Raw genomic sequence first — 144,179 nt, forward strand, 5'->3', positions numbered from 1 at the left:
ACTCTGCAGATTCAAGGAGATTTGAGAACTAATTTTCATATAGTAAGAGAAATGGCCATATGACTAACTGGTATAGCAAGGTATATAGCATGGTCTTCCAACAGTTTGGGAACTCAACTTTGAGGCCTTCTAGATGTTTGACAATTTGACTTTCTATGGCAATATTATTTATGCACCATGTTGAAATAGTATTTTAACATTAGGTATCCAAATTGGTAACATCTTATTGGCCAAATGGCTTGCAGTGTCTAACATTTTATTGTATTGCCCATTGTAACTGGGATTGTATGGAAACATATGCGAATATATATAACTGGGACCACTCTGCCTACCAAAGTACTGTAATACCTTAGTAGTATAGTCAAGGTTTTTACTATCAATTTTTAAAATTCTGATCTGTCTTTAGGGGCCACCAAATGTGCCCCTGCTTGTTCCTCGCCTTTCTATTTAAAATTAATGAAAAGCGCAAGTTTTATAAATGATCATACATTTTGCTGTTTATATAATAACTTAACTCTTCTTAAACGTTCCATACAATTTGAAGAAAAGTCAGAAAATTGATTTTTAAAATAGAAAATAAGGATAGTAACATTAAATTACTTATCAGTTTTTAACCTTTATATCACAAAGAAGATAACGTTTGAAAATAGAAATAATGCTAAAAATTCCATTCTGCTCAAATATTATGTTTGATGTCAACAAAAAGTATCTTTTCTTTTAACTCCACATTTTTAGAAACATCATTTTTGTAGAATAAACCATTCCATTGCACATAAAATGAAATATTCTTCAACCTGCACTCGGCAAACATCAATGTTCTCTCTACAGAATCAAAACTTAATTATTCATTTCCACTTGAGTGCTTTGATTCACTCACCTATTTTTCATCAGTATTTAGGCCAAGCCACAAACCACTCAGAACTCCATCCACATTCAATTAACTTCATCATACATTTAAACACATTGATCTACATGTATTCTTGCAAGTGAAATGACTAGGGCTCCACTTCTAGTCGTCCTCCAGTTCAAATTAATTTGAGATTTTCTAGCCCGAACCTCTTTACTTCTTGGCTTCACCATTTCTTAAAGTCATCTTTATCTAAGCAGCTGTGACAGTTCTTTCCAGCAAAATCTCCATTTTACCCAGTTTTAGAAAAGGAATATTAAATTCATTAGTTATGCTACCAGGTTTTAATCAAGGGAGGTTCAATGTAGCTTTACATTAACATCTGTCCTCACATATGGGGTCTTTGCATATCTGAAGAGGAAGACCAAGAAGATCATAATTTTAATGTTCTGTAGCTTAGGCTTTATGTATATGGAAAAGTTTTATGCGTAAGGCATATATAATGGGAAAGGGTATTCCTATGGCTATATGTTGCAGGCACCTCGTGTGTTGCCATATTGTGGCTTTGCACAGAAGTACATAATGGGCACCTGAAGCTAAATAATCTCTATATACTTCCATATACTAATGACCAACCCCATTAAACTGTGTCTGACCACTGTTGGAGGACATTTAACTCTATGGGCCCACTGCTGGGGGACATTAAACCAAAAGGGGCCATTGCTGGGGTTATTCAACATTGAATTTGCATTGTATAGTCTGCAGCCCCTCAACTTCAAATTTTTTATCTATGTGCAGCCTATTTGCACAGCCAAGTTTGAGAGCCATGCCCTAGACCGCATCTATATTATTTCTTCAATTTCCTCTTGTCTAACATTCCCTGAGATGGGTGGTGCAGGATGACCAGTTTTTTAAAAAAAACATGATTTGGTGATACTTTGTCACAATATGTTCTATTCGCAGCCACCCAGTGATTGTGTTATGAAATGTGACCTGGTAAAGGTTTTGTTGGCATATTATGATATTGTTTCCTAAGCCACTGGAGTCCATAGGATCCATTCACACGGAGGAAAATAGTGAGGAATTTGGTAAGACTCCCATTGACTTCAATGGGTTCCTAAAAGTAACACATTGAAGTCAATGGGAGGCTTTTTTTTCAGCGCTGAATTTCCACACCAAACACCTCACCATTTTCCTCCGGATGAATGGACCCTTCAAGACATTGCACCATCTTCACCAACTACAACTATTTATAGTTTCTTCTATTGGTTCTGTTGGATTTTTTCTCTAGCCTCCATCTCTCCTGACCAATCAATATTGTTAGTTTCAGTAGCCAATATGCAGATTAAGCTCTCTACTGTCAGGTGGGCGGTCCCTGTCTCTCTGCTCCATCTCAGAGCCACCCACCTGACAGCAGAGAAAGCCATTTAGAATATTGAGTGTTGACAATACTGAGGCCTAGAGGAAAATTTGAGATTACAATAAAATGCAACAAATTTACTTAATGTGTCCAACATTTTCTGGTATAAAATATTGATGTCCATGTACATCACTGTATAAGAAACCGATTTGCCACAAAAATTGGTGCGATTTTTTTTTACTATTTATGAATTCATGAACACTTCAACTCAATGGATAAAAATAACTGCAGCATTTCCCATGACTCCGAGAACGCACCAATAATTTCACTTATCTCTATCCAGGACACAATTATTAATGGAGAAGATGGAAGTCATTTATTGGATTTCAGATTGGACTGGGATTTAATGACTTTACATCGCAGTGGATCGATGACGGCGCACGTTTTATAGATTCATCCATCTCTAATAGACAATTAATACTTATTAGTAGAGAATATTCATGACATTCTTCTCAAGGTTGACCAGCCCAGAAAATTCACCTAAATATATCACTATTAGGAGTAAAAAGTCGACGTGATGACGATTTCTTATAACAATCGGTCAGAACAATTTTTTTTTTTTCTGTTTTTGATAACTGTATTTGGGATTATGGCTGCAGGCAGTGGCGTAACTAAAGTCTTGTAGGCCCCGGTGCAACTTTTTGTCCGGGATCCCCTACCTCATTCCTATAGCAAATCCTTGATTATGATGGCTGTGGGGGCTATGGAGTTTAATCCCCCTTAGTGTGGTTAGGGTAATATATGGGTCTCCTTGGTTTATGGGCCAGATGGAAGCTGCAATCTCAATACTGATGTCAGTCCATTAGGATTTACTGGCAGGAAACACAAATATCTCATATCTAGAGTAGATTCTGTAGTGATGGAAGCCAATGTGTCAGAGGGTTACAACATGATGGTGATTTGCCCTCATCCCTTCATATGAACCAGTCCCGTTACTGTTGGACCTGTTCCTTTATATAGGTTGCCCATAGGATGTCCCGCAATATGTACAGTTGTGGCCAAAATTTTGATTTGGTTTTATTGAGAAATCCAACAAATTTATGGAAAGACTCAATATTATCAGTGTTAACCCATATTTTTCACAATTACTGCAATTCACCCCGGCATACTGGATATCAGCTTTTGAGCCAAATCCTGACTATTGACACTCTATAGGAAATAGACCAGACCCGATCAGGAATCAGAGCAGAGATCAGCGCTCACCCAAACAGTTACAGAATACCTTCTTTTTTGCTATACGAGATGTAAACACAGCGCGTTTCAGACCCATTCGGTCCTTTATCAAGTGCACAGTTACTAGCCTGGATTACTTCCACTTTCCCGGGATTATATCATGTGTATTGAAACTCTTGGGTTGTTGTGACTGTCTCACAACCCCTAAAGGTGAGCAGACATTTGTCTGTCCTTTCCTCTTCCACCACTGACCTTGATATACTACACAAGGATCGGCTCGGTGTCTCATTTTGCCTTTCTATTGACCTATGTATGTCTAGTCAGTGCTTGGAGTTTATCAGAATTTCTTTGGGGACACATCTGTACAAATTATCTTACTGAAAATCGTCATACAATATAGTGTAGTATCATATATTGGCCAAGTAACATTTCCATAGAGTTGCCTGAATAACAATCCCTTGTACTTCTGCCACCACCAAAATATACCGTACCAATAGTATAGCACAGTGGCGTAACTACCACCATAGCAGCAGAGGCAGTGGCCCGGGACATTAGGGGCCCGGTGACAGCTGCTACTGCTGCTATCATTATACTTGGGGCCCCGAGTATAATGATTGGCGGACCAGGAGAGGTAAGAAACATAAAAAAAAAAACACTGTTACTTACCTCTCCACGATCCGTGCAGACTTCAGCCTAGTCATCTGACGTCTCATGACCCCGGCCTGCGTCCCAGGTCATGTGACATCTGACGTCATTGAAGATTGACTATTTCGGAGGCCGACAGCGTAGGAGACGGGAGATAGGTGAGTAACAGAGTTTTTTTTAATGTTTTTCTCCCCCTGGGTCTCCGATATTATACTCTGGGGTCTGAAAGGACCCCAGAGTATAATTGTTTATGGGTGTTCACAGTGGGACATAATACCGTGTGCAGTGGCCACTATGGGGGATAATACTGTGTGCAGGGGACACTATGGGGCATAATACTGTGTGCAGGGGCCACTATGGGACATAATACTGTGTACAGGGGCCACTATTGGGGATAATACTGGGTGCAGGGGCCACTAAGGGACATAATACTGTGTACTGGGGCCACTATGGGACATAATACTGTGTGCAGGGGCCACTAAGGGACATAATACTGTGTGCAGGGGCCACTATGGGGGATAATACTGTGTGCAGGGGCCACTATGGGGGATAATACTGTGTGCAGGAGACACTATGGGACATAATACTGTGTGCAGGGGCCACTATGGGACATAATACTGTGTGCAGGGGCCACTATGGGGGATAATACTGTGTGCAGGGGCCACTATGGGGGATAATACTGTGTGCAGGGGCCACTATGGGGAATAATACTGTGTACAGGGGCCATTATGGGGGATAATACTGTGTGCAGGAGACACTATGGGGGATAATACTGTGTGCAGGAGACACTATGGGACATAATACTGTGTGCAGGGGCCACTATGGGGGATAATACTGTGTGCAGGGGCCACTATGGGGGATAATACTGTGTGCAGGGGCCACTATGGGGAATAATACTGTGTGCAGGGGCCACTATGGGGGATAATACTGTGTGCAGGAGACACTATGGGGGATAATACTGTGTGCAGGAGACACTATGGGACATAATACTGTGTGCAGGGGCCACTATGGGACATAATGCTGTATGTAGGGGCCACTATGGGGGGATAATACTGTGTGCAGGGGACACTATGGGGGATAATACTGTGTGCAGGGGCCACTATGGGGGATAATACTGTGTGCAGGGGCCACTATGGGACATAATAGAGCGTGCAACAATGTGGAGGAGGGGGTCGGTCGAGGTCTTCAGCGTCGGTGTTGGTCGGGGGGGGGGGCCATGTCAAAAGTCCGCCATTCATAGTTACGCCACTGGTATACCATATGGTGCTACATAGTATATAAACACCGCCATACTGTACTCTAATAATTCCTCCAGTAGCGCAAAAGTTTGGAACAATTTAGGGGAAAAAAAATCAATATGATGTGCAAAGGTGGACAATCAATTAAAGCTCCGACTGACCGATCAAAAACAGATCAAAAAACAACCAAATAGAAATAAAAGATTCCGTAGCAATATGTGAAAAAGAAAACTATTCCGCGGCTGGTGTGAGCGCTGCCCTTCATATCCTTAAAAGACAAAGTCTCACTGTTAGCGGGTGAAAGTATCTTCTGTAAAACATCATCCCCTGCTGAGAGATATACAAGACATTACCGGTGAAATCCGGAGCAAGCAAACACAACAGCACTCCGGTACAGCGCTATGTAAAATAATCCAGGCGGCTGCGGGTGCCACAGGTCAGAGGAGATGCTATGATCAGCACTCACAGGGGGTGAACAATTTTCAGGAGTGTAACATCAGTCTGTCAATCATGAGATGGAATATCCAGCCGCGGCTCCAGAGAAGATCTGCACACAAAATCTCACCGAGAAGTAAATCAGTTAACAAATCCGTTCTTTTAAAAAAATAAGAGTTATCGGATTTAGGAAATCCAATGTTATATATTCTATTAAACCTGTCTGAGAGGGGGAGGAGCGGTCTATCACTAGGTCTATCACCACTTCCAAATCTTCCACTCCAAGTCTTTACATCCTTCAGTCGTTACTGTTCCCCTGAATCCAGCACAGTTAGAATGTTTTCTCTAGCCCCCACCATTCCTGAGCAATCATTAATATTAATTTCAGCACCCAACCTGCTAATTAGGCTTTTTTACTGTCAGGTGGGTGGTTCTTCTACTGTCACAGACCACCCACTTGTCAGTAAAGTGCTTAATTAAGCTTTGCACAGGGTAAAGTACTAGAGTCTAGAAAATTTTGACTTTGTAAGGGAATAAATTTCACAGTATTGCACAAACTAAGATAATAATTCACGGGGGGAGATACAAAAATAAATTGTGGCATGACCAAAAAGTGCTATTATTATACTGTAGAATATAATAAGTAGAGAGGTGAGTAAAAATAAAAAAGAGTTATACTCACTTTGCCTCTCCTGGGCATTCCTATAGCGCACCAGCTTCTTCTTCAGTCCTCTTCCAGCCTCAGCCGGACAACATTGGTCCCAATTATATGGGCCATGCCCATGTCAAGGTGAGTAGAGATGAGCGAACAGTAAAATGTTTGAGGTTCGATATTCGTTTCGAGTAGCCCCTCGATATTCGACTACTTGAATCGAATATCGAACCCTATTATAGTCTATGGGGGGAAAATGCTCGTTTCAGGGGTAGGTAACATTCGAGCAAATTATACTTACCAAGTCCACGAGTGAGGGTCGGGCTGGATCCTCCGAGCAGTCTTCACCGTGCAGCGTCCCCGCGGCATCTTCCGGCTCTGAATTCACTCTGCCAGGCATCGGGCCTGGGCAGAGCCGACTGCGCATGCCCGCACTAGAAGCGGACATGCGCAGTCGGGTCTGCCCAGGCCCGATGCCTGGCAGAGTGAATGAAGAGCCGGAAGATGCCGCGGGGAAGCTGCGCAGAGAAGACTTCTAAAGATAAGAGAAGAACCAGCGTTGATTGGCCGACTGTATAGCATTTGGCCAATCAATGCTGGTTCTGCATCGAACTTTTACATTTGAACAGCGAGTGGTACTCGATCGAGTACGAGTATTTTGAATACCGTAGTATTCGATCGAGTACTACTCGCTCATCTCTAAATTCACCTCCCCTGGTCTTCCAATTATATTCTGGGGTATGAGGAGACCCCTGACTGTAATAGTGTTTTGTAGGTCATGGACACCAAAAATTTCAGGTTCAAGTCTCCTGTGATCTGAAAGTTTTCTCCTTAGGGAATGTGGTATACACTTGATAAAGGAGTACCCCAAATCCCCAAAACGCGTTGTGTGTACTCATTTGGAAATAAAACTATTTCTACTATACCAGTCCTGGATCCACACGGTCCTTGGTCTTATGTTCCATATTGTGCTCCAGTTATTATACTCTGGGGTCTAAGGAGAACCCTGACTATAACAGTGTTTTGTAATCCAATTACATCATGGAAGTCAGATTTGCATATTCTTCCCATGTTCCTTTGCAGTGGAGTGCTCATGGCTTAATAAGACTCCACACACCTATATGGTGGTCTCTCCCTATGGAGTGACGATATCCCCTTAACAGTGTTTTGTAGGTGATGGAAAAGTTTTAGGTTCAGGTTGAAAAATTGAGCAACTTTGGTTCTATCTGAATTGACATGCTTTAATAACAGTCACACCTAAAATTTGGTGCCTGTTCCTCTTTCTGGTAACCTATCACATCTATGTTATCAAGGAATAGGTTGCCAAAGGTAAGGAACTTGACTTCAAGATCAGACTACACAGTGTTTGTTTGTAGTCTGTTATCATGGAGACACATCATTCTGCACAGAATCTGTAGAACAGCTAAAGATTCTAATTACAAGTTGCTAAATTTTTTTGGAACTTGGCAACTAAAAAGTTGACCCTACAAATCGTAATATTCAATACTAAGGCATATTCATCCCTACATGTGGCATGTGACATCACTATTAGGTTTAACGATTCAAGTTCCGCCGGATCAAGTTCTATGAATTATCATCTTTATTCCAGGAGCCGGAGTGATTTCTTTTTTTCTTCATATCCTTCAGCAATGAATTTATTTGACATTTCTCACAATCTGTCGAGTAATTTTGCTTCGTTCCTCACTCTCATCTCTCTCCTCATTAGCTGTCTCAGAGGGAGACCTTTTTAAGGTGATGGGGATGGAAACTGTCAGCTTGAAAAATGTTCTCAGGTCCGAGGAGTGCGGTGCGAATATTAGTGCACCACGAAGATTACATAAATTGTTGAATGTTACGTATAGGAGTTTGATATTTTATGAAATTTACTTTCTTTTATATTGTAAGGGTCAATTCTACTAGCGGGAATCGGCAGCAGACCTATGGGGTGTTATTTCTCAGGATAATGTATGCGCGTGGCAGGACTATGGTGGGATTTAGAGGAACGGTGAAATACAATTGAAAGTCACGCCGAGTAACAAATCTAGAAAATTGTCTTTTTGCACATTAAGATTGTATAATTTTATGTGGTTCATGATGGAAGCTGGAAAAGTAATGCTATTGTTTCACATAAACTTTTAACTTCAATACCCTGCCTAACCTCTAGGGGTGCTGTTAAAGGGGAAAGTGTCCAGAAGAACCAATAATAATTATAAACCATTGTCATATGAACTTTCTGAATTGTAGGCCAAAGGGAACAGGTTTGATTCACCTCCTTTTTAGACTCCCTGAATACCCCTTTTTGATTGAAAATGCGTTTATTCACAATCAGTCGTCAAGCAAAAGTATTTACAAAGTACTGCATCGCAGCGCATTTGATACACAGTTTACAATACTTGCACAAATAAATAAATAAATAAATAGAAATACTTTTCCCATACTTAATGGGGCAGGGCGAAGCAAAGACCCAGAAGAAGTCTCCTGAGTGCTCTGCCTCGTCCTACCTCATACCAGTACTTCCTAGCCCCACAGCATGCATGTATTCAACAACTAGCTATCTGACATGTGGAGGAGGGGGGGGAGGGGAGTAAACACAGTGCCCGAAGCTTTATTGAAGAACACACAAACACGAGGGAGCAACACAATGTCTATTCTAACTAACACAATAGCACTGCCTGAGCACCCGAGCCAGCTTGGGGGAGGGAGGGGGGAGAGAGAGGGAAGACTGGCTCAGAGCTCTGACAATGCAACTATACCAAATGCAAAGACAAAAATGGCAAAGTCCCAAAATGGAGGAAACAATCGAAGAAAAAGGTTTCTCAGTCTTCTTCTTCGTCTTCGCCTCTCAGGCTGTCCAGGATGGTGTAGTCCCGCAGCAAGCTGTGGATGAGCCTGCAGCAGTCCTGAAAGGTGACTTGTTCCCTCCTGAGAACAAGCCGGTTTCTGGCGAACCAGATAGCGTCTTTGTAGCAGTTGAGGATCCTCCAGGCCTTCTCGCAGTCTGTCTCTCGATGGGTCCCCGGGAAGAGTCCATAAAAAAAGGAATGGTAAGAAAGCTGGTTCCGGGGGACCGAGTCCTGCAAGTCGTCCTTCAGGGCATCCAACAGGCCCTGAGCAAACGGGCAGGCCCAGAAAAGATGGTGGGTGGTCTCCTCCTTGAAGGGACATCTGGGGCAGTAGCGCGTCTTGCTCAGGTTGCGGGCATGCATGAACGACCTCACCGCCAAACCTCCTTGCACGGCCATCCACGACATATCCTTGTGCCCGTTGGTCAGCTGGGCCGAAGAGATGTTCTTCCAAACGACCTCCGCGGTTCCAGCCGGCAGCCCTGGGATCTTCTCCATGGTGTCCTTAGCTCGGATGAGCTTGTGGACGGTCTTGGGTTTCCAAAGGTCAGGCTTGAGCTCCTCCAGCTGGTGCTCCCTCACGAACCGGGTGACGTCTTGGTAGTGCCAAGGGACGGTCCAGTTGTAAGGGACGGAGCTGTTCCACTTGTTCCATCCTAGGCGACGCCACAGGGGTAACGGGAATAAACGGGACATGGCTCGGCCTGCCGATTCCTTTCCAGTCCTCAGGGTTCTGCGGACACAATCACAAACAAAGGTTAGTCTCAACAGAGTGGGGATGTCGGGGACACCCTTACCTCCTTTGGACGGATCCTTGTACATGACGGCCCGCTTCACCCTGTCCATCTTGGAGCCCCAGATGAAGTGGAAGACGATCCTGTAGATGGCTTTGACCACGGTGTTGAGAGGTGGCCAGGCCTGCGCGGTGTAGAGGAGCACAGGCAGGATCTCATTCCGCAGGACCAGCGTCTTCTCTTCCAGCGAAAGCTGTCTGAGGCTCCACAGTCCAATCCTCTGGTTGCATTTGGCCAAACGCTCGTTCCAGGACTTCAGGGCCGCTCCCTCCTTTCCGAACCAGACTCCCAGGATCTTGATGAAGTCCGGTTGCACTGTGAAAGGAAGGGGAGAGGATGAAGCCAGACGCCAGTCTCCGAAGAGCATGACCTCTGACTTCGCACAGTTGACTTTTGCCCCCGAAGCCCGGCCGAACTTCTCGCAGGTCTGGACGAGCGCTGAGACCGATGATCTGTCGGAACAGAAGACGGTGACGTCGTCCATGTACAGCGAGCACTTGACCACGTGGTTGCCAGGTCCCGGTGCGGTGATCCCTCTAATCCCTGCATTCTGCCGGATAGACTCCGCGAAGAGTTCTATAACACAAACAAAAAGAAGGGGTGAAAGAGGGCAGCCTTGTCTGACCCCCGAAAGGATAGGGAAGGGGTCAGTCTTCCAGCCGTTCACCAACACCGAGCTGTGGATGTCAAAGTACATTAGGTTGACATACTTACAGAACCCCGCACCCAGACCGAGTCTGCGGAGAGCCTTAGCCATGAAGGCGTGAGAGACACGATCGAAGGCCTTCTCCTGATCAAGACTGACCAGGGCCGCGTGTGCACGGCGGTCTCCGATGTAGTGCAATGTGTCTCTCACCATGGCCAGGCTATCCGCAATCCTATGGCCAGGAATGCCGCAGGTTTGGTCGGGGTGGATGATCCTGTCGATGACAACCTTCAGTCTCGTCGCCAACACCTTGGCCAGGATCTTGTAGTCCACGTTGAGGAGAGAGATGGGTCGCCAATTCTTCAGCTCGCACCTGTCCCCCTTCCGCTTGTACAGGATCGTGACCAGACCTTCCCTCAGCGACGGCGGCATGGCACCCTCCACCACCATCTCCTCGTAAAGGTCCTTCAGGTCCGGGCAAATGAGGTCGCCCAGCGCTACGTAGAGCTCCGCTGGGAGACCGTCACTGCCCGGGGTCCTTCCGGTCCTAAAGGATTTAGTGGCAGAGAGCACCTCTTCCGCCGTCAGAGGGTCATCGAGCCCCTCGGCACCTGCAGGATCAAGGGTGTTAGTGATACCTGACAGGAACTCCTCGGCGTCGTCGTCATCGATGGGCCTTTGGGAGTAGAGGTCGCGGTAGTAGTCGTGGACGACTCCCATCACTTCCTGCTTCCCCCGCCGGATGTTGCCGTCCTCATCCTTCATCTCTGTCACAGGCGTGTGGCCGGCGTGGAGCTTCCTGAAAAAGAACGAGTTACATTTCTCACCCTTCTCCAGTGTCTCCACCTTGGAACGGAAGATGACGTGCTGGGCCTCCTCCTCGAAGTGCCTTTTCAGGTCCCTCTTGGCCTCGGCGAGCATGTCCCTGACGTCCCAGCCGCAGCGGTCGAGGTCCATCAGTGAGTTGAGCTCGCGCTGCATCCCCTTGAGGTCCCTCTTGCGCTGTGACGCCTGCTGGCATCCCTTGGCCTGGAAGAAAAGACGGATTTGGAGTTTAACATATTCCCACCATTCCCAAACAGTCCTGAAAAGGAAGCGGTCGTTACGCCAACACAAGTACGCATCTCTAAGCTCCGCCAGCGACCCCTCATTTTCCAGCAGTGCGCAGTTCAACTTCCAGGAACCTGGGCCAGGAGGAAAACCGTGGCCCAGAGTACCCTGGAAGAGAATGCCCCTGTGGTCAGAGAAGAAGCAGGGGATCATAGAGTGCCTTACCTGGGTGACCGATCGAGAGGTGAACACAAAGTCAATCCTGGAGCGCTGCGAGCCATCCGGGCGGCACCAGGTATAATTAACTGATGCCGGCCCCATGGAACCCACAGCGTCCCGAAGAGAGGCTTCGGACACCATCTCGATCAGTAGCTTTGACGTGACGTCCAGCTTCGCAGATGTCGAGGAGCTTCGTCCGTCCGCTTCGACAGGGCAGTTGAAATCCCCGGCCAATACCACTGCCCTGGTGGTGACGAGCTGAGTGCGCAGGATCTGGAAAAGCTCCAGTCGCTCGGCCTTCATGGGGGAAGCGTACACGTTGATGAGCCTGAGAGGCTCGCCCGCCCAGGTGCCGTCGATGACCGCAAGACGGCCAACGACGAGCTCCTGGACGGATTCAACAGTGAAGGCGTTCCCCCTAATGAGGACAGCAATACCTGCGGACTTACAGTCGCCCCCACCAAACCAGTAGGACGGACCGTGGCTCCACTCCCTGCACAGGTGGTGGTATGACCTGGAAGAAGGAAGGGAACACTCCTGCAACATAATAACATTAACATTAGGAATAGCAGCGAAAAAAGCAAGTGCCGTCTGTCGTCTCCTCTTCTCTCTCACACTTCGCACGTTAATGGAAAGAAGGTTAATTCCTGCCATAGTGAAAAGGTAAAAGGGTTAAGTTAACAATCAGAACGATACATGCTGTTACCGCTCCCATCGTAGATGTCTGGGCTCATCTCCGGTGTCCCGAGGCTGAGGCCGCTTCCGTAGATATCTTCCTCCAGATCCTTGATCACGAGGGCCATCTGGCTGGGAGGTCTTTCCCCCTCTAAGACGGCAACGATGTCTGGGTCCATCTCCGTGGCGGAGTCGTTCACCAGCTCGTCGACCCTCTTCTCCAGTTCGATGACCTCAGGGATGGGATCTCTCTGGACGTCCACCTCGATGGCGTCCTCTGAGGCCTCTATGGCGATCTTCTTGGAAGAGTCGTCATCTGAGTCCTCCCTGTCCTATCTCTTCTTGGGCTGCTTGGGCGGCTCTGAGGAGACAAGAGATCGACAAGGGAGGGGGGGGAACTCCTCCATAGACAATACCGAGGTAGCTGGAGGAAGGTCTGTTAGTGCTACCTCGGGGGAAGGGCGGGTGGGGGGTTGGGTGTTAACAGGGGTGTCCACCGAGGTTGTGGAGACTATAGGGGTGGAAACCTCGGTGGGGGTGGAGGTAGGGAGGGGTGCCGATTTCTTACCCTTGGCCTGTCCCTTTTTCTTCTCCTTCTTCTCCGGTCCCGGTTTCTTCTCCTTAGTGGCCGCCTGGGCTCTAGCCTGGGTCCCGGAGGGACCGGCCCGAGCCGCTGGAGCCTTGGCGTTTCTGGCTGGGGCTTTGGAGGCCTTCGCCGGTCCCGCCTTGGCCCCGGCAGAAACCACGGTGGAGGGGGGTTCCTTGGCCACGGAAGCCCAGGATCGGGTGCGCATCTTGCAAGCCTTGTAGACATGGTCCGCCATGCCGCACAGGTTGCAGGTCTTGGCCGTAGGGCAGTCTTTCGTGGCATGGCCCTCCACTGGACACATCCTGCAGGCGTCAGCTTTGCAGTCTTTCATCTGGTGGCCCTCCTTTCCGCAGCGCCGGCAGGTCTTCGGTAGGTCGGGGTAATAGATGAGACCGCTGCTGTTACCTAAGGAAAATGTTTGAGGGAGATGCCTTACCTCGCCATCCCGTCGCAGTTTGACGACCACCGACCATCTTCCAGTCCAGTAGCCCGTCTTGTTCAGGATGCGAGTGGGATCCCGCAGCACTGTGCAAGAACGAGCCAGGAACCGGGCGATGTCTCCGGGTGGGGTGTGCGGGTTCCTCATCGTCACCGTCACCCTCCTCTCATCCATCTGGACAGGGCAACTGCCCAGGAAGGCCTTGAAGGGGGAGCCTGGTGCCGCTGACTTGACCGCCTCCCAGTACCGGCGGCAGATCTCCATACTGGCAAACGTGACGTAGAACAGGCCCGTCACAAAACTCTGGACGCTGAGGGTCTGGCAGGGGGAGAAGCCCTGGTCTGCCAGCATGGTCCTGCAGAAGACCTCCTCACTCAGGTCCGGGAGCCTCCCGTCCACCTCCCTAAGCTTGAGCACCACGGTCTGCTTCATCCAGGGCTCCAGTGAAGGAGGTCCCTGTTTCCGCAGACCGGGTACACCAGGCCCGGGGAGAGCTTCAGGGCTGGCGTCTCCGGTTGCCTGCAGAACAAGACTTCTTTTCCTGCTAAAACATTTCCCACATTCTGTACATGAATATGCCTTTCCTGTGTGAATTTTTTGATGATCAACAAGACTTGATTTATGGCTAAAATTCTTGCCACATTCTGAACATGAATATAGCTTCTCACCTGTGTGAATCTCACCTGAATACCCCTATCCTTCTGAATCCTTCTGATGGCCACAGTCTCCAAGACTGAGCCCCTTCTTTTTGATGGTCTTTCCAAGACTTCACAATGGCCCTATTATAGCTGTGGGCACAGTTGCTTTGCCATCTAAGAAGTCTTCACCAGTTGCTTCACCATCCAGTCCAGTCAAGAAGTTAAAAAGGCAGCTGGTTACCTACTTGTCTGGTTCTTGTAGAAGTTTGGCTGAAGAATTACAGGTTACAAGGTACCATGGGAAGAATATGCAAATCTGTCTTCCATGATGAAATTAGGAAGTCAGGTGCCTCAGTGTTGCAAACCAATAGAGGGCGCTCACTGGAATGTGCAAGCCTGTCTTCCCTGATGTAATTAGGAGGACAGAATCTCAGTGATATAGCCCAATAAAGGCTGCTCCTTTAACATCATGCTCGACCTTCCAAGAGGCCTTTGTTTTGCAATGATGCTCGGATTATTACCAGGTATAGTCTCTCAACTGAGGGCGGCCGTTTCGATGTTATTGCATCTCGTCAGCCCGGAGTAGAGAAGACTAACCTGGTAGAGGTGAGAGGCTTAGACAGTGATCGGAGTCTCAGTAATCCAAGCTCATGCTACATTCTCACTTTGCTAGTGTTCAGGATTTTACACACATTAAAGTACTGCAGAGATTGGCAGCCAAAAACGGATAAAATAAAATCCCAAAAGTTACTTTTGACATGAAAATTTCCACCCAAAGCTCGACGAAGAAGTGTCCTTCACACCTAGAGTTTGACTCTGTTGAAAGGGGTGGCTTCTCCCACCTTAGATGTCCATTGTATTCTCCATGATGGGAATTCTCCAGTTCTTCTCAGTGCATTTTGGTCCCCTCTCTTTCTCAGTCCATGTTGGTTTCTTCTCTTTCTCAGTCCATGTTGGTCCCCTCTTTTTCTCAGTCCATATGGTCCTCTCTCTTTCTCAGTCTGTATGATGGTCCAATCAATGTCTCAGTCTCTCTTATGGTCCCCTTACTTTCTCAGTCTCCATAATGGTTCCCTCACTGTCGTAGTCTCCATAATGGTTCCCTCACTTTCTCAGTCTCCATGATAGTCCCGCTCTTTCTCAGTCACTATGATGACCTCTTCTACTTCAGGTCCAATAATTGTCTTATTTTCATAGTGTCCTTGATGGCTCCTCTCTCATTCTCAGTCTCTATGATGACTCTTTGTTTCTGTCTCTGTCAGCTTCCCCTCTCTCTTGGTCTCCATGATGGCTCCCTCTCCTCAATCACCACGTTGACTCTGTCTACTTTTAGATTCCATAACCCTTCTTTTCTATGTCTCCATGATGGTTGATTGGACTCATTTCTTTTTCTCAGTCTCCATGATGGTCCTCTCCCTTTCTTGGTCTCCATCATGATTCCTTTCTTCTTAGTCTCCATGATGGCTCCCTCCCGTTCTCAGGTTCCATGATGGTCCCCTTCAAAAGTCATTCTCCATGATCTAGTCTCCACCAAGTGTATTATGTTGTTGACCATTTTTACACCTAGCTTACAGTTTTCAATAGTGTCTAGATGAAGGAATGTGGCTAAGAAGGGTCATAAGCTGCAGTATTTTAAAGGGATCCTATTATTGGATACCCTTTTTTTTCTAACACATAGGAATAGCCTTAAGAAAGGCTACCTTTAGATGTCTTCTCTGCGCTGCTGTTCAGCAGAAATATGGATTTTCTTCAGTATGCAAATGAGTTATCTCACAGCACTGGGGGTGTCCCCAATGCTGCGAGAGAACTCTCCAGCCACGCCTCTATCTTCTTCTGTCCTAACTTTCAATCTTCTAGGCCTTAATCCTCAGGCAGAGCTGACTGCACACGCCCAGGCCACAAGAAAATGGCCTCTAACACAGTAAGCTGGTGTAAGCGGCCATTTTCTTGTGGCCCAGGCATGCGCGGTCGGCTCTGCCCAAGCCCTAGTAGATTGAAAGCTAGGATGGAAGAAAACACAGGGAGAGGGCGTTCCAGAAGAAGATAGAGGCGTGGCTGGAGAGTTCTCTTGCAGCATTGGGGACACCCTCAGTGCTGTTTGAGCTCTGAGGACCGCCCCCAGTCCTGCGAGAGAACTCATTTGCATTCCGACAAAAACCAGGATTTCAAGTGAACGGTGTCGCGGAGAAGACATCGAAAAGTAGGAGAAGAATAGCCTTTCTTAAGGCTATTCCTATGTGTTAGTCAGAATAAAAGGGTAACCAATGATAGGATCCCTTTAATAATAGAATACTCTACTCTTCTGGTGTCGATCATTGGTGTAAAGGAAGGAAGAGTTAGGAAGGGGTTACACTAAAATGACAACAAGCTTCATAAAATGATATCCCGAAATAGTGTCTATTGACTTAAGGTTTTAATTTTACACTAAGAAAGTCGTGCATAATTAATCACATATTTAATTATAAAGCCGATTCCCTCCTGAATCGACACCGCGGCATTCCAGGCGCGCCGCAACGACATTCGCAGGTGTCTCTTATCTGTGCCAATAACGAGAGAGGCTGAAAAACTTTCAATAAGAATCAGAGGAGGCTAAAAATGAGCTACAAGACGTAAGGTTGAGAAGAATATCACCAGCTGCAAGGTCCCTCAGAAACCCTTCATACCTCTAGAGATGACACCGGGCCGGCTCTATAAATATTACATTCCTCCGTGTACATAGGAAGAACAGTCTGCTAAAAGATTCCTCACACTACAGTCTTGGATGATTTTGGAAACTGCAATGTTATAAGTAAAATGTCAACACGTTCAAGACGCTGACCTTATACAGTGCGGGAAGGATTAAGCTTGTGGGGTTTTCGGTAGTTTTAAGCAGATTTTCCGACTAGACTTTTTCTTACTACCCAGGTACTAAATATGTTTTCTTTCTAAAAATCTATAGTCTGATTTTTTTTCAGTTCATTTTTTTGTATGAGATGATGTTAACAGCATTGCAGAGATTTGCTTTACAGCAGCCATGTGGAGCATAGAAACCAGTAGCCTGGAAATGATCATTGACTTCCCTGAGAGATTGATGTGGGCATGCTCTATGACCTGTGCACTCATCATTGACGTCTATGAGAGATTGATGTGGGCATGCTCTATGACCTGTGCATTCATCATTGACTTCCATGAGAGATTGATGTGGGCATGCTCTATGACCTGTGCACTCGTCATTGACTTCTATGAGAGATTGATGTGGGCATGCTCTATGACCTGTGCACTCGTCAATGCCTTCCATGAGAGATTGATGTGGGCATGCTCTATGACCTGTGCACATATCATTGACTTCTATGAGAGATTGATGTGGGCATGCTCTATGACCTGTGCACTCATCATTGACTTCCATTAGAGATTGATGTGGGCATGCTCTATGACCTGTGCATTCATCATTGATTTCCAGGAGAGATTGATGTGGGCATGCTCTATAACCTGTGCACTCATCATTGACTTCCATCACAGATTGATGTGGGCATACTCTATCACCTGTGCATTCATCATTGACTTCTATGAGAGATTTATGTGGGCATGCTCTATGACCTGTGCACTCATCATTGCCTTCCATCACAGATTGATGTGGGCATACTCTATCACCTGTGCACTCATCATTGACTTCCATGAGAGATTGATGTTGGCATGCTCTATGACCTGTGCACATATCATTGACTTCTATGAGAGATTGATGTGGGCATGCTCTATGACCTGTGCACTCACACTGTGACATCCTATATTTAAATATAGGTGTTATCTGTTATAGTATTCTGTGACAATACTTAGACTTCTAAGAAGTGATCTCTACAGAACAGGAAGTGTCTATTATGAAACAGAGCGGCCATATTGAAAACTGATGATATTTAAAGAGTAGTTTAGAAAGCTATGAAGCTACGACTGGTAAGTGGGGAAGAGATGGTGAACTCCTCAAACAGCTGACAATGGGTGCATGAGACCCCCAGTGATGTCACATTAAGGATCTATAGTAAGGATAGGTCATCAAATATAATAATTAGAGATGGGTAAATGGAAGCTGACGAAGTGTAATTCAAAATATTAGATTCCTATTGAATCCGTATTTCCTCAAGCTTCATGGTAAAGAACTGCATTTTTTCATAAAATGGCTGCTGCACAAGTTAGGACACAGGGGAAGAAAATCTGAGAACCCGGGGTCACCCACAATGCCATGTGTGCAGCCAATCAACAGCCAGCCCTGTGATGTCACAGTCCTTTAACCCCTTCGCGACCGCCCACGGCATCGGGAGCAGATGTTAACTGTAACTGACAGCTAACACAACCCCCAGTTGGAGCATAGCTCTGATTGAGGGTTTTAACTCCTTGGATGCCGCGGTCAAACATGACTGCGGCATTCAAGAGGTTTCTCCAGGGTACATATTGCCCTCAGTACTCCCTACGACAAGATCGGGGGGTGACAATATGCATCCTCTGCAGCCTGGGGTCTGGCCAGTGACCCCGGGCTGATAGTATACACCAGTATTTTGTTGATCCTGCCCAGTGGTGAGGAGGTCAGCCTATGCGCCTAGGCTATCTGCAGCCAGGAAATAGCTGGTTTTTTTTAATGCGATTCACCGTGAGTTAATTTGGATCGAATCAAATAATATCGGAAAATTCGGCGAAGCTGACGAATCGAATTTTTGAAAATGTGTTCATCTCTAATAATAATCTTAGATAACTGCTTTAAATAAAACACATGAACACATGCATGTGCGGTGCAGCAGAGAAGCACAGGAGGGCAGGGTATTATTTATAGGGCCCATTGGGTCGGCAACTCATAACGAGACATTAGAGTTATCAGAATCTGAAATTCTGTGACCTTACATTTGATCTCCGGCTTCTCCAGCTCCTATCTTTAACAAAAAAATAAGCCTCTTGTAATATTTAGTAGAACTGTGAATTGCACCTTGAATTTGTTACTGGCGCCATGAACAGTAAACAGGTTTTATTGGAGATTCTAAAAATTCTTCGAGTTCAGACTGGAGAACCTTAAAGGAGCCTCCAGAATATGCAAAGCAGATACTTATTTGCAATTTGTCTTCCTTTGTTTTTAGGAAGAAACTAAAAGAAACTGTTACATAAGGGGAACAAAGACGTATCCACTAGAGATGGCCGACCTGGTTCAGAATGGTTCAGAAGCTCACGAATATTTGTGAATCACCAAAGGTCTCGTGCCCATAAGCTACCTGATAGCAGTTAGTATCTGTGCTCCGTAAGATATGGCCAATGTTCAATGGTCTCAGGCTCTGAAACCTCACTATGGGTCCAAAGGTTCAGCAGAAGACAACCCCATTCTAAGAGTGCTTTAGAGTGCCCTTCCGACCAACAACTTAGACAACTAATATTGACGCCAATTTGGCACGAGCGTAACTGTCCATGTGCGGCATCCTAGATTGTTCTGACTATATCTGCCGCCATACAGTAGGCTCAGCGAGATATTCCAGTGTTTGTATATTTCATGTTTCCCACATAATTTGAATATTATATTTGCTTAACACCTTCTAAGGTGTCGTCTCCCACTGTACAAACATTTCACACATTTTACACCCCATATGCCATCTCTCCCCACATTAGTCATATTCCTTCTAGTATTGTCCCACTTCTAGATGCACATACACACAGTGCAGTATATGATTTGCTGTTCTTTTCCTTAGTTACCTTTTCTCTTAGCTGGTTATGTCTTGATATAAGTGATATGAAATGACCAGATTTAACAAATCAGTATTTTATACTCATGTCTTTGGTATGTTTCTCTGTTTGTGGCCACATAATGGTTGTGGTATGGGCAGGATACTCTCTCCTATAGAGTGTAAGCTCGTTCCTGTAGAGTGTAAGCTCTTATGGGCAGGGTCCTCTTTCCTGTACAGTATAAGCTCATATGGGCCAGGGTCCTCTCTCCTGTAGAGTATAAACTCTTATGGGCAGGGTCCTCTCTCCTGTACAGTATAAGCTTTTATGGGCAGGGTCCTCTCTACTGTACAGTATAAACTCTTATGGGTAGGGTCCTCTCTCCTGTACAGTATAAACTCTTATGGGCAGGGTCCTCTCTCCTGTAGAGTATAAGCTCTTATGGGCAGGGTCCTCTCTCCTGTAGAGTATAAGCTCTTATGGGCAAGGTCCTCTCTCCTGTACAGTATAGGCTCTTATGGGCAGAGTCCTCTCTCCTGTACAGTATAAACTCTTATGGGTAGGGTCCTCTCTCCTGTACAGTATAAACTCTTATGGGCAGGGTCCTCTCTCCTGTAGAGTGTAAGCTCTTATGGGCAGGGTCCTCTCTCCTGTAGAGTATAAGCTCTTATGGGCAAGGTCCTCTCTCCTGTACAGTATAGGCTCTTACGAGCAGGGTCCTCTCTCCTGTAGAGTATAAGCTCTTATGGGCTGGGTCCTCTCTCCTGTAGAAGGTAAGCACTTATGGGCAGGGTCCTCTCTCCTGTAGAGTATAAGCTGTTATGGGCAGGGTCCTCTCTCCTGTAGAATATAAGCTCTTATGGGCAGGGTCCTCTCTCCTGTACAGTATAAACTCTTATGGGCAGGGTCCTCTCTCCTGCATAGTATAAGCTCTTATGGGTAGGTCCTATTTCCTGTACAGTATAAGCTCTTATGGGCAGGGTACTCTCTCATGTACAGTATAAGCTCTTATGGGCAGGGTACTCTCTTCTGTACAGTATAAGCTCTTATGGGCAGGGTCCTCTCTCCTGTACAGTATAAGCTCTTATGGGCAGGGTCCTCTCTCCTGTACAGTATAAGCTCTTATGGGCAGGGTCCTCTCTCCTGTACAGTATAAGCTCTTATGGGCAGGGCCCTTTCTCCTGTACAGTATAAGCTCTTATGGGCAGGGTCCTCTCTCCTGTAGAGTAAAAGCTCTTTCCTGTAGAGTGTAAGCTCTTATGTGCAGGGTCCTCTCTCCTGTACAGTATAAGCTGTTATGGGCAAGGTCCTCTCCCCTGTACAGTATAAGCTGTTATGGGCAAGGTCCTCTCTCCTGTACAGTATAAGCTCTTATGGGCAGGGTCCTCTCTCCTGTAGAGTATAAGCTCTTATGGGCAGGGTCCTCTCTCCTGTAGAAGGTAAGCCCTTATGGGGAAGGTCCTCTCTCCTGTACAGTATAAGCTGTTATGGGCAAGTACCTCTCTCCTGTACAGTATAAGCTCTTATGGGCAGGGTCCTCTCTCCTGTAGAGTGTAAGCTCTTATGGGCAGGGTCCTCTCTCCTGTACAGTATAAACTCTTATGGGCAGGGTCCTCTCTCCTGCATAGTATAAGCTCTTATGGGTAGGGTCCTATTTCCTGTACAGTATAAGCTCTTATAGGCAGGGTACTGTCTCCTGTACAGTATAACTCTTATGGGCAGGGTCCTCTCTCCTATACAGTATAAGCTCTTATGGGCAGGATCCTCTCTCCTGTCCAGTATAAGCTCTTATGGGCAGGGTCCTCTCTCCTGTCCAGTATAAGCTCTTATGGGCAGGGTCCTCTCTACTGTAGAAGGTAAGCTCTTATGGGCAGGGTCCTCTTTCCTGTAGAGTGCAAGCTATTTCCTGTAGAGTGTAAGCTCTTATGGGCAGGGTCCTCTCTCCTGTACAGTGTAAGCTCTTATGGGCAGGGTCCTCTCTCCTGTACAGTGTAAGCGCTTATGGGCAGGGTCCTCTCTCCTGTAGAATATAAGCTCTTATGGGCAGGGTCCTCTCTTCTGTACAGTATAAGCTCTTATGGGCAGGGTCCTCTCTCCTGTAGAGTATAAGCTCTTATGGGCAGGGTCCTCTCTCCTGTAGAGTGTAAGCTCTTATGGTCAGGGTCCTCTCTCATGTACAGTATAAGCTCTTATGGGCAGTGTCCTCTCTCCTGTAGAATATAAGCTCTTATGGACAGGGTCCTCTCTTCTGAAGAGTGTAAGCTCTTATGGGCAGGGTCCTCTCTCCTATAGAATATAAGCTCTGACATGCAAGTTCTTCTCTCCTGTAGACTTTAATTTATTATGAACAGGGTTCTCCCTCCTTTATAGTGTAAGCTTTTATGGGCAGAGTCCACTCTCCTATAGAGTATAAGCTCTTATGGGCAGAGTCCACTCTCCTATAGAGTATAAGCCCTTACAGGCAGGGTCCTTTATCCTGCAGATTGGAAGCTCTTATGGAAAGGCTCCGTTCTAATGCAGAGTGCAAGTTTTTATGGACAGTTCAGTTGTGTTTCGCATGTAAGTACCTGAGCTATATTGTATATGCGATTGCAGGGATTTACAGACTGCTGCTGATACGTGCAGTACGTTTTTGCTTTGTAATCTATCCTTAAGACCGTTTGAAATGTTATTTTACATGCTCCATAAAATTAACTCATCCCTTCAAATTGACTGAATGGGATATTATCCTGACAAATCCTGTTGATGCCAGCTGTAATATGTATATACCTTCCTGATTGATATTAGCAGTAAAGGCGCGAGTGGAGGAATCAGCACTTATAAACTACAAACTCACCGCACCTCATTGCAGATAAAATCTTCAGACTATACTTGATAATATTTCTGCTCCGTACACAGGTTCTGTAATTTTGTTATATTGGTTTACTTGAGTTGATAAAAATTTTATGAGCAAAAAAAACAACAAATTCTTCGGCAAAGCTATTTATTTTGCAAATTCTTTATGACTCAGTTTTCAAAGCTAAACAAAGGGAAGAAAAATATATTGTCTATGCATAAAATAAGAAAAAAATCACATCTAAAAGAAAAAACAACCGTCTCATCAACTAATTGAATATGGAACAGCTGGCCCGCCTCCTTTCATTGCAGGAAGTGGCTCATGTTTCCTGTAGTGGCCACTATAGGTAAAATGGGGTATTACATGGCGGCATTCATAGCTAGTAAATGGGCAAGAACGTATGTTTGTATGTTTGTTCCTCAATCACGCAAAAACGGCTTAACAGATTTGAATGAAATTAGGCACATAGATTGTAACCTCGATTAACACATAGGCTACATTTTATCCTGGTAAATGACATGGCTTCATGATTGTTATGAATTTATGTTCACATACTATATTACACTGCTCTTGGCAGCAGCTTATCTCAGGTCCCAGGGCTTTTATCTCTCTGTGTAAACACACAATAATCCTCAGTGGATTGTGTACATGCATTTGCATATTATCTGATCTACTCCAGGCAGTGCAGACAAACTGACATGGGCAAACACCTTTAATCCAAATTGGCAGTTTTTCCATTTTAAATATGCCTGTGACAACGAGAGCTATGAAGGTAGCCAGAAGTCAGAGTTCTCCTCAAGTGGAGCTGAGGGGGATCATCGACGCCAACAACACGCTCATTATATGGCGTCCCAGCAAGCTGTTGAGATGCTGGAACAATCACAGACACGGTGCGAAGAACAACTTCAGTGCCAGGCCAACTTGAGATCTGCAGAAAGGTGGATCATCAACACCAACAACACGCTCATTATATGGCATCCCAGTGATCTGTTGAGATACTGAAACAATCCCGGGCACAGCACGAGGAATGCATTCAGCGGTAGGCCAGCTTGACAGCTGTCCAAATGCCGGAGCAGGTGGATCATCAACGCCAACAGCACACTCATTATATGGCATCCTAGTGAGCTGCTGAGATGCCGGAACAATCACAGGCACGGTGGGAGGAACAAGTTCAGCAGCAGGACAGGTTGAGAGCTGCTGAAATGCCAGAGCAGGCAAACCATCGACAGCAGCAATTCACTGAATACAGGCAGATCATCGAAGCCAACAACCTCCTCGGGGGCCTGAATTGACCCCAGACTATAGTAATCAACTGTACTCTACAATTCTGGTCGTAGACTAACGTTCCTGGCAAACCATGCAATTATTTATTATTAATAATAATAATAATAATAATTACCGATCATTGCAGCAAGGTTATCTTTGCTATACCTATAGGAGAAGGGTGGGGGGGCTGTTATGAATTTTCTATTGGGACTGTGAAGCTCCATTTTTGAGCATCTGGGATGAAGAATTTTTATTGTTGGTGTTTTTGATATTTTAAATTTTTGAAAAAAAAATCTTTAAAACCTGACAACATGGAATTAGCTAAGTGAGAAATGTTGGCTGTGTTTCAATGATGTCATTATAAATGGTGACTATTGATTATCTGGAGGTTTTATAATCCAGGATATACGGCTATACCATGGAAAGCTGAAATGATCATAGACCTGACAAGGCAATAACGTAATGACTAGCATGGAAAAGCAGCAGAAATCTAATATATACAGTTAAATAAGATTAGCCAAACCACAGACTTGTATTAGCCAAAGGGATGATCATGGAACGTCCCATGGAAAAAGATAATTATATACTGTATGTGTGTAATCCTTAAAGGGGATGAGCAGGCCAGAGCTACACGTACTCTGCATGGAGCCAGAAGATGGGGACAAAAAGATCCAAACAGTGTAATTCCTGCACCTCCCCTAGGCCGCTGCCTATTATATTCCAGAGTCTGAACCTTGTAAAAATGTAGAGCAGCTGTCTGTGCTTCAGAGCTGCAGTTCCCACTCTAAGGTGAACCATAAGCACTAGAGATGAGCAAGTAGTGAAATATTCGATATTCGATATTCGTTTCGAGTAGCCCCTCAATATTCGACTATTCGACCGAATATCCCATTATAGTCTATGGGGAAAAAATGCTCGTTTCAGGGGAAACCCAAATTCAACTAAGGAGAGTCACCAAGTCCACAATGACACCCCAGGAAATGATGCCAACACCCTGGAATGCCACTGGGACAGCAGGGGAAGCATGTCTGGGGGCGTCTAACACATCCAAGTCACTGTTTTACCCCAACATCACAGCCTATCAACTAGACACTTTCCACACTCAATAGAACCTCTATCAAAGTGGAAAAATATTTGGAAACCTTCTTTCCTCTGCATTAATATGGACAGAAACATAAATTTAAACCGAAAGAAACATTAGCATGCGCTCCTCACAATTCCTGATATGACAGATGCGTTAAGCAGGGTGCAGGGTACAAAGCAGACCAGGCCCAAGCACCAGGAACAGGTGTTACAATGGCTAGCGGTTAATGCTTCCAGCGGATTTTCCACCAGCCAGTCAGCCACTACCGCCAGTCATGTTCATAACCAAGAGTCTGCCCCTCCTTCCTTCCAACATGTCCAATCTTCCCAGCAGGGTCATCCCACCTTTGCCCCCTCCCAGGAGCCACCAGAATAATTTCTTTGTCCTGATGCCCAGGAAATCCAGCTGGGGGCCCAGGCCGCGGTCAAGCTACTGCGGATGCAATGCCTACTGGTGAGGGGCAGCTAGCACTGTGCTCATCCACAATCCCTGGCTTGATGGGAGCATCCATGGCGCGAACAACCCAATCGAAGTGGTCCCACAGATTATCGATTGGGTTCAAGTCCGGGGAATTTGCTGGCCAAGGGAGTACGGTAATCTCATGCTGGTGCTCCACGAACCACGCATGTACACTGCGAGCTTTATGACACGTCGCATTGTCCTTCTGGTAGACGCCATCATCCTGAGGAAAAACAATTCGCATGTAGGGGTGAACATGGTCCGCAAGGATAGATGCATACTTGTGTTGATCCATCGTGCCTTCCACAATGATGAGTGTACCCGGATGGCTGATGACACGTGGCCTTCTGTGATTGGTTATTTAACGGTGACGTCAAAAGTAGGCGGTGATCACATTAATATAACTGGACTGTGTATAAAAACCACAAGATTTAGAGGATCTACAGAAGGACCTGCACATGGTCACATGACTTATACAGGTCCTGGAGGCAGAGAGGAGCGCAACAAAGGAGATGGGCATGTGCTGCATACAGTAAGCGCATAAGGTCTGAAATAGAGATGTTTGGGAAACCTCACAAGATTCATTTCGATCGTCCAGTTCATTTTGGGATGAACTGATGGGGGACCAGGGAGGGTGAGAAAAAAATAGCCAACATTTACACTCACTGAGCCTCACCTCTAATGGGCACCTTCCCCGTGTCTGCAAGTCCTGCACTCTATTCTGCCCAATTAGACAATTTCCACCAATACCCTTCTCCTTTAGCTGCAATATTACAATCACTTTCCTATATCATCCTTATATCACAGATTCAGTACAGTGCAACAACTTTTCAGCACATGACTTTCTTTTTGCAAATGAATAGACTTGTCATAGCTGAGAGTTTGTCATGATGGTGTCCAGTCTAGACAGTCATATAAAGAACGTGACTCCTGGCTGATACATTTTTCTTGCACAGATACATTGTTACAGATCACTTTGCAATTAATTCCTTCCGCCATTTAATAAGTTTAAGGTTTAGCAGGATAGCAACCACGAGCTCGAAACTATTCCATCTAACCAAGGCGGTTTTAACATAATGGTGGGAACAACGACCTGTTTTGTTAATGTTCCCCCATCATTACCATTCACATAAACCTTCCAAATTTCAGAGGACACAAACAGAGATAAGTGGACAGGCTCCATCCACTGTCCAGCAGTGGTGTCCGGTGGCTTCTATTACTTGCCTGGGAACAGTGTGGATAGCTTCCAGGACATGAGGCAGCTGGTCCAGCTGATGGGTGGGGGGTCTGGGTCTCCAACCCCTATTTAGATATATATGACTAGAGATGTGTGAACTGCACAAGACTTGACTCTCTAAGGGGGCAACATGGTGGCTCAGTGGTTAGCACTGGAGCCTTGCAGCGGTGAAGGCCTGCTAGGAACTACATCTGCAAGGAGTTTGTATGTTCTCCCCGTGTCTATGTGGATTTCCTCCCCTTCTACAAAGACATACTGATAGGTGAAAAAGTACATTGTGATCCCTATATGGGGCTCACAATCTACATTTAAAAGATTTGATTCTCTTTTGATGAATATTCAAGATGTTTGGCCCTCTAGTTCATTTCATTTCAAGAATATAATAAGTGGAGGCCCAGGGAAGGAGACTAAATATGAAAAACAGTTATACTCATCTTGCCTCATCTCTCCTGACATCCTTGTGGCTTAATTTGGTTTCCTAGCATCCACTTCTGGCCTCTGGCTTCCTATAATTTCCCAGCATGTTCTTCTGGCCTCTGGTTTCTTACAGTTTCCCAGCATCCTCTTCTGGTCTCTGGCTTCCTACGGTTTCCCAGCATCCTCTTCTGGCCTCTGGCTTCCTACGGTTCCCCAGCATCCTCTTCTGGCCTCTGGCTTCCTACCGTTCCCCAGCATCCTCTTCTGGCCTCTGGCTTCCTATAATTTCCCAGCATGTTCTTCTGGCCTCTGGTTTCTTACAGTTTCCCAGCATCCTCTTCTGGCCTCTGGCTTCCTATGGTTTCCCAGCATCCTCTTCTGGCCTCTGGCTTCCTACGTTTTCCCAGCATCCTCTTCTGGCCTCTGGCTTCCTATGGTTTCCCAGCATCCTCTTCTGGCCTCTGGCTTCCTACAGTTTCCCAACATCCTCTTCTGGCTTATGGCTTCCTACGGTTCCCCAGCATCTTCTTCTGCCCTCTGGTTTCTTACAGTTTCCCAGCATCCTCTTCTGGCCTCTGGCTTCCTACAGTTTCCCAGCATCCTCTTCTGGTCTCTGGCTTCCTGTGGTTCTCCAGCGTCCTCTTCTGGCCATTGGGTGGTGCCATGTGTCCTGGGGTCACCTCTGAGACCAGTGATTGGGTCTCAGCAGTCACATTGTCAGAAAAGGCTAGAAGAAGATACCAGGGGATCACCAAACTCTGCAAGGATGTCAAGGAGTTACTGCTAATATGTTTACTCACCTCTTCTGTTATTTTTACTCACCCCCTCCTGGGTCTCCACTATGCTGGTGTCTCAAGAGCCCCCAAATTAAAATAGCGTTTCGGAGGTGATGAACCCAATAATTTTTCGTTCAGTTCAAGCTCAAAATATTTACAAAATTTGGGTGGAATTCAGATGGGTTCACTCCCTTATAACCAATCCTGTTGATTGTTCATCAGCACGAAAACTCCTAAGGGGCCGATAAACTCCTTTAAGTCTCATCATCTGTACAGTACAAATACATATCGAGCCTTGTTACTTTCCACATGCTCAGTTATGAAGAAAGCAATTTCCATGGCTGTACTTTTGGGAAGTGACCCGTTCTTTTGTTAACTTCCCTGATTAGTATTGAGGCTGTGACCCCCATAAGTGCTTATTGACAAGATGGAGAAGATTAGCTATTCTAGGGAAAGCAATTAGAAGTAAATGAGATGAAAAGAGAAGACACAATATCATTTGCATATAAAGAAACATTTCCCATTATTTCCTCTAAATAGCAATCATTAGACCATTGTCATAGCCCCGCACTAATTTCACTAAGCAATTAATATGTATCATCAAAAACTAATGAAATTACAAATTACAGACAGAAAAATAACTGCAGAGGAAATATACATTGTTCCAAACGTCGAAGGGAAACAATGGGAGACAGTCCTATGTCATTACCCTTTCCCTCTCCAAATTTCACAGTATGAGAAGTAGAATTCTCTAGGCATCCACCAAAGTCACATGATTCTTCACTTCAAGGAACATGTTTCCACTTCTCCGGAGTATGGTGGCAACACAACACCGGCCAATATTTGGTAAGCTATGGCTCTTCATGAGCTGTCACTCACTGCTTCCTATTCCACCTTCCTCCATGTACATCCTTTGAGCATGATTGAAGGCAACATACCCATACATGCCAGCTTTTGGCACAGGGACCCACAATATGCTGGGCACACCCGTTTTTTGGGACACAACTGACGCGTAAAGTGCTCATGTTTCATACGGTAGAATATGACCCTGGAGAATGCAGGAACATTTCACCGGGACTGGAAAATTCATACCTGGAGGTCCTCCCTTTTGTAGGAACTTCCTCGATGTTTCAGATTTGACAAGTAAGCTAATGCAATGACTTACTGTTCATGTCATTGCCAGGATGATCCTGGTGGCCTATCCAAGTCTGCATTTCTCCTAGACTTACTCCTGCGTAGTTTATGTTCCATTGCTCAACCACAACCTGCTGCAGCAAACCAGTGGTTACTTTTTCCTGGTTCTGAGCTATGTTACTAAGCCACAGTTTCTGACTCCCTCACATGTCCTGGATGTCAGGGTACAGTTTGCAGTTCCTGATACAGTTCCATCTCCTCGCTTATTTTATGAACCTTGCCTTAAGCCATATTAAGTATATTCAAAGGCGTCCTGGAGTTCGTAATATTTGTGCAGTCACTTACTGCTTTCCTTTCCAGTTTCTTCCTTGTACATCCTTTCAGTAGGATTGCATCACATTTCTAGGCAGCTTATGCATACTGTTCATGTCATTAGAAGATGCCATTTGATCCTGGTGGCCTATCCAGGTCTGCATTTGTTTCAGGTTTACTCCTGTGTTATCCATTGCCGAACCACTCCTTGCTGCAGCAAAGCAAAGGTTAAATTTTCCTGCTTTGGAGCAATCTTGCTAAGGAGCATTTTCCCATACCCTTACTCATGTCCTATGTTTGAGTGTACATATCAGCGAAACCATAAATTTTTGAAGTTTGTCGCTAACAAATGGAGGATCCCCTCTTTGATGTCCATATATTCTAACAGGGACAGGAGTTCTTGTGATGAGTCAGGCTGTGGTCACGCTAGCGTTGTGTGACCATCTGGGGACTCCGTTACCCTATTCTCTTTATAATACATGTAGAGAAAAATCCTACAAGGAGGTTTTTTGTCTCCGTCCATTTCAGACAGAAATTGGATGGAATCCCAACAGACCCCACTGTAGTCTAATGTGGTCCGAGGATATCTGCTTTGTCATTGGATAGGGTTTCTCTTTTTCAGGTCCCCAAGCCGACCCGAAGAACAGAAACCCGAGCCCTAGTGGGAACATAGCACAAACCTTTTTAAAACGTTAAGTTCGATGCCCAAAAATTGTAGTTTTATATGATTTTTAGACTTGTGCATTTTGGTAGGGATTGTACCGTTGACTGATGAATTAGTGATCATTCTGGTTCTGTATTCATATTAATATTTGATGGCAAAATAAGCAGCAAAAACAAATTTAAAGTTTGGTTACGCGGCTCACAAATGAATATCTCAGCCCCAGGTGCTTTCATACAAATATAGAAGGCAACACAGGGGAATAAAAAGACTTGCTTTGTTAAATCTCAGCTTGTTGTACGTCCTCTGGGCACATGAAAAATACATGCAACAAGTTTGTTTTTTAAAACACGAGTGATATTCTCAAGACGCCATGTTTTCCACAACTTCGATGTCTTCTTGTGTTACATATAAAAACATTCCATACGTCAAACACAGAAAAGTAGAAAAGAGTTTGGAATATTCTATCAATTATCTGTGTTGTTATTATTAGACATGTTTTTATACTTTGTTTCAGTATTATCATTTATCCTTAGTTAATACTCAGTATATTAGATAACTTTTTGAAATGGAATATTGTATTTAGTGGGATATCCAAAAACACAGAAGGGTCGAAATTGTAAATGACAGACGATTTAATTAATAGTGGCATTCCTGGTGGTCTAGGATAGGAAGGAATTTATGATAGCATCACTGGTGGTCTAGGACAGTAAGGAGTTTATTATAACATCCCTGGTGGTTTAGGATAGTAAGGAATTTATGATAATATCCCCGGTGGCCTAGAATAGTAATGAGTTTATAATAACATCCCTGGTGGTCTAGGATAGTAAAGAGTTTATGATAATATCCCTGGTGGTCTAGGATAATAAGGAGTTTATGATAATATCCCTGGTGGTCTAGGATACCAAGGAATTTATAATAACATCCCTGGTGGTCTGGGATACCAAGGAATTTATTATAACATCCCTGGTGGTTTAGGATACTAAGGAATTTATGATAAGATCCCTGGTGGTCTAGGATACCAAGGGATTTATGATAACATCTCTGGTGGTCTAGGATACCAAGGAATTTATGATAACATCCCTGGTGGTCTAGGATACCAAGGAATTTATGAAAACATCCCTGGTGGTCTAGGATAGTAAGGAGTTTATGATAATATCGCTGGTGGTCTAGAATAATAAGGAGTTTATGATAACATCCCTGGTCTTCTAGGATACTATGGAGTTTATGATAAAATCCCTGGTGGTCTTGGATAGTAAGGAGCTTATGATAATACCCCTGGTGGTTTAGGATAGTAAAGAGTTCATGATAACATCCCTGGTGATTTAGGCAGTAAATAGGTTAATGGTATAATTTCTATTGTTCTAAGGCAGTAATGAACTATTGGCAACATACTTGGTGGTCTACGACAGTAAAGAGTTTTTGATAACCTCCCTAAAGCAGTAAAGGAGTGGACGGTGTAAGTGGAAGAAGAAATTGACACAGGAAAACCGGGTGAGGGTAATCCAGGTTCTTCACAAAAATTTCAAAAATTTGGGGTTTGGCAAAACCTGAGATTTTGTTGGTTTTTGCCACCTATGAATCACTATTATAGAGAATATTCAGCAGAGGGTGATTCACATTCCCTCACCTCTACTGGGCTACGTTGAGCATTTGGTGCTCCATTCCAGTCCTTTTTCATTATTTTCCAACCTCTTGAGTGACATCATTGGAACCATAGGACCGCTGAGGCTTGTTATTGGGCCTCAGTGGTCATATAGGGTGCACCGACATCATAACACTTGTGTCAAGGAGACCCCTGACTATAATAAAAGCATTTACAGACCGATGAACCTTGTGTAATGTTTGTGAAATACATCTCACGAGGTTGGCCAACCTCTACATGTTATAAAACTGTATACCTGATCTGGCTAGCCAAGCTAGAAGCCATGCCATGGACCATCACAGTAACCCCTGCCTTATTTATATGACACGCACCTGCCTATGATACCACTATCTCCTCGGGGTAAGGAGAAGGTTAAAAATCAGATAAAATCCTCATGAGTGTTGACAATATGAGAAATGTCCTACTTTTCCATCTGAACGAACCACTTTATGATTCCCCGGCTTCCTTCGAGTCTATCGGCTTACAATTTTCATTTCCTGATTATATAAAATATAAAAGAAAATTAAATTTTACCACAAAAAAAACCACAACACGGGGCCATTCAGAGACTTGATATGAATCGCTATGGACATTTCCAACTAGGAGATGTCACATGTAATAAACATGTCAGTCATTTCCCACGTTTCGTCATGACTCGTGCACACGGACTTAGATAACTGTAGTAATAAGCAGTCCGCTCCGGGAGAGATTTCCATTTTTATTTTATATACTGTTCTTTTGTGCGTGTCTTATTATATACAGTATGTGCCTTATAATCCCCAATAATCTATAACATGTGGGCTCAATCTGCTCTGTAGCAGCCATGGCAGGAGGTTATAGGGTTAATGCAAAGCCATTACCAGAATCTACATTATATCTTATGGAAAGATTCGGCAGAGACTTTAGATGTTGCAGAGCTAAGGTTGGATTCACATCTACAGTGTTGGCCGAAAGTATTGGCACCCCTGCAATTCTGTCAGATAATACTCATTTTCTTCAAAAAAATGATTGCAATCACAAATTCTTTGGTAATATTATGTTCATTTGATTTGTCTTCAATGGAAAACCACAAAAAGAATTGTCAAAAAGCCAAAATGGATATAATTCAACATCAAACATAAAAAGGGGGTGGACAAAAGTATTGGCACTGTTTGACAAATCATGTGATGCTTCTCTAATTTGTGTAATTTGCAGCACCTGTTACTTACCTGAGGCACCTAACAGGTGGTGGCAATAACTAAATCACACTTGCAGCCAGTTGAAATGGATTAAAGTTGACTCAACCTCTGTCCTGTGTCCTTGAGCATTGAGCATGGAGAAAAGAAAGAAGACCAAAGAACTGTCTGAGGACTTGAGAACGAAAGATTGTGAATGACAATCTGTTTTCCCTTAGCCCAAACAGCAGCACAACTGGGGATAATCCTGCCCCTATGAGCTGTTAGGACAGGTGGAATATTTAATTACCTAACAGCAATCAACCCCTATAAGAGGTCAGAGGACCAACTCCCCTTTGTGTTAGTAGCAAGTAAAAGGTTTTAGACATCTATTTAACAGGAGTAATATGACATAGTACAAACAAATAGTACAAATACAGCATAGGGAGGGAGCCTTGTGCTGCTGTTTGGGCTAAGGGAAAACAGATTGTCATTCACAATCTTTCGTTCCCCCTACGCCCAACAGCAGCACAACTGGGGATTTAGCAAGTATCGCTTTACCCTAGGGCGGGTGATCCTGGCAAGCTGATGCCAATACTGAATGTCCAAATGCTGTGGACTCCCTTGTTCGCCACTCAAGTCTATAATGTTTGGCGAAAGTTAGCTGAGAACTCCAAGAAGCCGCTGCACATATCTGTTCCAAGGAAAGAAAACGTCTCTCGGCCCATGATGTCGCCACTGCTCGGGTGGCATGGGCACGGATAAGGTCTGGTACCGGGAGGTCCTGAGCACGTAGGGAGCAGATAATGGCTTCTCTAATCCATCTTGATAGAGTTGGTTTGGATGCTTTGGTCCCCTTGGTGTGGCCAAACACATTGATCAGCAAATTCTCCGACTTCCGAAAGGACGCAGTCCGCTCAAGATAGATCTGCAACGCTCTCACCAAGTCCAACTTGTGCATCCTTTCTTCCCACTCAGAGGTGGGAGAGGGGAAAAATGCTGGTAAGACGATTGCCTGGTTAATGTTCTGAGGTGTGGGTACCTTTGGCAAGAATCCTGGGACGAACCTTAGTTGCACTCTGTCTGGAAAGAAGGTTATAAATGGCTCAGAAGCCGCTAGGGCTTGTAGTTCACCGACCCTCTTGGCGGAGGTTATTGCCAACAGGAAAGTTATCTTGTATGCTAGGTACTTCAAATCCACTTCAGCTAGGGGCTCGAAGGGGGGCGCACAGAGCCCCTGTAGAACTGCGGCCAGGTCCCAGCTCGGGACCGGAGACTGCACCTGAGGACGAAGTCTACTAGCCCCTCTTAGAAATTGTTTAATCAGAGGATCTAGTGCTAGCCGGGTCTCCAGGAGAGCGGACAGAGCTGAGACTTGGACTTTCAAGGTAGCAGGTGCTAGCCCCTTCTCCAGGCCGTCTTGTAGGAACTCCAAGACTGCATTCCTATCAGGGTCGCGCTGGTTACTCGAACACCAGTTCTGAAAGATTCGGGCGACCCTCCGGTAGCTCTGGTTAGTTGACTCCGCTCTTGAGTGCGCCAAAGTTCTTAGCACTCCCTGGGATAATCCTCTTTTGCCAGCTAAAGGCTGGCTACCCTCCAGGCAGTGAGGTTGCATCTGTTCAGGCCTTGATAGGGCCGACTGTTCCGGATTACCAGAGTTTACACTGGTGGAAGCCTCCAGGTGTTCCTCCGTCTCATGAGAGTGAAGACGGTGAACCATGCCCTTTCTAACCAGAATGGCGAGCTCCTTGCCAAGCTCTGGTTCTGCCTGCGTTTTGTCAATACCTTCCGAATCCTCAGTTGATGAGGGTAGACGCACTTCCGTCTGAACCTCCCCGGTATTGACAGGGCATACAGCGCCGGAAGATTGTCTTCCCGAACTGGGGAGCAACGTTCCTCTATTGCGGCGCTGTTTGAGGTGGCCATCAGATCCACCTCGGGGAGACCTCATCCTTTGGTAGGAAAGTGGAGGGCACCCTGGTCGGGGGATGACCTGGCTAAGGTCATCCACATTCTGGTGAGTCAGTCCCGCAGACTGTAACCTGGAATCTGAACCGCTGGCCGCTGGGAGATTCATAGATCCGAATAGATGAGGATCCTGGCGTCTGGTAACGTGGAGAGGGCTCTCATCTTCCGTCTGGAATGACCGTAATTGGCTATGATCAGGCTGTCCGTCCTGGTCCTTTACGCCCGAAACTGTACAGTCCACGTCAGAAGCTTCACTTGAGCTCTGGTAATCTCTCGCCAGCTGGGTAAGCGCGTTCTCTTCAGGTAACGCCAGGTGCTCTGTACCAGGGTCTCCCCCAGATGAGCTCCCCTGGACAGGGAGGCATCTGTGGTCAACAGGGTCTAGGTAAACCTGACCGAGGACCTGCCATTGCGAAGATGGGTCTGCCGGGCCAATCATGGCCGGGCACTGATGGTTCACTGGATAGGCTTTTTTAGTCCCTAGGGACAGCGATTCCGGACTCGCAGCTTCTTGACATAGAGAAGGTGCCTCCAGGTAGGAGAGTCCCTGGTGAATCCCCGGAACTGGATTAGATTTGATGGAATCGTAAAAAATCCTAACGGGTCTTCCTTGATCCTGGCTTAGAGAAGCCCTCTGTCCCATTAAAGGGCTCCCCAGCCTTACTAGGGGGCTGGGGGAAGACCCGTGGATACTACTCCCCTGGAAATAGGGGGGGCTGAAGTTCTGCCGTCTGGGAGGGTGGAAATTTGAGGACAAGGTTTTCCATCTGGGTGTTCGTCCCTTTGATCTAAGGTCCTGGGCCGAGCTATGAGAGAACCTGCGAGTATACCTGGCCTGAAGGTCCCTTAAGGAAACCGCATCCCGTGGCGGGAGCGGTCTAGGTCGAAGATGAACCTGAGTCCTTCGCCCAGGATTCTGGAAACTAAGAAGTCTAGAGAGAGATCCTTCTGGACGGGTATTCAAAGATGAAGTTGTTTGGGGCCCTAAAAAGGGCAAGATGTTCTCTCGGCCGGTGGAGCCTTGATGTAGCAAATGACCCTGGGACCTTTGCGTCGGGGCCCTAGATGGACGGGCCCGATTTCTCCCAGGATGGCAGACCACTGATGGGTCAGGGATCCTTCTTACGATCGCGGAAAGTGCCGCGTCCTCTACCTCTGCCCTGGGGAGTGGAGCGTCCACGCCCCCTGAAGCCTCTGGTGGAGGATCCTCGGCCCCGAAAGGCAGTTCTTCTCCTTTCAGGCGGCTGCGGCAGATTTTTGGTTTTAGTGTCCGCCAGATCCTCCATGATTTTGTCCAGGGCTTTACCAAAAAGCCTACCTGGCTCAAAGGGCAGGGTACAAAGCCCTAGTCTGGAGGCGTTGTCCACCCTCCATGGTTTAACCCACAATGGTCGCCTGGCCACAGTGGTGAGGGCCATAGATTTGGAGGCGAGTTTTAATTGCGACCTGGAGGATTCAGCCAAGTGGTCCACCAGTAAATTAATATCGGTCATAGCCGATAGGAGGTCGTCCCGGTGGACCCCCGTGTCTATGTCCCTAGCAAGGGAAGATAGTTCGGCCTGTAGGGCAGAGACCACCTCATTAGCCGATATGGCCACGGAGGCCTGTGACGAGGCGACAGAGTATGCCCGCCTCAGGGACCCCTCTACGCGGCGGTCCAATGGGTCCTGCAGGCTTGAGCCGTCCTCGGCTGGCAGGACTGTCCGGCGGGATAGTTTGGCCACTGCCACGTCAACTTTAGGCGGTGGTCCCCAGACACCCTGCTGGGACTCTGACATAGGGAAGAGTGCCCTGAATCTAGCGGAAGGTGTAAATGCTTTCTCGGGTCGCTTCCACTCGCCCTCCATTACCTGGACCAGGTCAGTATTAGCCTTAAAGGACTTAGCCCTCCTGCTTGGCCCTTCCCCTGCCTCCCGATCACATGATCTGAGGACTCTGAAAAGTCTGCCCATCTTGTCGAGGGGAAACACCTTCTTCTCCACCTCCACAGGGTCCTCCTCAGAGGACTCAACCTCCCCGATGTGAAGCCTCTCAAGAGGCGGGAGGGAGGGCTCCGAAGCCTCCAGCCGGGGCCTCTTGGCGAGGTGGGAAATGGTCTTGTCCACTTTTCTCATGGACTGGGAAACGAAGTCCTTAACCCAGGAGACCATCTCTCTGATCGGGGTAGCCTCAGAGGGAGGCGCTCTGCATCCCTGGCAGTACCTGAATTCACAGGCATCAGGGAGGGGAATTTTACATTGGGCACAAGACAAAAGTCTCCTCTTCGCCGTGGTCTTCCTCCAAGGGAGGGTCGAGGATGATGAGGAGGACATACTAAAGGGAGGAAGGAAAGAGACAAGAACCCAAGGAGCACTATATAAAAAATCCGGACCACAGTTACAGCCCCAGCCCACTCTCCCCTCCACCAACCTTGATAGCACGAACTAGCAGTTCCAGCTCTTGAGCTTTGAATCCTGAGGCAGCAATGCTTCAGAAGTACCTGTAACCGGAGCGACAGGTACCATCTTGTGGTGGAGGGGGGTTTAAATAGGCCGGCTGGGGGAGGGACAGTGGGCGGAGCCACGCCCCCGCCACCTGGGTCCGAGCCACTTCCTCCTATTAGCCTTAAAGTTATTCACCAGCAGTGGCTTACCTGCTGATCTTCACTGTCATCCGACAGCCGCGGCATGTAACTCTGGCCGCACGGTCTGCGCATGCGTGGTTTCCCCGGAAACGGTCCCTGGCTCGGGCGGAACCTGGGAACCAAAAAACTAGTTCCCAGGCCCTGACGGCCGACGAAAGTTCCTACCTGCCGGCACCTGCAGTATCCGACGTCCGCGATGCCGCCGCACACGCTCCAGCGGGGACCCGGACCGGAGCAGGGGGAGAGACTCATCCGGACCACGCAGCAAGGTAAAAAACTTAGGGGGGGGAGAGGGGACCCCTGTAAGAGGCCAGAGCACCTCTCCCCCATCCACCTGTCCTGTCCCACAGGACAGAAAAAAACACAAAGGGGAGTTGGTCCTCTGACCTCTTATAGGGGTTGATTGCTGTTAGGTAATTAAATATTCCACCTGTCCTAACAGCTCATAGGGGCAGGATTATCCCCAGTTGTGCTGCTGTTGGGCGTAGGGGGAAGCAAAATTGTGAGGGAGCATGAGCAATCTCAAGGCTACAAGTCCGTCTCCAAAGACCTGAATGTTCCTGTGTCTACCGTGTGCAGTGTCATCAAGAAGTGTAAAGCCCATGGCACTGTGGCTAACCTCCCTAGATGTGGACGGAAAAGAAAAATTGACGAGAGATTTCAATGCAAGATTGTGCAGATGGTGGATAAAGAACCTCGACTAACATCCAAACAAGTCCAAGCTGCTCTGCAGTCCGAGGGTACAACAGTGTCACCCCGTACTATCCGTCAGCGTCTGAATGAGAAGGGACTGTATGGTAGGAGACCCAGGAAGACCCCACTTCTTACCCAGAGACAGAAAAAAGCCATGCTGGAGTTTGCCAAAACTTACCTGAGAAAGCCAAAAACGTTCTGGAAGAATGTTCTCTGGTCAGATGAGACAAAAGTAGGAAAAGGCATCAACAGAGTTTACAGGAAAAAAAGAGGCCTTCAAAGAAAAGAAGACGCCCCCTACAGTCAGACATGGCGGAGGTTCCCTGATGGTTTGGGGTTGCTTTGCTGCCTCTGGCACTGGACTGCTTGACCGTGTGCATGGCATTATGAAGTCTGAAGACGACCAACACATTGTGCAGCATCATGTAGGGCCCAGTGTGAGAAAGCTGGGTCTCCCTCAGAGGTCAGGGGTCTTCCAGCAGGACAATGACCCAAAACACACTTCAGGTCAGCACTAGAAAATGGTGGTGAGAGAAAGCCCTGGAGACTTGTAAAGTGGCAGCAATGAGTCCAGCCCTGAATCCCATAGAACACCTGTGGGGGAGGAGGAGAGATCTCTTGGGGGCAGTTTGGAGAAGGCCCCCTTCACATCTCAGGGGGGACCTGGAGCAGTTTGCCAAAGAAGAATGGTCTAAGATTCCAGCAGAGCCTTGTAAGAAACTCATTGCTGGTTACCGGAAGCGGTTGTGCGCAGTTATTGTGTCTAAAGGTTGTGCTACCAAGTATTAGGCTGAGGGGGCCAATACTTCTGTCCGCACCAGTTTTGGAGTTTTGTGTAAAATGATCAATGATTTGAATTCTTTTTCATTCTCTTTTGTGTTTTTTCATTGCAAACAAAATAAATGAAGATATTACCAAAGAGTTTGTGCTTGTAATCATTGTCTGGAAGAGAACGAGTATTATCTGACAGAATTGCAGGGGGGGGCAATACTTTTGGCCAACACTGTACGTTCTTTGAATATTCGGGGATACCATCCCCCATTCCACTTAAAAAATTCAAAGACTCTGCATTTTTCAGGCAGAAACCCAGTGGACCCCATAATAGTCTATGGGGGTCCGCAAGTTTCTGCAAGTAACCACTTTTTAAGCTGATTGGGCTTCCATTTTTTGGGTCACCAAGCAAGCCCGGAGGATGGAAACCCGATTGCGAGTGTGCACCTAGCTTACTTTGTTATGTATGTGATGATGAATCAACTAGTTCGTAACAAGCCAGTTCCTTGCGCATTTCCAAAAATTTCTGGCTAAGACGAACTCAAAATATTTGAGGTTCGCCAATCACAAATCTTCGGACCAGAGTATAATAAGCACCTGCAAAAACATTTTGCATTACTTTAGAAAGTGATGACATGGTACTTCAACATGTCCAATATTGGATAGCAAATAGCATACCAGAGAGTACACCCAACTAATCATAGAGTAGGTGACTATGCTGTCTTGGGTAGGTATATAGTAGATGGTCATATACCACCTAAGGTTGGTAACTGGAGAGGTTGACTTCCACTCCTCTACAAGGTGTATTAGTGGCAAGACTGCAGATACATCTATTATGTATCTAAGAGAGCATTACCATTTGGATCACGTCCATGTCTTTCCTTTGCTTCTACTGTTTTGTGTCTTCAGTTCTTATGCATATTTATGAGTCTTCATGGTTACAGACTACAAACAGCATGATGTAGTCTGGTCTTGTATCCATGCAACTATGCAGCCTTCTCTTTTGGTAGGTTAGCACGAGGTAGGTGTCTAGATTTGGATAGATCTGTGATATGTATCGCAGTGGACATTCCATGAGTCTATAGAAGAATATGAACATTCTGAAGATGTTACACATGGAGGAGTCGTAGAAGATCTCTGAGCCGATGTTCTTTGTTAAGCAACACAGTCTCAATGCTATTTCTCTTGCTAAGGGACGCGTCACCAAATATTCCAATATTTTTGGATATTGTATTTGGAAAAATGTATTATATTCAGAAAAATTCCTGGTGGTCTAGGATAGGAAGGAATTTATGATAATATCCTTGGTGGTCTAGGATAGTAAGGAGTTTATGATAATATCCCTGGTGGTCTAGGATACCAAGGAATTTATAATAACATCCCTGGTGGTCTAGGATACTAAGGAATTTATTATAACATCCCTGGTGGTTTAGGATACTAAGGAATTTATGATAAGGTCCCTGGTGGTCTAGAATACCAAGGAATTTATGATAACATCCCTGGTGGTCTAAGATACCAAGGAATTTATGATAACATCCCTGGTGGTCTAGGATAGTAAGGAGTTTATGATAATATCGCTGGTGGTCTAGGATAGTAAGGAGTTTATGATAATATCCCTGGTGGTCTAGGATAGTAAGGAGCTCATGATAACATACCTGGTGGTCTAGGATACTATGGAGTTTATGATAAAATCCCTGGTGGTCTCGGACAGTACGGAGTAGGTGTCTAAATTTGGATAGATCCGTGATATGTATTGAAGTGGACATTCCATGAGTCCATGGAGGAATATGAAGATTCTAAAGATGTTACACATGGAAGAGTCGTAGAAGATCTCTGAGCCGATGTTCTTTGTTAAGCAACACAGTCTCAGTTTCTCTTGCTAAGGGAGGCGTCACCAAATATTCCAATATTTTTGGATATTGTATTCGGAAAAATTAAAAAGTGAAATGTATCCATTTATTTATGCCTAAGATTCCATGTGGGATTTAGTTACCACATTGATATGAAAGTGCCAATAACTATACTGTATATACAAGAGCAGACATAGAAGAGAATTTGGTTAAGGGTTGTCAGGCACTGAGAGGTGAAGACAAGTATTTTTCGCTTCTTCGGTTACCTCTTATTTCATATATAATGTACGGCGCTCAATGATCATTGGCACAGGTGGCAACTGCGGACCTGTTGAGTCTAAGTACAAGAAGCACAGACCTTAGGCTATGTTCACACTGCTCCTGGCGAAGACATCAATCAAATCTTTAAACATTAAACTCTATAGGACCCCATTCTCCTTAAGAGTCAACAAATACAAATACAAATGTGCTGTATTAGCATTACCAAACAATAAGACATTTGGTGTTGACAAAGCAAAAAGGTTGGGGGTGGGTACAGGATCCGTGGGTTGGGGTTGGGGGTTTGAGTGTCCTTAGGGTCTCGTCGTTCTTGTTCGGGGCGTGTGGGTATCAGTGAGTATGGTATAGGCGGGTGATGGGGGGCTTAGTGGTCTTTTGGGTCTCCCTTTGACCCTTGTCAAGTTGGTACATATCATGGTGTACCGCGGCTCAGAACTTTGACTCAACTTTTTCAATGGCTTCCGTCATGTTCTGTGATAAGATATCAGGGTCAAGTTAATCTATATGGAAGAGCAAAAATGAGCACGCAATTCATCCTGCAAAAAAAAAAAAAGATGCTACCCTTGTATATACTTAATGTGGGAGCCTATGGGCAACGTACAATGGTGGTATCCAAGAGCAGACAGACAACAGCCTTTGGTCTAATGATAGTTGTCAGGCATGGAAAAGTCAAGACAAGATTTTTTGTGTCTTCTGTTGCCTCTTATTTCACATATACTATACAGCACTCAATGAATGTTGGCAACTGGGGACCTGTTGAGTCTCACTACAACAAGCACAGCCCTTAGGCTATGTTCACACTGCTCCTGGCGATTACGTCATATGATTCTTTAAACATTAAATTGTATAGGGCTCCATTCTCCCAACAAATGCCCAAAGAGTTTCCCTTTGACCTCTATCACATCTTATTATACATCACTTTAACTCAACATTTTGAATGGCTTTTATGGCAGGTACAAAGGTGTAGATTTTCTAAAAAATTTTTACACCTTCCCCAGCCTAAAATCCAGGACAACCCCTTTCATATTGACAATTGTTGGAAGACTCGCTTGGTAACAAGGTTAAAACTAGAGATGAGTGAACTGATTAGCATCAAACTAAAGCTTTAGACTAGACACGAACCTCAAATTTTGGGGCTTCGTCACCCACCAACCACTCATTATACTCTGGGGTCTGTTCAAACCTTAGAGTATAATAAGTGGAGGCCCAGGACATACACTGATACTCACCATCCCTGACCTTCCCTTAGAATCTTCATGGCATCTGGTGTTCTCTTGAGGTCCTCTTCCAGTCTCCTCGATGACATCACACACCCTGGGGGGTCTACTGAGGCCCAAATACAGGTTTCAGCCTATAGTCCTCTGGGGTGTGTGATGCCACCATGGAGGCTGGAAAAGGACCCCAAAGGAGGGCTGGACATGGAGAGGATGCCCAGGAGAGGTAACGTAATAGGAGTATAACTTTATTACATTACCGTCCCTCCCCTGGGCCCTCGGTTATTATAATCTGGGACCCTAAATTATAATATTAGCTCTTCTGGTCTGGGCTGAAAAAATTCGACCTGAAATAAATCTTTGGACTGAACCATCTGAACCCAAAACAAATCTTTAGAGATTCACTCACCTCGAGTTAACACAATTACAATGGTTACTCATGGTTATCCAAAAAATACTGTAATATCTCTGACCCAAATCCCCTAAATTGTATCTTATTTCTTTTCTATTTTTGAAGACCGAAAACCTAATAATTCCAACATATTAAAAAATAAATGCATTGGTGATGAAAAAAATCTCAAAATCACTTTGATATTCCAAAATCGTATTAAAAACTTAGAAACATGTAAACTCGTATATACTCGAGTATAAGCCGAATTTTTCAGCACAGTTTTTGTGCTGAAAAAGCCCCCCCACGGCTTATACTCGAGTCGGGAATGAGTTAATAGGAGCACTGCAGATCCTCTATATTCAGCCAGGCCGAATTCCAAGTGGGAGAAAAAAAACTCAGTTCTCAAGCTCAGGGAAGGGGCAAACAGACAACCAAAACACCCCCTCCCCTCCCCAGCACCTACTGCACTGAAAAACTCTGACAATTTTAATTTTTGAAATTTTCCAGTAGCTGCTGCATTTCCCCCCCCCTCGGCTTATACTCGAGTCAATAAGTTTTCCCAGTTTTTGGTGGTAAAATTAGGGGCCTCGGCTTATAATCAGGTCGGCTTATACTCGAGTATATGCGGTATATACAAAAAAATAGGTCTGAAATATCAATAAATTTAGGCCTGAACCAGGTAAATAGATGAATTTATACATTTTTGCGTATTTTAGGCAGTTTAGGTGTCTGCAGATGATATATGATAAAAGTCATAAAATAAACACGCAAATAAAATATCAAAAAGTAACAAAAACTTCAGAATTTATAAAGCAAAATAAAAAATAAAAAAAAACAGCAAAGAGGAGAAAAGTCCTGAGATAAGCAGATTGTTACAAGACGCTGAGAATCAATAAGGAACATAAAAACCTCCAAGGACTCAGTTATCATTTTCCTAGAAGTTAGAAGCTGAGAGGAGAGGATAGGTCAATCTATAAAAGAAAAATATTGGATACACAGCACATATAAACCTTCCATCCTAAAACAAACACAGACATTGATGCCGAGGAATATTGTTTTCGTTCCATCACTTTCAGTACTCATCCCCCCTCCCCTCCCGCCCCAGCCTGGCTCCACATCTCTTCTCCGGAAAGAACTCGTCTTCCGTTATTTTTTTAGTTTAATGATTACTAGAGATGAGCGAGTAGTGAAATATTTGAGATGCGATATTCGTTTCGAGTGGAGCCTCAGTATTCGACTTCTCGATCGAATATCAAATCCCATTATAGTCTATGGGAAAAATGCTCATTTCAGGGGAAACCACTATTTGGCTAAAGGAGAGTCACCAAGTCCACGAGTAGCAGGAGAGTGTTTAGGAGGAGCGCTGTGCAGTTAAAGCACACGGACCCCATAGACTATAACGGAGCCGTGCGCTTTAACTGCACAGCGCTTGCAGTTGCGCTGATATTCCATTCGGGGGGTCCTCCTGCGGACTCCTTCCGGACGGGAGGCAAGCGCTAATGTGAACTTACTCGTCCTACAGAACCAGCATTGATTGGCCGAATGCTATACACTGTATAGCATTTGGCCAATCAACGCTGGTTCTGCAGCAGGCTCATCTTTGATAGTCGGGAGAGCTGGCAGCTTTTGGTTATGCGGGAGCTGACTTTTTCTCATAGGAATGCATTGACCTACATTGATTGGCCAGTGTACAGCATTCGGCCAATCAACGCTGGTTCTGCCAGGCGCTCGTCTGTGATGAGACGGAGTCTAAGATTGGACCACAGCAGTCTCCATTGTGGTCCCATCTTAGATTCCACCTCGTCACAGACGAGCCTCCGGCAGAACCAGGATTGATTTGCCGAATGCTGTGCACTGTATAGCATTCGGCCAATCAATGCTGGTTCTGAATTGAATCTTTTCTGCGAATAGGAGAAGTATTCGAACAAGTACGAGTACCGTAGTATTCTATCGGATACCTACCCGATCGAATACTACTCACTTATCTCTAATGAGCACACAATATAAAAAATTGCTCCATCGTATAAATTTTTTAGGGTTTGCTTAGATTCTGAAACTTAGTTCTATTACTCAATTCTGAGTTCATGTTGACCTTCCCCTAGGAACTCACCCATTGGCCCAAGCTGAAAGATGCCTTTCCTTTTGGAGGACCACTACCTTACACATTGTACTGATTTCAATAAGTACTTCGTAATACCTTATTTCACCTGTGGGGGCACTGCAGGATAATTAAATACTTAGTACTGATAGCACTTATAGATTACAGCTCACTAATGGTTTCTACAACAGGGTATCTTGCAGTTAGCACATTAGGACAATCCTTCAAACAAAAAGGGATTCTCCAAAATGGAAAGCCCCATAGTGAATGACCACGATTCATCATTTGACAATTTGTATGGATATTAGACATGTGGCAAATGGGCAACACAGTGGCTCAGTGGTTAGCCCTGCAGCACTGGAGTCCTGAGTTCAAATCCCACCAGGAACCACATCTGCAAGGAGTTTGTATGTTATCCCCATATTTGCTTCGTAGAATGGAAGGAATTCCAGACAAACACCAAAGAGAACAAACTCTTTGCAGATGTTGTTCCTGGCAGGATTCGAACCCAGGACTCCAGCGCTAACCACCGAGCCACCGTGTTGCCCCACTTTAGAATTAGTATTCCTGTGACATCAGCTCAGTGCAGTAAGGAGGTTGTTGGGGATCCCCATTGATTTACATATGTTTGTTGTAACACTCATTTGGTCTGTCTAGGGTCTCAAACCCAGGACCTTGTGTAGGAGAGGCAAGCACCCTAAGGTTACAGTCACACGAGTGACCAATGACCATTATTCTGTTGCAACAGACCATCAAAATATAGTATATAAATGTCCTATTTTTCTCCATTTCCACGGATCCCTCCAATTATTCATGACATTATGCTCGTAAAGAAGAAATTACACTTTTTGAGACTTTTAGGTCTTTGTGAGGGTCTCTGACTGCCGTATACAATGTCCTGGTTTGAGACCCAGGACAGACTTAATAAAATAAAATAACTCTTTAAATAGATGGTTAGTGGATGCCCACTGAAAATTTCTTAAAATTTTAGAAATTTCTAAAAAATAATTTTTAAAAATTACTAAAATTTAACTTTAATGTAGGAAAGTGAATGACGATAAACCACTTTATTCAATGGCCATCACAAAACATAATAAGGGGATAATCATCATGCACGATACCTAAAGGAGACAGAAGGGAATCGGTGTTCCCCACTCCGTTCCTAGTCATGACTTTTGGAACTCTTACCCACTACGGGACAAGTTCACACCACCAACCAAAGCAACCAGGACTGAGTCCACTCTTCTCAGGGACCCCATGACGTCTGCTGGGCCATTACTGTCTTAGAGCCTTGGCCTACTGGAGGATTGGATGGGCCAATCCGACAATGTAAGTAATCATGATGAAGACTAAAAATGAATTCTATAGGAGTTAAAAACTTTATAGAGCTGAGATTTAAAGAAATTCAATAAGATATGTTATCAAAAAGTAAGTTAATTGGACTCAAATTGCAGCCAAGTTTATGTAAATGAGGCATTGTGTGAAAATTACAAAGTGATAGTAACAATCTTCTATGGAGTTTGATGCTTGCTTTATGGTTGCTTTCTCTTACGTGGTGGAGAATACGCACATCACTCTTGAACTCATTTGCATGTTAAAATGAGTTAAGGAAAGCTTGATGCTAAAATTTTGGAAGTTATTGCAGTTCCTGTTCCTGGTGTTTGATAAAGGAAGCCTAATATAAGATCCAACATATCATCCCATGCCCACCAGATAGATAGGTTAGAGTCACCTGGATCAAAAGGCATTTTCCACCTGGAAATTAATGCATTCTCTTGCTAAGATATTGCTCTTTTTGTCAACGAACTCTTTGACGCACCAAGAGTGCCTCATATGTGTTTAGATCAATGGCAACACCCTCCTTGCTTTAAAGAGGTCATTTGTATATTAACAAAAAAACAATATCTCAGTAGTGGAGGCAGCAATTCACAAGAGGAAGATATTCAATTCAGCTGACACTAACCTATCTATCTGCAGTGCTGGGGTGATATGCTGGGTCTGGTGACACTAACCTATCTATCTGCACAGCTGGGGTGATATGCTGGGGTCTGGTGACAGTAACCTATCTATCTGCAGGATTGGGGGTCATATGCTGGTTCTGGTGACACTAACCTATCTATCTGCAGGGCTGGGGTGATATGCTGGGTGTGGTGACACTAACCTATCTATCTGCACAGCTGGGGTGATATGCTGGTTCTGGTGACACTAACCTATCTATCTGCAGGGCTGGGGTGATATGCTGGGTCTGGTGACACTAACCTATCTATCTGCAGGGCTGGGGTGATATGCTGGGTCTGGTGACACTAACCTATCTATCTGCAGGGCTGGGGTGATATGCTGGTTCTGGTGACACTAACCTATCTATCTGCAGGACTGGGGTGATATGCTGGTTCTGGTGACACTAACCTATCTATCTGTAGGATTGGGGGTGATATGCTGGTTCTGGTGACACTAACCTATCTATCTGCAGGACTGGGGTGATATGCTGGGTCTGGTGACACTAACCTATCTATCTGCAGGGCTGGGGTGATATGCTGGTTCTGGTGACACTAACCTATCTATCTGCAGGACTGGGGTGATATGCTGGTACTGGTGACACTAGCCTATCTATCTGTAGGGTGGGGTGATATACTGGTTCTGGTGACACTAACCTATCTATCTGCAGGGCTTGGGTGATATGCTGGTTCTGGTGACACTAACCTATCTATCTGCAGTGCTGGGGTGATATGCTGGGTCTGGTGACACTAACCTATCTATCTGCACAGCTGGGGTGATATGCTGGGGTCTGGTGACAGTAACCTATCTATCTGCAGGATTGGGGGTCATATGCTGGTTCTGGTGACACTAACCTATCTATCTGCAGGGCTGGGGTGATATGCTGGGTGTGGTGACACTAACCTATCTATCTGCACAGCTGGGGTGATATGCTGGTTCTGGTGACACTAACCTATCTATCTGCAGGGCTGGGGTGATATGCTGGGTCTGGTGACACTAACCTATCTATCTGCAGGACTGGGGTGATATGCTGGTTCTGGTGACACTAACCTATCTATCTGCAGGACTGGGGTGATATGCTGGTTCTGGTGACACTAACCTATCTATCTGTAGGATTGGGGGTGATATGCTGGTTCTAGTGACACTAACCTATCTATCTGCAGGACTGGGGTGATATGCTGGTTCTGGTGACACTAACCTATCTATCTGCAGTGCTGGGGTGATATGCTGGTTCTGGTGACACTAACCTATCTATCTGCAGGGCTGGGGTGATATGCTGGTTCTGGTGACACTAACCTATCTATCTGCAGGGCTGGGGTGATATGCTGGCTCTGGTAACACTAACCTATCTATCTGCAGGGCTGGGGTGATATGCTGGGTCTGGTGACACTAACCTATCTATCTGCAGGGCTGGGGTGATATGCTGGTTCTGGTGACACTAACCTATCTATCTGCAGGGCTGGGGTGATATGCTGGTTCTGGTGACACTAACCTATCTATCTGCAGGACTGGGGTGATATGCTGGGTCTGGTGACACTAACCTATCTATCTGCACAGCTGGGGTGATATGCTGGGGTCTGGTGACAGTAACCTATCTATCTGCAGGATTGGGGGTCATATGCTGGTTCTGGTGACACTAACCTATCTATCTGCAGGGCTGGGGTGATATGCTGGGTGTGGTGACACTAACCTATCTATCTGCACAGCTGGGGTGATATACTGGTTCTGGTGACACTAACCTATCTATCTGCAGGGCTGGGGTGATATGCTGGGTCTGGTGACACTAACCTATCTATCTGCAGGGCTGGGGTGATATGCTGGGTCTGGTGACACTAACCTATCTATCTGCAGGGCTGGGGTGATATGCTGGTTCTGGTGACACTAACCTATCTATCTGCAGGACTGGGGTGATATGCTGGTTCTGGTGACACTAACCTATCTATCTGTAGGATTGGGGGTGATATGCTGGTTCTGGTGACACTAACCTATCTATCTGCAGGACTGGGGTGATATGCTGGGTCTGGTGACACTAACCTATCTATCTGCAGGGCTGGGGTGATATGCTGGTTCTGGTGACACTAACCTATCTATCTGCAGGACTGGGGTGATATGCTGGTACTGGTGACACTAGCCTATCTATCTGTAGGGTGGGGTGATATACTGGTTCTGGTGACACTAACCTATCTATCTGCAGGGCTTGGGTGATATGCTGGTTCTGGTGACACTAACCTATCTATCTGCAGTGCTGGGGTGATATGCTGGGTCTGGTGACACTAACCTATCTATCTGCACAGCTGGGGTGATATGCTGGGGTTTGGTGACAGTAACCTATCTATCTGCAGGATTGGGGGTCATATGCTGGTTCTGGTGACACTAACCTATCTATCTGCAGGGCTGGGGTGATATGCTGGGTGTGGTGACACTAACCTATCTATCTGCACAGCTGGGGTGATATGCTGGTTCTGGTGACACTAACCTATCTATCTGCAGGGCTGGGGTGATATGCTGGGTCTGGTGACACTAACCTATCTATCTGCAGGACTGGGGTGATATGCTGGTTCTGGTGACACTAACCTATCTATCTGCAGGACTGGGGTGATATGCTGGTTCTGGTGACACTAACCTATCTATCTGTAGGATTGGGGGTGATATGCTGGTTCTAGTGACACTAACCTATCTATCTGCAGGACTGGGGTGATATGCTGGTTCTGGTGACACTAACCTATCTATCTGCAGTGCTGGGGTGATATGCTGGTTTTGGTGACACTAACCTATCTATCTGCAGGGCTGGGGTGATATGCTGGTTCTGGTGACACTAACCTATGTATCTGCAGGGCTGGGGTGATATGCTGGCTCTGGTAACACTAACCTATCTATCTGCAGGGCTGGGGTGATATGCAGGGTCTGGTGACACTAACCTATCTATCTGCAGGGCTGGGGTGATATGCTGGTTCTGGTGACACTAACCTATCTATCTGCAGGGCTGGGGTGATATGCTGGTTCTGGTGACACTAACCTATCTATCTGCAGGACTGGGGTGATATGCTGGGTCTGGTGACACTAACCTATCTATCTGAAGGGCTGGGGTGATATGCTGGTTCTGGTGACACTAACCTATCTATCTGCAGGGCTGGGGTGATATACTGGTTCTGGTGACACTAACCTATCTATCTGCAGGGCTGGGGTGATATGCTGGTTCTGGTGACACTAACCTATCTATCTGCAGTACTGGGATGATATGCTGGGTCTGGTGACACTAACCTATCTATCTGCAGGACTGGGGTGATATGCTGGGTCTGGTGACACTAACCTATCTATCTGCAGTACTGGGATGATATGCTGGGTCGGGTGACACTAACCTATCTATCTGCAGTACTGGGATGATATGCTGGGTCTGGTGACACTAACCTATCTATCTGCAGGGCTGGGGAGATATGCTGGTTCTGGTGACAGTAACCTATCTATCTGCAGGGCTGTGTTGATATACCGGTTCTGGTGACACTAACCTATCTATCTGCAGGACTGGGGTGATATGCTGGTACTGGTGACACTAGCCTATCTATCTGTAGGGTGGGGTGATATACTGGTTCTGGTGACACTAACCTATCTATCTGCAGGACTGGGGTGATATGCTGGTTCTGGTGACACTAACCTATCTATCTGCAGGGCTGGGGTGATATGCTGGTTCTGGTGACACTAACCTATCTATCTGCAGGACTGGGGTGATATGCTGGTTCTGGTGACACTAACCTATCTATCTGCAGGGCTGGGGTGATATGCTGGTTCTGGTGACACTAACCTATCTATCTGCAGGACTGGGGTGATATGCTGGTACTGGTGACACTAGCCTATCTATCTGTAGGGTGGGGTGATATACTGGTTCTGGTGACACTAACCTATCTATCTGCAGGGCTTGGGTGATATGCTGGTTCTGGTGACACTAACCTATCTATCTGCAGGGCTGGGGTAATATGCTGGGTCTGGTGACACTAACCTATCTATCTGCAGGACTGGGGTGATATACTGGTACTGGTGACACTAACCTATCTATCTGCAGGGCTGGGGTGATATGCTGGTTCTGGTGACACTAACCTATCTATCTGCACAGCTGGAGTGATATGCTGGGGTCTGGTGACAGTAACCTCTCTATCTGCAGGATTGGGGGTGATATGCTGGTTCTGGTGACACTAACCTATCTATCTGCATGGCTGGGGTGATATGCTGGGTGTGGTGACACTAACCTATCTATCTGCAGGGCTGAGGTGATATGCTGGTTCTGGTGACACTAACCTATCTATCTGCAGGGCTGGGGTGATATGCTGGGTCTGGTGACACTAACCTATCTATCTGCAGGGCTGGGGTGATATGCTGAGTCTGGTGACACTAACCTATCTATCTGCAGGACTGGGGTGATAAGATGGTTCTGGTGACACTAACCTATCTATCTGCAGGGTTGGGGTGATATGCTGGTTCTGGTGACACTAACCTATCTATCTGCAGGGCTGGGGTGATATGCTGGTTCTGGTGACACTAACCTATCTATCTGCAGGGCTGGGGTGATATGCTGGGTCGGGTGACACTAACCTATCTATCTGCAGTACTGGGATGATATGCTGGGTCTGGTGACACTAACCTATCTATCTGCAGGGCTGGGGTGATATGCTGGTTCTGGTGACACTAACCTATCTATCTGCAGGGCTGGGGTGATATGCTGGTTCTGGTGACACTAACCTATCTATCTGCAGGGCTGGGGTGATATGCTGGTTCTGGTGACACTAACCTATCTATCTGCAGGGCTGGGGTGATATGCTGGTTCTGGTGACACTAACCTATCTATCTGCAGGGCTGGGGTGATATGCTGGTTCTGGTGACACTAACCTATCTATCTGCAGGACTGGGGTGATATGCTGGTACTGGTGACACTAGCCTATCTATCTGTAGGGTGGGGTGATATACTGGTTCTGGTGACACTAACCTATCTATCTGCAGGGCTTGGGTGATATGCTGGTTCTGGTGACACTAACCTATCTATCTGCAGGGCTGGGGTAATATGCTGGGTCTGGTGACACTAACCTATCTATCTGCAGGACTGGGGTGATATACTGGTACTGGGGACACTAACCTATCTATCTGCAGGGCTGGGGTGATATGCTGGTTCTGGTGACACTAACCTATCTATCTGCAGTGCTGGGGTGATATGCTGGGTCTGGTGACACTAACCTATCTATCTGCACAGCTGGGGTGATATGCTGGGGTCTGGTGACAGTAACCTCTCTATCTGCAGGATTGGGGGTGATATGCTGGTTCTGGTGACACTAACCTATCTATCTGCAGGGCTGGGGTGATATGCTGGGTGTGGTGACACTAACCTATCTATCTGCAGGGCTGAGGTGATATGCTGGTTCTGGTGACACTAACCTATCTATCTGCAGGGCTGGGGTGATATGCTGGGTCTGGTGACACTAACCTATCTATCTGCAGGGCTGGGGTGATATGCTGGTTCTGGTGACACTAACCTATCTATCTGCAGGACTGGGGTGATATGCTGGTACTGGTGACACTAGCCTATCTATCTGTAGGGTGGGGTGATATACTGGTTCTGGTGACACTTACCTATCTATCTGCAGGGCTTGGGTGATATGCTGGTTCTGGTGACACTAACCTATCTATCTGCAGGGCTGGGGTAATATGCTGGGTCTGGTGACACTAACCTATCTATCTGCAGGACTGGGGTGATATACTGGTACTGGTGACACTAACCTATCTATCTGCAGGGCTGGGGTGATATGCTGGTTCTGGTGACACTAACCTATCTATCTGCAGTGCTGGGGTGATATGCTGGGTCTGGTGACACTAACCTATCTATCTGCACAGCTGGGGTGATATGCTGGGGTCTGGTGACAGTAACCTCTCTATCTGCAGGATTGGGGGTGATATGCTGGTTCTGGTGACACTAACCTATCTATCTGCAGGGCTGGGGTGATATGCTGGGTGTGGTGACACTAACCTATCTATCTGCAGGGCTGAGGTGATATGCTGGTTCTGGTGACACTAACCTATCTATCTGCAGGGCTGGGGTGATATGCTGGGTCTGGTGACACTAACCTATCTATCTGCAGGGCTGGGGTGATATGCTGAGTCTGGTGACACTAACCTATCTATCTGCAGGACTGGGGTGATAAGATGGTTCTGGTGACACTAACCTATCTATCTGCAGGGCTGGGGTGATATGCTGGTTCTGGTGACACTAACCTATCTATCTGCAGGGCTGGGGTGATATGCTGGTTCTGGTGACACTAACCTATCTATCTGCAGGGCTGGGGTGATATGCTGGGTCTGGTGACACTAACCTATCTATCTGCAGGGCTGGGGTGATATGCTGGTTCTGGTGACACTAACCTATCTATCTGCAGTACTGGGATGATATGCTGGGTCTGGTGACACTAACCTATCTATCTGCAGGGCTGGGGTGATATGCTGGTTCTGGTGAAAGTAACCTATCTATCTGCAGGGCTGTGTTGCTATACCGGTTCTGGTGACACTAACCTATCTATCTGCAGGGCTGGGGTGATATGCTGAGTCTGGTGACACTAACCTATCTATCTGCAGGACTGGGGTGATATGCTGGTTCTGGTGACACTAACCTATCTATCTGCAGGGCTGGGGTGATATGCTGGTTCTGGTGACACTAACCTATCTATCTGCAGGGCTGGGGTGATATGCTGGTTCTGGTGACACTAACCTATCTATCTGCAGGACTGGGGTGATATGCTGGGTCTGGTGACACTAACCTATCTATCTGCAGGGCTGGGGTGATATGCTGGTTCTGGTGACACTAACCTATCTATCTGCAGGGCTGGGGTGATATGCTGGTTCTGGTGACACTAACCTATCTATCTGCAGGGCTGGGGTGATATGCTGGTTCTGGTGACACTAACCTATCTATCTGCAGTACTGGGATGATATGCTGGGTCTGGTGACACTAACCTATCTATCTGCAGGACTGGGATGATATGCTGGGTCTGGTGACACTAACCTATCTATCTGCAGTACTGGGATGATATGCTGGGTCTGGTGACACTAACCTATCTATCTGCAGGGCTGGGGTGATATGCTGGTACTGGTGACACTAACCTATCTATCTACAGGCCTGAGGTAATATGCTGGTTGTAGTGACACTAACCTATCTATCTGGAGGGCTGAGAGGATATACTGGTTCTGGTGACTCTAACCTATCTTATCTTCGGGCTGGGGTGATATGCTGGTTCTAGTGAAACTAACCTATCTATACGTGGGTTGGCTTGATATCCTGGGCTCTGGTGCCACTAACCTATTTATCTGTGGGAGTGGGCTAATAAAATGGGTTATGATGAACCTAACATATCTATCTGCAGGGCTGGGGTGATATGTTGGTTCTGGTGACACTAACCTATCTATCTGCAGGGCTGGGGTGATATGCTGGTACTGCTGACACCCTCTGTCTTTATTCAGAAACCCAAACTGTTATAGGTCACCACCTTCCACAACTTGTTTGAACACAGACCACTTTCATATCAGCATATTATGGGCACTGGATGTTCAGATCTGAATAAGTCTAATGACAGCAGGCTACATTTCCCATCATGCCACTGGAGTCCTATCAATTGCAACAAGTAATAAATTAGTGACTGAACTCTGTGCATCCTGCAGTATGTGATACAGTTTCAGATGGTTTTCCTTGCTTTCTCCATATAATAGGTTTCTCACCATCAGTTCTTACAAGCAGGAGGTAGGGAAGAGCAGTGTGAAAATACATGTGATTGAAATACACTGGAGATTCTGCACACAGTACTCATAGATGATACTGTGAGGGGTCAGGTGGGTTTATAACTCTGCAGATAATCTTTGTATGGACTCATACTGTATATTATATCCTTGTGTTCCTGTTACTATTTTTGGTACTTTTTCTTAGCATCGGGTCAGGAGTGGATTCAGGGAGAATTGTAAAGGTGTAGCTATAGTGATTCTCTACAATATACATCTTTCCTATGGTTGCACAATTCTCCATGTTGTTGCTATCATGCAGCAATGTGTTTATACAGTGGTGCCTCCTAAAGCTCCATAACAGGTGCCACAATAAGATGTATCAAGCGACATCTTAGTGTAGGCCATGAATATCTGACCGCCAGGGAGGCTGACACATGGCTCCTGCTCCAATCCGTTGTATGGGGCTGCTTCTGACACTATCACCCCATGCCCCATATATTGGTCGGACACGGATATCGCATATCAGATCCCATTGAAGTCAATAGATGTGGGATCCCAGGAGCGGGGCGGGAAGGCGAGTATGATTCTTTATCATTTCCCGTACCTCTCCTTGCCCTCCACTTATAATACACAGAGGTCTGAAGACCTTCCAGAATAGAAGACTGATTCTTGGCTTAGAACAACCCCAGCTCGTTGTGATCCGTTTCGCTCATCTCTACCATGTAGGACTGACTCCCATTATATCATGTTTTGCATTACATTTCCATATAATGTATATTTGTCCATAAAGTGAAATTAAATTAAGGTTATTATTTATTGTGTCTCGTTAGAAGTATATCCGCTGAGATCCATTATAAAGCGTGGCACACTTCCTATATCGTTCCGCTACCTTGTGAGGACGTCTTTACTCCCGGGGCACCGGATGACAGTTTAATGACAGTTCTAGAGCATTGTGTTGCCAGCCTTTAACTACATATCATTAAACGGGAGCCAAAAGCGAGCTTCTACTTTCTGATGTTTTATCTGCCACAGATTATGTTTAATTTGTTCTAAGAGACAACAGTGGCATATGGGACGGCAAACAAACAGAACGCAACGCGCTCGCTTCCATTTAATGTCATGATTTAATATGTACGTGGTGAAATATGTAGAAGGAGCTGGAAGGGAAACCATTCCATGGAAACACTACAATACATCACCACCATGACATGTCTTCAAGGTTCGGTATTTTAGAGTTTCGTGTTGGGAGTAGCTGTGGGTTGGCGAGGCTTTTGTTCCAAATAGGGAGCCCGTTTCCCATTCCGCCTTGGCGAACGCTACTATAGCGAATGCTTTCTTCGCCCTGGATGTAGAAAGAATACATATTAGGGATGGGTCCCATCCCTAATTTCAGACCCCCGAGTATAATGATCGGCGGGCCGGGAGAGGTAAGGGAACTGTAAGGGAATTGCTAAGACAGCAATTCCCAGAACTGTTAAACCCTGGGAGGGGCACAAGAGACAGTGAGCCCTAAGCTGAAGCCCCCCGCTTTCCCTTCCTATTGCCAGGCCCTATCCTAGGTAATAGGTGACAACCACGAGGACAGTCCCTCCCTGAATACGTGAAACACAAAACGCAGACAGGACGTACAACAACCAAGGGAGGTCAGGTAGCCAGGGTTCGGTAACAAGAGAGCGATGCAGTGCCAAATCAGAGTCAAGAGAATAGTCAATGAGAAAAGCCAAAGGTCAGGTATAATAGAGTAATCAAAAACAGCGAAAGTCAGAGCAGGTATGCGCACGGCAATAACAAGCACTGGTGTGAATGGGAACCAAGGCTAAATAGGGAGGAAGAACGCGCCCATGGAATTCACAGAAAGGCAGCTGTCAATCACAGGGCAAGGCCAGATTAACCACTTAATGGACAGAGGCAACCTTAGCAGAAGACGGGTGTGGTGCAAATCCAATTAAGGACTAGGGCCGTGTTCACACAGTGCAACTAAAAACTTTAAGCAGATTCTCAAACTGCACACGCCTCCTGCGCCGCAGCATGCGAGCAGAGGGTGGTGCAGTGACCCGAACAGGCAGAGATGTTACAGGAACGTAACAAACACTGTTACTTACCGCTCCATAATCCTGCCAGGCCTCCTTCTTAGTTGTCTGACGTCACATGAACCCGGCCTACTTCCCAGGTCATGTGACGTCCGACATCATAGAAGAAGGACGGCAGCGGGAAAAACAACGTGGGAGCCGTGGACAGGTAAGAAACAGTAATTTTTTATGTTTTTATTCCCCCGGGTCTCCGATTATTATACTCTGGGGTCTGGGGTCTTATCAGAGTATAATAATTGTTTATGGGTGTCCACAGTGGGACATAATACTGTGTGCAGGAGCCACTATGGGACATAATACTGTGTGCAGGGGCCACTATGGGACATAATACTGTGTGCAGGGGCCACTATGGGGGATAATACTGTGTGCCGGGACCACTATGGGGCATAATACTGTGTGCAGGGGCCACTATGGGGCATAATACTGTGTGCAGAGGCCACTATGGGGGATAATACTGTGTACAGGGGCCACTATGGGGAATAATACTGTGTGCAGGAGCCACTATGGGACATAATACTGTGTGCAGGGGCCACTATGGGGGATAATACTGTGTGCAGGGGCCACTATGGGGCATAATACTGTGTGCAGGGACCACTATGGGGGATAATACTGTGTGCAGGGGCCACTATGGGGGATAATACTGTGTGCAGGGACCACTATGGGGCATAATACTGTGTGCAGGGGCCACTATGGGGCATAATACTGTGTGCAGGGGCCACTATGGGGGATAATACTGTGTACAGGTGCCACTATGGGGCATAATACTGTGTGCAGGGGCCACTATGGGGCATAATACTGTGTGCATTGGCCACTATGGGGGATAATACTGTGTACAGGGGCCACTATGGGGGATAATACTGTGTGCAGGGGCCACTATGGGGCATAATACTGTGTGCATGGGCCACTATGGGGGATAATACTGTGTGCAGGGACCACTATGGGACATAATACTGTGTGCAGGGGCCACTATGGGGCATAATACTGTGTGCAGGGACCACTATGGGGCATAATACTGTGTGAAGGGGCCACTATGGGGGATAATACTGTGTGCAGGGGCCACTATGGGGCATAATACTGTGTGCAGGGGCCACTATGGGGGATAATACTGTGTACAAGGGCCACTATGGGGGATAATACTGTGTGCAGGGACCACTATGGGGCATAATACTGTGTGCACGAGCCACTATGGGGGATAATACTGTGTGCAGGGGCCACTATGGGGGATAATACTGTGTGCAGGAGCCACTATGGGACATAATACTGTGTGCAGGGGCCACTATGGGAGATAATACTGTGTGCAGGGGCCACTATGGGGGATAATACTGTGTGCAGGAGCCACTATGGGACATAATACTGTGTGCAGGGGCCACTATGGGGGAAAATACTGTGTGCAGGGACCACTATGGGGCATAATACTGTGTGCAGGGGCCACTATGGGGCATAATACTGTGTGCAGGGGCCACTATGGGGGATAATACTGTGTACAGGGGCCACTATGGGGAATAATACTGTGTGCAGGAGCCACTATGGGACATAATACTGTGTGCAGGAGCCACTATGGGACAATAATACTGTGTGCAGGGGCCACTATGGGAGAAAATACTGTGTGCAGGGACCACTATGGGGCATAATACTGTGTGCAGGGGCCACTATGGGGCATAATACTGTGTGCAGGGGCCACTATGGGGGATAATACTGTGTACAGGGGCCACTATGGGGCATAATACTGTGTGCAGGGGCCACTATGGGGCATAATACTGTGTGCAGGGGCCACTATGGGGGATAATACTGTGTACAGGGGCCACTATGGGGGATAATACTGTGTGCAGGGGCCACTATGGGGCATAATACTGTATGCAGGGGCCACTATGGGACATAATACTGTGTGCAGTGGCCACTATGGGGCATAATACTGTGTGCATGGGCCACTATGGGGGATAATACTGTGTGCAGGGACCACTATGGGACATAATACTGTGTGCAGGGGCCATTATGGGGCATAATACTGTGTGCAGGGACCACTATGGGGCATAATACTGTGTGAAGGGGCCACTATGGGGGATAATACTGTGTGCAGGGGCCACTATGGGGCATAATACTGTGTGCAGGGGCCACTATGGGGGATAATACTGTGTACAAGGGCCACTATGGGGGATAATACTGTGTGCAGGGGCCACTATGGGGGATAATACTGTGTGCAGGGACCACTATGGGGCATAATACTGTGTGCAGGGGCCACTATGGGGGATAATACTGTGTGCAGGGGCCACTATGGGGGATAATACTGTGTGCAGGGACCACTATGGGAAATAATACTGTGTGCAGTGGCCACTATGGGGCATAATACTGTGTGCATGGGCCACTATGGGGGATAATACTGTGTGCAGGGACCACTATGGGACATAATACTGTGTGCAGGGGCCACTATGGGGCATAATACTGTGTGCAGGGACCACTATAGGGCATAATACTGTGTGAAGGGGCCACTATGGGGGATAATACTGTGTGCAGGGGCCACTATGGGGCATAATACTGTGTGCAGGGGCCACTATGGGGGATAATACTGTGTACAAGGGCCACTATGGGGGATAATACTGTGTGCAGGGGCCACTATGGGGGATAATACTGTGTGCAGGGACCACTATGGGGCATAATACTGTGTGCAGGGGCCACTATGGGGCATAATACTGTGTGCAGGGGCCACTATGGGGGATAATACTGTGTACAGGTGCCACTATGGGGCATAATACTGTGTGCAGGGGCCACTATGGGGCATAATACTGTGTGCATTGGCCACTATGGGGGATAATACTGTGTACAGGGGCCACTATGGGGGATAATACTGTGTGCAGGGGCCACTATGGGGCATAATACTGTATGCAGGGGCCACTATGGGACATAATACTGTGTGCAGTGGCCAATATGGGGCATAATACTGTGTGCATGGGCCACTATGGGGGATAATACTGTGTGCAGGGACCACTATGGGACATAATACTGTGTGCAGGGGCCACTATGGGGCATAATACTGTGTGCAGGGACCACTATGGGGCATAATACTGTGTGAAGGGGCCACTATGGGGGATAATACTGTGTGCAGGGGCCACTATGGGGCATAATACTGTGTGCAGGGGCCACTATGGGGGATAATACTGTGTACAAGGGCCACTATGGGGGATAATACTGTGTGCAGGGACCACTATGGGGCATAATACTGTGTGCAGGGGCCACTATGGGGGATAATACTGTGTGCAGGGGCCACTATGGGGGATAATACTGTGTGCAGGAGCCACTATGGGACATAATACTGTGTGCAGGGGCCACTATGGGGGATAATACTGTGTGCAGGGGCCACTATGGGGGATAATACTGTGTGCAGGAGCCACTATGGGACATAATACTGTGTGCAGGGGCCACTATGGGGGATAATACTGTGTGCAGGGACCACTATGGGGCATAATACTGTGTGCAGGGGCCACTATGGGGCATAATACTGTGTGCAGGGGCCACTATGGGGGATAATACTGTGTACAGGGGCCACTATGGGGAATAATACTGTGTGCAGGAGCCACTATGGGACATAATACTGTGTGCAGGAGCCACTATGGGACAATAATACTGTGTGCAGGGGCCACTATGGGGCATAATACTGTGTGCAGGGGCCACTATGGGGGATAATACTGTGTACAGGGGCCACTATGGGGGATAATACTGTGTGCAGGGGCCACTATGGGGCATAATACTGTATGCAGGGGCCACTATGGGACATAATACTGTGTGCAGTGGCCACTATGGGGCATAATACTGTGTGCAGGGGCCACTATGGGGGATAATACTGTGTGCAGGGACCACTATGGGACATAATACTGTGTGCAGGGGCCACTATGGGGCATAATACTGTGTGCAGTGACCACTATGGGGCATAATACTGTGTGAAGGGGCCACTATGGGGGATAATACTGTGTGCAGGGGCCACTATGGGGCATAATACTGTGTGCAGGGGCCACTATGGGGGATAATACTGTGTACAAGGGCCACTATGGGGGATAATACTGTGTGCAGGGGCCACTATGGGGGATAATACTGTGTGCAGGGACCACTATGGGGCATAATACTGTGTGCAGGGGCCACTATGGGGGATAATACTATGTGCAGGGGCCACTATGGGGGATAATACTGTGTGCAGGAGCCACTATGGGACATAATACTGTGTGCAGGGGCCACTATGGGGGATAATACTGTGTGCAGGGGCCACTATGGGGGATAATACTGTGTGCAGGAGCCACTATGGGACATAATACTGTGTGCAGGGGCCACTATGGGGCATAATACTGTGTGCAGGGGCCACTATGGGGGATAATACTGTGTACAGGGGCCACTATGGGGCATAATACTGTGTGCAGGGGCCACTATGGGGCATAATACTGTGTGAAGGGGCCACTATGGGGGATAATACTGTGAGCAGGGGCCACTATGGGGCATAATACTGTGTGCAGGGACCACTATGGGGCATAATACTGTGTGCAGGGACCACTATGGGGCATAATACTGTGTGAAGGGGCCACTATGGGGCATAATACTGTGTGCAGGGGCCACTATGGGGGATAATACTGTGTACAAGGGCCACTATGGGGGATAATACTGTGTGCAGGGGCCACTATGGGGGATAATACTGTGTGCAGGGACCACTATGGGACATAATACTGTGTGCAGGGGCCACTATGGGGCATAATACTGTGTGCAGGGACCACTATGGGGCATAATACTGTGTGCAGGGGCCACTATGGGGGATAATACTGTGTGCAGGGGCCACTATGGGGCATAATACTGTGTGCAGGGGCCACTATGGGGGATAATACTGTGTACAGGGGCCACTATGGGGCATAATACTGTGTGCAGGGGCCACTATGGGGCATAATACTGTGTGAAGGGGCCACTATGGGGGATAATACTGTGAGCAGGGGCCACTATGGGGCATAATACTGTGTGCAGGGACCACTATGGGGCATAATACTGTGTGCAGGGACCACTATGGGGCATAATACTGTGTGAAGGGGCCACTATGGGGCATAATACTGTGTGCAGGGGCCACTATGGGGGATAATACTGTGTACAAGGGCCACTATGGGGGATAATACTGTGTGCAGGGGCCACTATGGGGGATAATACTGTGTGCAGGGACCACTATGGGACATAATACTGTGTGCAGGGGCCACTATGGGGCATAATACTGTGTGCAGGGACCACTATGGGACATAATACTGTGTGCAGGGGCCACTATGGGGGATAATACTGTGTGCAGGGACCACTATGGGGCATAATACTGTGTGCAGGGGCCACTATGGGACATAATACTGTGTGCAGGGGCCACTATGGGGGGCATAATACTGTGTATAGGGGCCACTATGGGGCATAATACTGTGTGCAGGGACCACTATGGGACATAATACTGTGTGCAGGGACCACTATGGGGCATAATACTGTGTGCAGGGGCCACTATGGGACATAATACTGTGTGCAGGGGCCACTATGGGGGGCATAATACTGTGTGCAGGGACCACTATGGGGCATAATACTGTGTGCAGGGGCCACTATGGGGGATAATACTGTGTGCAGGGGCCACTATGGGGGATAATACTGTGTGCAGGGGCCACTGTGGGGTATAATACTGTGTGCAGGGGCCACTATGGGGGATAATACTGTGTGCAGGGGTCACTATGGGGGATAATACTGTGTGCAGGGGCCACTATGGGGGATAATACTGTGTGCAGGGGCCACTGTGGGGTATAATACTGTGTGCAGGGGCCACTATGGGGGATAATACTGTGTGCAGGGGTCACTATGGGGGATAATACTGTGTGCCGGGGCCACTATGGGGCATAATACTGTGTGCAGGGGCCACTATGGGGGATAATACTGTGTGCAGGGGCCACTAAGGGACATAATAGAGTGCAGAGGAGGGGGTCGGTCGAGGTTTTCGGCGTTGGTTGGGGGGGGGCATGTCAAAAGTTCGCCATGGGGCCCTGCCATTCCTAGTTACGCCACTGGCTCCGCTCATTCTGAACGTAATCTCGTTCAGAATGAGCGGCATTAAAACAGATCCCATTGATTGCTATAGGTCCCGGCATACGTGCGATCCCCATTGTAATCAATGGGAGGCTTTTTAACCTATTGCTTTCCATGTGATACGTGCAGATGCCCCAGAGGTTGGATCTCTCTCCGATCAGTATCCGAGTATCACTTTATAATATAGGAATACCCCTTTAATACTCAAGTCTATAAATTGTATTTAATTCTGTCTATGGCAAAAAATCTTCGATAAATCTCCAAGTATGTGATGAATATAAAATACCCTAAAACAGAAATACAAGGAAAGTCTACAGTAAGCGAGCGCGAACACACGATGACATTACCCATTACTGATATATGGGAGATGACAAGCTCGGCCTAGACCGCTGTGTGACAAGGGCACTCGCTGTGACAGATACATGGATGGTCATTATAAATCACAGTAACTAAACATCTCACCGAGCGTACATCCGTGCAGAAAATAATGCAAAATACACTGCTATAGTTTGTCAAAGGCCTCATCACCTAACTACATCAAACTGTGACTGAGGGTGCCGTGAAATATGGAGGCACAGGCAACGCAAGGAAGGAAATAAAGTGCTGCAGTAGAGTACAAAATAGCGCCACCCTGGTGGTGCCTGGTACTGCGCTATACCTGTAACACCAGACATAGCCTCCAAAAAGTATGGTGTATGGCATACAAACCAATGTAAAATATGAGCGCCACTCAGCTAACATCGATAGTCGGACCCCGACAGATCCCATATTTATCATCCAGTATCAGCCGCTACGATAAACCTGCTTCAGGTTATGACTAGTCTAAGGTTGTCGAAGTTACTGGACAGTTTTACTAAATCTGCTCCAATAATAACTATTATGTGATTTTATTTTTCCATAATATCAGATGTTCCCTTCCTTAGCTTTTCTTTTGTCTGGACCTATATACATTGAAAGAGGAATAACTTATTGTGACAATATTGTTTCCTGATATTATGTCACATAATGATCTGCTATAAGTGATGCTGCCCAGTCACCTGGTGGTTGTGTTGTGCGTTGCATCCTCTAAAAATCGATTTTATTTCTCTTACGTACATAGCGCCAACAAATTGCGCAGCAATTTACAGACATTGTCAGTCGCTGACTCACTCACATTCTACATTCCCTATCAGAACATGTTAATGTTTTAGCAATATGTTGCGCTATTAATATGGTTTCAAGATGTACGTGAGTGCTTAAAGAGGACCTTTCACCATATCCGGGCTCAGGCAGTTCTATATACTGCCGGAAAGCTGACAGTGCTAATTCAGCGCACTGTCGGCTTTCCCAATCTGTGCCCGGTGTGAAGAGCTTACGGTCCGGTACCGTAGCTCTTCTATGGTCAGAAGGGCGTTTCTGACAGTCAGTCAGAGATGTCCTTCTTCACAGCACAGCCAATCGCGCTGTGCTGTGTGAGCGGGGAGGAACGCCCCCTCCCTCTGCTCACAGTACTTGTCCATAGACGAGCATTATCAGGGAGGGAGGGGGCGTTCCTCCCCGCTCCACAGTACAGCGCGATTGGCTGTGCTGTGAAGAAGGACGTCTCTGACTGACTGTCAGAAACGCCCTTCTGACCATAGAAGAGCTACGGTACCGGACCGTAAGCTCTTCACACCGGGCACAGATCAGGAAAGCCGACAGTGTGCTGAATTCAGCGCAATGTCAGCTTTCCGGCAGTATATAACACGCCTGTGCCCGGATATGGTGAAAGGTCCTCTTTAAACAAAGTTAAAGGGTGGACATGATGGCAGTTTGTAAAGGCAGTGTGTCACCAGAACCCAAACATCACCCCAGCCCTGCAGATAGATAGGTTAGTGTCACCAGAACCAGCATATCACCCAGTCCTGCAGATAGATAGGTTAGTGTCACCAGAACCAGCATATCACCCCAGCCCTGCAGATAGATAGGTTACTGTCACCAGAACCAGCATATCACCCCAGCCCTGCAGATAGATAGGTTAGTGTCACCAGAACCAGCATATCACCCCAGCCCTGCAGATAGATAGGTTAGTGTCACCAGAACCAGCATATCACCCAGTCCTGCAGATAGATAGGTTAGTGTCACCAGAACCAGCATATCACCCCAGCCCTGCAGATAGATAGGTTAGTGTCACCAGACCCAGCATATCACCCAGTCCTGCAGATAGATAGGTTAGTGTCACCAGACCCAGCATATCACCCCAGTCCTGCAGATAGATAGGTTAGTGTCACCAGATCCAGCATATCCCCCCAGCTCTGCAGATAGATAAGCAGGAAGGAATAGAAAAAAGCTCCGCAACTCTCCGAGGTTTTCTTTTCATAAAAAATTAGTTTTTATTCCATATTATAGTAAAAAAGAGGACATACAAAAGAAAAGAAAAACAAGAGATAAAAAAACGCCAACACGTTTCAGAAACTACTGTTCCTTAGTCATGCCATAGGTTAGTGTCACCAGACCCCAGCATATCACCCCAGCCCTGCAGATAGATAGGTTAGTGTCACCAGAACCAGTATATCACCCCAGCCCTGCAGATAGATAGGTTACTGTCACCAGAACCAGCATATCACCCCAGCCCTGCAGATAGATAGGTTAGAGTCACCAGAACCAGCATATCACCCCAGCCCTGCAGATAGATAGGTTAGTGTCACCAGACCCAGCATATCACCCCAGCCCTGCAGATAGATAGGTTACTGTCACCAGAACCAGCATATCACCCCAGCCCTGCAGGTAGATAGGTTAGTGTCACCAGAACCAGCATATCACCCCAGCCCTGCAGATAGATAGGTTAGTGTCACCAGAACCAGCATATCACCCCAGCCCTGCAGATAGATAGGTTAGTGTCACCAGAACCAGCATATCACCCCAGCCCTGCAGATAGATAGGTTACTGTCACCAGAACCAGCATATCACCCTAGCCCTGCAGATAGATAGGTTACTGTCACGAGTACCAGTATATCACCCCAGCCCTGCAGGTAGATAGGTTAGTGTCACCAGAACCAGCATATCACCCCAGCCCTGCAGGTGACCCTACCTATCTATATGCAGGGCTGGGGTGATATGCTGGTTCTGGTGACACTAACCTATCTATCTGCAGGGCTGGGGTGATATGCTGGGTCTGGTGACACTAACCTATCTACCTGCAGGGCTGGGGTGATATGCTGGGTCTGGTGACACTAACCTATCTACCTGCAGGGCTGGGGTGATATGCTGGTTCTGGTGACACTAACCTATCTATCTGCAGGGCTGGGGTGATATGCTGGGTCTGGTGACACTAACCTATCTATCTGCAGGGCTGGGGTGATATGCTGGGTCTGGTAATACTCCATTTATATATTATTAAGATTATAGCCCACCCTATCATTGCGGCGGTTATCTTATATGACTCCCCTACCGGGCATACTAGGAAGGGGTTAATCGTCTTCCTCCTCTTCCCTATTATGAAGGATCACCTTATTTTTTAATTATCACATTCTCAAGGTCCCTTTTGGGCTAACTTCATTTTTCACTTGCCCTATTAAGGATTCATTTGTTGTTATCAGGTCATATAGGACAGACTAGTTAAAGCTACAGGATTTGATATAAATTGTTCAGAACCGAAGAGCGGTCCTCCGCCGCCGCCGCCATACCGCACTTGTGTCTACAGTAAATTAAACTCTGTCTTTCGGGAACGTAAAACTCGTTAATTCCTATTTTTGTTGAACATTATTCACTGTATTTTATCCGTGTTGTTATTAAAATATTCCGGTTTGTGAAATTTAATTATTTCTATTCAGGGGATTTTTACATAGTAATTATAATCCCTTTCATGAATACTAATAACACATTCTTGGCCCAGGATATCATACTGGTAGATACATATATAAAATACACCACCATTGTTTTATTTGCTTGTTCCGCAGAGACGCGGCGTATTAAAGGTTATTGTCATTCAAATTTCCATCTCTAGATAGCGGCTGCCATTTTTTGCATTAGCCTCTATACATTGTCATGCTTATCTGTTCCAGGGCTCCGAATCTCCAGCCAGATCCATTCTACAAAGCTAATTGTGCATTACAATCTACCCAGAATTCCTCGGGTGTGGTAACATTTCCATTCTCTTTCAGTTGGACATTGTTACAATCCACAGTAACAAGAATGTGAAATATTCTGATAGAATGAGAAATAAAGTGTTAGATGAGGACAGAGGAAAACTCAGAAGGGGAGGGGAGAATTTACTGTCATTTTACATATAGACTAGAGATGAGCGAACATTGAAATATTCGAAATTCGATATTTGTTTCGAGTAGAGGTTCAATATTCGACTACTCGATCAAATATCGAATCCCATTATAGTCTATGGGAAAAAATGCTCATTTCAGGAGAGACCACTATTCGGCTAAAGAGAGTCACCAAGTCCACAAACAGCAGGAGGAGAGTGTTTAGGAGGAGCGCTGTGCAGTTAAAGCGCATGGACCCCATTATATTCTATGGGGTCTGTGAGCTTTAACTGCACAGCGCTTGCAGTTGCGCTGATAAAAAGTAAGCTCCCTCGTAACCGCAAGCTGCCAGCTCTCCTGGCTAGCAAAGACGAGCCTGCGGCAAATCAACGCTCGTTCTGCAGCAGGCTCGTCCTTGCTAGTCAAGAGAGCTGGCAGCTTGCTGTTACGAGGGAGCTTACTTTTTCTCATAATGAATTGACCAGCATTGATTGGCCACTGTATAGCATTCGGCCAATCAACGCTGGTCCTCGCCTGCAAGGAGGCGGAGTCTAAAAACAGACCACAATGGAGAATGCTGTGGTCCGATCTTAGACTCCGCCTCCTCACAGACGAGCCTCTGGCAGAAATAGCGTTGATTGGCCGAATGCTGTACACTGGACAATCAATGCTGGTCAATTCATTCCTATGAGGAAAAGTAAGCTCCCTCGTAACAGCAACTGCCAGCTCTCCTGATTAGTAAGGACGAGCCTGCTGCAGAACCAGGGTTGATTTGCCGAATGCTATACAATGTATAGCATTCGGCCAATCAATGCTGGTTCTGAATCAAATATTTACTGCGAAAAGCTAGTAGTATTCGATCGAGCACAAATATTTTGAATACCGTAGTATTCGATCGAATACCTACTTGATCGAATACTACTCGCTCATCTCTAATATAGACTAATATTAGTGTAGGGAGTAGAAAATCTTACAAGGACAATGGTTTTTAAAAAGGAATATTCCCTCTGGACAATCTATCACTGTCCACAAGATCTGCCAAAAAAAGGCCAACAGAGCAGGTTTACATCTGTGCTAAGTACTTGGGTGTCATTAGATATTCATGCAAGAATACAACAAAGAATGGTATTAAAATAATACAACCACTCAAATGTGATTTAAAATATATATATATATATATATATATATATATATATATATATATATATATATAAAACTACCATAGCATTTCTACAAAAGTAAAACTACTATAATACTGTTCACAATGTTATAAGCATACACTGTAACTACTATAATACAGTTCCTAAGTACAAGAATATAACTACTATAATACTGCTCCTATGTACAAGAATATAACTACTATAATACTGCTCCTATATACAAGAATATAACTACTATAATACTACCCCCTATGTACAAGAATATAACTACTATAATACTGCTCCTATGTACAAGAATATAACTACTATAATACTACTCCTATGTACAAGAATATAACTACTATAATACTACTCCTATGTACAAGAATATAACTACTATAATACTACCCCCTATGTACAAGAATATAACTACTATAATACTACCTCCTATATACAAGAATATAACTACTATAATACTACTCCTATGTACAAGAATATAAGTACTATAATACTGCCCCTATGTACAAGAATATAACTACTATAATACTACTCCTATGTACAAGAATATAACTACTATAATACTACTCCTATGTACAAGAATATAACTACTATAATACTGCTCCTATGTACAAGAATATAACTACTATAATACTGCTCCTATGTACAAGAATATAACTACTATAATACTACTCCTATGTACAAGAATATAACTACTATAATACTGCTCCTATGTACAAGACTATAACTACTATAATACTACTCCTATGTACAAGAATATAACTACTATAATACTGCTCCTATGTACAAGAATATAACTACTATAATACTACTCCCATGTACAAGAATATAACTACTATAATACTGCTCCTATGTACAAGAATATAACTACTATAATACTGCTCCTATGTACAAGAATATAACTACTATAATACTACTCCCATGTACAAGAATATAACTACTATAATACTGCTCCTATGTATAAGAATATAACTACTATACTACTGCTCCTATGTACAAGAATATAACTACTATAATACTACTCCTATGTACAAGAATATAACTACTATAATACTACTCCTATATACAAGAATATAACTACTATAATACTGCTCCTATGTACAAGAATATAACTACTATAATACTGCTCCTATGTACAAGAATATAACTACTATAATACTACTCCTATATACAAGAATATAACTACTATAATACTACTCCCATGTACAAGAATATAACTACTATAATACTGCTCCTATGTATAAGAATATAACTACTATACTACTGCTCCTATGTACAAGAATATAACTACTATAATACTACTCCTATGTACAAGAATATAACTACTATAATACTACTCCTATATACAAGAATATAACTACTATAATACTGCTCCTATGTACAAGAATATAACTACTATAATACTGCTCCTATGTACAAGAATATAACTACTATAATACTACTCCTATATACAAGAATATAACTACTATAATACTGCTCCTATGTACAAGGATAATGTTAATAGTAAAAGCCGTTAATACCTTGAGTCTGGAGCATTATATGGATAAATAACAATATTTACATCTTAATAGCGGCTTTTATTAGGTCTTTAAAGCTCAGTAAGTTGTAATGAAACCTGCACAAGTGTAAACAAGCCCTTTAATAATTTACTGAAGATGGTCCCATAAGTAAATGCATTTATATCTGCCATCTGACTCCCCGTGTGCCATATACGTGCTGCAGTGCACCGGACTCCGGACCTCAGGCATTAGCAGTGACATCTGGGATACAGATGGCTTGAGGGTAACATAAGAAAGGTTTAGGTAACGTGAGCTACAGGACAACGTCTTCAAAGTCACGTTATTGCCCCCCCCCCCTTTCACTTCTTAAATCCTGAGGTTTCCATTGCACATCATTATCGGAGGAGTTGACACAACTTCTAAGCATTTTTATCATAAAGGTAATAGTTTAGCTACTCCAAAAATGATGAGCACTTCTTCATCGGAGCATAATCTGCTCCATCTGTTGTGGTGTTTTAAAGACTTAGAAAACAGCTTTTCATGTGAGGAAGCAAATGCTCTTTGACTCTCAAGAGGCAGCTTAAAAATAAATATATGAACTGCAAACATATTGTATCCGCATCGATATTCCTGTGAAAGCGGAAGGAGGCGAGCGTTTTACTGCGATTTCTCCAGAAATATGAGGGATTTAATGAGGACATTATGTTGTATTATCTTAGAGGGTGACATTCCTTCAACACGTTCTTCTTAACCTCCCGGCACAAGGGTTCTGGGGAGACTACGCTGTATACCGTAGTGAGGACACACCATAACACCGCTATTGTAGTTTTATGGCAATAAGTAAATCGCTACTTTTTGATGAAGAATAAAGTATAGACATAGTATAGAGCACTGTCAGGGCTCCTGGGAACCTATCTATAAAACATAGTGTATGACACTGTCAGGTCTCCTAGGAACCTATCTATATAACATAGTGTATAACACTGTCAGGGCTCATAGGAACCTATCTATATAACATAGTGTATAACACTGTCAGGGCTCCTAGGAATCTATCTATAATGCATAGTGTATAACACTGTCATGGCTCCTAGGAACCTATCTATAAAACATAGTGTATAACACTGTCAGGGCTCCTAGGAACCTATCTATAAAACATAGTGTATAACACTGTCAGGGCTCCTAGGAACCTATCTATAATACATAGTGTATAACACTGTCAGGGCTCCTAGGAACCTATCTATAAAACATAGTGTATAACACTGTCAGGACTAGTAGGAACCTATCTATAATACATAGTGTATAACACTGTCAGGACTAGTAGGAACCTATCTATAAAACATAGTGTATAACACTGTCAGGGCTCCTAGGAACCTATCTATAAAACATAGTGTATAACACTGTCAGGACTAGTAGGAACCTATCTATAAAACATAGTGTATAACACTGTCAGGGCTCCTAGGAACCTATCTATAATACATAGTGTATAACACTGTCAGGACTCCTAGGAACCTATCTATAATACATAGTGTATAACACTGTCAGGGCTCCTAGGAACCTATCTATAATACATAGTGCATAACACTGTCAGGACTAGTAGGAACCTATCTATAAAACATAGTGTATAACACTGTCAGGGCTCCTAGGAACCTATCTATAATGCATAGTGTATAACACTGTCAGGGCTCCTAGGAACCTATCTATAAAACATAGTGTATAACACTGTCAGGGCTCCTAGGAACCTATCTATAATACATAGTGTATAACACTGTCAGGGCTCCTAGGAACCTATCTATAAAACATAGTGTATGACACTGTCAGGGTTCCTAGGAACCTATCTATCTGATTTCTAGCTCTCTAAGGCAAACATCAACATGCCCATGTAACCACTGGTGGCCCAATCACAGGCCACATGAATCTTTCCAACAGCACCAAGCAGCGAGAGAGAAAGAACAGTTCTCTCAATAACCGGGCTGAGCACTCTGCCCAATCCTAAAGAAAGCATTTGGGAGATCAAGGCTTGTTCAATACCAATATTTTTTTTTCTCCCTACAAAGAGTGCTTACAGTAAAGTCCAAAAAAGTATTTTCTCTTCTACAAGACAAAGACAATTTTTTTTTATTTCCACTCTAAACCCATTAAGGAAATCTGAAAAGACTTCAGAATGGAAGTTATTATATGTGAATCCCGTTTAGAAACTATTTTGTTTTATTTTGATGCATTAGAAAAGAATGGAGGAGAATAACAAAATCAAAAAGCACAGTCACGACCTCATTTCCAAGGACACATAAAATAGCCCTCCAACCAAAAAAAAAAAAAATGTGTGTCCTGCAACTTAAGGGATCTTCCACTTTGTAAATACTTGCTTAAAGGACTGGGGTGATATGTTGGTTCAGGTGCACTAACCTATCTATCTGCAGCGCTGGGGTGAGGGTTCTGGGGTTCTGGTGACAGTATCCTATCTATCTGCAGGGCTGGGGTGATATGCCGGGTCTGCTGACACTAACCTATCTATCTGCAGGGCTGGGCTGATATGCTGGTTCTGGTGACACTAACCTATCTATCTGCAGGGCTGGGCTGATATGCTGGTTCTGCTGACACTAACCTATCTATCTGCAGGACTGGGGTGATACGCTGGGTCTGGTGACAGTAACCTATCTATCTGCAGGGCTGGGGTGATATGCTGGTTCTGGTGACACTAACCTATCTATCTGCAGGGCTGGGGTGATATGCTGGTTCTGGTGACACTAACCTATCTATCTGCAGGGATGGGCTGATATGCTGGTTCTGGTGACACTAACCTATCTATCTGCAGGGCTGGGGTGATATGCTGGTTCTGGTGACACTAACCTATCTATCTGCAGGGCTGGGGGGATATGCTGGGTCTGGTGACACTAACCTATCTATCTGCAGGGCTGGGGTGATATGCTGGTTCTGGTGACACTAACCTATCTATCTGCAGGGCTGGGGTGATATGCTGGGTCTGGTGACAGTAACCTATCTATCTGCAGGACTGGGTTGATATGCTGGGTCTGGTGACACTAACCTATCTATCTGCAGGGCTGGGGTGATATGCTGGGTTTGGTGACAGTAACCTATCTATCTGCAGGACTGGGGTGATATGCTGGGTCTGGTGACACTAACTTATCTATCTGCAGGGCTGGGGTGATATGCTGGGTCTGGTGACAGTAACCTATCTATCTGCAGGGCTGGGGTGATATGCTGGTTCTGGTGACACTAACCTATCTATCTGCAGGGCTGGGGTGATATGCTGGGTCTGGTGACAGTAACCTATCTATCTGCAGGGCTGGGGTGATATGCTGGTTCTGGTGACACTAACCTATCTATCTGCAGGGCTGGGGTGATATGCTGGGTCTGGTGACAGTAACCTATCTATCTGCAGGGCTGGGGTGTAAAAACAAACCTGCCCCTATAATGATATAAAAAAACAATACAATTACTATAAACCTTGATAGAATATATTACTAGCCTTTATAGCTTCACTGTCGATAATGTGGAAAAAAAATCAAATTTTTTTGTTTTCTTTGACTCTTTTATGTTAAAAAGTCAATCAGTTTTGGGTTTAAAAAAAACCCCCTGAAATACAATAAGATAAATTTCACAACATCACAAATGATGTGACCCCGGCCCTTTGTCTGCCAACCCTTATTGAATTCTATTGTAAATTTTTTCATGTATTTTTTTTTTATTATTATTATTATTAAATCCGCTACAATAAGTAACATATAAAGTTGTCACAATTTGTCCTAAATCACAAGATTAAGTATTTTTTTATAGAAAGATGATAAACCGCCACTAAACAATCACCGCAAATTGTATGAACAGATTAGTGGGATACACGGCGTTTCAGACCGGCGCCGAGTTTTCTGGCTGACATTTTAGCGTAGACATTTTCTAAGTAATTTTTTCGCACAGCGTGGAGAAATCTTTGTCTGGGTTTGGAGCATTCTTCTTATTGGCGAATGGTCTACGGGGGGAAACCACTTCAACATAAAGTGACTTTCTATTCACATATTCATGAACCCCCCACCCCGGCGCGACACAATGGCTGAGAAGTTCTCTCAATCACAGAATGGCCTTCAATGAAAATCTCTCTTTATTAATTCCCCTCCATGCTGGGGCTGCGAACCACTGATTTCCATGAAATGGGAAAGAGTAATTTTGTCTCATTAGAACGCTAGAATTCGACGTAATTATGCTTTTGTATCCCACTTATACAATCCATTTTGATGCCAAAGCTTTATTTTTGCCATGTTCAGAGGACTTCAATGGATAACGAAAAATTTTTTGCCGTAGTCATTGAGGGGATTAGGACATGGGAGGGGGCGGTTAATACGTTACTCCGCCAACATTTTTTGGATGGTGAAATTTGACCTGAAACTATCAAAAGTTATCATCTGTAATAAAAAGGTTAGGGTAAGTTCACACAGGGTTTTTTGGTCCGGAACTAGGGTTGAGCGATCGTGTTCGGAAAAGATCGGATTCTGATCGGCGATCGAGAAAATTTCATGATCATGATCGGAATTCAGAACACGATCTTGTTAGGTGGGATCGAGATTGGTACTATTTCCTACAATGCTTTGCTTAGCCTTCACACTGAGTATACTGAGTGGAGTGTATACTCAGTGTGAAGGCTCCGCTGCGGTTCCATAGGAATGGATGGAAGCAGCCGGCACACAGCCTTAACCCCCTGCGCGCCGGCTGCCTCCATTCATTCTAATGCGAGACTAAACTAACATCTCTAGTAGCTACTTACCTGCAGAGATGGCTGGTCAGGTGCCCGGTGTTCTCATTCTTCTTCGCTGCTCTTCTCGCCTCACTTCCACCGCTTCCCAGGTTAGTGTTTAAAGAGCTAGGAAGGCGGGGCTTGTGGCTTAGGAGAGTGTGGGCGCGTACAGGGCGGGGAGACATGACGTCTCCCCTCCCAGTACCCGCCTACACTCTCTTAACCCGCCCACACTCTCCTAACCTGGGAGGCAGGGGGCAGCGAGGCGAAGAAGAAGGAGAACACCGGGCACCGGAGCAGCCATCTCTGCAGGTAAGTGGACACCAGGGGGGACTAAGTAGCCAGAGGATTAAGAAAAAATCCTCTGGCTACTTAGTGATTCACTACACAGCGTGGATTCTAACAATTAAAGCGTTCAATTGTTAGATTCCATGCTGTATAATGAATAGGATTGCTTTTAAAATTGTCCCCCACATCAATCCCATTGCCTATTTCATGATTGAATCAGCGTCTACCTTGTCCGTCTATTTTTGTGTGTTTTCTCCTTCTACTGTTTCATCCCTCAGCCCCTCCAACTCCCTCACCCCCCTCGTTATCCTCTCCACCTATCATCCCCCCCCCTCTCCTCCCCCCCACTCCCTACTTCCTTATGATCACAGGTAGTATATTGCCAATGCGACCCTTCAATTTTTGAGACCAGTATGTCTGTGGATTGGATTGTGCGTATCCGGCAGGGTCTCGTGGGGTTACCTATATACCATGTTTTGACCTTAAAGAGGACCTTTCACCACTTTTGGGCACAGGCAGTGTTATATACTGCTGGAAAGTTGACATTGCGCTGAATTCAGCGCACTGTCGGCTTTCCCGATCCGTGCCCGGTGTAAAGAGCTTACGGTGCCGGTACCGTAGTGCTCTATGGTCAGAAGGGCGTTTCTGACCATTAGCCAGGAACGTCCTTCTGCCTCGCGGCGCCAATCGCGCTGTGCTGTGGAGCGGGGAGGAACGCCCCCTCCCTCTCCTGATAATGCTCGTCTATGGACAAGCTGTGTGAGCAGTGGGAGGGGGAAGTTCCTCCCGGCTCCACAGCACAGCGCGATTGGCGCCGCGAGGGAGAAGGACGTCTCTGGCTAATGGTCAGAAACGCCCTTCTGACCATAGAGCACTACGGTACCGGCACCGTAAGCTCTTTACACCGGGCACGGATCGGGAAAGCCGACAGTGCGCTGAATTCAGTGCACTGTCAGCTTTCCAGCAGTATATAACACTGCCTGTGCCCAAAAGTGGTGAAAGGTCCTCTTTAAACATTGCTATGTCAAGTGTTCTTTGTTCTTTGGAACTATTGTTTACTTGATTTTATCTTTTAAGACTGTAGTTTCTAATTTGATTGTTCTTTTACTGTAATTTAAAAATTCTTTAATAAAAATCTATTTGAATTAAAAGGATTGCTTTTAAAATCCGATCTCCGATTAGTAAAAAAATCCCATTGACTTGCATTGGGATTGGAATTGGGATCGAGATCAGGTTCGAATGAAAAATGATCGGAAATCGGATTTTAAAATAAATCCAGAAAAGTCAAGATCGGCTCAATCCAATCCCGAACCTAAGGCAGAGGCCGCCTCAGGTTCCGGATCAAAAAACAGGTAGCCGCGACTGAATGCCGGTGCAGTGCATCCAGTCGCGCACTCCGCTCCGGATTAGGCCCAATGAATGGACCTAGTCAGGAGGAGGGAGTGTCTTCACTCTGAAGAATAAGCATGTCCGTTCTTTTTTCCGGGATCTGTTTGTTCCAGCTCCTGGAAAAAAGAATACGGCCTCAAAATCCTGACCAAAGAATCCCGTGTGAACTTACCCTTACTGAGTTTTTGAGAGAAGGTTACTATTATGGCTTTGGAGATGTCAGGACTTCGCCAATACCGGTGGCCTTTTCTGGGTACAAACACTCAAGACTCAGATACGTCAAAGACTTAAAGGGGCCGTCCAGGCTAAAAAAAATTTTTTTACTTAAGGGGGGGGGGGGGGGGAATAATTTAAAAAAAAAACCATACTTATCTGTCCAGATGTAAAAAAAACACATGAGCTGAATGAAGAATTACTTTCCAGAAATTCGGGATTGTTTTTCACAATCACAGGCCTCAACTGTGCCTTGTGGCCCATGACATGACCCAAGAGCCTGGAAGAAGCTGGATTAGGACATTGGATGTTGCGATGAAGTGGTGAGGGAAGATGACTATTAGTCTTCATTATTTTACATCAATTACTCTAGACCTCCACTTATTATACTCCCATAGGGATTCGTGGGTGGTGAGCCTCAAAAATCTTGGCCAAAAAATCTGTAAAAGCCTTGTAAATTCGCTCATCTCAGACATTAGAACATGGAGGAGGGGATTGAGAGGAAAAGTCTGGAAGCAGGGTAACAAGTATATTGTGCTGAGTATCCAGCCAGAGCTGCACCTTCCATGAGGCAACCTGAGGTGATGGCCTTTGGTGGCTTCTCATGGAATAAACTGGGGAGCGGCCTTCTTTTTCTAATCATCTGCTACTTATTATATTATGGCAATAAGGAGCGGCCAATACTTTTTATTCACCTGTCTACACACTTGTGCAGGCCAGCTCTGGGGCCACCTCTAGGCGGTGCTACACTTATGACGCTGAAGAATGCCAGGGCACTATGTAAACCGTCCTGATGTTCTTCACCGTCAGCTACAGCGCACCCTACAGGTGGCAGTGGAGCCTTCATGGACAGGAGTGTGGATGGGTGAGCAATGGCGTTGAGCCGATCTTGAGATTTCAGGATCGATTTTAAAATCCGATTTCCGATCATTTTCCAGCCAATCGTGAAATTTGCACGATCGCCAATCGGAATCCGATCTTTTCCAATCCCGATCACTCAACCCTAGTGAGTGAGAAGTATCGGCCACTAATTATTGCAATATTTAATTTTTTATTTTTTTTTTATATGCCACCACTCCCCCCCAATATACTTGGTAGGGTGGCATAAAAAAGGGGTCATATAATGTTGGGGGTCATAAATATGGGGAGGGGTTCATATACTGTGGAGGGGGCAAAAAGGGAGACCATAAACTGGGGGGGCAAAAAGGGAGACCATATACTGGGGAGGGTGCAAAAAGGGAGACCATATACTGGGGAGGGGGCAAAAAGGGAGACCATATACTGGGGGGGGGGGGGCAAAAAAATGGGGTCATATACATGGGAGGGGCCAAAAAAGAGGGACATGAACTGAGTGGGCACCAAAAAAAGTGTGTGAACTGAGTGGGGGGTTGTGTATCATATGAAGGCCCTAAAAGGGGTCATTTTATGTATGCATATCTCTTTTGGGGGGAGGGGTGCACCCCTCTATAATACGCCTCAGGCAGCAGAGAGACTAGGTTCACCCCTGTATCCATCCCCAAATGTATACTCAGATTTCACGAGCACGGATATATTCCAGACACGGAGTCGTTGCTGAGTGATGTGTATAATAATCAGCAGACTAACAAATGTGGACCTAAGCACAATGACACTGCGATCGCTCGATGAGTTCTCCGTTCCCAAACACAAATCAGCATTTCTACTGACCAAAAAAACTATAATAAATCAGTCCAGGAACCGCTGCATTTATTTGTCACTCTGTGTCTCTCAATAAAGTTCGGAAGCTTTAAAAACATGGACGTATTCCAATTAAAATTGCTGTGAAAATTACTAAGCTGAGCGATTTTCTTGGAGAAATATAACTTTCTTGCAAAAAAAAAAAAAGATAATTTTCATCAAATGCAAAAAGTTCCCTCTAGTGGCCGCAAGTAACAGTAACTATAGCAATTAACCCTTTCTATGCAGGGGGGGATGAAATGCTTAGCTAGAAACTAATCCGTGCTAAACTTTGCAACTTTTTAGATTAAAAAAATGTAAAAAGTTGATGTTTACTTAAAGGGATAGTTCCTCTTTAAATTGCAGGTTTGGAAACGGGGGGGGGGGGGGGGCTTTGACAACCTCTCAATAGCTGTCATTGGATTGGTGTAGGGTAGAAGGTTCACCATTCATCCCTTAGGGGGCAGCAGTCCCACAGGTATTGACAACCAGGAAGGCCATGGGGCACAGGAAGGACAGGCCAGGGGAGAACCTTTGAAATTATTGGAGAAGTGCATAGTTAGTTTGTAGCACTCAGGAGGGCCAGGGCTGGTATCACGGTAATATATCAGATGTGGCCAGTTTTCAGGGGGTCCCTGGGTCCCAAATGTGCACAAAATCTCCTTTTTGATGTCCTCGACTACCCACCCGCATGTGATATCTGACAATGACAACAGACAACCAGGTCTCGGGGGTAGCCGTTGCTCTTTTACTAGCAGGACAAGGTAATACAAATGTACATATGGAGTAATTGTTCACATACAATACAGCGATCTTTGTAGGTAGTGTCCAATTGAGCAGGTGATGGAGCTTAGAGCAGGAATGCTTTGGATAGTTTAATTAGTAGTTGCTTGGGTAGTTAAACTTGTATATACTTGTAAAGATGGCCTGTATCCAGGGGGTTAGTCCTCAACAAACTGGGTACACATGTAGAAGAGGAAATACAATTCAGCAGCGGGGGACCCTCAATTTCTGCCAGACTAGCTATGGGCTTCTTAAATATAGATTTGTCCCAAAGACTTACTTGAATAGAGAGATACGTGTGAGGTTCCCAGATGTATGGGTAAAACAGGTCCGTGAACTTTTAGCACTTGCAGACTTGGAGCTTCAGAGGAAAACACTCTCTGAGGAGAATCTTGAGTACAGAGGAAAAGCCATCTCTGTTGGAAGTGCTCTCAGACTTGGCTGCCATTTTCAGCTCTACATGTGTCTGTCTCTACCCATGTCTTAGACTTGTAGCTCCACACAAAAGAGAAGAGACCAAAAGGTCCCCAACCCCCCTAAAGGGGCTGTAACTCCTCCTCCTCCAGGTCAGTCAAGGCAGCTTGATTGATCCTGAAGGTCACCTGATCATAATGGACACTCCTTCACAATGACAACTCAAATTACAATGGCAAAGTATAGGCAGGTGCAGTTCAAAAAAACATCCACAAGATGGCGCATTAATAGACCCCCTGTGTGCTGGCTCTGGTAATATATAGAAGGAATGAAGGGTGAGGAAACTATTTACCTTATATGCAAATGTCCATACCATCTCGGTCTGCAAGGACCATTAAAGGGAATTGGGCGAGCAGTATCGGGACATTACAAGTTCATGAACAGAAAACAGGGAGGACGATTGTTTTGCCTGGCTGGAAGTCAAGCTAAAGACACTCAAGTTTGAGTTCTCAGAGGTGAGGCAAGAGAACTGAGACATAGAAAAAAATGGGCCAGGTAATGGTGGTACAGCCAAGCCCAGTGGTCAGTCAAGGATGAGCATACATCAGGAGACAATCATCTTAAAAGCTGGTGAGAAGAGGTGGTGTACGGAGCCACAGTTGTAAGTTATATCCGGTTTGTATGAAGCCTAGAAGACAAGGTTGTCTATTGCATCATTATGCTCAGTTTGGAGGAGAGGGAGACTCCCTTTGTACAGGTCAGTCGGTGGTAGATGGAGGATCTACTAATAGAGATGAGCAAACCGTCTTAGAACCAAATTTTCCAAAAGTTTCAGGCTCAACTGAGACTTTTGCGGTTTGTTACCCTTTAATGGAGACTCAGCAGTCACTTGGGGCACACGAACGCCAAGAAGCTTAGACACAAGTGGTTCAGTGGGGTGCGTGACATCACTCAGGATGCTGAGGGACCATGAAGGTTAAGAAAGGTGAAGCAAGGTGACGGTTTATTATGTTGTCATACCACCTTTGGGCCTTCACTTATTACACTCTGGAGTCTGCAGAGAGTTTGGTATATAATAACATCACTTCAAGTTCAGCCTGAAATGAAACGGGGAGCCAAAACTCACAAATATTCATCAAAGGAAATCTTGTGATGTTTGACAATTTGTGTCCCCTAGTGATTTACTGAGTATTGTTCCTAGCCGTCCATTAGAGGGCAGTGGTCCCACTAGTCTCAACCACCAGGCAGGCATTGGGAAGTGCATATGGAAGAGAGAAAGGACATGCTACCTAAATAAGAAGCCCAGCTGGAGACAAAATTAAAGTTTTCAGAGACAGGGCAAGTGGGACGAGGTTTTTTCTAGGGAACAGGACAAGATTTCACACCCCCAGGTATTAGTGGTGGGTAAAGCCCAACAGGAGGTGAAGGTTGATTGTACAGTAGGGGCAGCCATCTTTGGAGCTTGAAGCAACATAAGGAAGTACAGTTGTGTGTTATTAGAAGTTAGAGTTGTCTATTGCTTCATTACACTCCATGTGAAGGAGAAGGAGACTCCCATTGCACAGGCCAGGTGACTGAAGACATAGGATTAACTATGGATTTGCTGAGTATTATTCCACTCTATGGTGTTCTGGTAACCGTATAGCAGGGGAAGACCATCTTGTTAGACTGCGTAGGGAGTTATAGTTGTATGTTATACCCTGTTACTACCATAAGATGGTGTTGATGTGAGAGGGAGGCTCCCCTTGTACAGGTCCTGTATCCAGTTGTCACTCTTGTATCCAGCTGTCACTCCTGTATCCAGTTGTCACTCTTGTATCCAGTTGCAATTCCTGTATCCAGTTGTCACTGTTGTATCCAGTTTTCATTCCTGTATCCAGTTGTCATTCCTGTATCCAGTTGTCATTCCTGTATCCAGTTGTCACTGTTTTATCCAATTGTCACTCTTGTATCTAGCTGTCGCTCCTGTATCCAGTTGTCACTCTTGTATCCAGTTGTCATTCCAGTATCCAGTTGTCAGTCCTTTATCCAGTTGTCACTCTTGTATCTAGCTGTCACTCTTGTATCCAGTTGTCACTCTTGTATCCACTTGTCACTCTTGTATCCAGTTGTCATTCCTGTATCCAGTTGTCACTCTTGTATCCAGTTGTCATTCCTGTATCCAGTTGTCACTCTTGTATCCAGTTGTCACTCCTGTAACCAGTTGTCACTCCTGTATCCAGTTGTCACTCTTGTATCCAGTTGTCATTCCTGTATCCATTTGTCACTCTTGTATCCAGTTGTCACTCCTGTAACCAGTTGTCATTACTGTATCCAGTTGTCACTCCTGTATCCAGTTGTCACTCTTGTATCCAGTTGTCACTCTTGTACCCAGTTGTCACTCTTGTACCCAGTTGTCATTCCTGTATCCAGTTGTCACTCTTGTATCCAGTTGTCACTCTTGTATCCAGTCGTCATTCCTGTATCCAGTTGTCACTCTTGTATCCAGTTGTCATTCTTGTATCCAGTTGTCATTCCTGTATCCAGTTGTCACTCTTGTATCCAGTTGTCACTCCTGTATACAGTTGTCACTCTTGTATCCAGTTGTCACTCCTGTATCCAGTTGTCATTTCAGTATACAGTTGTCATTCCTGTATCCAGTTGTCACTCTTGTATCCAGTTGTCACTCTTGTATCCAGGTGTCATTCCTGTATCCAGTTGTCACTCTTGTATCCAGGTGTCATTTCAGTATACAGTTGTCATTCCTGTATCCAGTTGTCACTCCTGTATACAGTTGTCACTCTTGTATCCAGTTGTCACTCCTGTATCCAGTTGTCATTCCTGTATCCAGTTGTCACTCTTGTATCCAGTTGTCACTCTTGTATCCAGGTGTCATTCCTGTATCCAGTTGTCACTCTTGTATCCAGTTGTCATTCTTGTATCCAGTTGTCACTCTTGTATCCAGTTGTCATTCTTGTATCCAGTTGTCACTCTTGTATCCAGTTGTCATTCCTGTATCCAGTTGTCACTCTTGTATCCAGTTGTCACTTCTGTATACAGTTGTCACTCTTGTATCCAGTTGTCACTCCTGTATCCAGTTGTCATTTCAGTATACAGTTGTCATTCCTGTATCCAGTTGTCACTCTTGTATCCAGTTGTCACTCTTGTATCCAGTTATCACTCTTGTATCCAGTTGTCACTCCTGTATCCAGTTGTCATTCCTGTATCCAGTTGTCACTCCTGTATCCAGTTGTCACTCCTGTATCCAGTTGTCATTCCTGTATCCAGTTGTCACTCTTGTATCCAGTTGTCACTCTTGTATCCAGTTGTCATTTATGTATCCAGTTGTCATTCCTGTATCCAGTTGTCATTCTTGTATTCAGTTGTCACTCTTGTATCCAGTTGTCACTCTTGTATCCAGTTGTCATTTATGTATCCAGTTGTCATTCCTGTATCAAGTTGTCACTCTTGTATCCAGTTGTCACTCTTGTATCCAGTTGTCACTCTTGTATCCAGTTGTCATTTATGTATCCAGTTGTCATTCCTGTATCCAGTTGTCATTCTTGTATCCAGTTGTCACTCTTGTATCCAGTTGTCATTTATGTATCCAGTTGTCATTCCTGTATCAAGTTGTCACTCTTGTATCCAGTTGTCACTCTTGTATCCAGTTGTCACTCTTGTATCCAGTTGTCATTTATGTATCCAGTTGTCATTCCTGTATCCAGTTGTCACTCTTGTATCCAGTTGTCATTTATGTATCCAGTTGTCATTCCTGTATCCAGTTGTCATTCCTGTATCCAGTTGTCATTCTTGTATCCAGTTGTCACTCTTGTATCCAGTTGTCACTCCTGTATCCAGTTGTCATTTCAGTATACAGTTGTCATTCCTGTATCCAGTTGTCACTCTTGTATCCAGTTGTCACTCTTGTATCCAGGTGTCATTCCTGTATCCAGTTGTCACTCTTGTATCCAGTTGTCACTCTTGTATCCAGTCGTCATTCCTGTATCCAGTTGTCATTCCTGTATCCAGTTGTCACTCTTGTATCCAGTTGTCACTCTTGTATCCAGTTGTCATTCTTGTATCCAGTTGTCACTCTTGTATCCAGTTGTCACTCCTGTATACAGTTGTCACTCTTGTATCCAGTTGTCACTCCTGTATCCAGTTGTCATTTCAGTATACAGTTGTCATTCCTGTATCCAGTTGTCACTCTTGTATCCAGTCGTCATTCCTGTATCCAGTTGTCACTCTTGTATCCAGTTGTCACTCTTGTATCCAGTTATCACTCTTGTATCCAGTTGTCACTCTTGTATCCAGTCGTCATTCCTGTATCCAGTTGTCACTCTTGTATCCAGTTGTCACTCTTGTATCCAGTTATCACTCTTGTATCCAGTTGTCACTCCTGTATCCAGTTGTCATTTCAGTATACAGTTGTCATTCCTGTATCCAGTTGTCACTCTTGTATCCAGTCGTCATTCCTGTATCCAGTTGTCACTCTTGTATCCAGTTATCACTCTTGTATCCAGTTGTCACTCTTGTATCCAGTCGTCATTCCTGTATCCAGTTGTCACTCTTGTATCCAGTTGTCACTCTTGTATCCAGTTATCACTCTTGTATCCAGTTGTCATTTCAGTATACAGTTGTCATTCCTGTATCCAGTTGTCACTCTTGTATCCAGTCGTCATTCCTGTATCCAGTTGTCACTCTTGTATCCAGTTGTCACTCTTGTATCCAGTTGTCATTTATGTATCCAGTTGTCATTCCTGTATCCAGTTGTCACTCTTGTATCCAGTTGTCACTCTTGTATCCATTTGTCATTTATGTATCCAGTTGTCATTCCTGTATCCAGTTGTCTTTCCTGTATCCAGTTGTTATTCCTGTATCCAGTTGTCACTCTTGTATCCAGTTGTCATTTTTGTATCCAGTTGTCATTCTTGTATTCAGTTGTCATTCCAGTATCCAGTTGTCACTCTTGTATCCAGTTGTCATTCTTGTATCCAGTTGTCATTCTTGTATCCAGTTGTTATTCCAGTATCCAGTTGTCACTCTTGTATCCAGTTGTCATTCTTGTATCCAGTTGTCATTCTTGTATCCAGTTGTTATTCCAGTATCCAGTTGTCACTCTTGTATCCAGTTGTCATTCTTGTATCCAGTTGTCATTCTTGTATCCAGTTGTTATTCCAGTATCCAGTTGTCACTCTTGTATCCAGTTGTCATTCTTGTATCCAGTTGTCATTCTTGTATCCAGTTGTCCCTCCTGTATCCAGTTGTCAATCTTGTACCCGCGCCTGCACATGTCACATAGGTAAATAATAAGAGCGCCCTGTCTTATAAAGCCGCACTGGGAGAAGATGCTGACTTTGGGTTCTGCTTCTTACTTATCCATCAGACATCTCCCAAGTCAGAGTTAACAGATGGTGTTAAGAGGAGCTGTTAGGATCCAAGATGTGATGTGACGGTGACTCTGCAGAGCAGGATGATCAATCACTCATCTATTTTGCACATCCCTGAAAGCATCATTGTGAATTTATATCTCTCGGATTGTGAGGCACAATAGGCACAGAACATTTTTCTCATTTATGTTAAAGTGCTTTCAAAAGTTTCCTCCAGATGCAGTTGCTGAAAAAAAAAAATACTAATAAAAATATCTATATTTCCAGCTCTCTTCTGACAAACTTTTTATCTGTGCCCATTTTTCATCCTCTCCTGGTGAAATGTGAAATGCTTTGCAAAAATCGCTGCTTCAGTGTTTTTGCAAACTAGTGTTCAGGGGACGCCAATCATGTCTGATTATTCTCCCGAAACTTTTTATTGATCTATTATTTGTACATTTTTCTGAAACCTGTCTATAAAGACCGCCGCAGAAACGCTGGGTTAGTTTTCTCAAATTATGATCCAATTTTGGGTTAAAAATCCCAATAATACATAACGATTCCTTCCGGAGTGATGCATTCAGTAACAATAACAAGAATGTGCGGGCGGGAGGCCGGAGCAACGCCGACGAATTCACAGGAGTCAAAACAAAAACTCTCAAAAACTTTGTAAGTATGGAAAAAACACATTCATATTATGAATATGCAATTTGGAAGGTGCAAGGTGACTGTACCCCAGACTATTATAATAGCACTTCCAGTTCTAACCAAACAAGTCTGGCCCAAACAAACTGACGGGTAAACCTTGTGAATGTTCACAAAAGGAAATCTCACAAATTTTGCCCATCTCTGGTGTGGATCGGTTTTCCCATAGCTGCTCTTCATCCTCTCTCACAGCATGCAGCTGCATCTCCCTCCTGTCCCGTCCATCCGATTAGTTACTTAAAGAGAACTTGTCACCAAGTACAAAATGCTAAATATTATACATCATTTTATTCTTGCTGTACCCCTGAATGAGTTGGTGTTGGATGACCACTTATATGTGACCTAGTTCTGATTCTGCAAGTGGGCGATAACTACAGGCAAATCATGGAGTCCCATGCAGTGGCGTAACTAGCAAAGACTGGGCCCCCAGGAAAATTTAGACTTGGGTCCCCTTCCAGAGCATAGCGCTTCCTTTCCTGTCCCCCAGACAATATAACACCCCATTTACACATAATATAATGTCCCAAAATGGCCTCCAGACAAATATAATATTCCACAGCAGCCCCTCTACACAGTATAATGTCCCACCGTGGCCACTACACACATAGTATTATTCTCCACCATGGCCCCTGTATACACACTATTATGCTTCATAATGGTCCCTGCATACACAATATTATACCCCACTGTTGCCCCTGTACACACAGTATTATGCCCCATAGTGGCCCCTGCGCATAGTATTATGCCCCATTGTGTACCACCCATGAACAATTATTATACTCTGTTGTGTTTTCAGACCGCAGAGTATAATGATCTGAGATCTGGGGAGGTGACAAACATAAAAAACACTGGTACTTACCTCTCTCGATCTCCAGCACACTCCCTGCTAATTTCCTCTTCAATGTTGGACCAGATGTCATGTGAGCCAGGCCGGTGTTGCAACATGTACGCCAGCCTGGCCCATGTGACGTCTGGCATGTCATCAAAGAGGTCCGAAGACTACCGGAGGAGACTGGTTTTTAACTCCCCTGGAATTCCGTTCATTATACTCTGGGGTCTGAAAAGACCCCAGAGTATAAGGATAGCAGTGTTTGTTGGGGTTCGCAGGCCCACAGCCTCACATACCGATCCCCACTTGTGTTCACAGCCACCTTAGCTTCTGCAAAAGGTTGAAGTGCAAGCGGCCGTGAGCACGAGCCAGGATTGGTAAGTAAATAGGGTCCGTTACCCGTTGCAGTTACTCCAGCAGGTAAAGACCTACTAAAAAAAAAAAAAAAAATCAGTGGCTCACCAGGCTTCCTAATGTCTCGGAGCTGGTAGCAGCCACTGGTCATATGGAAGTTTCTGAACATTTACAGAGCCTTTGGGTATTAGAAGAGGAACCACAGGTTGGAAGATGATGAGAATGCTACATAACGTAATAAAATTCAGGATATAGAGTTAGCAGTGTCTAAGCAGTAGTGCTGGTCACCTTGTAACAAATCTCCCTACATCATGACACCAGACGAGGCCCAAAAGATGTAACAGAAGGTGAGTATGAATGCAAAATCTTTTTCTTCCTAGTATCTTTCCTTTTCTCTTATTATATTTTCTTGCTGCTCAGACTTCCCACATATGAAAAGCATGTACCAGTCAAACATCCCATGAGACCCACATCCCCTCTCACAGCATTCATTCACAGAAAGGAAAACTGCAGCTGCATCTCCCTCCCTTCCCCCTTCCTGTCTATTCATTTTTTAAACCTCAAACAGTCTTTTTTGGGCATTGACTACAGACAGAGAGGGGATCTATAGGATCCTGGAAGATATGGAAGATGACTCTTTATCCCAGGGTACATGGTAGCATAGGACTTATCTTTGGTGATATATGAGAAAGCGAGGAGGTTCTCGCTCTCTTTTTTTTAGATCTAAAATATCTATTTTAGATGTAATTACACTAAAACTTTCCTAGGCACGGAGATAACTCATTCCCAGAGACGAGCATTTGGCAGGACAGCGGTGCTGGTCACCTTGTAACAAATATCACTATTCTGCCAAGCAAACGGAGCCATTGAGAAGATTATGACCCAGTCCTGCGGCGAAGCCCTCACCTGCATAGCGCTCCATCATCCCCTTCCATCATGTGGCTGGGAAATACACAATCTAATTACTCACAATGCTTTTGGCAGAGTTCAGACCATTACAAAGTGCAGCATTTAGTAAATAGATTTTTTTTCCTCCATATAACTGCATTTTCATATTGCCCATACAGCATAAAGTGAAGCCGTTTGAGAGACACTTATAAAATAGCACTTTTCCTGTTATCCATCCATTCTCCCCGAGCCCTGTCACAGTTAGCCGAGCGCTTCATTCGGTGAAATATGTTGATCTATTCTTCTTTACATTTAAAGTGCATCTTGTAAAATGTCGCAGTTGTTGAAACTTTGTTGCGTCGGTGCCAAGGTTACTTTATTAATAGCCAACAAAGACGAGGACAGATGGGTAGATTTATCAGGCGTACAAGGCTACGAGAGACTTACAGTTTGGAAAAACGAAGGGGTACCTTCTATGGACAGGGCCAGCGCCAGATATTTGGGGCCCTTTGTAGTAGAGACATAATGAACTACCATGTCTATCTGACCCTCTGCTTGATGTTATAGCAGGTGCAGGCAGAAACCCATTGGGGAAGGGCCGAGGGGCTGGAGGTAGTAGTACTGTAGAAGATCACGGAGGCTAAAGACTCAATCATCTCCTCCAGATCTCCTTCTGGGCCTTCAGCACATCTGATGGTGGTGGAATTGTTGTTCTTCCTAGTTATGGTCAGCCTATGCCTGATGGAGGTTGGAGTGCCCATGATGGTCATGTAGGAATAAGAGGGGGCTATCAGGTAAACAGGATACAGTTCTGTAGGTTAGGTCTTATAACATAACCAGGTTAGAACTGACCTGATAGTTAGTATGCCCTTATGGCAGTCTGCGTGGCCCTTATTGTAATTCGTGTCTCAAAAAGCTACTTTAAATCTCTACAGATTCCCGATGCAGGTTTAGATCAACTGTAATGACTCTGCCTATTTGGGTCTCTACGCCACCCTCCGCTTGCACACTGCGGCACAGGAGGCAAGTTAAGGTTGATTCTTGGCTTGATGTTGTTTGTTGCACTGTGTAAACACTGCTCTATTGTCTGTCCTCTGTGGTTGAATTCCCACCAAACCCATCTCCTGCACCTTGTTTCCATCTGTTCATCAAAAGGTTCATTCTAGCCTTGCCTGTGTTATTGACAGCCTGACTACCAATCAAGCCTAGGGCGGGTCACAGGCTTGCTGACTATTGAGACTGTCCTGTGACTTTGTCCCTGCTTAGCTCCTCTTCTGCTACTATTGTATTTCTGACCTCTGCCTTCTGGCTTACCCTTTGACTATTCTCTTGGATTTTGATTCTGTACTGCGTTGTAGAACTGTTACCAGACCCTTGGCTTGCTGACCTCCCTTTGTTGTTGCTTGTCTTGTCTTCATTCTGTGTTGTCACTTATATAGGAAGGGCCTGTCGACCAGTTGTCGCCTATTGCTTAGGATAAAAAGGAAAGGGACAATAATGGAAATTTAGCTTAGGGCTCAATGTCTATTGTGCCCTTCCCCCAGGGGCTCCTATTGCAATTCCCTTACATCACAAAGTTGTCCTCTGAGACTCATATAACATTTATCTTCAGACACTTATATGGCACACTCTCCTCTATAACGTAAGCCAAGCAGGGATTGTTCCTCTCTGCAGTCTGCTGGGATCTCCTACCTAATGGTCTCCAGGTTAGGTTAGGTTTTGTCTCAGTCTCTCCTTACACTCAACATTTCTTCTCCGCTTCAAAGACTGGAGTAGTCTTCAGGTCCCCTCCTGTTTCCCAGAATTCTCTAGTTGGGTGAAACAAGTGTCTTAGCTCCTATTCCACAGTGGTTCATCCCAATAAAACTATACTATATATACATATGATAATGTAAACACATTATATAAGGTGCAAATGAAGCATAAACATGTTGTATTCTTCCCGTAGACCCATCTGGTTCTCCTCCAATGAGTAAATCCCAGGTGAAGAGGACAACATTCAGTTCAGGGCTTCTGTTCTTCATTTCGGCTATCAATCCGCATCCCTGCCGATCAGAACTTCTAATGTGTCCCTTGGCAGAGACAAAGCATTCCAGAGTAACACGTGGCCATAGGTTTTAATGAATTCCACTAGAAATACTAAGTCAAAACAAGGTCCATGGTGCAGGCGACGGCGTATATTTCCCCCTTCACGTCTGAAATTAATTTCCAGTCTGTTAAGTTGTAGCTCAGAGGCGTCAGACTTCATTAGAGAGTCACACAGGAGCGCACCGTTAATGGAATTAGGATCTACTAATAGGACATCATGGGATGGCGCGTCTCCGCATCTGTTCTCTCCTTCACTCCATGTCACTTTTAACCAGACAAGAACAAAACATTTGGAGGAAAAAAAATTATCCCGAAATCAGCGGCGAAAACCGATTGAGTGCTCGGCAATCACTGGTTATTTGTTACGGTATATCGCTGTAGTACAGGGAGCGGCTCGGATTCATTGTCACTTTGGCAAATTAATGGAGTTGTCGGGGTGTCATGGAATATTTTGTAAAACAGGCTCAGAATGGGTTAATATGAAAGAGAAGCAGGACTCACTACGGCTATCGACAGGCCCTTCCTATATAAGTGGCAACACAGAACAAAGACAAGACAAACAACAAAGGGAGGTCAGCAAGCCAAGGGTCCGGTAACAGTTGAACAACGCAGTACAGAATCAAAATTCAAGAGAATAGTCAAAGGGTAAGCCAGAGGGCAGAGGTCAGCAATACAATAGTTGCAGAAGAGGAGCTAAACAGGGACAAACAGGGACAGTCCCGTTTTCGTACTTACTGAGTCCCTACTGGACTCTACTTCATGGTCCCATCTTGAACCACAGGTAGTCACTGACTGCAACAGGGACCTCGACCATTGTCATCCTTACCTTAACTCAAATTTGGTTAAAGGGAATGTGTCACCAAAAATGACATTTTTAAAGCCAAGTTGTTAGGGTACATATTTTTTTTTAAAGAATTTTTAAGCAATTTTTTAAATTCTATATTCTGCAATTTTCATTCTGGCCACTATATTAGTGACGCTTGCTAATTCTGTAGGCTTTGCAGCAGTCTCCTCATTTACATCACAGACAGGATTACAATAGAAGATAACACTACTGACCCAATATTACAACCACAACTGACAATAGATGATGTCACAGCTTATCTCCGCCCCCTCCCTGTACACAACAGGTCAGGAAACGTCAACCACAGACCTCAATGAATTGACTCCAGACTGTTGCTGCCTTTGGCCATGACTGTGCTGTAAAGCAGATCACTAAATGCTGTTAACAGGACAGAGGAAAAACTGAGAACAGAAACAGTATCCTTGACAGGCTGTAATGCACAGCAGTGTTGACACAATGTTACGCAACAATATTGTCTTGAAAAGCTGGACATCTTATAACAACCTTTTCTGAACTTCTCATCTCTGGGCTCGGACCACTAGTCATCTGTGGATAAGGGTAAAGTGTCCTTTATGGCACAACCCCTTTAAAGGGATCCTATCATTAGAATCCCTTTTTTTTTTGTAACTAACACGTAGGAATAGCCTTAAGAAAGGCTATTCTTCTCCTACCTTTAGATGTCTTCTCCACGCCGCCGTTCTTTAGATATTCCAGTTTCTGTCTTTATGCAAATGAGTTCTCTCGCAGCACTGGGGGTGGTCCTTAGCGCTCAAACAGCACTGGGGGCGTCCCCAATGCTGCGAGGGAACTCTCCAGCACTGCCTATATCTTCTTCAGGAACTGGCCTCTCTGCGTTGTCTTCCAGCCTGGCTTTCAATCTTCTACGCATGCGCAATCGGCTTTGCCAGAGGACTTCGGGCAGAGCCAACTGCACCTGCCCGCAGCCATTTTTTTGTGGCCGCCTACTACAAGAGTTCATGTAACCACAAAAAACTGTCTGTGCGCAAGTGCAGTCAGGTCTGCCCAAGGCCCACTGGCAGAGCCAATTGCGCATGTGTAGAAGATTGAAAGCCAAGGTAGAAGACGACACATAGAGGCCAGTTCCTGAAGAAGATGGAAGCGGTGCTGGAGAGTTCTCTCGCAGCATTGGGGACGCCCCCAGTGCTGCAAGAGAACTCATTTGCATAAAGAAGGAAAACGGAATATCTACCGAACGGCGGTAGAGGAGAAGAATAGTCTTTCTTAAGGGTATTCCTACGTGTTAGTTAGAAAAAAAGGAATTCTAATGATTGGATCCCTTTAAGGACTTTGGAGGAGGCTTCTTGAAGTTGCTTAGAAATGAATACTTTTGACTTTTACCATTTCGGCACTTGTTCCAATCCACATACTCCTCACACCCCCGGGGCTGGCAGTGACTGCAGTGACTAAACAGAACAATGCTGATTCATTTGGGCAAAGCAAAGAGATTTTTTTGGAAAGTGAAAAGAATTGGAGGAAAGAAAAGTTAAAAAGCACAATCACTAAGTACAGTATATACCTTTATGTTTAACTTACTTCTAGCGAAATTACAAATCAGAAGGACAATGAAAGGTGCATGGTGAGGGGTCACATGGTGGCTCAGTGGTTAGCACTGCAGCCTTGCAGTGCTGGAGTCCTGGTGTTCAAATCCCACCAAGGGCAAAAAACCATCTGCAAGGAGTTTGTATGTTCTCCCCGTACTGCACTGGCATGGTAACCACTTGGCTGGAGCTCAGGCTTCATGATGGTACTCCCTTGACTCCTGGGCAGTCTCTTCACAAAATGTGCTCTTAGTATTCCACAATACACCAAAAAATACCTGCAATGTCTAGGTTGTGGATTGTAGGTCCTAAATAGATGGTCAAACATGGACTGAGGAACTCAGATGGAATTGTAGTTATGACATCTGTTCAAAATTTTCCTAACAGTCTTTATCAGGCAACCTGGTTCCGAAAAGTGAGTAGGGATACGGCCCATCTCCTCACTGCAACATTAATGATAATGAGATACATACAATAAGTGAATACACAAAATATTCTATAGTTAACCCTTGTATCTCTATGCATGATGAGGAGGATGAGGATACGGATAATATCCATTCACCAGGACACTTGGACACTACAGAAGGCTCAATTTAGGACATTTTTTGTCTCTCGGAAAGACTAATCTTCTGTCATGTGAGATTACAGAGGTTAAGTGAGTTCCTTGGCTTCCTATGTATCATTCCCCATCCTGGACGTTCCTGAGATGTGGGGTCATCTTCAGTAAGCATTGTGACAATCCTTCAATCTGTAGTGAAGGATCACACCGGGTGATGATGGATTGTAGGAACAGACGCCATAAAACCATTCGGCAGGTGCGGCATCGTCCTATTATATAACCCCAATACCTATGAAGCCCTGGATGGTACCAGCTCCAACCTCAAGTGTAATGTAATATATATACAGGATACAAGTCCTTATACTGTAGATGTATACAGGATTTATATATCCGTGTAATTATTCATTGCAGTGTCTCTTAATGGCTTCAGTCTGCCCGTTTCCGGCATCATTTGTAATGTATATTATATATAGTGTCTATACCTCTAAGGGTCTAGGGGAGTGAAGGGGTTAATGTTAGAAGATCTAGTAGTCCAGGGCCCTGAAGGGGTCATTGCATCTGGTGGTCCAGGGCGTTCCCGTTTTCTCTCCTGACCTCCATTAGATTTCCGATAGATCTCCATGACTAGTAACAGATTGTGATCAATGGTCCCGGCCTGTCGGCTCATTGTGCCACCGAAATATGTTTCTCTGAATCCACTCCATCTTGGAAAGCGCAAGTCTCTCATCCCGGGCGCTGTCTGTCACTCCTGATATCTATCTCCTACCTACCTGCACCTCAGGGAAAGGACATTTTGTGAATTTCAATTACCAGGCTGCATAGAAAGCCTGAATTACAGCGAGTTCCCCGCACTTGTATAATGGCAGATATCCCTCCCTTCATATAGAATACAAATTAAAAAAAAGAGGCGTAATGATGCTCGGAGCCGCCGCCGCCGACATCTGCACAACAGAAGAACACTTTACAGGCAGTCATTGTGAACTAAGAGTGAGATATATCAAAGCAGACAATAAACACTTCAAGGTTCATTTGGCAAAATTGTCTTTTTATCCAGATCACAAACGGCTCGCCATTGTTTATCCCATCCTGGATTACGTGAGATGGAATAAAACCGAGAAATGGCCAGGAATTGGATGTTAACTGGAAACCTGTGTTATATGGCGGATTGGGACTAAAATCGCTCTTGGAGAATTCATAGACGTGCTGAAATAGTCAATGATGCATTTTGCAAACAGAACCCCCTTCCTTCCCATAGATGCGACCTGAAGATTATGGTCACAATGGGCAAAAAAAATTCTGGACTGGCCTGAAGCTTCCTCAGGCCCAGTTCAAATCAAATCAAATGAAAACAAATAGGCTTTATTGGCACGCCCGAATGGATATTTGGCATTGCCAAAGCTAGTAAAGTGGGTGGGTGGGGGGAGTTGGAGTCGAGGGGGAGAGTATGGGGGGGAGGGGCTGATTTGGAGTATAACAGTCCATGGAGTCTCATCTTCCTCTTAGTTGGTGACCACTATATGGGGGGGTGGGGTAGGGTGGCTGATTTGGGGTATAACAGTCCATGGAGTCTCATCTTCCTCTTAGTTCGTGACCGCTATATGGGGAGGTGGGGTGGGGTGGGTGGTTTGGGGTATAACAGTCCATGGAGTCTCATCTTCCTCTTAGTTCGTGACCGCTATATGGGGAGGTGGGGTGGGGTGGGTGGTTTGGGGTATAACAGTCCATGGAGTCTCATCTTCCTCTTGTTTTGGTGACAGCTGGACACGTATTGGGCAGCAATCTCCACAGTGGCCTCTTCTTCTCCCAGTAGGATGTAGAGTTTCCTCTTCTCATCTGCAGATATGAAGTCTGGGATGTGGGCAGAGAGTCTTTGGTAGTAGACGGCCCTGACAGCTGGGTATTTGGTGCAGTGTAGCAGGAAGTGGGTCTCGTCTTCTAGGGCCCCCTGGTCACAGTGCTGGCACAGTCTGTTCTCCCGTGGCTTGTATATCTGCCTGTGTCTCTCCATCTCCAGGTTGTGGGCGCTCAGTCTGTACCAGCTCAGGGTCTGTCTGTGTTTGGGGTGGTGTATTCTCTCCAGGTAGGTGGCCATGGTGTAGTCCCTTTGCAGTGACTGGTACACAGTGAGTTTCTGGGAGTTTCTGGGAGTTCACATCTGTACATGGGTTTCCATTCGAGGAACCCCCCAAAAGAAAACCTAATCCACATTAAAAAGCGGTTCCCTTAGAAAACCTGCACGCCCCATAGATTAGAAGGAGAAGGTTATTGGGGAAAACTGGACAATTGAGCAGAGGCTTTAGGATCCTCTTGGGCGTGTCAAGCTTGGATATAAGATGAGATATGGTTGGAATGGAGGTATGCAGGTTTTGTACGGTATCCTAGGCCTGGACTGTAGGTCCTGCACACTTGTAGGTTGGTGATGCCCCAATAAATGCTGGATTGGCGATCAATCTGGGCATGAAAGTGTTATAATATGGTGGAGACATTCCTGTGTCTAGGGGTGAGCATTATCCTGCTGAAAGATGCCAGTTGTCCGCCCTGCCATGAGAGAAAACACATATGGGCGGCGGATGTCTTGTATCACTGAGCTGTTCTCGTATCACTACTAGGGATCACCGATTGTCCTATATGATAGCTCCCCAGATCATCAAACCAGCAGGGGGCAGTGAATCACTCCATAGCAATGGCAGGATTGTAGTGCTCACCGCGAGGCTTCCATACTCCAACCTGATCTACATCAGATCCCAAACAGAACTTGGATATATTGCAAAACACCATCTGAATGTCGTCAGATCCAATGATCCTCCATACTGGTGATCTGTCTGGGCCATCTGAAACCTGTTCCCCGTGTGTACGCCCATCACCTCCTAACTGCTAGTATGGGGGGTAATTCATCAAACCGACCATCTGGCTTATCTCAGTCTAATGACGTCTCCTCTCAAAGTCTGTCAATTGGGCAAAATGTCTTCAAGTGCATCGTAGAGACGTGTCTAGTAGTCAATGATCTATCACCAAGGGGTACACTACCCAAAAGTAGCCTCTCAGAGCCTTTATATAGCGCTTGTGGTAAGACCTAGTGCTCATGTGCTCCGGAGGTCGCCCTTTTCCGTTTCCTTTGGGCCATTGTGATGCAGCCGGTCTCTCTTCTTCCCTTCAGATTGCATTCAGCGCAGGTATTTGTCTTTGCTTCTGTGGAGGCGATGTGTGAATGTTAATGCTTTTGCTGATTTCACACTTTCCCGATCCAGTCTTGGCCGCCGAGTGCACGAGCAGCCGGTTTGAGCTTCTAATGCTCCAAGTCTATACAGAAAGCCAGTGGCGAAGTAAGCATAATGAAAGCGCATATCATTAGCAGGAAAAATCAGAGTCTGCCAGGCGTCATTGTCAAGCTGCAGTGTCAAGAGGAAGAAAAGAGTGCGGGCGCCGGGGCTTCAGTCCTAATGAAAGAAGAAGATGTACAAAAAGCGGGACCGACATGAAGACGTCCTTGTATCCAGATCAGCCAGCCACATAAGCTCTGCGGTTGAGCCAGGATGGCACATGCCAACTAGTCTTATGTACAGGGCACAGAATAGGATCCTGGCTGTGTGAACAGGAGTCTAGGCCAATGTTATTAGTAATGGAAACAAATGTAGGCAGACTGGCGGATTCTTCCAGGATTGTCGTACATAAATTGACTCTTCCCAACCAGTGGTTCGGGAGCCACAGGTGGCGTCCAGGATCCTTACATATGGCTCCTGGGCAGATACTGTTGTGTACTAGTCACACCAGGGTGGTCATAGAGCTATAAGAACCCGGGGCCAGGGTGCAAAGCATATCACTGCCAGATACCGCTCGGGCAAAACCATATCCCACGGTGTCTATACGGGGAGTCTGTCAATGACTACTAAGCAAAGATAAGATGATCCTTTAATAGTCATACCATGGAGACATTCAGTGTGTTACAGCAGCATGGACAGTACAGTAATATATTACAAGAAAGACACAGACAAGCTCATAGCAGATAGAAAAGATACTAGGAATCAGAGCAACTAAGAAGAAAAGGAAGACTCAGGATCATTTAGTTCTCTGTGCAGAGTGATCTTCGCTTGGTCTGATATAGATTATACAGTCTGACTGTGGTTGGGAGAAAGGATCTCTGATAGCTCCTTCTCACACTTGGGGTGAAGCAGTCAGTCACTGGCAGTACTGCCCAGTGCTATCACAGTCTCATACATGGGGTGGGATTTGTTTTCCAGCATGGAGCTCACCACAGACAGTATCCTTCTGTCACCCACCACCTGTACTGGGTCCAGGGGGCTCCCCAGGACAGAGCTGGCCCTCCTGATCAGCCTGTCAAGTCTATTTCTGTCCCTGGTTGATATACTGCTCCCCCAGCAGGCCACACCAAAAAAGATGGCTGAAGCAACCACAGAGTTGAAGAAGGCCCTAAGAAGTGGCCCCTGGACTCCGAAGGCCCTCAGCCTCCTGAGCAGGTAGAGCCTGCTGTGGCCCTTTCTGTGCAGCGCCTCCAGGTGATCAGCCCAGTCTAGTTTATTATTGAGGAGCACACCCAGGTACTTATAGGTCCTGACTATCTCAAGACCTGTGCCCTGGAGGTCCACTGGATTCGGAGCACTCCTCCGCTTACTAAAGTCCACCACCATCTCCTTGGTCTTCCCGGCATCATTCCACAAAATCCCGGTTTTAGTCTCTGTACTCCCTGTCATCTCCATCAGTGATAAGGCCTACTATTACGGAGTCATCGGAGTACTTTTGCAAGTAATAGCTAAAACAAAAAACTGAGGATCCAAAGACACCTTAGTGGACCCAGATAGCAACATAGAGAATTTTTTTTAATCTTATATGTAAATTAAGGCACAACAAGTGCCCCAGAGGTGGCCCAAGTCCAGCAAGTGCCCCATCTCTTGTAAGTAAATGTATGATGACTCCTCCTTGGTCTTGACTGATGGTAAGCACAGTATGCCAGTAATACCATTGACCATGGAGAGTACAAAGGTGTACTGAACTGAAAACACACAGCACCTACATGATTTTTCTGTGGCTTTCGCTGAGTGTGCATGTGTTTTCAATGGGAAGAGGAGAGTAAGCCTCTGTAAGAAACCTCAGCCATCAGCTCATCTCCTGGGGGGACATTTTGTCATCTGTCTATGTCATCTGTAAGCCAAAGGACTAGTGGAGGGTGCAAATGATCTATAAGGAGACATGGACGCCTTAAAAATAAGGAGCACCCACCGACAAGCAGGGGAAATGAAGACCGGCTTAGAAAATGCCAATGTTCATCAATTTGCCCCTTTGCACTGAGTAGTACAGGGTATGCAGTTGGGAAGTTACTCTATATGTGGGTATTTGCATTACGTAGAAGCTTTCTGGTGGCTGGAGTCTAGCTGCCATTCACTGTACAAGTAGAGAAGAATCTGCTCTGTAACTGCCTTTCTCTCATACAGAAACCGCAGGACATATAGAGAGAAGTACTGGCGTGTACTGATAGTAGTAAAGTGCTTAGGTTGTGATAGAAAGCTACTAGTCAGCTCCAGCATCAGTCTAATTCTCCAAATGTTTCAGTCTCGACCCAAACCCAAAACTTTTGGAGGAGAATAAAAATACTGGTTATACTCACCTTGTATCACCAGCGGTCCTCCTCCATCATGTGCCTCTAGGATCCATTGGTGCACCCCATGGTCACCACTTTAGCCCAGAGTCATGACTTCAGAATCCTGTACACGATTGGGCCTCAGCGGAGACCCCGGTGCACATGACATCAGCAAGAAGCCTGGAGGACTCTGAGGGCAATTGAATGTTATGAGGATGTCCAGTTATCATACTCTGAGCCTGAGGAGACCACAAAGTATAACAATAGCACTTTACGTTTAGTTGAGGCTTGCCCATCCCTAGTCTATGCTTCTGCCTCTATTTTCTATACTTCCTGATCAATTGCTCTCTTCTCCATAGACTTCTATAGACCTATAATTTGAGTCATCTGACTTACAATCAGTCTTGAGACAGAATTTTCAGAGTGAAAGCCAGTTTAGCATAGAAATGGAGCACCAAATCAGTCCGGGGTATGGGGGCACTCGTCCACATTAGGGAGAGTGTTTGCCTACATAGGCAGTACAGAGACTTACAAGTCATTACTGCTCCGCTAGGGATTATGGGTAAAAAATATGCAAATCTATTCTCCTGGATGGAATTAGGAGATCAGAGTGCACTCTGTACACCACCCTATAGAGGGCAGCATCCTTAACATCATGAACGACTCAGTTATAAAGTCTTTTAATCATAATGTGGATTTAATTGCTAAATCAGTATTTCTGTCCCAAAAGGAACAGATTCCCAACTATGGACAGCGCTGTTTCGGCCTATTGGGCCTCGTCAGCATAGCGTAGGGATACTGATTTAGCAGAGTGAGAGACTATAGACCAGGGTATGGGGGCACTCGTCCACATTAGGGAGAGTGTTTGCCTACATAGGCAGTACGGAGACTTACAAGTCATTCCTGCTCCGCTAGGGATTATAATAGTATAAAATAGTATTATAATAGTAGAGTCGAATGCGCGGCCATAGTTCCGAGGCCGCAATTGTGCGCATGCGCATTCGGCTCTACTAGTGTCAGAGCCGACAGAGGTGAAGCCGCCGAAGAAAGAAGGGGAGGATCCAGCAGAAGATAGAGGCGGCGCAGGATCCTGTTCTCGAGCAGCAGTGGGGACGCCCCCATCGCTGCCAGAGAACTAATTTACATATCGGTAAAAACTGGTATTACTAAGGAACGGCGTGGCGGAGATCATATCTAAAGGTAAGAGACGAATAGCCTAGCTATTCCGACGTGTTAGCCACACAAGGTTTTTAATGGTAGAATCCCTTTAAAGGATTATCTTATCTTATATCTTATCTCCTCATCCCAAATCATAGGAAAAAAGTGATGAAAACATCATAAATTTCCCCCCCCCAAAATTTTTTTTTCCTCTTTCAAAATATCTTCTACCCCCATCAAGGGCATAACTTCAGGTGTACAGAGGGTAAGCACCTGAACCCAAGAGTACTAGAGTCCCTGTAAGGTGTCTCGTTCCAATACAAGGAGACAAATTCTATAAACAATACATTATAGTTGGGGTCCTGGAAACTAGTTTGCATTGGGGCCCAGGAGCTTCGTGCTACACCCTTGCACCCCATCTTGGTTATTTTTCCAGCTTCCCAGTACATTGTACAAATAATGAAATCATGCCCTTACAAAGTACAAAGTTTTGTCCGGCAAAAAATAATTCCCATATTTGGAAGGAAAAATTTAGAAATGGTGGCTTTTGGAGGATTAAAAACAATGAAAATACAAATTCTATGACCTTAAAGGGTTTTTCTTGGTAAGAGATCCCTTTTAGGCAGGATCTTAGACTTTAAAAGTGCTTTGGTTTTGGTAGAAAGTTCATATTTAGCTCCAGCATCTGTCTAAGGCCTGGTTCACATCTGTGTCGGTACCCCATAAGACTATAATGGGGTGCGTGTGCTTTCCGCACGGAACATGCAGACAGAAAAGTACTTCACGATCTACTTTCCTGTCCGCATGACTTGTGCAGAGGAAAGCACACGGACCCCATTATAGTCTATAGTCTATGGGGTCCGTGTGCTTTTACTGCACACCGCTGGCCAATGCATTCAGTAGTCTTTTCAGAGGGTCCCTATGTGGACTCCCCAAATGGATTACCGATGCAGATGTGAACCAGGCCTAAGTCACTTTGGTTTGAACCAGATTTGACCGAATTTTCAAGACACTTCGGGGCTCAACCAAAATCCAAAACTTTGGAATCCCAGGGGAGGTGAGTAAAAATACCACCTTGCCCAGTACTTATGGTTCATTGAAACGATTCTTGTGAGGATTAGCCACCTCTAGTCTATGCTTCTATTTTATATACTTCCGGATTAATTGCGCTCCTCTCCATAGACTTCTATAGACAACTACGGAGATGACTGTGACACAGGGACAAGTGTCCCTATGGAAACGTCCCATCACTTTATAACAATTCCGTTCCGATTTTTAATCTAGTCCTCTTTTTACTTCCAATGCAAAAATTCCTAAATAAAACCCCCTGTTTTTGGCTCGCTGCGCCTTGTAATACATTACGTTTGCTGCATTCGGCGAGATCTGATTCTTTTAGCATTTAATTATTTGCAGGCCGTATATATAACACATCCCTGCAAGGCGTCCCGGGTGATATACTGTATCTGCTGATCATAAATGTCAGATTATTTATCAGCATTAATACATTAACTCCTTTATTTACACTTCTGCTGAGGATTGTGTCAGACAGACAAGTTATACGACTGCCGAGCAGGTATACATAAAGAAAGACAAATAATTGCCAATTTATAGACGAATCATTTATGGGATCTGCAGAGGGAGGAAACATAAGAGATATATATGCGGCTTGCTATAATTACAAAGAAAGTTGGATGGTTTTATTATGGGGAAATATACATTGCTAACAAAAAGTTTGGAAACCGTCTTTATCAAGGAAACCGAGGTGCAGTCTAGGGTTGACAGTCCATTGCCAATGAGGAACGGGCCAAGGGGCCGGCTCGTAGCAAGGACCAACAATGTCATGTGTTCCGATACACAATACTGCCTGCTAGGTGGACCAGATTAAGTTTCGGACACAGGGACCTAATGTGTAATCTATTAGTTGTATATGTATTCTAGGGAAACACATGTTATGGAAATGTATAATGATATGAGCAAAGGAGATTCCGAGGACCTCAGAAGAAGGGTTAAACATAACAAGTTTTCGCAACCATCTCTAAAGAGTTTGGAGTCAATGAATCCGCAGTCAGACAGATTGGTTACAAATGGAGGAAACTCCAGACCATAATAACATTCTCCAGGAGTGGTCCAGTAACAAAGATCATGGCGAGAGCAAATAATATAATAGTCCGAGTGGTCAAAAAGAAGCCAAACACGGTGGCTCAGTGGTAGCACTGCAGCCTTGCAGCGCTGGAGTCCTGGTGTTCAAATTGCGCCAAGGGCAAAAAAAACATCTGCAAGGAGTTTGTATGTTCTCCCCGTGTTTGCATGGATTGTCATCCCATATTTCAAAAAAAAGACAGGGGGGATAAAAAAAGAAGCCAAACAGTTAAAGGTCTTCATCACATTAGCTAGTGTTAAGGTTTATGAGTCCACCATCAGGAGGTCCATGAGCTGAATCTCAGGAGAGTGTGGATCAATCTGCAAGACAACAAAGAATGGTCAAAGATTTGGAATGGCCGAGTCTAATTCCTGACATTAATACAACAGAAAGTCTTTGGCTGGATCTGAAGTGAGCAGCTCATAGGAGGAAACCCACCAATATAACAGAGATGAGACTGTATTGTTTGGAGGATTGGGATAAAAACTCCACCAAGCCTCCTTTTACTACTCACATATGTGATATTGGACCATCTGATTCTAAAAGTCTAATATGTCTGTCTCATTTGTTGGGTTTGGTTCTGTTTAACTACTGTTAGGGCCTTTATGAAAATCTAATGCAGCGCTAGGTACATGCAGAAATATAGAACATTCTAGGGGTGCACAAAAGCAGGTACCACTGTATATAGTGCTATATATATATATATATATATATATATATATATATATATATATATATATATATATATATACTAATATGCAGGCTCAAATATACTATTTAACAGTGCGACAATAATCTATCTATTATCTATCTATCTCCTATCTATCTATCTATCTATCTTACATCTCACTGTCATTGCTGTATTCTCTACTGTATATAACACTACCATCCTCTAGCCGGTGCATAGGAAAGCAGAAGGCCTAGTAGATGGACATCTTGGAAGGTCTTCATCACCATCACAGAACATATAGAACGGGATAACACGTCCACAACCTCCGCTCGGCCTTTCCTTTATTTAACCCTTTCCTGTAAACATTGTAAATGAATTAGTGCTGTCGGGACCTTGTCATGCTCCATCCACTTATTGACCGATTCCCTTCCCCCGGTACTATCTATAGCTGACACGTAAGACACTAGGCGTTTTCTAATTACAGGTCTCGCTGTTTCATGTTTTGCTTTAATTATCAAAGTCAAGATACAGAATGACACACGAGGTCTTGTCGAAAGTCTCGCCAAAACATCTGAAGAGGTCATAGAAGTTACCGCCGGCAAACTTTCCGGCAAACTTGTGCGTTCTCTTGTGTAGTCTACGGAGCGGCTTCTGCGGAGACTCGGTCTCTTATCTTTTAAAGGTTATTCCGTGAACACGACTTTCGATTACGCTCTTCAGCCATTCAAGAAGATAGAGCGACGCTCTTAGAAAACAAGTGATGTACGACGTCTCGGCTAACATCTGACAGGACAATACTGGTGGAAGCAAGAAGTCATCGGCCATAACTGCTGAATTATTGTTTGTGTTTATATCCACAGACCGCAATCAGGGGTAGAACAACTCGCCGCGACCTTTTGTTCCCCTTGTAGTATCGCCTTGGATTATTTTTGGATCTTGGATAAAACTTTGTTCCTCTCTTGGGGGAACGACGTAACTTACCTTCAAGCAAATTTCCCAATATCAGTCCACCTTGATATATACATGACTGATGGGAGAGACGCTGTATACCAGTCCTTAAAGGAAATGTGTGCCCAATTTTTTTTTCATCATCTTTTGTCAGTAGTGAGATAATGAGGGTTCATTAGTGTTATCTATAGAGGTGTTATCCTCAGTTATAATCATGTCTGTGGTGTAAATGAAGTGACTGCTGTACGGAAAATCCCTAAATAAAAGTGTTAGGCTTAGTGGTGAGAGTGAAGATTGCAGCAATATAGAATTGGCAAATAGACATGTCAGGAGAGGTGACCTATTATCTTTAATACAACGTTTTTAAAGCATCTGTCCACTGCCGTTTCTTAATACCATACATCTTAAAGGGGTGAAAAACTCAGTTGTATATACCTGATCACCGCCCCCTAAAGGTGGATGCAAGTATCCAGAATTCTGTCATGTTCTTGTATACAGAGTGGGCCATAAGTATGGATACACCAGATAAAATGGAAGTGGTTGCTGCTATCGCCTTACCGTTTGTGGCCTATTAATACATGGGAAGGGGGAGGGGGGGACATTTGAGGCCAGGTGACGTCCATGGCAGCCATCTGCAAAGCCGCCATTTTGGATTCAACTTCATCATGTCCTCCCATGTACCACTTCCATGGTGGATTTTGGAATGGCCCTTGATAGTAGCTATAACGAGGCACAAACACCAACCACTGTAGACATGGGTGAGCCTGGTGATGGTTTATACTCTGCCCAAAACAGACTATAACTGTGCCAGTCTTTCCCGGACTATCCCTCTATGCCCACGGTAGCCCTGTCAGTGCTATGTCACTAAATATCTCAACCTTTAGAAACCTCAGAATTTACTCCAAAATGGCGCATCTCGACACAGTAGAGCCCTAATCTCAACATCATCCAGTCTGTCTGGGATGACATGAAGAGACAGACGGATTGGAGCAAGCCTACATCTACAGAAGATCTGTGCTTAGTTCTCTGAGATGGCGGCGGGAACAACCTCCCTGCCGAGTTCTGCCAAAAACTGTCTGCAAGTACCGAGAAGAACTGATGGAAGGAAAAGGGTTGTTACAAAAACTTCTATTTTTGACAGCATTCTTACTTTGCAACATTGTTTCATCATCTGCAGTTGCTGCAGTGCAGATAAGATGCGGATCTGTACTCACTCCAGTATATCCAATGGTCCCTGTGATAGTATATAATAGAGATATGTTCAGTGGCGTAACTACCGCCATAGCAGCAGAGGCAGCTGCCACAGGGCCCGGGACATTGGGGACCCGGCGACAGCCGCTACCGCTGCTATCATTATACTCGGGGGTATTTTCGGACCTCTGAGTATAATGATCGCCAGACCGGGAGAGGTAAAAAATATAAAAAACACTGTTACTTACCTCTCCACAATCCGTTTAGACTTCGGCCTAGTCGTCTGATGTCTCATGACCCCGGCCTGCGTCCAGGGTCATGTGACGTCTGACGTCATTGAAGATGGACTACTTCGGAGGCCGATAGCATAGGAGACGGGAGATAGGTGAGTAACAGAGGTTTTTTTTATGTTTTTCTCCCCCTGGGTCTCCGATTATTATACTCAGGGGTCTGAAAAGACCCTAGAGTATAATAATTGTTTATGGGTGTCCACTATGGGGCATAATACTGTGTGCAGGGGCCACTATGGGGGATAATACTGTGTGCAGGGGCCACTATGGGGGATAATACTGTGTGCAGGGGCCACTATGGGGGATAATACTGTGTGCAGGGGCCACTATGGGGCATAATACTGCGTGCAGGGGCCACTATGGGGGATAATACTGTGTGCAGGGGCCACTATGGGGGATAATACTGTGTGCAGGGGCCACTATGGGGCATAATACTGCGTGCAGGGGCCACTATGGGGGATAATACTGTGTGCAGGGGCCACTATGGGGGATAATACTGTGTGCAGGGGCCACTATGGGGCATAATACTGCGTGCAGGGGCCACTATGGGGGATAATACTGTGTGCAGGGGCCACTATGGGGGATAATACTGTGTGTGTAGGGTCCACTAGGGGAAATAATACTGTGTGCAGGGACCACTATAGGGTATAATACTGTGTGCAGGGGCCACTATGGGGGATAATACTGTGTACTGGGGCCACTATGGGGCATAATACTGTGTGCAGGGGTCACTATGGGGCATAGTACTGTGTGCAGGGGCCACTATGGGGGATAATACTGTGTGCAGGGGCCACTATGGGGCATAATAGTGTGTACTGGGGCCACTATGGGGCATAATACTGTGTGCAGGGGTCACTATGGGGCATAGTACTGTGTGCAGGGGCCACTATGGGACATAATACTGTGTGCAGGGGCCACTAAGGGACATAATATTGTGTGCAGGGGCCACTATGGGGGATAATACTGTGCGCAGGAATGCGTAGGAGGAGGTCGGTCGAGGTCTTCGGCGTCGGTGTCGGTTGGGGGGTGGGGCCCATGTCAAAAGTTCGCCCCGGGGCCCCGCCATTCCTAGTTATGCCACTGGATATTTTATAATATTTGGTGGTGGGAATATCCCTTTAAAATTAGAAAACTTCTCTACAAAGTTTTGGCAGTATTCAGATTGTGGGCTGCAATTTGGGATGAATAGAGAATAAATTCGTCAGGCATAGTGCTGTAGTCTGCACTGCAGGAGATGTGAGGGCTCCTTCGCCGACAATCTGTGTCTGAGATTTGTCACCGCTGCCCGTATACAATCCTTGAATTTACTGTGTCATATCTTCTGACACAAAATCAAGCCTGCCTGTAGGAGACAAGTAAACAAAGTACAATAAGACACCGTCAGCCATCACTAAGATCTCTGCAGACGCCTGCACCAGCCTGATAGATACAGATAGACCTGCAGATTCCTATTTCCCCGCCGCGTCCTCCAGATGAGAACTATGACAAGATGTCTATACCTGCTGCAGCGCTTACTTACAGGGAACAGACGTGGCGGGATCCATCCTCTGCTGAGATGACACCTGTCCCCTCATTCAGGATTCTGGGCAAAGAGAGAACTGAGTGTTAGAAGAAATCTGAAACATTCAGTAGTATTATGTCTTATGGCTGGGACTGGGTTCTTTTCTTTTTTTTATTTTGTGGGTTCAAATGGTAGGAAAGAAATAAAATATCTGTGAGAAATACTGAGAACATCTAACAGAGGATCTATTACACTGCATATAAGGCAACAACATACCATACCTTACATGTCATCTCTGTGTGGTATAGTATATAGAGGATTTGTCCTGTGTGGTGTAGTATATAGAGGATTTGTCCTGTGTGGTGTAGTATATAGAGGATCTCTCCTGTGTGGTGTAGTATATAGAGGATCTGTCCTGTGTGGTGTAGTATATAGAGGATCTGTACTGTGTGGTGTAGTATATAGAGGATTTGTCCTGTGTGGTGTAGTATATAGAGGACCTGTCCTGTGTGGTGTAGTATATAGAGGACCTGTCCTGTGTGGTGTAGTATATAGAGGACCTGTCCTGTGTGGTGTAGTATATAGAGGATTTGTCCTGTGTGGTGTAGTATATAGAGGACCTGTCCTGTGTGGTGTAGTATATAGAGGATTTGTCCTGTGTGGTGTAGTATATAGAGGACCTGTCCTGTGTGGTGTAGTATATAGAGGATTTGTCCTGTGTGGTGTAGTATATAGAGGACCTGTCCTGTGTGGTGTAGTATATAGAGGATCTGTCCTGTGTGGTGTAGTATATAGAGGACCTGTCCTGTGTGGTGTAGTATATAGAGGATCTGTCCTGTGTGGTGTAGTATATAGAGGATCTGTCCTGTGTGGTGTAGTATATAGAGGATCTGTCCTGTGTGGTGTAGTATATAGAGGACCTGTCCTGTGTGGTGTAGTATATAGAGGACCTGTCCTGTGTGGTGTAGTATATAGAGGATCTGTCCTGTGTGGTGTAGTATATAGAGGATCTCTCCTGTGTGGTGTAGTATATAGAGGATTTGTCCTGTGTGGTGTAGTATATAGAGGACCTGTCCTGTGTGGTGCAGTATATAGAGGATCTGTCCTGTGTGGTGTAGTATATAGAGGATCTGTCCTGTGTGGTGTAGTATATAGAGGATCTGTCCTGTGTGGTGTAGTATATAGAGGATCTCTCCTGTGTGGTGTAGTATATAGAGGATCTGTCCTGTGTGGTGCAGTATATAGAGGACCTGTCCTGTGTGGTGTAGTATATAGAGGATCTGTCCTGTGTGGTGTAGTATATAGAGGATCTGTCCTGTGTGGTGTAGTATATAGAGGATCTGTCCTGTGTGGTGTAGTATATAGAGGACCTGTCCTGTGTGGTGTAGTATATAGAGGACCTGTCCTGTGTGGTGTAGTATATAGAGGATCTGTCCTGTGTGGTGTAGTATATAGAGGATCTCTCCTGTGTGGTGTAGTATATAGAGGATTTGTCCTGTGTGGTGTAGTATATAGAGGACCTGTCCTGTGTGGTGCAGTATATAGAGGATCTGTCCTGTGTGGTGTAGTATATAGAGGATCTGTCCTGTGTGGTGTAGTATATAGAGGATCTGTCCTGTGTGGTGTAGTATATAGAGGATCTGTCCTGTGTGGTGTAGTATATAGAGGACCTGTCCTGTGTGGTGTAGTATATAGAGGATCTGTCTTGTGTGGTGTAGTATATAGAGGACCTGTCCTGTGTGGTGTAGTATATAGAGGACCTGTCCTGTGTGGTGTAGTATATAGAGGACCTGTCCTGTGTGGTGTAGTATATAGAGGATCTGTCCTGTGTGGTGTAGTATATAGAGGATCTCTCCTGTGTGGTGTAGTATATAGAGGATCTGTCCTGTGTGGTGCAGTATATAGAGGACCTGTCATGTGTGGTGTAGTATATAGAGGATCTGTCCTGTGTGGTGTAGTATATAGAGGATCTGTCCTTTGTGGTGTAGTATATAGAGGACCTGTCCTGTGTGGTGTAGTATATAGAGGATCTGTCCTGTGTGGTGTAGTATATAGAGGATCTGTCCTGTGTGGTGTAGTATATAGAGGACCTGTCCTGTGTGGTGTAGTATATAGAGGACCTGTCCTGTGTGGTGTAGTATATAGAGGATCTGTCCTGTGTGGTGTAGTATATAGAGGGTCTCTCCTGTGTGGTGTAGTATATAGAGGATCTGTCCTGTGTGGTGTAGTATATAGAGGATCTGTCCTTTGTGGTGTAGTATATAGAGGATCTGTCCTGTGTGGTGTAGTATATAGAGGATCTGTCCTTTGTGGTGTAGTATATAGAGGATCTGTCCTGTGTGGTGTAGTATATAGAGGATCTGTCCTGTGTGGTGTAGTATATAGAGGATCTGTCCTGTGTGGTGTAGTATATAGAGGATCTGTCCTGTGTGGTGTAGTATATAGAGGACCTGTCCTGTGTGGTGTAGTATATAGAGGACCTGTCCTGTGTGGTGTAGTATATAGGGGATATGTCCTGTGTGGTGTAGTATATAGAGGATCTGTCCTGTGTGGTGTAGTATATAGAGGACCTGTCCTGTGTGGTGTAGTATATAGAGGACCTGTCCTGTGTGGTGTAGTATATAGAGGATCTGTCCTGTGTGGTGTAGTATATAGAGGACCTGTCCTGTGTGGTGTAGTATATAGAGGATCTGTCCTGTGTGGTGTAGTATATAGAGGACCTGTCCTGTGTGGTGTAGTATATAGAGGACCTGTCCTGTGTGGTGTAGTATATAGAGGACCTGTCCTGTGTGGTGTAGTATATAGAGGATCTGTCCTGTGTGGTGTAGTATATAGAGGATCTCTCCTGTGTGGTGTAGTATATAGAGGATCTGTCCTGTGTGGTGTAGTATATAGAGGATCTGTCCTTTGTGGTGTAGTATATAGAGGATCTGTCCTGTGTGGTGTAGTATATAGAGAACCTGTCCTGTGTGGTGTAGTATATAGAGGACCTGTCCTGTGTGGTGTAGTATATAGAGGATCTGTCCTGTGTGGTGTAGTATATAGAGGACCTGTCCTGTGTGGTGTAGTATATAGAGGATCTGTCCTGTGTGGTGTAGTATATAAAGGACCTGTCCTGTGTGGTTTAGTATAAAGAGGATCTGTCCTATGTGGTGTAGTATATAGAGGACCTGTCCTGTGTGGTGTAGTATATAGAGGATCTGTCCTGTGTGGTGTAGTATATAGAGGATCTGTCCTGTGTGGTGTAGTATATAGAGGATCTGTCCTGTGTGGTGTAGTATATAGAGGACCTGTCCTGTGTGGTGTAGTATATAGAGGATCTGTCCTGTGTGGTGTAGTATATAGAGGACCTGTGCTGTGTCGTGTAGTATATAGAGGACCTGTACTGTGTGGTGTAGTATATAGAGCATCTGTCCTGTGTGGTGTAGTATATAGAGGATCTGTCCTGTGTGGTGTAGTATATAGAGGACCTGTCCTGTGTGGTGTAGTATATAGAGGATCTGTCCTGTGTGGTGTAGTATATAGAGGACCTGTCCTGTGTGGTGTAGTATATAGAGGACCTGTCCTGTGTGGTGTAGTATATAGAGGATCTGTCCTGTGTGGTGTAGTATATAGAGGACCTGTCCTGTGTGGTGTAGTATATAGAGGACCTGTCCTGTGTGGTGTAGTATATAGAGGATCTGTCCTGTGTGGTGTAGTATATAGAGGATCTCTCCTGTGTGGTGTAGTATATAGAGGATCTGTCCTGTGTGGTGTAGTATATAGAGGATCTGTCCTTTGTGGTGTAGTATATAGAGGACCTGTCCTGTGTGGTGTAGTATATAGAGGACCTGTCCTGTGTGGTGTAGTATATAGAGGATCTGTCCTGTGTGGTGTAGTATATAGAGGACCTGTCCTGTGTGGTGTAGTATATAGAGGATCTGTCCTGTGTGGTGTAGTATATAAAGGACCTGTCCTGTGTGGTTTAGTATAAAGAGGATCTGTCCTATGTGGTGTAGTATATAGAGGACCTGTCCTGTGTGGTGTAGTATATAGAGGATCTGTCCTGTGTGGTGTAGTATATAGAGGATCTGTCCTGTGTGGTGTAGTATATAGAGGATCTGTCCTGTGTGGTGTAGTATATAGAGGACCTGTCCTGTGTGGTGTAGTATATAGAGGATCTGTCCTGTGTGGTGTAGTATATAGAGGACCTGTGCTGTGTCGTGTAGTATATAGAGGACCTGTACTGTGTGGTGTAGTATATAGAGCATCTGTCCTGTGTGGTGTAGTATATAGAGGATCTGTCCTGTGTGGTGTAGTATATAGAGGACCTGTCCTGTGTGGTGTAGTATATAGAGGATCTGTCCTGTGTGGTGTAGTATATAGAGGACCTGTCCTGTGTGGTGTAGTATATAGAGGACCTGTCCTGTGTGGTGTAGTATATAGAGGATCTGTCCTGTGTGGTGTAGTATATAGAGGACCTGTCCTGTGTGGTGTAGTATATAGAGGATCTGTCCTGTGTGGTGTAGTATATAGAGGACCTGTCCTGTGTGGTGTAGTATATAGAGGACCTGTCCTGTGTGGTGTAGTATATAGAGGACCTGTCCTGTGTGGTGTAGTATATAGAGGATCTCTCCTGTGTGGTGTAGTATATAGAGGATCTCTCCTGTGTGGTGTAGTATATAGAGGATCTCTCCTGTGTGGTGTAGTATATAGAGGATCTGTCCTGTGTGGTGTAGTATATAGAGGATCTGTCCTGTGTGGTGTAGTATATAGAGGATATCTCCTGTGTGGTGTAGTATATAGAGGATCTGTCCTGTGTGGTGTAGTATATAGAGGATCTGTCCTTTGTGGTGTAGTATATAGAGGATCTGTCCTGTGTGGTGTAGTATATAGAGGACCTGTCCTGTGTGGTGTAGTATATAGAGGACCTGTCCTGTGTGGTGTAGTATATAGAGGACCTGTCCTGTGTGGTGTAGTATATAGAGGATCTGTCCTGTGTGGTGTAGTATATAGAGGACCTGTCTTGTGTGGTGTAGTATATAGAGGATCTGTCCTGTGTGGTGTAGTATATAGAGGATCTGTCCTGTGTGGTGTAGTATATAGAGGATCTGTCCTGTGTGGTGTAGTATATAGAGGACCTGTCCTGTGTGGTGTAGTATATAGAGGATCTGTCCTGTGTGGTGTAGTATATAGAGGACCTGTGCTGTGTCGTGTAGTATATAGAGGACCTGTACTGTGTGGTGTAGTATATAGAGCATCTGTCCTGTGTGGTGTAGTATATAGAGGATCTGTCCTGTGTGGTGTAGTATATAGAGGGATCTGTCCTGTGTGGTGTAGTATATAGAGGATCTCTCCTGTGTGGTGTAGTATATAGAGGATCTCTCCTGTGTGGTGTAGTATATAGAGGACCTGTCCTGTGTGGTGTAGTATATAGAGGATCTGTCCTGTGTGGTGTAGTATATAGAGGATCTGTCCTGTGTGGTGTAGTATATAGAGGATCTGTCCTGTGTGGTGTAGTATATAGAGGACCTGTCATGTCTCCTGTGTTATGTAGTAAACTCTATAGCAAGGACGATTTATTTCCATCTCCGTTTCCCAGAATGTATGATGTAATATTTTCCTGTACACTATATGGTAATGTCTTCTTCATACATCATTATGTCTCACCCTGGGAATTTACTTGAATTTTTTATCTCTGTATTTATTTGCTCCAGACTTTTTGGCTTTTCGGAGATCGGTTGCCTGTAGGTTTACTATGTGTTGGATTGGAATGGCAAACTGAGATGAGATACAGGTTAAAATCCAGTATGTAACCCAACTCTGGACTCCATACTGCCTACCAGTGGCCATTCTTGAGTACTGTTCCTACTGACCTTCAGCCATTGGTAGTTTTGTCTCCATGAAAACATTTGGAGCTATGGAGAAGAATCTAAATGTAGAACAAGTTTCTGGTGAGTGCGGAGCACGTGGGGTCGGCTGTGGTCTAAGACAATACGAGGAGGGGGCTTAGAAACATGGAGAAACACACTGGGGCAAAAGATGGAGGCAAACAATGGGGCAACTAGGAACAGAAAAGGGAGAGTAATAAAGTCTGCCCCCTTGTTGCCTGGTGACTAGTAATATTACGCCTTGGCTTTCGGCTCCCTGTTTTATCTTCCTCCTTTCCATTCCCTCTCCCTATTCTCACTTCTATTACTCGCCAGCGACGTCCTTTGTCATAATAATGCTAAATAATTGTTTGTGTCCTTACGTTCCGCGCCTCATTTTTCTTGGAACATATTAATATGATGTTGGTGAGATGAGTCGCTTATGCCCAAAACGGTAAAAGATAATGAAACTTTTCTAAAGGAATCAATAGGTGCTGAGAGCCATTAATATAGAGAACATTCCGCCACTAAATGGGATTTTATCGTCTCTGGAAACGCGATAGAAAAAAAAGAGAAGAAAATCTGACACTTAGTAACACTGGTAAATATTACATACCGCGGAATGGCACAAGAATAATTCATCCTCATCTTCATTACACTACATATTACTTATGTGAACTTCCGGGGACCCAATACAAAATCTGTAACAGGACCCCCCCACCACCACCACCACCACCACCACCTAACATTGCCATTAACCATACCAGTGTCTTCTTATGGCTGTTTCCTTACTCTTGTCGTGTTGTATGGACTGATCCCACAGTTCTACAAGTCCACTTCGGGTTTTCCCACCAATGTAAGTTGTTTCATATCCAAAGGATAGGGTCTAAAATGTGGGGTCCACTCGTTCACCTTCATCCTCCGTTGCATTTTGAAGGGAGCTGTGGTTGGGCTACATTTGTAGCAATAGAGCGCCAAGCAGTCTACTTCCACTATCTCCGACACTCCCTTCCAAATGAATGGAGCGGCAAACCCTGCCTGACCACCACTCCAAAGTCCAATGTTCTCCCACTGATCTACAAGTTTTCCCCTATCACTATATCTTTGTAGAATGGGAGGAAATCCACACAAATCCAGGGAATACATACAAACTCTTTTGCAGATGTTGTCCTTGGCAGGATTTAAACCCAGGACTCCAGCACTGCAATACTAGCCACTGAGCCACCATGTTGCAATATCAATCCAATATCTTGGATTGGAAAAAAAAAACTTTAATTTAATGACTTCTATTTAGAGCATTCAAATAATTGTAACACTTTGTTTTTCTCCAGTGCTAAATAGAGCTTTATTTTTATTTAATTTTTTAATTTTTTTTTTTATAATTAATGTGTTTATATATTAAGTGTCTTTCATTTTTTTTTTTCCATAAAATAAAGGGATACAATTTTTTTTTAAAGTTTCCCCTTTCCATTATGATTTTTGCATTTGACTTATTTTTGTGTGTCCCCGGGGGCAGGACTAGAAACTGTGACGTGAATGTGGTAGTGAGGCGCTTTATTTACTTTTATTTTTGTGGCTTAAGTTTTTTTTATTTTGTAATTTTATTTTGTATTATATGTGTATTTATTTATTTTTATACACATTGTGCCCCCAAAAAGGCATTTGGGGCATTCTAACATTACATTTGTATTTTATGTTGTTGGATTTTTTTTTCTAATTTCCCCTGTAAGTGGAGCTGATCATGGGCATAACTTGAGGGGGTGCAGAGGGTGCAGATGCATCGGGGGCCCAGAAGCCTTAGGGGGCCCATAAGCACTTAGTATTGAGATTGCAGCTTCGATCTGGCCCATAAAGCAAGAGGACCAACAGATTCTCCCGACCACACTAAGGTGGATTAAACTCCTTAGCACTATCAAGAATTCACTGTAGGGATGAGGTAGGGCATCCCGGTTAAAAGATTGCATCGGGGAACACAAGTCTTTAGATATGCCACTGCCCCAGTTACAGGAGGAATGCAGATTATTAACATGAGCTGTAGAGCTAATCTGGGTACGTGGTGATCTAGGGTAGTGAAGGGGTTAGAATTAGCATCCCTGGTGGTCTGGGGTAGTGAAGGGGTTAGAATTAGCATCCCTGGTGGTTTAGGGTTGGGTTTATGCATTTATGTAATAGTTAGAGGAAAACACTAAAAGTTCTTTGGTTAAATTAAATGGATATAAAAAATAAATTCTATGCGTTGGGTCCGCCATATTAACAATCTACCTTATTACGTTGATCGACAATTCTAACATGTAAAATATAAGTAGGTTCCTAGCTGCATTTCCGAGTCCTTTAGAGCATGTATATCGCGTGCATTTTCCCGCTCAGTGCTTCCGCGGAGTACATTTGTTACAACATTTTTAAGTATGGATTAATCTGTCATGTGTAGTAAATTGGTATTCAGTTTGATAGATGCACCAATAAAAAGCAGTAGACAGGTTGTGGCTTGGCAGTGTATCAAACCCATGAACATAGACTGGATGCCGGTCACAGTGGACATCGAGGTATTTCCGAGCTGCATGCTTGTGACAAGCGAAACAGATGAAGGTAATATTGAAACCAATGCAAAATCATAACCAGGCTCTCAAACAGCAGCAATGAATCCGGACATGATAAATATGTCATTGATCGATGTCATTTCTAAAAGCCTAGTGCAGCAGCTAAGGGTGGTGAGGACTAAAAATGTATTAAGGACAAAAAGTTCAGCTATGATAATGCCCTGCTATCGAAATCTTACCTACGCTCACACACTGCAATGCACTTTGTATGAGGTGGTACAAAGATTGGGCATATCGGAAAACTTCAGCATCGGATGTAGTATTTTTGCATTTTAGTCTTCAGGTCCATTTAACTATGACCTAGGTAAACTTGTTGAATCTCTATACCTATTCCTAAGAGCTCTAGGTCTAAAACATAGTGTAGAATACTGTCAGGGCTCCTAGGAACCTATCTATAATACATAGTGTATAACACTGTCAGGGCTCCTAGGAACCTATCTATAAAACATAGTGTATGACACTGTCAGGACTCCTAGGAACCTATCTATAAAACATAGTGTATAACACTGTCAGGGCTCCTAGGAACCTATCTATAAAACATAGTGTATGACACTGTCAGGGCTCCTAGGAACCTATCTATAAAACATAGTGTATAACACTGTCAGGGCTCCTAGGAACCTATCTATAATACATAGTGTATGACACTGTCAGGGCTCCTAGGAACCTATCTATAAAGCATAGTGTATAACACTGTCAGGGCTCCTAGGAACCCATCTATAAAACATAGTGTATGACACTGTCAGGACTCCTAGGAACCTATCTATAAACATAGTGTATAACACTATCAGGGCTCCTAGGAACCTATCTATAATACATAGTTATATAACACTGTCAGGGCTCCTAGGAACCTATCTATAAAATATAGTATATAACACTGTCAGGGCTCCTAGGAACCTATCTATAATACATAGTGTATAACACTGTCAGGGCTCCTAGGAACCTATCTATAAAACATAGTGTATGACACTGTCAGGGCTCCTAGGAACCTATCTATAAAACATAGTGTATAACACTGTCAGGGCTCCTAGGAACCCATCTATAAAACATAGTGTATGACACTGTCAGGACTCCTAGGAACCTATCTATAAAGCATAGTGTATAACACTGTCAGGGCTCCTAGGAACCCATCTATAAAACATAGTGTATGACACTGTCAGGACTCCTAGGAACCTATCTATAAACATAGTGTATAACACTATCAGGGCTCCTAGGAACCTATCTATAATACATAGTTATATAACACTGTCAGGGCTCCTAGGAACCTATCTATAAAATATAGTGTATAACACTGTCAGGGCTCCTAGGAACCTATGTATAAAACATAGTGTATAACACTGTCAGGGCTCCTAGGAACCTATCTATAAATATAGTGTATAACACTGTCAGGGCTCCTAGGAACCTATCTATAATACATAGTGTAGAACACTGTCAGGGCTCCTAGGAACCTATCTATAAAACACAGTGTATAACACTGTCAGGACTCCTAGGAACCTATCTATAATACATAGTGTATGACACTGTCAGGGCTCCTAGGAACCTATGTATAAAACATAGTGTAGAACACTGTCAGGACTCCTAGGAACCTATCTATAAACATAGTGTATAACACTGTCAGGGCTCCTAGGAACCTATCTATAATACATAGTTATATAACACTGTCAGGGCTCCTAGGAACCTATCTATAAAATATAGTGTATAACACTGTCAGGGCTCCTAGGAACCTATGTATAAAACATAGTGTATAACACTGTCAGGGCTCCTAGGAACCTATCTATAAATATAGTGTATAACACTGTCAGGGCTCCTAGGAACCTATCTATAATACATAGTGTAGAACACTGTCAGGGCTCCTAGGAACCTATCTATAAAACACAGTGTATAACACTGTCAGGACTCCTAGGAACCTATCTATAATACATAGTGTATGACACTGTCAGGGCTCCTAGGAACCTATGTATAAAACATAGTGTAGAACACTGTCAGGACTCCTAGGAACCTATCTATAAAACAGTGTATAACACTGTCAGGGCTCCTAGGAACCTATCTATATACCATAGTGTATAACACTGTCATGGCTCCTAGGAACCTGTCTATAATACATAGTGTATAACACTGTCACGGCTCCTAGGAACCTATCTATATACCATAGTGTATAACACTGTCAGGGGTCCTAGGAACCTATCTATAAAACACAGTGTATAACACTGTCAGGACTCCTAGGAACCTATCTATAATACATAGTGTATGACACTGTCAGGGCTCCTAGGAACCTATGTATAAAACATAGTGTAGAACACTGTCAGGACTCCTAGGAACCTATCTATAAAACAGTGTATAACACTGTCAGGGCTCCTAGGAACCTATCTATATACCATAGTGTATAACACTGTCAGGGCTCCTAGGAACCTATCTATAATACATAGTGTATAACACTGTCACGGCTCCTAGGAACCTATCTATATACCATAGTGTATAACACTGTCAGGGGTCCTAGGAACCTATCTATAATACATAGTGTATGACACTGTCAGGAGTCCTAGGAATCTATAAAACATGGTGTAGAACATTCTTAGGGCATCCTTATGTGAGGACAGAGACTGATTAGTAGGTGTCCCATTTCTGGAACCCTCAAGGATCACGACAACTGGGGTATTTTTCAACCGCTCAATTCAAAACTTGGGTGAAAATTACCCTAGTTCTCAAGATCTTTGGGATTCCCAGAAGGGCTCCTAGGAACCTATCTATAATACATAGTTATATAACACTGTCAGGGCTCCTAGGAACCTATCTATAAAATATAGTATATAACACTGTCAGGGCTCCTAGGAACCTATCTATAAAACATAGTGTATGACACTGTCAGGACTCCTAGGAACCTATCTATAAAACATAGCGTATAACACTGTCAGGGCTCCTAGAAACCTGTCAATAAAACATAGTGTATAACACTGTCAGGGCTCCTAGGAACCCATCTATAAAACATAGTGTATGACACTGTCAGGACTCCTAGGAACCTATCTATAAAGCATAGTGTATAACACTGTCAGGGCTCCTAGGAACCCATCTATAAAACATAGTGTATGACACTGTCAGGACTCCTAGGAACCTATCTATAAACATAGTGTATAACACTATCAGGGCTCCTAGGAACCTATCTATAATACATAGTTATATAACACTGTCAGGGCTCCTAGGAACCTATCTATAAAATATAGTGTATAACACTGTCAGGGCTCCTAGGAACCTATGTATAAAACATAGTGTATAACACTGTCAGGGCTCCTAGGAACCTATCTATAAATATAGTGTATAACACTGTCAGGGCTCCTAGGAACCTATCTATAATACATAGTGTAGAACACTGTCAGGGCTCCTAGGAACCTATCTATAAAACACAGTGTATAACACTGTCAGGACTCCTAGGAACCTATCTATAATACATAGTGTATAACACTGTCAGGGCTCCTAGGAACCTATGTATAAAACATAGTGTAGAACACTGTCAGGACTCCTAGGAACCTATCTATAAAACAGTGTATAACACTGTCAGGACTCCTAGGAACCTGTCTATAATACATAGTGTATGACACTGTCAGGGCTCCTAGGAACCTATGTATAAAACATAGTGTAGAACACTGTCAGGGCTCCTAGGAACCTATCTATAATACATAGTGTATGACACTGTCAGGACTCCTAGGAATCTATAAAACATGGTGTAGAACATTCTTAGGGCATCCTTATGTGAGGACAGAGACTGATTAGTAGGTGTCCCATTTCTGGAACCCTCAAGGATCACGACAACTGGGGTATTTTTCAACCGCTCAATTCAAAACTTGGGTGAAAATTACCCTAGTTCTCAAGATCTTTGGGATTCCCAGAAGTGGGATATCGACCAAACAAAATATCGACCCTATCTGTTTTTTTTTTGCAAAAAGTTAACCTGTGCTTCAGATTTTCATCTTGTGGCATGTTATAGTACTGTGATTTTTCCTATGTAGCTCCTGGGTCCCCGCTTCTTATATTTCATTGGTTTCGAACCCCAAAAATCATAAGTTTGGCCAAGATATTTGGGTCATCTCTACTCATAACTGACAAGAGCATGAGTATATTTTGTATCTAATCCGAACCTTGTAGCAAATCCTGGAGGAATTCCATATTCTCTGCACTGCGAGAGCTAAAAGGGGTCACATGATTAAAAGATGAGATGTTATTGATCCACAAAGCGTACAACGCAACGCAATCACATGACACATTCACCAGTGGAGAAACAGGGCATGTACCAAACAGAATATATATTAGTAAGTGTCTTCAATTTGTCTCATGGAATAAAATATAATTTGACAAAACTGGAAAACCCCTTTAAGGGACTTTATTCTGGAGCGCCATGTTCTTACAAAGTCACATCGAAGACGGGAGTCGGAGTTATAGGGGAAATAATAAGTGTCAAAAATCAGAAAAGAAAAATATATATATATAAAAACGTCAAGAAATGAGAAAAAATGTAAAAATAAAAAATAGAAAAAAATCTGAATTAATGCTAAAAATAAATAAATAAAAAATAAATAAATAAATAAAAATAAATAAATAAATACAAATAAATAAAAAAATTAAAATAAATAAATAATCCTCCGTCTGTCCTACGTGAATCCTTGCCTCAGGCAAAGGGATCGTAATTAGTCGATGATATATTTAGAACTATCTGTTGGACAGAGGCGGAAAATTTTTTTTCCATTTTCTTTTCTTTTCTCGAGTGCTTTAAAAAAAAAAATCCGAAGAAAATGATATTTGTGCGTTTTGTTGTACAAAAATGACTTTCATAACCTCAAAAAAAAAATAAGGAGTTTCAGCAGAACATGCAAAAGATAAGACAGATTGATCGGATCATTAAAAGGGTTCTCTAGGACTAGAAAACAGATGGATTATCCTTAGAAGAGCCACTAATAGCAGATTGGTGGGGACCCGATGTCTGGTGCGGGAAGGGGTTAATTCATTGATTTTTTTTTTTTTTTTCTTACAAACTAATGAGGCGGCTTCATAAAAGCTTCAAATAGCAAAAAAATTTCTCTGTTATCCATTAACATTTCGCCAACTTGTATCATCGGTAAACGACACAACATACTTAATGCGTGTTCCCTGGGCATAATTATAGCCGGCGTGTGGAAATGTAACGTGTCGTCTCACCGCCATTAATGAGCGCACTAATGACAGAGGTTAGATCTGTACATGGCCAGACCGGGGGCATCAAACTGCCCCATCCGTGTGGTTCTCAGCAGGGAGTCCATAGCTAAGGTTACCAATTGGCGTAACTTATGGGGACGCTGAAATGGGTTATTTCTGGCTAACGCGTTGAGCTCTGCTACATTAATACAAGGATAGATTGTGTTTGTAATTCACATCAGTAGAGTTTTTGTAAATCCACGTTTGCCCCATTGTACAGGTTAAGAATTGTGCTATGAGGTTAGAATTCTCGACTTGACCTTACGGAACTCTGATACAGGAAGAGGAAGTTACCTGTACAAGGCTCCTGATTGGCTGATCATGCACAGTACATAATTGACGGATATTGGTTATCGTAAGGGTTAGCCTTTTATACTTACTTTTATACTTGGTTAAGAGGAACTGTTGTCAACTGTGATCAATGGTTTGGAGCTAAAGAAAGTTTCATGTTGCTGGTGGCAGGATACGTTAGAAATTCTTAGTGCAACAGTGTAACAACTAGCTGGATGTAGACCCTGTAAGGGATTTGCTACTTGAGCAATTCCTCAGTGCTGCTGCTGAAACCTGGGAGGAAGGGAATGACCGAAATAGTGAGTCCTAAACTCGACCTAGCCCCTGTCCCTGCCTACTTGCTTGAACTGTCCTACGCGACAGCTGACAACTTGGTGGCGATCCCTTCTCTGAATAAGTGACAACACACAAGAGAAGCAACAAAAAAAAGGAGTCAGCAAGCCAAGGGTTAAATCCTGAGACAAAGTAGTACAAAATCGTAATCCAAAAGAGTAGTCAAAAGGAAAAGACAATGGTCCGAGGTCAGTAATACAATAGGAAGAGGAACTAGGAAGCTATCAAGGACAAAGCCACAGGACAAAGTCAAAATAGCCAGCAAACCTTTGAAGGCTGATGACCCGTATAGAGGAAGCCCAGGACCCGCCTCAGAATTGATTGAAAGACAGGCTGTCAATTGCACAGGCAAGGCTAAGATTAACTATTTGATGGATAGAACGAAACAAGGTGCAGGAGATGGGTGTGGTGGAAATTCTGTTACAGAAGCGAGGTAATAGAGTAGTGTTCAGACAGAGCAACAAAAAACTCTAAGCAAGGAATCAAACTGAACATGCCACAACGTGCGAGCGGAGGGTGGTGCAGAGACCTGAATAGACAGAGACGTTACAGACCCATTGTTTCACCCAACCTGTTTGGCTTTGGGTCAATCCTAAGGGTTTTGTCTAAGTAGCCTCCAGCACCTTGACCTAAGCATGTAATCCCCATACAAGGATATGGACTTCACTACAGGGAGTGCATCAGGTTGCTACACTTGGAATGGTCCAGGCGTTTGTGACAACTGACAAGACAGGTCAAGGGCTATGGTGCAAAGCACCAAGCATTCAGACAGTAACAGAATCTTAATATTGGCTCAGAGCAGGGCTGGCAGCATATGTGTGAGGTCAGAGGACAGGTGTATAGTCAGGGCTGGCAGATTTGTATAGAGAGAGTAAACAGGTCAGGACTGGCAGGACAGGTTCAGTGGTCAGGAACAGGCAGGCAGGGAACAAGCTGAGGACAAGCATAGTAAATCAAGCACTACATGGAAACACCAAGCTAAAAACCTAATGGCTCGGGCAGGGTGTGTCCAGTGAAGCAAACCTTTATACGTGTTGACTAACAGCCATGGTCAGGGAAGTTTTACTGGTATGTCCTTTCTACCTTTAAGTAGTGGGTAGAGAAATGTCAGGAAATGTAGTCATGAATAGGCAATGTGTATAGAAAGTAACTTGGTGGCCATGACTACTGGGAGAGGTAGTAAGCCATAGGGCTTCATATCTAACCTGTTATCTTTAAATGGTTGGGTCTAGTCTATTGAGGTCATTGCTTGGTTTGTTGGATAATCCAGTGTTTGCACAGTGTTACTTCCAGTTAGCCAATGTATATACTGCATATACCGTATGGGTAATGTCTCTCTCCATGTCTCACTGCCACCAGTTTTTCGATAGTAGTTCAGTCAAGGCATGCTGCAATCTTTGGCTTTCAAATGAATGGAAACCACTGGTTGGAGACCACTAGTCAAGAACCTCTGCCGAGATACTACAAGCACTGACCAAAAAGAAAGTGGCACTGGAGCCATCATGGCAACAAATATGTGCACACCTGGGTCCTACAGATCAGGGATCAATAGGAGTAGGGTCTCCAACTGTTATCCGGGCATGCATCGAGACCACTGACCAAGAACTTCTGCCAAGATGCCATCTACTCATCTTGAAGAGCCTCGACAACCTCCCATGCCTATTGGGAAAGGTTCTCGTGAACCCATGATTAGTAATGGCCTTGGTATCACATGGTAATGTTGCACATCTGCGGGTCATCGATGGTGCTTGCTTTATGGATCTGAACAAGCCACCACAAGGAGGAAAATTGCGATATCCGTCTGTTTTTTTTACATCCACCATGAAATAAATTAGATGAGTTTCATTCTGAATCTTCTTGCGCTTCCACTCACAGTCATTCAATTTGTATCCACTGTACCCTGAATACATAAACATGCATTTCCTTTCAGAAGTCATATAAAAGATTTAAAGCTCCATCTGTTGGGACAAAAGATTATTGCAGTATTCCGGGATAAGATGCATGTGCGGCATAATAACAACATCCCGCTTATTCTGTCGACCGCACTCAAAGAATAAGCAGATTTGTTTTTGTTTTGTATCGCAATTTATTGCTCCTTTGGTTTCAGCACCAGAAAGTGAGTCTGTAATTGTGACGGATTCGATTATGCAGTTTCTATATAGAATGAATCTACATAAAACGTTGAGTTGCCGTGTAATGACACGATATTACTTATCCTCTACTGGTCCTGAATCACAACCAACGTTCTCTCAAAGCCTGTGTATCCAGTGAGGAACCTGGGATTTTTTCTTGGGACCCATGCATGCAATCGTTGTTTTCTCTGTGGTTTCTCTAGAGCAACCCATTGCAGGAAGCCAAGAGCCTGGTAATGGTAGTCACTGCCGTGGTCATGGTGGCATGAATCTCAATCAATTCCTCTATTTTTCCATGCTGATGAGGATAGTGGTGTTTCCCAATAGTTGTAAGCTTATCTGAGCCTGATGGTGGTCGGAGTGCCCATGATGGTCATGCAGGAGATGATGGAAATGAACATAACTCACGGTTAATGTCCTGATCACCAAGGAACCTAAAATAAATCTCCTTACTGCCCCAGCACACCAGGGGTTCTAACATAAGACCTTTATGTGCCCAGGGATCCTAGAATGTACCCCATCACTGTCCTAATACACCAGAGATCCTGACATTAAGCAATTAATTGATCTAGATCACCAGGCAAACTAGGGTTGAGCAATCGGGATCGGGAAAGATCGGATGCAGATCGGCGTTCGAGAAAATTTCACGATCGGGATCAGCTGGAAAATGATCGGAAATAGGATTTTGAAATCTCAAGATCGGCTTAACCCTACTGTATATATAATATACAATTAGGGCTGAGCGATCGGGACCGGGAAAGATCGGATCCCAATCGGCGATTGAGCAAATTTCACGATCAAGATTGGGATCGGCTGGAAATTGATTGGAAATCGGATTTTAAAATTGATCCTGAAATCTTAAGATCGGCTCAACCCTACCAGGCGTCCTAAAATGATATCCTTTAGGTCTAGAGCAGTAAATGGATTAGTTTTAGGATCCATGACAGTTTAGGGTAGTGAAAGGGTTCATTTTAGGATCCTTGGTGGTCTGAGGCAGTGAAAGGATTCATTTTAGGATCCTTGGTGGTATAAGACAGTGAAAGGGTTCATTTTAGGATCCTTGGTGGTCTGAGGCAGTGAAAGGGTTCATTTTAGGAATCTTGGTGGTCTGAGGCAGTGAAATGGTGCATTTTAGGATCGTTGGTGGTCTAGGGCAGTGAAAGGATTAAAGCAGTGGTGTAACTACCGTGATAGTTGTGGTAGCAGCTGCCACAGGGCCCGGGACATTAGGACATTAGCACACGCACAGGGCTGACAGCTTCCATTTTGGCAGGATCAACCAGGTACGTGAAGGGGGAAGTGATGGGGCAGACCCTGGGCTGCCCACTACCAACACCGGCACCCCCTGAAACCACCGCGGGGGGTGCCGATCGGTACTATTACATACCAAAAACCCTGAGATGCCGGCGGTCAAACATGCGGGTGTTACAGGGCATTGTCAGCCGTAACATACGGCTGACACTCGCAGGGCGTGGTACACAAACAGGTTCTGTGTGCGCACCATGCAGCCGCCGTAGTACTACAGCGGTTTGCGGGAAGTCCTTCCCTGCAGCGCCGTACTATTATGGTGGATGTCGGGAAGGGGTTAAAAAGCGGTTACTTTCAGGGTCTCCAATTATTATACTCTGGGGTCTGAAAAGACCCCAGAGTATAATAATTGTTCATGGGTGTTCATTATGGGGCATAATGGTGTGTGCAGGGTCCACTATGGGGCATAATACTGTGTGCAGGGCCGACTATGGGGCATAATACTGTGTGCAGGGCCGACTATGGGGCATAATACTGTGTGCAGGGACCACTATGGGGGATAATACTGTGTGCAGGGGCCACTATGTGGTATAATACTGTGTGCAGGGGCCACTATGTGGTATAATACTGTGTGCAGGGCCGACTATGGGGCATAATACTGTGTGCAGGGGCCACTATGGGGGATAATACTGTGTGCAGGAATGCGGCGGAGGTCGGTCGGTCGAGGTCTTTGGTGTCAGTCAGGAAGGGGGGGCCCCATGTCAAAAGTTCACCACGGGTCCCTGCCATTCCTAGTTATGCCAATGGATAAAGTCAGGAACTATGATGTGCCAAGTAAACAAAGGGCTTCAGTTTAGGGTCTTGTGTGTCTAGGGCAAGATATCTGAGAGGGATAAGGCTTCCTGCCTCAAATTCAAGTGGTCACTCATTTGTCCAAACTCCAGTTTTGAGCAGACTGTAATTTTCCTTTTGGCCCCCAAGATGCCAAGTCCATTCCTGACAGTATACAGTCTAATATGTTGATCTATCCTATGCTTATTACTTTTTGTATAGCAGCACGTCATGTTTATACACAATTCCGCCTTGGAGCGACATGTTCACATTTTTACATTTTCCCTAAACTGAAGCAATCTTGAATTGCAAAATCCTATTGTCTGCTCCTCGTATGTGTAATGGTTCCATCTCTAGCTGTGATATCCTCATTGTAGAGAAGAGTGTGTGTGGTTCCCATCACAGTGAATGGAATAGACAGCTGTGCCCTCATAAAGCCGTAGCCCATGTTATTCCTCATGTGATTCCCCTTGTTACGCACAAGGAGTCTCTGGGTTTTTGTAGAGTCTCCTTATAAGTTTCATCCTTGTGCTAAAAATAAGTGGTGCAATTTTTGAAAGACTCAAAAACGCAAACTTATATTTGTTCTAGAACATGGGTAGGGAACGTACGGCTCTCCAGCTGTTGCAAAACTACAACTCCCAGCATGCATACTTGGTCTGCTGTTCTTGGAACTCCTATTGAAGTGAATGGAGCATGCTGGGAGTTGTAGTTTTACAGCAGCTGGAGAGCCGAAGGTTCCCGACCCCTGTTCTAGAAGGTGTCATCACAACCAGAAGGACGGGTTAAGTTGAGCAGGCAGTTGTCTAGGGTGCCATTGAAGAAGGAGGCAAAATTTATGGACGATCACATGCATGATAGTCCATATGACAACTATAATATTGAGGGATATTGAGTGGTGGAGTTTACCCTTACGACTCCCTTGTTCCACTCCTGATTTGGAAGTCATGTCTTTGCTTGATAGGTTGAACCTTCAGAAGTGAAGAATGGAACCACCAAATCCAGGCTCCTTGTATATGAAGGTAAATGAAAGACATGGAACAAAAGACAAGAACGGAAGTGGCCTACAGAAACATCATGGCGTGTTCTTCTACCATCTTTTTTTTACTAGAAGACAGTTCCCATCCAAGATCTCCATTCCCTAAATCTTGATGTTCTTTGGGGTCTACTAAGGGGTTCCCAAATAGGCAAACAGCTGCCAATATTCTAGTGGGGTTCAGTAGACTTTATTGATCCTTCGTAGATGAGTACATGTAGAAGGCTATAGGTTATAATGGCTGATATACAGTAGAGCCAGTCTCACACAAATGAAGGTGAGACTGGCTATCTGTAGGAACCTGTGTGAGGCAGCACTCAGAAATGAAGAGTAAGGAGTAAATCGAGGAGGTCTGGGGTCTGAATCTATTTTGAGGTCTGGGGTCAGTGGCGTAACTAGGAATGGTGGGGCCCCGTGGCAAACTTTTGACATGGGCCCCCCCCCAACCGACACCGAAGACCTCGACCGACCCCCTCCTCCGCACTCTATTATGTCCCTTAGCAAGCCCTGCACACAGTATTATGTCCCTTACTGGCCCCTGCACACAGTATCATCCCCAATAGTGGCCCCTGCATACAGTATTATGCCCCACAGTGGCTCCTGCCCACAGTATTATGTCCCATAGTGGCCCCTGCACACACAGTATTATGCCCCATAGTGGCCCTGCACACAGTATTATGCCCCATAGTGGCCCTGCACACAGTATTATGTCCCATAGTGGCCCCTGCACACAGTATTATGCTCCAAAGTGGCCCCTGCACACAGTATTATGTCCCATAGTGGCCTCTGCACATGGTATTATGCCCTATAGTGGCCCCTCCACACAATATTTTTCCCTATAGTGCTCCCTGCACACAGTATTATGTCCCATAGTGGCCCCTGCACACAGTATTATGTCCCATAGTGGCCCCTGCATACAGTATTATGCTCCAAAGTGGCCCCTGCACACAGTATTATGTCCCATAGTGGCCCCTGCACACAGTATTATCCCCCATAGTGGCCCCTGCACACAATATTATCCCCCATAGTGGCCGCTGCACACGGTATTATGTCCCATAGTGGCCGCTGCACACGGTATTATGTCCCATAGTGGCCCCTGCACACAGTATTATCCCCCATAGTGGCCCCTGCACACAGTATTATGCTCCAAAGTGGCCCCTGCACACAGTATTATGTCCCATAGTGGCCCCTGCACACAGTATTATCCCCCATAGTGGCCCCTGCACACAATATTATCCCCCATAGTGGCCGCTGCACACAGTATTATGTCCCCATAGTGGCCGCTGCACACGGTATTATGTCCCATAGTGGCCCCTCCACACAGTATTTTTCCCTATAGTGGCCCCTGCACACAGTATTTTTCCCCATAGTGGCCCCTGCACACAGTATTATGCCCCATAGTGGCCCCTGCACACAGTATTATGTCCCATAGTGGCCCCTACACAGTATTATGCCCCATAGTGGCCCCTGCACACAGTATTATGTCCCATAGTGGCCCCTGCACACAGTATTATGCCCCATAGTGGCCCCTGCACACAGTATTATGCCCCATAGTGGCCCCTGCACACAGTATTATGTCCCATAGTGGCCCCTACACAGTATTATGCCCCATAGTGGCCCCTGCACACAGTATTATGTCCCATAGTGGCCCCTGCACACAGTATTTTTCCCCATAGTGGCCTCTGCACACAGTATTATGTCCCATAGTGGCCCCTGCACACAGTATTATGTCCCATAGTGGCCCCTGCACACAGTATTATGTCCCATAGTGGCCCCTGCACACAGTATTATGCCCCATAGTGGCCCCTGCACACAGTATTATGTCCCATAGTGGCCCCTGCACACAGTATTATGCCCCATAGTGGCCCCTACACACAGTATTATGTCCCATAGTGGCCCCTACACAGGGTCTGATCATGAGAACCAAATTTATTTAGGGGTCTGGTTTGGTCCTCACCTTTCCATTACTGGGTACCACCATGTCCCAAAAAATGTCATATATTTTAGGGAAACTGTATAGGAGCCAACAACAAGTCTATTTGTGAAGCAGAAACACCTTGGAGTAACCTGGGATTAAAAATAAAAATAAAAAAATTAGAAATTTCGAGCAATCTGGAATTAAAAATGTTAATATAATATTGCATTAAAAAAATTGCAAAATCAGTGCACGGTCTTGTAGTAGGATCCATAAGACGCAGCTCTTGTATTATACTAATGCCCATTGCCATGTATTGGCCTGTAAGTGACACTTTCCTTATATTCTCTTTCATCACACTCTCTCACTGTTCCAATATCTTCGGAGATGCCGACGTATGACTCTTCCAAAGCCCATTAGCGCCAGCACCGTGCCCGCTGTCTGTCGGGTTATGGTGACATCCGCTCAGAGCTCTTGTTGAGTAGCTGAGAGCATTTGGCATTGCTTCATCTTGTGTCTCACAGACTCGAGCTTCTACATTACAGAGAAAAAATGAGATTGTCAATCTCCTCCTGGTAGTCAGCTGCAGGAAGCGGAGCTGCTCTTGTGCAGTCAGTTCTGGGATGAAATAAAACCTTCCAATGCAGGACGTATTTATACAGTCTGCATCATATACTGTGGCCCTGGCTCAGAACTACGGTATATAGTAATAGATATAAGGCCATATAAGGCAATTGCCACACTCATAAGCGTGTGACTTCCAATATATAAGCATGTGTAGGGGCCGGGGACCAGAAGACCACTCCAAGGGTTACTCTAGACTTGCCTCACCTTCCCCTACTCCTACCCACCCAAGGACGGGGCAAAACACACTTCCAACTCCAAGAGAGTCGTGATTAGGGTTGAGATTTCAGGATCGGTTTTAAAATCCGATTTCCGATCATTTTCCAACCGATCTCAATCGTGATGGTGAAATTTGCTCGATCGCCGATCAGGATCCGATCTTTCTCGATTCCAGTCACTCAACTCTAATTCTGCATTTTATATACAGTGGGGTTGAGAAGATCTTGAGATTTCAAAATCCGATTTCCGATCATTTTCCAGCCGATCCCGATTGTGAAATTTGCTCAATCGCCGATCGGGATCCGATCTTTCCCGATCCCAATCGCTCATCCCCAGTCATGATGTCACAACCAAGTCAGTATACAGTGTAATATGCAGACTTATTCCTGTTTCTCGTATAGCAACACGTCATGTTTATACACAATTTCGCCTTGTAGCGACATGATCACATTTTACATTTTCTGTAAATCAAAGGCTGTATTCACACTGAGTAACGCTGGCGTTTTTTGTGCTTATTTTTGCACATAGCGCCGCATTAACGCCGCGTAGCGCCGCGTTAACGCCGCATGTACGCCGCGCTATTTTGCAGTGGCGTTGCCCGGCGTTAACGCGGCGTATACGCGGCGCTACGCGGCGTTAACGCGGCGCTATGTGCAAAAATAAGCACAAAAAACGCCAGCGTTACTCAGTGTGAATACAGCCAAAAATTGCAAAATCCTATTGTCTGCTCATCGTATGTGTAACGGTTCCATCTCTAGCTGTGATATCCTCATTGTAGAGAAGAGTGTGTGTGGTTCCCGTCACAATGAATGGAATAGGCAGCTGTGCCCTCATGAAACTGTTATTCCTCGTGTGATTCCCCTTGTTATGTCCCTCTGCGATAACTCGGGGTTTTCGTAGAGTCTCCTTGTAAGTTTCATCTCCAAGTGGTGTGATTTTCAAAAAGCTGGAAACCGGAACTTTTGTACGAATAGAACACAGACTTATATTTGTTCTAGAATGTGTCTAGTAGGTTTCTCCATATCTATTACTCTACTGGCAGCCATCATACGTTTCAGTGCACAACTGCTCACACCCGTCGCTTTAATGTTGATTAGAGATGAGCGAGTAGTACTCGATCGAGTAGGTATTCGATCGAATACTACGGTATTCGAAATACTCATACTCGATCGAGTACCACTCGCTGTTCGAAGTTAAGATTTGATGCAGAACCAGCATTGATTGGCAGAATGCTATACAGTCGGCCAATCAACGCTGGTTCTTCTCCTACCTTTAGAAGTCTTCTCCATGCAGCTTCCCCGCGGCGTCTTCCGGCTCTTCATTCACTCTGCCAGGCATCGGGCCTGGGCAGAGCCGACTGCGCATATCCGCTTGTAGTGCGCTCGTGGACTTAGTAAGTATAATTTGATCGAACGTTGCCTACCCCTGAAACGAGCATTTTCCCCACATAGACTATAATGGGGTTCGATATTCGATTCGAGTAGTCGAATATTGAGGGGCTACTCGAAACGAATAATGAACCTTGAACATTTTACTGTTCACTCATCTCTAATGTTGATGTTTCTACAAGTAAAGCTTTGGTGGGGTTGACAGCCACAAAGAGCTCTGAGCCAACCAGACTCCTGCGTCATTCTCCAATCTCCAAGGTGTGGTATTCACATTGTGACTACTATTGATTGTAGTTAGGTTTGTGATCTCTGTAGTTAACTGTTCCTCTACTGAATCCCTGGTTACTGATTCCACCTTGTTTTCTTGGTTATCTATTTTCGTACTGACTTGGCTTTGTCCGTGAACTCTTGGACTTGACCTTGACTTGGACACATTTATTGTCTTGGCTACTCCTGTGCTCTCCAGGTTTGGATCCCACTTGTATATTTCTCTCTGCTGTAGGTTTGTTGGTTTGGTCCTGTCTTCTTACACTAGCTCCGATATGATAATCTGGGGCCTGATTCTGCTAAAGTCCAACTTGCTTTGCAGTGGGCTCTGGTGAAAAAGTTACGAATGCCTAAGAATAGTGTAGGATTTAGTATCCAGTTTTGTTTCCTATCTGATCTGTCCACTCCTGTAGTGTGGTCGGAAACTCTTTAAACATTGCTGGGTATTGTGTGAGAGTCACATGCAGAAGGTCGGGCAGTTTGAGTAGGTGGTCAATTTCAGCTTCAGGAAGAGTGTATTACCGCACTAGAGCAGTGCCATCTATCTCCAGTCGTGTGTAACAGCACGGCCACTTCTGATGGTGCCTTAGGCAGCTGCCTACGTTACCTACCCTTTGCCCTGCCTTTGGCCCTATTCTTTTTGTATTTTAGAACAGTAGGGCACAATTAGGTAAATTTTACCGAATGTCATTGTGGGGTATTATTCCACTTTGTAATAATTATTGTTGATTAAACGGTTGATAACGATTCATCAGATTTTTGGGTGAGATTTTATAACAATCCATTTCTTTCATTACTCATAGATAACTACTTCAGAGTAATTGTAGCCTGCAGTCGAGCTTTATAAGAGCAGTGCTCATTTACATCAAATTATTATGTGGCGGCTAAAGATAATGACAAATATGCTACATTTCCATTTTTATAATGTACATTAATATATGTCCTGTTCTAAGAAAAATAAATTGAGCGAAATTCAGAGAAATAATTGAGAGAGATGAACATCATGTTTAGATGGAACACTTGTCCCTGAGGTAACACAGCATAGGAAAAATAAGTTAAAAAATGTTCTTTCTGAACTTACTGATTTTATCAGGAGAAAATCAACATTTCAAAAACAGAAGTATTTGCACTTGAGAGTAACTTAAGGTGAGCATGGTGGCTCAGTGGTTACTGTTGGCTCAGTGGTTATGGGTTACTCAGTGGTTACTGGTGGCACAGTGGTTACTGGTGGTTCAGTGGTTACTGGTGACACAGTGGTTACTGGTGGCTCAGTGGTTACTGGTGGTTCAGTGGTTACTAGTGGCTCAGTGGTTGGTGGAGGCTCAGTGGTTACTGGTGACACAGTGATTACTGGTAGCTCAGTGGTTACAAGTGGCTCAGTGGTTACTCGTGACTTAGTAGTTACTGGTGACTCAGTGGATACTGGTGTCTCAGTGGTTAGTGGAGGCTCAGTGGTTAGTGGGAGCTCAGTCATTAGTGGATACTCAGTGGTTACTGGTGGCACAGTGGTTACTGGTGGCTCAGTGGTTACTGGTGACTTAGTGGTTACTGGTGGCTCAGTGGTTAATGAGGCTCAGTCATTAGTGGAGGCTCCATGGTTACTGGTAGCTAAATGGTTAGTGGTGATTCAGTGGTTACTGGTAGCACAGTGGTTAGTGGTGGCTCAGTGGTTATACGCTTCATCCAGGTTGTCACGGGGTGTACCCACAAAAAATCAGTGGGATATACATTCTAATTATCAGGCTATAAACGCTTCATCCAGGTTGTCATGGTGTGTACCCACCAAACCATCAAAACCATATAAAAATGCGCAAGGCTACCGGTAAGGGACGTGGACAAGGCCGTGGATGAGGCTGGGGGCATGGGAATTCTGCTGGGGAGCAAGGTCGTGGTGAAGCCACAGCGCATCCCGTGCCTACTCCTCAGGGGCAGCAAGCATTGCGCTTCTCCACAGTCCCCGGCTTGCTGGCCACATTAAGTAGGGTGCAGGGCACAAACCTAAGTAGGCCCGAGCACCAGGAGCATGTGTTACAATGGCTGGCGGATAATGCTTCCACCACATTATCCACCAGCCAGTCAGCCTCTACCTCAACTCCTCCTCCTACACAACATTCTGGTCAGCCTTCCTCCCAAAATGCCCAATCTTCCCAACAGAGTAATCCCAACTTTCCTTGCTCTCAGGAGCTGTTCTCTGGTCCTTTAACGGTCCTTCTCCCTGTCCCTCAATTTCCCGATTCCACGGAGCTACCAGACAACTTTCTGTGTCCAGATGCCCAAGCACTGGAGTCTCCTCCATCTCCTGTTGTTGTTGTTGACCAGCAACCCACCCTCAGTGACGATGACGAGACACAGTTGCCATCAGGGCAGCCTGTTGTCATGTGCGGTGTGCAGGAGGAGGAGGCAAGAGAGGAATTGGCAGAGGAGGTGGTGGACGACAAGGACACTGACCCGACCTGGACAGGGGGGATGTCAAGCGGGGAAAGCAGTGTCAATGTTGAGGGAGGTGCAGCACCAAAGAGGGTAGCTAGAGGCAGAGGCATGTCCAGAGGCAGAGGTCAGCTGCTTCGCCGAAGCCAGGCCACACCGAGAATGGCCCAAGATGTTCTCTATTATAGCCAGCCCAGAAAAACTCCCCCATTGAAGGCACGTTCCTGGATGGTGTGATTTTTCAAGGAATGCGCGGAGAACAAATACAGTGCGGTTTGCACAATTTGCCACTCGAAACTGAGTAGGGGCTCTGAAAAGAGCAATGTTTCGACCACTCCCTTGCGCCATCATTTGGAATCCAAGCACTGGGCTCAGTGGGAGAGAGCAAACACGGGACAATCGTCGTCCGGCATTGCTGCCACTGCCTCTCCCACTGTTGCCAGTGCTGGCGCTGCAGTCCAGAGCACCAGCCAGGACACTGCAACATCTGGCTCTGCCACTTTGGGGACTTCTCCGTCATCTTCCCCTGTTCCTGTCTCAGCTCCTTCTCCTGCACCATCATGTACCTCCTCCCAGCAACCCACCATCTCTCAAACATTTGAGCGCAGGCAAAAATACGCACATCTCCAAACTGCTGGCCCAGGAGATGTTGCCGATCCGGCTTGTGCAAACTCCGGCCTTCTGGGACCTGATGGCAAGTGCGGCACCTCGCTATGCCGTCCCTAGCCGTCACTACTTCTCCCAGTGTGCCATCCCCGCCTTGCACCAGCACGTGTCACTCAACATCAGGCGAGCCCTAAGTTCTGCGCTTTACACAAAGGTCCACTTGACCACCGATGCGTGGACAAGTGCATGCAGACAGGGACGCTACATTTCACTGACGGCACACTGGGTGAATGTAGTTGAGGCTGGGACTGGGTCACAAACTGGACCGGTGTACCTCGTCTCCCCGCCTATCATTCCTGGCAGGGTCTCTGAAACAACACTCTCCTCCCCCTCCTCCACCGCCATTAAATTGACTCCAGGCCGTGCTGAAGCTCATCAGCTTGGGGGACAGACAGCACACTGCCGAGGTGAGGGATGCCCTCCTCGATGAGACAGCAATATGGTTTGAGCCGCTGCACCTGGGCCCAGGCATGGTCGTGTCTGATAACGGCTGGAACCTGGTAGCGGCTCTGGAGCTTGCCAGCCTCCAACATGTTCCATGCCTGGCCCACGTCTTTAACCTAGTGGTGCAAAGTTTTTTAAAGACATACCCAAATGTGCACGAGCTACTGGTGAAAGTACGGCGCTTGTGCGCCCACTTTCGCAAGTCTACAGTAGCTGCTGCTAGCCTCAAAAAACTCCAGCAACGCCTCCATCTGCCTGAACACCGGTTGTTGTGCGACGTCCCCACACGCTGGAACTCAACATATCATATGTTGAGCAGAGTGGTTGAGCAGCAGAGACCTTTGATGGAGTACCATCTCCAAAACCCTAGGGTACCACAAAGTCAGCTGCCTCAGTTTTTCAACCATTAGTGGCCATGGATGGGAGACCTATGTGAAATCCTACGGGTGTTTGAGGAGTCCACCAAGAGGGTCAGCTGTGACGACGCACTACTGAGAGTAACAATCCCGTTCTTGTGTGTGATGCGAGAATCCCTCATTGTCATCAGGGATAACTCAGATCACACTGAGGAGTCAGGGATAGCAGCAGAACCGTCACAGCAGGAAAGTAGTTCTACACACCTGTCTGTTTCACAGAGGAGGAGGAGGAGGAGGATGAAGACGTGGCAGATGATACGACTGTGACACAGGAGGCTACTGGGGAAGTTCAATGTGTCACATTTTTGCAGTGCGGATGGGGCGAAAGGGAGAAGGAGGACGAAGAGGAGGAAATGGAGAGTGACCTTTCCGGTGGAGGCAGCGAAGTTATGCCAAGTAACACTGTGGCAGACATGGCTGAGTTCATGTTGGGGTACTTTTCAAGTGACAAGCGCGTAGTCAAAATAATGGAGAGCAACCAATACTGGATATTTGCAATCCTTGACCCCCGGTATAAAACAACATCTCATCTTTTATTCCGGTAGAGGGGAGGGCCAATCGCATCAATGCTTGCCACAGGCAATTGGTGCAGAATATGATGGAGATGTTTCCAGCATGTGACGTTGGCGGCAGGGAGGGCAGTTCCTCCAGTAGGCGACCAAGTGCTCCCCGGTCCACACAAACGAGGGGCACACTATCTAAGGTCTGGGACACCTTGATGGCACCCCCTCGCCAAAGTACCGCCACTGAGGGTCCTAGTGTTACCAGGCGTGAGAAGTATAGGCGCATGTTGTGGGAGTAACTGGCCGACCACAGCCCTGTCCTCTCCAATCCCTTTGCGCCCTACACGTATTGGGTGTCGAAGTTGGACCTGTGGCTTGAACTTGCCCTATATGCCTTGGAGGTGCTGTCCTGTCCTGCCGCCAGCGTCCTATCTGAGAGGGTGTTCAGAGCAGCCGGTGGTATCATCACTGACAAGCGCACCCGTCTGTCAGCTGAGAGTGCCGACCGGCTGACTTTCATCAAAATGAACCACCACTGGATAGACCCATCATTTTCGTGCCCACCAGTGTCAAGCACCCCAACATGAATTGTCATGTCTGCGCTCAACCTCTACAATTCCTCCTCATATTCCTCCACCATCTGCGTTTGCACAATTCTGATCCTTCTAGGCTCCCTCCACCCTGATTTCACCAAACTCTGCTGGTTAGAGTATTGAGCGACTACTCGAATCGAACTTCGACCATTTCACTGTTCGCTCATCTCTCGCTTTAATTCATACATATCTGGTGATATTGCACCTGGAAATTTTGCATTAAAAATTTCACTGACTTGATGCTTTTTCGGACCATAAAAATATACGGTGTTAATAAATACTAATGCACAGCTTTATAGTCCAGGCACAGCCCAGTTTATTCCCTGTTTTATTTAGTGCATTAATGGTTACTCTTGCAATTAAAGAAAGAATGAAGAGTTTATGAGATCGCCGTCCGCTCGTTCATCTCGCTGACACTATTTCTGAAGTGCTTTATTGTCCAACTACCAGAATGAATAAAAAATATGTATTCGGAGATGGAAAAATATCGTCTGACTCGGAAAGTGCAGAATATTCCCTCACTGGAAGAGTCGGAAGTCTTGTAATTTATGAACGCGTCGCGGGTCACTGCGTGATTGGAAATGCGAATCCACCATCGCACTGCTAAAGACGTCAAAGGGCGTGCACGTTTTTGCAACCATGTTCTATATTTTTTATGGCTTTAATGTTAACATGAAGCAACTTGTAAATTATCTTGATTGAAAATCTTCCATCGTTTTACGTTTGCAGCTCCTATGCAATACAATTGTCTCTTTGGTTTCAGACTACGCATACAATCTGTTGTTAGATCCTGCAGTCATGTGTTACTTCTTTCCATCGTAACTGCCTGCAGGTTACCAAGACCTATGGCAACTACAATCACAGGTCTACCATTCACAATTTTTGTCTTGCACACAATGGAGTGGGCTGTCCAAGATGAAGACGATTTCGCAGTGGTATGTACTTGGATGACACTTCGAGGGACATCCAAGTGTCATCTGCCATCATGATATACTTACCTCTATGGGGGGTTCCATTCTCTTCCAATGACTTGACTCTATATTCATCTCAGCGGACCATCGGACACCCCTCAGAGGAGCATTGGTCTACAGATTGTTGCGTGCATTAAGCTGTCAGGTACAATGACAAATCAAACCTTGAGTGTGCAATTTCAATATAGAAATTCACTGTCAGACTACACTAGGATTGGGCATATTGAAATTCAACACATTCAACTCATTCCGAGTGCACAATCCCTTTTGCATCGAAAAAACAAATGACCATTGTCTTCACATTGGACTTCACTTGACGAGCGGTGGCTGGACAAAACAGCTCTTGCAAGAAAATTCACTGCAGGTAAACAAAACCTTCCGCATCAACGCCGCTTGGCACATTGACTGAGAAGGCGTGGTTGAACAAATAACTAGCTGCAGAATCGCGAACTACGAAAACTGTGCGCGCGGCAGCCTCATTCTGGAAACTTTTGGGTCCCTCCTCATATATGGTGGCCTCCTGGTTCTCCACCTTGCAGACATTGAGAGAGATTTATTGGATGTGTTGAATGTCAAGAGGTACAATTCTTCTGTTCTTAAGGGTGATGAATCGCCACCAGAGCTCACGTTCTTCCCATCGAGAACACATGTACATTTGGCTAAGAAAACTACTAGCAAAAGGGTAACAATGTTTTGACTTTTAGGCTACATATCTCACCATCCATTTCATCGTGAGAACACCATCATTATATAGAGAATCATCTTGGCGATCTCATACATAAATGTGAATTGTAACTATATAGCATGTGACTAGTACTGCAGATTCCTGTCATTGTTACTGTTTTGCTCCTGGTAGAGAAAAAAATGTTTTTCTTCTCATATCCTACAAATGACAACCTGTCCTCACATTCCCTATAGCTCGCCCAGGCAGTGGTGTAACTAGGAATGGCGGGGCCCCGTGGAGAACTATTGACATGCCCCCCCCCCCAACCGACACCGACGCCGAAGACCTCGACCGACCTCCTCCTCCACACTCTATTATGTCCCTTAGTAAGCCCTGCACACAGTATTATGTCCATTAATGGCCCCTGCACACAGTATTATGCCCCATAGTGGCCCCTGTACACAGTATTATCCCCCATAGTGGCCCTTGCACACAGTATTATCCCCCATAGTGGCCCCTGCACACAGTATTATGCCCCATAGTGGCCCCTGCACACAGTATTATGCCCCATAGTGGCCCCTGCACACAGTATTATGCCCCATAGTGGCCCCTGCACACAGTATTATGTCCATTAATGGCCCCTGCACACAGTATTATGTCCCATAGTGGCCCCTGCACACAGTATTATGCCCCATAGTGGCCCCTGCACACAGTATTATGCCCCATAGTGGTCCCTGCACACAGTATTATGCCCCATAGTGGTCCCTGCACACAGTATTATGCCCCATAGTGGTCCCTGCACACAGTATTATGCCCCATAGTGGTCCCTGCACACAGTATTATGCCCCATAGTGGTCCCTGCACACAGTATTATGCCCCATAGTGGTCCCTGCACACAGTATTATGTCCCCATAGTGTCCCCTGCACACAGTATTATACCTCATAGTGTCCCCTGCACACAGTATTATGCCCCATAGTGGCCCCTGCACACAGTATTATGCCCCATAGTGGCCCCTGCACACAGTATTATGCCCCATAGTGGCCCCTGCACACAGTATTATCCCCCATAGTGGCCCCTGCACACAGTATTATGTCCCATAGTGGCCCCTGCACACAGTATTATGTCCCATAGTGGCCCCTGCACACAGTATTATGTCCCATAGTGGCCCCTGCACACAGTATTATGCCCCATAGTGGTCCCTGCACACAGTATTATGCCCCATAGTGGTCCCTGCACACAGTACTATGCCCCATAGTGGCTCCTGTACACAGTATTATGCCCCATAGTGGCCCCTGCACACAGTATTATGCCCCATAGTGGCCCCTGCACACAGTATTATGCCCCATAGTGGCCCCTGCACACAGTATTATGTCCATTAATGGCCCCTGCACACAGTATTATGTCCCATAGTGGCCCCTGCACACAGTATTATGCCCCATAGTGGCCCCTGCACACAGTATTATGCCCCATAGTGGTCCCGGCACACAGTATTATGCCCCATAGTGGTCCCGGCACACAGTATTATGCCCCATAGTGGTCCCTGCACACAGTATTATGTCCCCATAGTGTCCCCTGCACACAGTATTATACCTCATAGTGTCCCCTGCACACAGTATTATGCCCCATAGTGGCCCCTGCACACAGTATTATGCCCCATAGTGGCCCCTGCACACAGTATTATGCCCCATAGTGGCCCCTGCACACAGTATTATAGCCCATAGTGGACAGTCATAAACAATTATTATACTCTGGCCCAGACCCCAGAGTATAATAATTGGAGACCCGGGGAAAAACATAAAAAATTACTGTTTCTTACCTGTCCCCGTCTCCTACGCTGTCTTCTCCGCTGCCATCCTTGTTCAATGACGTTGGACGTCACATGACGCGGGAAGCAGACCGGGTTCATGTGACGTCAGAGACATCAGACAAGAAGGAAGGAGGCCTGGCAGGATCGTGGAGAGGTAAGTAACAGTGTTTGTTACGTTCCCTTACCTTTCCCGGTCCACTGATCATTATACTCGGGGGTCTGCAAAGACCCCCGAGTATAATGAGAGCAGCGGTAGCAGCTGTCACTGGGCCCCTAATGTCCTGGGCCCTGTGGCAGCTTCCTCCGCTGCTATGGCGGTAGTTACGCCCCTGAGCTCAGGGTGTTGTTAGGTGGATTCCCAAGCCAAAGGTCTCTGTTTCGAGGCTCAGGTCGGTATCATGGCAAGTACCCTGACGTATTTTTTGGCCACATTTGTACAGAAACTCTTTAGGCCATTAATAGATATTCCTGGAAAACCTCTCTTACCTATTAGTCTTATCAGCACAGCTCTGAGAAGAAGAAAAAAACAAGTCCCTGATAATACCAAGATGTTAATAAAAGCTGCGACTCGCTTCGTCTTCCTTGTTGGAGAAACATAATCACCTATTAGAGAGGGACCTTTGGCCACCTCGGATGTGAAATGAAAAAATATTCTGGTGTACAAACAAGTCTGACAAACACAAAGAGCGCCTTGACCTCGAGTCAAAGGTGATTATGAGAGCGCATTCTGCAAACTCTTATTTACGGACCCGGGTGAGCCATGCCCAGCTGCGTCGGATGAATTAGACCTCGGCGTTGTAGAGTCACCGGAGAGCAAGAGCTTTTATAGAGCTGCTCGGGGCTGAGCAATAAAACAGAGCGGCATATGTGGGTTCTGAGTCTTTCCCTCCTTAATATTTTCGGGAACGAGGTCCTTAATATAAAACGTACCGCCACTGTGCGCACAGCTGCACTTAACATCTGGCATTCCTGATGCTCGGAGATAAAGTAAAAGTCAGCTAATCTTCACTGTAGGTTAACATTATTCCTTATTACGGGGCTGTAAGATGGAAAGTACATCATTCTCAGCTCTAGGGGACCCGGGGTTGTAAAGGAAGAAAATTAAAATGTATTCATGTGGAATAAGTGTTCCCCCCTCTTCACTTCTCTTTGTCTCCTTCTCCACCGCGCTCTCCTTATTCAGCCTTTCGAGATTTCATGCTGGCTGCGTACAATATGCTCAAACCACAGGCCATTTTGCTCAGAAATGCCACCTTCAGAAGTGGATTCTGAAATGTATGTGTTCTCGAGCTCGAAGGCTCAAATAAGTGGAAAAGAAATGGAAAAATAAGGGCAAACAACAAAGTGGAGATGCCACCGTGTGGGTCGTTGTTATTGGACTGTTTGGGCGAGGGAAGAAGTTTCCTCGAAACTTGAGAGAAGTTTTCATGGTACGGATGGGTGTGGGCATTGCTAGGTCATTGGGCACCTGACATTTCACCTTCATGTTCTCTCGTGTCTACCTAGTAAATTGAAATGTAAGTAAATTGAAATTATTTTTGGCCCATATTTGTTCATCCAAAAAGTGTGACATTTGTATCAATAGTTTGAGGCCTTATAGGACAGTTCAGAATTTCTAAGAACCTGGGCATCTATTGTCTCCAGTTGGTGCCATATTCGAAGAATTTTACTGTAATACGCAAAAATTTTCTTAAATTACATTAAAAATCACTCTTTTATTCAATCTCTCGTGTTAAAGAGAACCTTTTACCATGTCCACCAACTCCAAGTCTTTGTATGCTTCAGGAGGAGTCGCACTGTTTCCAGCACAGGTGGAATGTTTTCTCTAGCCCACACCATTCCTGAGCAATCATTACTGTTAGTTGTATCACCCAACTAGCCTCTGCCTGCGACGTCGTCTGCCTATACTCAGCAAATTGCTGCCGTCGAAGGTTTGTCTGCTCCGGCGTTTCGGCAGCTCTTAAGCTGTCCTGCTGCTGAACTTGTTCCTCACGCCATGCCTGTGATTGTTCCAGCGTCTCAGCAGCTTGCTGTGATACCATATAATGAGCGTGTTGTTGGTGTCGATGATTTACCTGCTCCGGCGTTTTGGCAGCTGTCAAGTTGGCCTGCTGCTGAACTCATTCCTCGTTCTGTGCCTGTGATTGTTCCGGCATCTCAGCAGCTCGCTGGGACGCCATGTAATGAGTGTGTTGTTGGCATCAATGATCCCCCTCAGCTCCATTTGAGGAGAACTCTGTGACTTTTGGCTACCTTCATAGCTTTCGTTGTTTTAGAATTTTCAACAAATTAGATTTTCTTTTTCCCGACATGTTTAAAACCAGAAAACTGCCAATTCGGATTAAAGGTGTTTTCCCATCCAGTGTGTCAGCACTGCCTGGAGCAGATCCGATAATATGCAAATGCATGTACACAATGGACTGAGGGTTAGCTGAGTGTTTACATAGAGAGATAACAGACCTGGCTTTATCAGAACCTGAGATAAGCTGCTACAAGAGCAGTGTAATATAGTATGTGAACATAAATTCATAACAGTAGTGAAGCCATGTCATTTACCGAGATAAAAAAGTAGCCGATGTTTTAATCGAGGTTACAAACTATCTATGTGCCAAATTTGATTCAAATCCATTCAGCCGTTTTTGCGTGATTGAGGAACAAACATCAAAACACACAAATTTAGGAAAGTAGGATATGGCATTTAGGTTCTATACTGTCAGATGGGCGGGTCCCAGACTATTTGCTCCAGCACTGAACCGCCCATCTGATAGTCTAGAATCTAATTAACATTGGGTGCTGAAAATAACAGCAATGATTGCTCAGGAATGGCAGGGTGTAGAGAGAAAATTCCAACTGTGCTGGAATCGGAGGAGAGCCACCTATCGAAGGAGGTAAAGAGTTGCAATTGGTGGAGGTGATAAAAGGTCCTCTTTAACCAACTATACATCTGAATTGCCTATCTGTCAATAAAAACCTTGTACTAACTATTGGTAGAACCCTGGTAATTAATGTCTAACCCATTAAAGGGATTGTCCAAGAGTTAAAGGGGTTGCCCTAGAATTTTTTATTTATGACATTTTCTTAGGATAAACCATACATTTATAACCGGTTGGGGGCCACTGGGTAAGTTGACATTTTTATTGGGGTATATGCAACTTTTTGATCAGTTTTTTATAAACAAAAATGACAATTCTGATTTTTTTTTTTTTAATCTTTATTCACCATGCCAATTGCATATAATAATTTTGTAATTTGAGTGGTTGCCGATATGGTGATACCAATGTGTAGGTTTTTCTTTAGATCTTTTTGGCATACTGTAATAAAGCCTTTTGTCCTTTTTTTCTATTTTTAATCAATTTTACCTGGTATTTTACACTTTTTTTTGTACTATTAGGGGACTTGACCGTGTGACTGCCTGATTTCCAGTATAATATATTGCAATATTTCTGTATTGCAATGTATTCTACCTATAAGTGAAAAATTCTATGCAAAAATAAGGGAAATCGGAAAAGGGCCGTATAATTTATCCCCATCCATGGAGTTTTCTTCCTCTTACCCTGCATTGGTGTATTGGAGACATATTGTAATGTATAACTTGAGTAGTCTGTAAGTTCCTGTACTCCAGCCCATCAATGTAATTTACGGACATAATTAGACATAATTGGCTTTCTACGCTTGTTAATGCGGTGACACAACATTTATATAGAGGTGACAGCCGACGACACTGATCTATCCTCTATCAAGTGCATAAGAATTGACAATTAAAATGTGTTTAGCTCTTCGATGTTGTGAAGGACGAAATTATTCCAAATTTATTTCCTGCGATGACAAACGTTCCTTTTGAACATACGTCTTGGTTTGTTTCCCAGACGTAGAGACGAAAACTGAGCGTCTCCAAAACCCTGCTATAAATAACTTTCATTAGTCTCTAAAATAGCTCAGTGTCAGGTAAGTCTCAGAATAAGTCTCTGAAGTGTGTGTCGAGCTTCTGCGAGATGAAATGAGTCTGCAATGAAGTGTAAAGACTCAACAGTCTACAAGACATCAACTCAATATTATAGTAGACCTTGAGCAATTTGTTCTGTATTGCAACTTTATGAAATGACTTTATCTTTCGGAAGAAAAATGGGAGAAGACACATTGTGGACTTGTAAGTAAAAGTGGTGGGAAGTTCTAGCAAGTCCTACAAGTTCAAACAAGTCATACAGAGAGACGGGACAGGACTTTGCGATGGAGTGTAAAGACTCAACGGTCTACATGAGGTCAACTCAATATTGGTGGTAGACCTTGGACAATTTCTCTGTAAAAGCTAATGGGAGGACTTTCAACACCTCCACCAACTTGAACTGTTTACATCCTTCAATAGGTGGTGTCCCACTGATTCTGTCATCTGCTAAAGCTAATGGGAGAAGATCCATTTTGACCTGGAAGTAAATGTGGTGAGATGTTCTAGCAAGTCCTACAAGTTCAAAGTTCAGGTCATACGTGGAGAGGGGACAGGACACTGTCTTGGAGTGTAAAGACTCAACGGTCTACATGACGTCAACTCAATATTGGTGGTAGACCTTGGACAATTTATCTGCATGGCATCCTTATGAAATTATGTCATCTGCTAATGGGAGAAGATTCATTTTGGACCTGGAAATAAATGTGGTGAGAAGACCAAAAAGTTCAAGCAAGAATCATATATAGAGAAGGGACAGGACACTGCGATGGAGTGTAAAGACTCAATGGACTACATGACGTCAGCTTAATGTGGTGGTAGACCTTGGACAATTTCCCTGTAAAAGCTAATGAGAGGACCTTTCACCACCTCCACCAACTTGAACTCTTTACATCCTTCGATAGGTGGTGCCCCACTAATTCTGTCATCTGCTAAAGCTAATGGGTGAAGATCCATTTCGGACCTGGACGTAAATGTGGTGAAAAGACCAAGAAGTTCAAACAAGAGTCATACAGTCCTATGAAAAAGTTTGGGCACCCCTATTAATCTTAATCATTTTTAGTTCTAAATATTTTGGTGTTTGCAACGGCCATTTCAGTTTGATATATCTAATAACTGACGGACACAGTAATATTTCAGGATTGAAATGAGGTTTATTGTACTAACAGAAAATGTGCAATATGCATTAAACCAAAATTTGACCGGTGCAAAAGTATGGGCACCTCAACAGAAAAGTGATATTAAAATTTAGTAGATCCTCCTTTTTCAGAGATAACAGCCTCTAGTCGCTTCCTGTAGCTTTTAATCAGTTCTTGGATCCTGGATGAAGGGATTTTGGACCATTCCTCTTTACAAAACAATTCAAGTTCAGTTAAGTTTGATGGTCGCCGAACATGGACAGCACTTTGCACAAGGAGAAGCTGTATGGGAGAGTGATGAGAAAGAAGCCGTTTCTGCACGTACGCCACAAACAGAGTCGCCTGAGGTATGAAAAAGCACATTTGGACAAGCCAGCTTCATTTTGGAAGAAGGTCCTGTGGACTGATGAAACAAAGATTGAGTTGTTTGGTCATACAAAAAGGCGTTATGTATGGTGTTCAAAAAAACAGCATTCCAAGAAAAACACATGCTACCCACTGTAAAATTTGGTGGAGGTTCCATCATGCTTTGGGGCTGTGTGGCCAATGCCGGCATCGGGAATCTTGTTGAAGTTGAGAGTCGCATGGATTCCACTCAGTATCAGCAGATTCTTGAGAATAATGTTCAAGAATCAGTGACGAAGTTGAAGTTACGCCGGGGATGGATATTTCAGCAAGACAATGATCCAAAACACCGCTCCAAATCGACTCAGGCATTCATGCAGAGGAACATTTACAATGTTCTGGAATGGCCATCCCAGTCCCCAGACCTGAATATCATTGAACATCTGTGGGATGATTTGAAGCGGGCTGTCCATGCTCGGTGACCATCAAACTTAACTGAACTTGAATTGTTTTG

The sequence above is a fragment of the Leptodactylus fuscus genome, chromosome 1 (assembly GCF_031893055.1).
Source record: "Leptodactylus fuscus isolate aLepFus1 chromosome 1, aLepFus1.hap2, whole genome shotgun sequence".
Taxonomy (NCBI): domain Eukaryota; kingdom Metazoa; phylum Chordata; class Amphibia; order Anura; family Leptodactylidae; genus Leptodactylus; species Leptodactylus fuscus.